Here is a 144179-nt window from a genome sequence, read left to right on the forward strand (position 1 = left end):
TTTAAAGTGGGGGGGCTGGAGAAACGGAAGCCTCCAACCATGGAATTTCGAAACAAAACCTATGCCAATCGTTTGTGCTACGTTTGTGCCTTAATGTACCGCAAAAATTTTCGTTTGTACCACTTCCGGCACGAAGTTATAAGGGTTTTAAAGTGGGGGTCTGGAGAAACAGAAGCCTCCAACCTTGGAATTTCGAAACAAAAACTATGCCAATCGTTTGTGCTACGTTTGTGCCGGAATGTACCGCAAAAATATTAGTTTGTACCACTTCCGGTACGAAGTAATAATAGTTTTAAAGTGAGGGGCTGGGGAAACGGCAGCCCCCCACCTTGGAATTTCGAAACAAAACCTATGCCAATCGTTTGTGCTACGTTTGTGCCGGAATGTACCGCAAAAAGTTTCGTTTGTACCACTTCCGGTACGAAGTTATAAGGGTTTTAAAGTGGGGGGCTGGAGAAGCGGCAGCCTCCAAACTTAAAATTTCGAAACAAAACCTATGGCAATCGTTTGTGTTACGTTTGTGCCGGAATGTACCGCAAAAATTTTCGTTCGTACCACTTCCGGTACGAAGTTATAAGGGTTTTAAAGTGTAGGGCTCGGGAAACGGAAGCCCCCACCTAGGAATTTCAAAACAAAACCTATGCCAATCGTTTGTGCTGCGTTTGTGCCGGAACGTACCGCAAAAATTTTTGTTTGTACCACTTCCGATACGAAGTTATAAGGGTTTTAAAGTGGGGGGCTGGAGAAACGGCAGCCTCCAAACTTGGAATTTCAAAACAAAACCTATGCCAATCGTTTGTGCTACGTTTGTGCCGGAATGTACCGCAAAAGTTTTTGTTTGTACCACTTCCAGTACGTAGTTTTAAGGGTTTTAAAGTGGGGGGGGCTGGAGAAACGGCAGCCTCCAACTTTGGAATTTCGATACAAAACCTATGCCAATCGTGTGTGCTACGTTTGTGTCGCAATGTACCGCAAAAAGTTGCGTTTGTTCCACTTCCAGTACGAAGTTATATGAGTTTTCAAGAGGGGCTGTGGTAACGGCAACCCTGCACCCAGTAATTTCGAAATGAAACCTTTGCCCACTCTTTAAACTACTTTTGAACAGGAACGTTTCGATAAACTCTTTTCTGTACCACTTCCGGTACAAAGATTCGAGAGTTTCAAACTACGGGGCTGCCGTTTTCAAACCCCTCTGAGTTTCGAAACGAGACCTATGCAAATCGTTTAACAACATTTGTGTCGGAATGTATCGCAAACATTTTTGTTTTTATCACTTCCAGTGCAAAAGTATGACAGTTTTAACTAGGGGGTGCCGTTTCCAGAACCCCCCATCTTGGAATTTCGAGATAAGACTATGTCAATCGTTTGTGGTACGTTTTTACCGGAATGTACCGCAAAAAAAAAGTGCCTGAAGTTGGCCCCCCACCTCTTCCAAATTACACCAAACGTTGCACGTCGTTAATGCATCGTTAGTGCACGTCAGTGCATTTAGAACTAACGTTAGTGCTATCAGCGTTTACGAGATATTGAAGAATTTGGTGGGGGACCAACTTCATATGAAGTTAGCCCCCCACCCATCTTTATGCAGACAGATTTTCACTAAACATAGCGCATCGTTAGTGCATCGTTAGTGCACTTAAATACACTAAGCACTACCGTAAGTGCTACCATATTTTGGGATTATTCAAGATTTTCGGTGGGGGGCCAACTTCAGAAATATCAAATTCTATACAAATAGAGGTAGAAACATGGGGTTGACGGTAATCGTTAGTGCATTGTTAGTGCACTTAAACGCAATAAGCACTAACGTTAGTGCTACCATATTTTGGGATTTATTCAAGATCTTTGGTGGGGGGCCAACTTCAAAAATATCAAATTTTATACAAATAGAGGTAGAAACATGGAGTTAATGGCAATCGTTAGAGCGTGATTAGTGCACTTAAATGCACTAAGCACTAACGTTAGTGTTACCACATTTTGAAATTTATTCAAAATTTTTGGTGGGGGCCATTTTCAGAAATATCAAATTCCATACAAAGTGTCAGTATTTTCAGGAATCAGTAACGAATGCACTAATTACTTTGTTAGTGCTTGAAGAGGGCGCAAATTCACGCTGACCACCAAAGATATTTTACTTGTAGCACCTACACTAATTAAGCACTAACGTTAGGGGTTGGTGCACGAAGAAGCACTAACGATGGACTAAGGATTGTACTGGAAATGATTTTTAGTGCTTTTTAATTTGGCAGAAATTTGACACAATGAAAAACTCCCCTTAAATTTCTTATGTGAGTTTCCTGAGATGTAACTGGATATAACTACACTAATAGTGAAGCACTAACGAAAACGGCTCTAATTTTTTCGTTATCGGTTGAAGTGGGGCGCCAAGTTCATGAAAGCTTCCAAAGGTTTTTTTACTTGTAGGACCTACATTAATGAAGAACTAACGTTAGGTTTTAATGCACTAAGAAACACTAATAATTTCAGTAGAAGAGGTCATTAGTGCTTTTGATTTTGGCGGAAATTTGACGCAATGAAAAATTCCACATGAATCTCTTATGGGATTTTTGTGGCATATAATTGGCCATATCTACATCAATAGTTAAGCATTAACAGAACTATGAGTGTTTTGCAGAAGCACTAACGATACATTAACGAATGGACTTATTTTTCGTTACTGCTTGAAGTGGAAACCAAGTTCACGCTGGCCCGCAAAGGTTTCTTACTTGTAGCACCTACACTAATGAAGCACGAAACTTAGGTGTTGGTGCACTAGGAAGCACTAATATTACAAGGAAAGAAAACTTTCGAATTTATCGTGAACTTAGCCTCCACTACAAGCACTAACGAAAAAATTAGTTTTATACGTTAGTGCATTGTTAGTACTTCTAGAAGATACAAGTAGTTTCGTTAGTGTTTCACCATTAGTGTAGAAATGGCCAATTATAAGTCTCAAAACTCCCATAAGAAACACATGGGAAATTATTCATTGTATCAAATTCCCATCTCATTCAAAAGCACTAATTACCTCTGTTAGTGCAATTGTTAGTGCATCGTAATTGCTTCTTAGAGCACAAACACCTAACGTTAGTGCTTCATTAGTGTAGGTGTTACAAGTAAAAAAAACCTATGGGGAAGTCAGCGTGAATTTCGCACCGACACTTTAAGCACTAACGGAAAAAATAGTCCAATTCGTTAGTGCTTCTATAAAGCACTAACAATTTCGTTAGTGCTTCACTATTAGTGTAGTTATGGCCAATTACATATCACGAGACTCACAAGAAATTTTGGCAAATTTTTCATTGAATCAAATTTCCGCCAAATTCACAATCACTAATGATCTCTTCTAGAGCGATCGTTAGTGCATTGTTAGTGCTTTTTAGCGCATCTACACCTAAGGTTAGTGCTTCATTAGTAAATGCGCTACAATTAAAATACCTTTTGAGGCCAGAGTGAACTTAGCGCCCCCACTTCAAGCACTAACTAAAACTTAGTGCCATTCGTTAGTGCATTGGTAGTGCTTCTGGAAAACACTAACAATTTAGTTAGAACTTCAATATTAGTTTAGTTATGGCCAATTACATGTAACGAAACACATAATAAATTTATGGGAAATTTTTCATTGCGTCAAATTTCCGTCAAATTCAAGAGTACTAATGATCTATTCTAGTGCAATCGTTAGTGCATCGTTAGTGCCTCTAGAAAACACTAACAGTTTCCTTTGTCCTTCAATATTAGTGTAGTTATGGACAATTAAATGTCACTAAACTCCTATAAGACATTTATTGGGAATTTTTAATTGCATCAAATTTCCGCCATATTCAAAAGCACTAATGATATCTTCTAGCGCAATTGTTAGTGGTTCTTAGTGCACCAACCCCTAACGTTAGTACTTCATTAGTGTAGGTGCTACAGGTACAATATCTTTGGAGGGCACGGTGAACTTGCGTCAACTTCAAGCACTAACAAAAAATTAATGCCATTCATTAGTGTATTGTTAGTGCTTCTAGAAAGCACTAAATGTTTGTATGAAATTGGATATTTCTGAAGTTGGTCCCACCAGAAATCTTGAATAAATCCCAAAATATGGTAATGCTAACCTTAATGCTTGGTGCATTTAAGTGCACTAACGATGCAACAACGATTGTCTTTAACTGCATGTTTCTACCTCTATTTGTATAGAATTTGATATTTCTGAAGTTGGCCCCCATCTAAAATCTTGAATAAATCCCAAAATATTGTAGCACTAACGTCAGTGTTTAGTATTTTAAGTGCACTAACGATGCACTAACGATTGCCGTTAACTCTATGTTCCTATCTCTATTTGTATAGAATTTGATATTTCTGAAATTGACCACCCCACCAAATTTTTTGAATAAATCTCAAAATATAGTAGCGCTAACGTTAGTGCTTAGTGCGAATAAGTGCACTAATGATGCACTAATGATTGCTGTTAACACTATGTTTCTACCTTTATTTGTATAGAATTTGATATTTCTGAAATTGGCTCCCCCACCAAAAATCTTGAATAAATCCCAAAATATGATAGCCCTAACGTTAGTGCTTAGTGCTTATAAGCGCACTAACGATTCCCGTTAACTCAATGTTTCTATCTCTATTTGTATTGAATTTGATGTTTCTGAATTTTGCCCCCCACTTTAAAACTATTATAACTTCGTACCGGAAGTGGTACAAACGAAAATTTTAGCGGTACATTCCGGCACAAACATAGCACAGACGATTGGTATAGGTTTTGTTTCGAAATTCAAGTAGGGAGGCTGCCATTTCTCCAGCCCTCCCACTTTAAAACCCTTATAACTTCGTACCGGAAGTGGTACTAACGAAAATTTTTGCGGTACATTCCGGCACAAACGTAGCACAAACGATTGGCATAGGTTTTGTTTTGAAATTCTTGGGTGGGAGGCTGCCGTTTTCCCAGCCCTCCCACTTTAAAACCCTTATAACTTCGTACCGGAAGTGGTACAAACGAAAATGTTTGCGGTATATTCCGGCACAAACGTAGCAAAAACGATTGACATAGGTTTCGTTTCGAAATTCCAAGGAAGGGGTTGCCGTTTCCGCAGCCCTCACATTAAAACTCTTATAACTTCGTACCGGAAGTGGTACAAACGAAATTTTTTGCGGCACATTCCGGCACAAACTTAGCACAAACGATTGGCATAGGTTTTGTTTCGAAATTCCAAGGTTGGAGGCTTCCGTTTCTCCAGCCCCCCCCCCACTTATAAACCCTTATAACTTCGTACCGGAAGTGGTACAAACGAAAATTTTTGCGGTACATTCCGGCACAAACGTAGCACAAACGAATGACATAAATTTTGCTTTGAAGTTCCTAGGTGGGGGGCTGCCGTTGGCCCAGCCCGCCACTTCAAAACCCTTACAAGTTCGTACCGGAAGTGGTACAAACGAAAATTTTTGCGGTACATTCCTGCACAAACGTAGCACAAACGATTGCCATAGGTTTTGTTTCGAAATTCCAAGGTTGGATGCTTTCGTTTCTCCAGCCCCTCCACTTCAAAACCCTTATAACTTCGTACCGGAAGTGGTACAAACGAAAATTTTTGCGGTACATTCCGGCACAAACGTAGCACAAACGATTGGCATAGGTTTTGTTGTGAAATTCCTAGGTGGGGGCTGCCGTTTCCCCAACCCCCGCTTTAAAACTCTTATAACTTCGTACCGGAAGTGGTACAAACGAAAATTTTTACTGTACATTCCGGCACAAACTTAGCACTAACGACTGGCATAGGTTTTGTTTCAAAATTCCAAGTTTGGTGGCTGCCTTTTCTCCAGCCCCCCACTTTAAAACCCTTATAACTTTGTACCGGAAGTGGTACAAACGAAAATGTTTACGGTACATTCCGGCACAAACGTAGCACAAACGATTGCCATAGGCTTTGTTTCGAAATTCGAAGTTTGGAGACTGCCGTTTCTCCAGCCCCCCACTTTAAAACCCTTATAACTTCGTACCGGAAGTGGTACAAACGAAAATTTTTGCGGTACATTCCGGCACAAACGTAGCACAAACGATTGGCATAGGTTTTGTTTTGAAATTCCTAGGTGGGGGGGGCTGCCGTTTCCCCAGCCCCCCCACTTTAAAACCCTTATAACTTCGTACCGGAAGTGGTACAAACGAAAATTTTTGCGGTACATTCCGGCACAAACGTAGCACAAACGATTGGCATAGGTTTCGTTTCGAAATTCCAAGGTGGGGGGACTGCCGTTTCCCCAGCCCCCCCACTTGAAAACCCTTATAACTTCGTACCGGAAGTGGTACAAACGAAAATTTTTGCGGTACATTCCGGCACAAACGTAGCACAAACGATTGGCATAGGTTTCGTTTCGAAATTCCAAGGTGGGGGGGTTGCCGTTTCCCCAGCCCCCCCACTTTAAAACCCTTATAACTTCGTACCGGAAGTGGTACAAACGAAAATTTTTGCGGTACATTCCGGCACAAACGTAGCACAAACGATTGGCATAGGTTTTTTTTCGAAACTCCAAGGTGGGGGGGCTGGCGAAATGCACCTCCTAAACTCAGTACGCCTACGTGTACACAGCATAATGGAGCGACGTCAAACTCAAAACAAAGCAAATCATTATTTTAGATTTTTGTACTACATGAAAGTATATCGGACTGTATTTTACCATTTCCATAAAATAATAAAATCAATTGACAACACTGTTTGACAGAAATACAAATGCAACAAAAGTAGAAGTCCATTAGAATATACTTACTTGTAAGTGCAGATTTTGAGGTATCATTTTTGCATCTTTCAAGCATACACTCATGTTCAGAATCTAGATATGAATCTGAATCATATTCATCTATATCATTATAGTCCAAAATTTAATCTATTTCACAATTGTCACTAGATGAAACATCATCACTTGCAGGGTCTTCTGGCGAAAAGTCAGAATCAGTGATTTCTTCATGCAAATTTTTTCTACGTCTTCGCAAGATAGATTTTTTGATGCCATGGTGCTTCTCATACATTCGAGAAAACATTTGAAGAGTGACTTGTGTCAACTTTCACTCCGAATAATCAGTGGCATGTATCGGAAAGATACAAAAGTTACTAATAATTGCTGGGGGCCTATATGACTCGGTGCAGGAAGTAGAGAAACTTGCGCTCACATACACACAAAAAATATCACAATGTACCAAAGTGAAGTTCCAAAGAAAACATGAAAATCCAATGTTTTTCATTTTTTTAATGCAATATATTACGCGAGTTACACATTGTTAAACTTAGCTTGGGGTCATATAGGACCCAGGTAGTAGGAAGGTTAAATATATTGATAGAAATTGGCAAAATTTATCGATTGCCTACGTAGCTTCCAGCATTAGATTGGATTGCACTTTCAATGATATCTACGTATTAAATTTATAATTTAATACCTCAGTTTTAGCGTACTGATTATGATACGTTGAACTTTAAATTTTACATGCAAAGCAATAACAAGGATTTCCTGTTATTGTCGTACATTTCAAGTAATGGCGGGATTTTCCCGATGGCTAGGGCGGGAGATTCTCAATTTAAGAAATTTACTGACCGGGCTTCTTTAAGCGTATGGGAGTTCTTCCTTCAAAATCTCGCTGTTGCATAATAACACAAAGGCGAAGCAAACTTATTTCTGTGAATATGTAATATAAATACATAAAGCAAAAAATCTAAATAAAAAACTCGTTTAAACCAAAAAAGCCTGGTTTAAACATCCCCCCAAAAACGGGTTTTTGTTATTTTCAAAAACAACCATGGTTCTTGTCAACTCTGCTTACTTTTGTATATAGAAGGTTAAAAAATTCTTATTATATACATTGGTTAATCCTATGGAATTCATAATGTAAATAAGTTGAAGAAAAATTGTTTGAAATATCTTTTCGAAATTCATAGTTTATTTTCGAGGTTTTATATTATTATCAGCACCAACCACTAATTAAATGACTTTTTGTGTTATAGAGAAGCGAAACGAAGTCTCCTTTATCAATTTAAAGCAGACTTTTGAGAAAAAGCCCAAAATTTTCAAAGAAAAAGAGAGAAGCAGAAAAAACCGAGTTTTTTCCAAAAACGCCGGTTTTTTCAGAGCCCTTGCATCTCTAGCGTTATATCGAGGACTACATGAAAATACAAAATAGTACCAAAGTGTACTACACTTGGTTAGATTACATTATGTTACTTGAGGCTAGGTTAGGTTCAGTTACCTTCAAAACAGAGCCATGTAAACTTTTAGAATTTACATGGCATAAAAAATTGATATTGCGTACAAACACGGCGTCCGGATGTATGCTACAGTGCTGGGTGCGTCCGGAGGAAGCAAGCGTGTCAGCAATGGTGGGTATGCGAGTTGGTAGTGAAACAGATGGTTTTTGGCAATGATACTAGCTTCAATAGGACTTCATATTAGTAAAGCTCCACTTGTAAACAGTATAATGTGTCTTTTACAGAATTTCAACAACTGACATTCGTTATTTTTGTGTAATTCTATAAAACGCAAACAAGGTATGTCACAATCTTAACATATACGCGCTATTACCACACTGTCTTTTCCACCATTAAATCATAGCAAGTGTACTTCTCCGCCAAACAGTCACTTCCGCCTCCACATACAATATCCCTTACAATATCAAATACAGCCTACAGAAATCACTATTTCCTTCACCTAACTCTCACTTACTCTTCCTCTCAAACCAAAATAAATTCTCCAATTCACCCTGTAAAGTTCCAAAAATTGGTCCGGCGATACAACACTTACATGGTAAAGTCCTTGCCCAAGCACAAGGTACAGGGATTTAGTAAACGTTACCCTGAACGTAAGCACCAGAAGCCATAAACACAACCTATACAAACCAGTGTAGTGCAAGGTGCACGTAACCATGTGTATGGAATACTTACCCTTGCACTTTCAATTCCATACTCTTGATTTTCCTACATACGTTAATGGCACCCACGGAACAGTCGGAGTATTATTCAGATAAAGTCACGAAAATTAGCATGTTGTGCATGTTTTTCTTTTTTTTTTTTTAAAACTAGATTTAAAATGTACATTTTGTAATCAGCTTAACCATGAAAAATTGTTTCAAAGGAACTATGGCTTAAATTACTGTTTGACTACTGAAATATAATATACATTTTAGACAAGTTAATTCATTTAAAATATCCAGATACTATTATAAATACAAAATATTCCATTTACTCTTATACGTGACTCGTTTGATTGGTTGCTGGAATCTTTTCAATCTTCATTCAAATAATGCACAGACAACACATCAACCGAAAACACACAATATGGCGTATGTTCATGTTACCTTATTGTCATGGGTACATTCTTCGGTACGAATTTACTGTACCCATAAATCTTCCATGTACCCACTAATTCATGGGTAAGAGGCTGAGATGCGGTGTGTACCCACTAAAGTCTTCGGTACATTGAATTCTCATTGGTACATCAGCGAAGTACCTTCTATTTCATGGGTACTTGTGCAAAATCATGGGTACTGTTTTTAGAGTGTTTCAGCAGTGGAGCAACTGACCGGTCGAAGATTTATCGTGAGTAAGTGAAACATTAATTATTCGAGCCACCTAACCACTTTTTTTATTGAAGAAAAGCAAATAGAAATGAAATGAAAGGTTGAAACAATCAAATAAAATTGAACAAATCTACTTGACAGCTTGTAATCTCTTAATGTTCTCTTAATTTGTGTAATTCAGATTCAGCAACACATTGTTTGCACAGTTTAATTAGTTTTTTTGAGTTGTATCGTAAAGTGGTTTCTTTATTATTCGTTAATATTTGTGTTGAAATTAATCATTTTCACATATTTCTATTTTACGCTCAACCGTATGTGCCCAGCTTCGGGTTTTCGATAAGATATAAGTTCGAATGTAATTGTGATTTGCCGTACTAAAGCTGGGGTGAATGCTTAGGTTTATAGAGTTTTAACAACGGCAAAAAAAAAAAAAAAAAAAAAAAAAACACCATTACAAACACATGGTGACCATGACAGGACAAAATCATCAATCTTCGGATGTAATTGTGCCCGAAGATACTACTGATTTACTTGGTAAACACGACAGTATTTATAACAGGTATTGTAGGGTTTGCGTATAGAATCCAGAGTTTGAGTCACGTTGTATATGTAGCAAACTAGTTATATTTAATTTCCTTGGAAATTGTTCAAACTTGTGAAAAAGGAAAGAGAAAATAATAAGCAGGCTTTAAATAACATAAAGTAAATTTAGTTACTATAGAAATATTACTAGTATAAGTTTTTCGTAAGACATTAAAATATAATATTTTTATCTTTGCTCGCAGTTTTCTAACCGTCAACTCCAATATTGCGCACATATGAATAAACACCAATCAGCTGATCACAGCCGAACACACACCAATATAGACATAACCTTCTGTTTGCACCTTTATTTATACTTATGCTAAGAATATTGTGAGAAAATAATTATAGGATACGTGTTAAGATATGTTAAAATAATATAGTAAGTTTTGAGAAGTGTCAAAAAAGAGAAGGTTTTTTGCAATTGAAATAATGACACATTAGTTTCAGAAAGTTGTTTGTTTACACTTTGTTGTTGAAGTTAGGCGTTCGTATTTTTCACTTTTATATTGTGAATTAGTTGTTTGTAACTTAAATAAATATAGAGAGTAGAATTACATTAGAACAAATTCAAGCATTGTTAGAGAAACAGTCTGCTAAATTAGAGCAGAAACTAGAAAATAACTGTGAACGTTTAGAATATAAAATTGAAAGCAATAGAGAATGAGTAGATGAATTAATAGGCGAATGCAAACAGTCAATAACAGAATCAGCAAATGAATGTAAACAGTGCATAACCAAATTAGCGAAAGAGTGGACGTAGAATTGAGTTGAATTAGAAAGTAGACTTGATGGCTTGAGTAGTACGATTACTGATTACTGAATTCAATAATACGATTACTGAAATACGTTTGGAATTAGCTAGCCTAACCAAACGCGCTGAATCGCTTAGCGAAGAATATAGGAAAAGTTTGGGCAATTACAGGGATCCATACAAGCAGTAGAGATTGAGAGTAAAGAGACCACCGAGGCCCAACAGCGTGATATTGATACTTTGAAAGAGGAAGTGCAAGGGGTAAAAGGCCAAGTAGAGAAAAATAGAAGAACACCAGGTGCCCACAGACAGAAAATGCGAGATTGTTAGTTTTTGTTTGAATAAACAGAAAAGTGCCGTACGCGAATTAAACGGATATGTAAAAGAACTCGCGGAAAAGACAGGTGAGATAGGTGAAGAAGTAGAAGGGCAACGGCAATTTCTAAAACTTAACAGTGAACGGTCAGATGGAACCGAACAAACCTAAGAAAGTTTCAGTGAACACCATAAAGCTACTGTTGAAATGATAATGGAGCATTTTGAGAAATTGCCCGCTGTTATCGTAAAATCCGAACATGATCAAAATATTACTCAGGAAATGCAAAGATTAGAGAGAGAGTAAATCGTGAATTATTAGTACGACAGGAACATATTGATAAATTGCGACAATTGCATATTGATACACGTACGTCACCACGTAAAGAGAATCAGTTCGATCATGAGTACCACGGCTCACATTATCAAAGTGAAGGATTCGAATCCGACGGTCCCCTAGTGTACTTATGAATATGTAATATTTGGCATAATTTGAATGAAATTTGTCGTGACATGATATATATATATATATATATATATATATATATATATATATATATATATATATATATATATATATATATACCTTCTGCGTGTGTGTCCCCCTCCAAATATACAGAGAAATGGGCGTCCTTGCGTAGTACTATATTCTTGGGTACTTGCTAGAAATTACAGAAGGTTATTCGTTTTATACCCACCCATTTTCGATTGGGTGCTGCCACCTGGCGTATCACCTGGCATATCTTATGGTCACCTTACAAGGGCAATGTTTGTCTGACCTGGAATACTGGCATACACAGTTAAAGATGCTTTTATCATGGAATCTGAAAAGTCCTCAAAACTTTCCCTTCTGTTCCTTCAGATATTTGTTAGAGATTTATGACCCCGTTACCTGAAAATCAACGTTGCTACTTAACTCTATTGTCCTTTTCTTTTATCTACCATTCATTGTTTTTTTCTTTTTTTTAATGCTGAATTTGGTTGTTTATGAAAGGTTACGGAAGTACGGCAACATTGAAGAGAATGACAGCGCATGTGCTGCTTAAGATCAGCCCTGGGTTGTGTGGGGGGAAATGTGTAGTGTTTGGGGCAAGAGATCTCCAATAGTTACAGTAGGTGCGTGAGTGATGGTAGTGACTGTTATCAAATGGCACCGAAAAATCAACGTCTTATTCCAAGAGACGCTTACACATACACACAAAAGCCACAACCAGTTATTGTTCTCAAATGAAAAAATTGTGTTAAAATATTAAATTGTTCGCACTAACTATCTTAAGTCGCGGCACAAGTCACAACTAAAAGTAGCATTTGAAGCAATAATAGCACGTGTATTAAATAAAATTAGTACCGGTATACGCAACGGGAGATTGACAGTCAATGAAACCGCAATGGCATACAGAAATACCGGATTTGCTATTCCCGCTAAAACGATAAAGATAGATGGATACCTTCTGAAACACGAGAATAGCGGTATGTAAGAGTGAACCTCACTAGCGACAAAAGGTCTCACTTGAACGAAATATGAACTAAAGATGTATACATCCGGGTTCCTTTTCACTTTCCTCCGGCTGCTACAAACAAACAAACAATTGGCTAAAGAGCGATCGTGGCTAAGGAAATAAGGTTCTGCAGAAGAAGATGACTTTAAATATAAAGTTGCTTTTGTGAACGTTCTTGTAAATCATTTCATTAAGACTGGCAACATAAAATATAAGGGAAGTATAAGAACAGTCTTTATATTCTTATTATATTTCAATTCACAATGGCTGGTGAGGCGTCTGTTAAGCTGGAATTGATGTGCAAAGAAGAAATTGCTTTTGATTTACCTCAGAAAGATCCACTCGAAGGGAAAGGGTGGACATACGAACTGATGACTGACAAGAAAGAGTTAATATTATCCACAACGGAAGGAGAGGAAACAATGGACAAGGATACAGCTATGTGTTCTTTGGATGTGAAACTAAACGTTGATAAGGTGAAATCAGAATTACCAGTAGAAGAAGATCCTGAATTTGAAAGGAATATAGAAACGCCTAGAAAAATAGTGGTTCAGGAGACTTGCGCGTCGTACTCTAATGACTTCCAACAATTAACAACAAAAAGTTTAAATTCACTTCGCCCAGAAAGGTAATGTTCAATTTTTCATATACTAATTGGCTCAGATTGATAATACGGTTACATGCATTCGGAAAGTTTGTTGGCTAAAAGCAATACTTCACGAGAAATATTTAGATATGGGAGATATCTCGAACGTAAGTTAGTAACCTACAATTAGGAAATTGCAAGGCACAGATAGATAAGCTGTATACCAAATAAAAATAAGATCGATACGACTAATACAAATCTTATGCAGTGTAGATCTTGATAAACTAATTATTTCTTTATTATTGATCACACACTTCTCACTAATTGTTGCACATATATGGGTGTTCGACAATATTGTTTTATTTATATAGAGACTTATGTAAAATAAGAAATCGTGAGAATGGTATATATCCTAATATTTTGCAAATTTAAACGTGGAATGTATTATATTGGAACAAGAACTATGGACGTTTGTGTTTTTAGTGAGAATTTAGCTCAAATGTGTCTAGCCTCATTTTTCCGGAGGGCTTCGATAGACAGTAAAATACAAGAGAAAGAATATTTTAACCATCAATGGATGTTCATTAATTGTAGAGGTCCATACATCAAACCATTTCATAGCTGCACTCATTTCTTTCAATGAAGTCGACTTTTTACATTCCCAGGAATCATTTCTAGAGTATGGACCTAAATTTCTCAATGTGTAATCACTTTAGTGTCTTAGTGAACGTACATGATGGGTGAATTATTGTACAAACAACGCTAACCAGCATGTGGTAGATGGCCGGTAAAAATAAGATTGCTATGCAGATTAGTTCATTACGCAGAATGTTGGTAAACGAGGACAGCGCAAAATTCTGTATTTAGGATAAACTTAGATGTCTTACGTGTTGAATGTGTTCTTTACGTTCCTAAGTATTTTATAGGTATCATCCTGAAATGCTTTCTTTGCTCGTATATTTGTGTTCTAAATTAACACAATATATTAGGGACGTAATTCCTTAGTTATATGAATCCCTTCCTTCCCAAACGTTTTTCTAGTTTTGTGTCATGATTTGCCACATTGAATTTTGATATTTCATTTCGCTTACAGTGGTAACTAGCTACTGTAACACCGGGTTACTTTGCACATTAGGCATTACTTCCCACAAAATATGAAAAGAGATTCAGTCATCTGTTAGTAAAACCCTGAACTGTAAACAGATTGGTGGTAGTTCATATTTTTCTCACTGGGTGTCTCTGTACAGTCATATAGTACTATGTTACTGTGGCGCCACATATTCTGTCTGTTTGTATGTGTGGAATGCGGTGAGCGGGTATTTGAATTTTGGTTTCATGGCGACGATCGTGGCAACTATTCTACAACCAACTTTACTGAATAAATAACCTAGTTCTTTTCATTTTTAGTAGTTTAAGAAATTTGGATTTGTGTTTTTTACAATTTAGAAATTTATAAGAACATCCCTAGGTGGCGACAACAAAGAAAGTTTGAATTCTATTTCAAGCGCTTTCCAATTCGATTTTTTTTTGTTTGCGCTGCTCTGAGCCTATCGTAGAAGTATGTCTTTGACATCTAGCTATTCCTAGTAGAAGAGGCAAGTAGCTCGCGAGTTTTTTTTTTTTTATTTTAATGAATAAGGAAGTATTAATGTTTGTACTGACAAACAATGAAAAACAAGCTTTAAAATTGTTCCAAACTTCGTGATCAGAACTGCTCCTACTCTGCGGATGGTATAATTTGAGAACGTTTCATTTCTTTTAGCCGAGTGAAATAAATTGAGATCTTATTTGAATATATAAAGGAAAGTAAGAATATCTCAAGTACAAACCATGAAAAATGTCCCAACCATTCTATTTTTAACATCTTCCAAACTTTAACAGCTATTACCAGTTATTTCGCTTCTAACTGCAGTGAATGTAATTTGAGATAACGTCTTTCTTATTAGGTGAGTTAAATAAATTTTGTTACTCTGCTTTTAGATTTTAGATGGAGTGAGAATGGCCATAGATACAAGTCCCTCAGGATTTTGTGTTTTTTTTTATTAAGGAACAGTTTTGGAATAGAAGATTAAGAATAGATTTATCAATACAAAATAACTATGCAAAGTATCGATTTTGACAAAAAAAATCTTAATATGTTTTAAAAATGTGCCCGACGTCGGTTTCTTTTTTTTGGGTTCCCTTTAAAGGGGGGTGGTCATTATGACTACAAGTCGAATTCTAAGTAACCTTAGTTTGAATTTTTGTTGTGGGGCAGCAACATTTTATCAGATAATGTTGTCGTTGTACTGTTGAAAAGGGTATTTTATAAACAACTTTTCGTTCTTCTACATAGAGATGTAGAACTTCTCTATAGATCATCATTATTATTTAAATTCATTTCAGAACGATGTTAAAGCAAATTTCATTGTGGGTTACTGAGTTATACTCATAAAATACCAGGGAAGCGTTATTTATTTATTTATAAATTAGCCTTTTTAGAGTCCAGATTAAGAATATCATTAATACGATATTATTAAGTACATCCCGCCTTTCGAACAAAATTTCTTAGTATGATAGAAAACTACATCGTATAAGCTGCATTTCATTCTTGAATGTAGGTTTACATTAGTAAAGCACGATGATGGTTGAGTCCAAGTTTTTATGAGACAAAGATTTAAACTGCTTTAAGAAAAATTATTTTCCACTTTTATTATATTTCTTACACGGGGGAATATATTCTATGATCCAATCGAAAGTGCAGGAACGTGAGAGTAAAACTAACCAAGACAGACGAAAAGGTTATGGAGCTAATGGTTTATAGTTTACTTGTGTATCAGTTTTCTGATATATTTTGTGTTTCCACTTATTTTTCCCTTTCTTTAATTTGCACTTTTCTCAGTTTTTAAGATTTTTTCACACCATTTTAGACTAAATTCCACCAAGATATGAGTTTTCTATCATTTTGTCAGTACTTGTGTGTATTGATAGCTTTTCCCATAGTTCATACTGCCTTTTTGGACAGGTCTATATTTTTGCTCTTAAAGCCGTAAACACTGAGCTATTCCATATAAAATCAGGAAGTTCACGAGTGAAGCCTTAAAAATTAAAGTTAGAGTTTATGATTCAAATGAAATTGACGTTTGTTTGTTTTGCACTTGCTGATGGCTCAAAGCTCATAGGATACAGGCTTGGGTGTCGTTTCTAAGCTTGTGCATCACCCTTTACAAGAATTTCCATTGACAAACCTGGATTTCTTTAATTTGTACTATTGTTTTCTTTTGAGATTTTAGCCTGCATTCTCCGTTTTTTGTTGACTACTTACAGCTTTATCTCGGGCACTTGCGTAATCCTTTTTCATCCTTGTAAGTGTCTATTTCCTTTGTTTTTTTTTTCTGGTTAGTTATAACTCAGTAGTTTACGAAAATGCATTTTAAATTTTGCATCGTCCCTGAATTTTAACTTCAATCTTTTTCTCCTTCGTTTCCTTCTGCTTTTTAACCTTTAAGAAGAAATATTTGTATGTCAGACACATATGTTTTTTCTTTGTATTACATTGGCAACACTGATTCACTCAATGTATCGGTTCTCTCAGTACCTTCCAATTATTTAGTTGTATGTGTTTCGCAGTAGTCCATTGTTGGCGTAATGTCTGAGTGAACATTTATCGATGATTTTAGAAAGAGGCACACATTTCCATTATTGTTTATACTTTTGCGTGATTATTTGACCCATATTTCCTGAAGAGAGTTTTGCTTTCAAAAATTTTTGTGGTTTACTTTTATTTACCATGAAATAGAAGCTATTAAGCTCTTGAAACATACTATTTTGTTTGTATGAGATTTTATGTATTTGCAAAATATAGACCTAGTACCTCGAGAAAGAAATTTAAGAATGAAACCGTAAGTACAGCAGATCCTTATTTCACGGTAAAAATTCCAAAAATGTTGAAAGTACAGAAGTAATTTATATTATTGTCTTCAATAGATTCTGACTGAGACGCGTAATTTTTTCCTCAAAGTCAAGAATTACCTAGTGACAGTGAGGGCGATACCAATTCTGATACAGTGCCAGGTGTCAGCTCAAGTAATAACAGAACTGTCAATGTGAGCAGCCCTAGTGAAGTTTCATATGATAACGAAGGCCTTAGATACAGAGGTAAGAACAGGTTTGTTTGGAATTGAAATGAACCTCTAAGAAACCGAAGAGTTCTCATCAAAACATAGTCAGAGGGATTCCTGGTATAGTCACCCATGTAAGAAATCTGGGGAAAAATCCTGTCTTACTTATGTAATGATGATATAATTCAGGAGATTTCAATATGAAGTTGGAAGAAAATCGAAACAAATTTGAAGTAAATTAGAGCAAAGTCAAACTCCAGATCTACTGACCTATCTGAAAGTAAAACCCCTATTGCTCTCCTAATATTGTGTTCTATTTGTAAATCAGGCAACGAAGACATGTATTAACCATTTTCAAGACACTTTCGGACGACCTCTATTTATAGCTACCATGTTCGTTAAACGTTTCCAAGCTCTTGGACTAATAGAACATTTGAACAGGGCAGCTACATGTGGACAAATAGCATATTTGCAGGGTAGTAATATGTAGAATTATACTAACTTAAAATTTTCAGTTTTTAAATTTATGTACTATTTTTATTTAGATATTGAAATATTTTCCGAATTTATATTCCAATAAAACCGAATTAATATATGTAATTCTTGTTTATCATATTTTGCTCGAAGTACAACATATAAAGTTTCATTATTCTACATTACACATACGTTTTTAAAAAAAGATATTACTTTATACATGTCCGTGTCCCAGAGACACGCATTTCCTGTAAGCGAACAAAAATAACGTTCCCTATTAAGGGTTAAGATATTTTCTGACTTTAAAAATTACTCTAATAGCATACATTTTACAAAAATGGAGATCCTAAAAGAGCTGGGAGTGAATCAAAAAACTACTCTCTCTTCTTTGTCTTCAGTTAAATATAATGTTACTATTTGGATGAATCCTTCGCGATTAATTCCAATCAGTATTTTCCTAAAATCGATAAGATAAAGGGCAAGTAAAATGGAATTAAAACAAGAAGAAACAGCTGGCAATCAACAAGGATATAATCTTAAAGTTTGTTCATGGCTTTCTTTTCATTCTTCCGAATACCTCTTTTCCATTTTGTCTATTGCAAAACAACATCTGGAATTACAAACATGTATTATAACGAACATTAACAAAACGGAAGTGATGTTGACCTGTTCCACGTTATTTCGAGAGAAGATAATTTTGTTTATAACAAGTTTTCGTCTTCGTTTATAAAGATTTATAATTTGTGCTGAAGGAATGTATGATTTTTTCTTGCTTTCCTTGTTTTTATCTTCTCCCGACGTTCTTTACCATATATTGAGCTAAGTTCTTAAATTAATTTTCTATCTTACCATTTGATGTTATCCCATGTATCTCAATTAGCTTTTTCTAATAACAATATTGTTCTCGTTTCTGCCAGGGTCATAATGAGAAGCTGTGAGGGGCGTAGACGTAAAATCATAAATAAGGCGCACTGACTGTAACATAGGGACGTTATTTCATATGCGTATTTTTTATTAAACAGGCTTATCAACAGTTGTATATTCAGTATTATTACAAACTATCCTCGCAGACCGTTTAAACGGTCAAAATTGTAAATAAGTAAAACGCAGCGAAATGATAACTATTTCATAATAAGTTACTAGGTTTAGAAACACCTGCTCGACACACAGGTATCGTAGTGAGTCATCAAAATTGCCAGAAGGCCATTTTATAACATTTTATAACTTTCTCGTTTGTATAAAAAAGTTTAATCGAATATTTCTGATTCAGGCCTACACATCCGGGATAACAATGTTACCAACTTGAAATGTACAAAATATTGTTAGAGGACCAAATATTTAAACATGTACAAATTTTGCCCTGAAATCCAAATTGAAAAATTGAATATAATACAACTCAAAGATATGGTAGTCACATAGATTGATTATTTGATCTCTGTGGATTCAAACTTCAGAAAAACAATCATATGACATTTCACTATATTTGACCCAAAAGCCGTTGCTTGTAGGCAGCGCAAACCGTTGACCGCTAGGTTAGTCCGACGGTGATTTCTTCCGTCGTTTTGTCTACCATGCAGTAACATGTTTAATCACATTAGGTATTTAATCTTCTAGAATAAGAATTACAGGAACCCTGACCTGTAAACATTTTCATTGTCTCTTTGTTTAATTCCCTTTTCTTTTTTTTTAGTTTTAATAGTCGGTATATTTTTTTTTCAATTTGTCATCTCTTGGTTTATTTTTACCGTGATATGCATTTTCTGTTGATGATTGCTTTTTGCTACATAATAGGAATTGTTCCAAATATTTCTTAAATGTTCACTTATTTCTCTTTAATCCAATTTTTTATCACTTTTCCATGTCAGCTAACCAGTAATATTTAAGGGGACTGGCGTTCTAAGAAATAGTAGCTCCTTCCTCCAGTTTAATTCTTTCAGTTTATGTCTGATAGCTGGACATCGTACATGGCAACACGCATGCCCCGAAATATGACATGCCAGTATATTTCTCCAATAGGAGCAAGAAAGAGTGAATATTTCGCCATCACTTAGAGACGCACTAGATAGATTTGATAAACTACATTCACTTTGAATTCTAAGGTATGAAAATTAATGCAAACAAAATGAATATAACAATATGCATCATGCTAAGACAGAAAGCATGGACAGGACAACGAAATTTTAACTTTTAAGAATAGAAAGTCTGCATTTCCCATCTTTTTGTTTTTGGTTTTTCTCTTTCCTTTAAGGAATATAACGCTTTTAGTTTCAATAGCGAACATAGCTTACCATGCTTAACTCCCTGAAAAGCAAACTGTAGTTCCAGGCTGCCATTCGAACGAAGATTAATTAGAACGAGTCTTAGACGCTGTCGAATTGGGTGCACAATCTAAGGCGTATGCTCAAATCAGCCATAAAACTCCACACTGCCATATAGTTGTCCCCGGTTCCATTTCAATTTTTAGTTTATTTACGGTTTTTAAATGTTTATGGGTTAACATCTGGCCTCAGAAAAAAAAAAAACATTGTATTTCTACATCAAGGTCAGGCAAATTTAATCCACTATCTTCAGAAGTTACTGTTAAGTCTAAATATATGTAGGATCAATCGAGGATTTCCATTGAGAAAAGCTAAAATATCTAAGCTAGAAGCACTTTGAATGTAGTCTTCGCGCACAATGTTGCGTATATCATGGACCGAAAGAAAAGGAAATGAACAAGCACTAAGGGTTGCTAATGAAGGACAACAGATCATGAAAATAATAGGAAAATGAAGAAATACTATGCTTTGCCATCTTATTCGGCACTCCGATGTGATCACCATGCTGATAGCGGGAAATGCAATAGAAATACCAGGAAGAAGAATACCAAGGATACAATATATAGACAGTTACGAAGAAGAGACGTTATCAAGTTTTAAAACATATCTCTCACGGTAGAGAAGAATTTCAAAATTTCCATGTTGCCCACCTATCTATGGTTGGGGTGAACAGGATGGAATCGACGATTTAAAGATTGGTTTCCCTAATTTACTGTATTCACACTAGTTCTTTAAGGATAATTAGAACGTTGATTTCATAAATCTACGAAGTCAGTTGTACCTCTTGAAGGAGGTGTACTCACCAATAATCCATGCGGGAATGACATTTCTTAGCTTTGTTATGTAATGTTCGGGCAGCGTAAATAAAACTTCGAAAATAATATTCGCAACCTCTCGCATGAATACGTCGGAACGTTATTTTTTGAAATAAACCGCGTTCAAATATCGGCTGGTACAAGCTATATTTCTGCTTGCGTTTCTTGTAGATATCTTAAATTTTATTGGCCAGTGGTTAGTGTAGGCTAGTGTTGGCGAAATATCTTCACACTTCTATTTCTTTCTTTTAACTGCGTGGATTATTCCTGTGGCCATGAAATCCTGTTTCCTGTCGTTGTTAGAATTTTGTAAATATATTCGGGAAGTTCATATAGATTTTCGCTTTTTTCCCAAAAGTTCACACATCCTTCTCTCTCTCTGTCACTTGTTTATTGCGTTTATCCCAACTTTGCTACGGCAAATCACGATTTCTTTCGTACCTACATTGTGTCATAAACCGAAGCTGGGAAGAACGGTAGACAAAACATAGATACCGTAAAAATGGAAAAGTGAACAAATGATAAAATTAAGCTCAGGTGTTAACAAACTAAAATTATCATGTGCAAATCACAAAACCTGGTTAAACTTTACAGAAAATATGATAATAGCAAATATAATTCATACAAATTAAAGAACATCAAAAGGTTACAAATGATAAAGTAGCTTTTACGGTATATATTTTCCGCCGTTTTAACTTGTTTTATTTCCCCTTTTATCTTTTATTGTTTTCGGTATTATCGAAATATCTTGTTATTTTTTTCGGGTTTGTCACACAAAACTGAGATTAGAAACGATTGGTAGGATTAAACAGTGGAGTGCATTGTTCTAAAGTAAACTCATGTTATACTTTTACGAGAGCTCCAATTGTACGGATTGAGCTTCGAAAGCTAAATCACCGTTTGAATACGTGAGATCCAATTTTTTGTTTGTTTATCATCAGTGGTTGTACGATATTTTCATACGCCTCCGTGTAAAATATTTTTTTCTAATATTGTGCAGAAATCAGCAGTGAAGTGACTAGTACATATGTTTTAGCACCCTAACATTCGTTTGTAATCTCAGTTTTGTGACAAATTCTGGCTCCATATCATTGAAAAGGAAGGAGTAATTGTGCCTGCTTGAACGATCGCTTATTACTGTCTGCAGAAGACTCCAGCGGACCCTTGGGATAATCCGACGTGGAACGCCTGAGATCCTATTAACTGCAACGCCTCTGAAGGAGTTGACCGGTCGAAGATTATTCTGATTAAGTGAAATCTTAATTTATCAATTGTGCCACACAGTACAGTATTAAAAGAAAATAAAATAAGATAAAAGTGGAAATAAAAAAAGTTAACACGGCCGAAAATATATACAGTAAAAGCTACTTTTTCATTGTAACTTTTCGATGTTCTTTTAAATTGTGTAAATTACATTCAGTATTATCACATTTTCTGCACAGTTTAACCAGGTTTTATGATTTGCACCAGAAGATAATTTTAGTTTGTTAATATCTGAGGTTAATTTGATCATTTGCTCACTTTTCCCTTTTTATGGTATCTATGCTTTGTCTACCGTTCTCCCCAGCTTCGGTTTATGATACAACGTATGTACGGAAGAAATCGTGATTTGCCGTAGCAAAGCTGGGATAAACGCAACACACAAATGAGAGAGAGAAAGGATGTGTAAACTTTTGGAAAAACAGCGAAAATCATTATGAACGTTACGATTATATTTACAAGGTTCTAACAACGACATAAACCACGATTTTATTGCCACAGGAATAACCCACGCAGTTAAAAGAAAGAAATAGAAGTTAATGATATTTGACCAACACTAGCCTCCACTAAGCACTGGCCAATAAAATTTAAGATATCTACAAGAAAAGTAGAAAACAAATTATTATTTAAAAAATAATGTGTTTTCAGAGCAAAATATAGCTTGTACCAGCCGATACTTGAACGCGTGTTCATGCGAGAGCTTGTAAATATTATTTTCGAAGATTTATTTACGCTGTCAAAACATTACATAACAAAACTAAGAAAAGTCATTCCCGCCATGCTTTCTCTGTCTCAGCATGATGCATATTATTATATTAATTTTGTTTGTATTAATTTTTCTCTCTTAGAATTCAACGTGAATGTAGTTTATCAAATCTATCTAGTGCGTCTATAAGTGATGGCGAAATATTCATTCTTTCTTGCTCCTATTGGAGAAATATACTGGCATGTCATATTTCGGGGCATGCGTGTTGCCATGTACGATGTCCAGCTATCAGACATAAACTGAAAGGATTCAATTGAAGGAAGGAGCTACTAATTCTTAGAACGCCAGTCTCCTTAAATGTTAGTGGTTAGCTGACTAAGAGAAGTAATAAAAAATTGGATTAAAGAGAAATAAGTGAACGTTTAAGAAATATTTGGAACAATTCCTATTATGTAGCTAAACGCAATTATCAAAAGAAAATGCATATGATGGTAAAAAATAATTATAAAAGGACAAATTGGAATAATATATACCGAACTTAAAATTAGGAAAGGGAAAAGAGATTTAAACAAAGAAACGATGGAAATGTTTATAGTTCATGGTTCCTATAATTCTTATACTAGAAGATTAAATACCGAATATAATTAAACATGTCACTGCATGGTAGACCAAACGCCGGAAGAAATCAGCGTCGGACTAACTTAGCGGCCAACGGTTTGCGCTTCCTACAAGCAACGGCTTTTAAGCCAAATATATGAAATGCCATATGATCGTTTTTCTGAAGTTTGAACCCACAGAGATCAAATAATCTATCTGTGTGACTACTCTATCTTTGAATTTTTATTATATTCAACCTTTCAATTTGGATTTCAGGGCAAAATTTGTACATGTTTAAATATTTGGTCCTCTAGCTATATTTTGTACATTTCAAGTTGGTAGCATTGTTATCCCAGATGTGTAGGCCTGAATCAGAAATATTCGATTAAACTTTTCTTTACAAACGTAAAAGTTATAAAATGGCCTTCTGGCAATTTTGATAACTCACTACGCTATCTGTGATTCGAGCAGGTGTGTGTCCAAACCTAGTAACTTAATATGGAATAGCTATCATTTCGCTGCGTTTAGTTATGGAGAAAGAAGTTAAGATGAATACTGTGTAGAAGTTGTGCCGTATACTGTATGAATACTGTATAGAAGCTGTACCGTATAAGAGATGTAAAGAGTATTTACCAACCATATCTTTTAAGATTTGTGTGTTTTTAAGATTGCTGAAGGCAATGGTTTCATGGTATATTCAAGGTGAAAACATAATAGTGTCTGGAGAAAAGTAAGATCATTATGTCGTTTCATTACGTTTCTGTTTTTAAGTTTGTTAACGTTGAGATCTGCGCTTAAATACAATTACTATTAATGCGAATACATTTTACTAATCCTCTGGACTTTCCTGATTGGGTATATACTATTCATTTCACTCCGTTTGCTTGTTTGGAAATAGTTCCGCAGGTGTGAATTCTTTTTGCTAATGATTACACTAGGAAAGTAGAACCCGAATCATGTTCTGGCATGTGATGGTATTATTGCCACCTCGCATACAGTTTTGATATTTCGTGACTTTTCACGTCACACTCTGTTAAAATAAAAATTAATGGTTTAACAAATTGTTCATTACCATAAACAAGTAATAAAAACATCATTTAAATTACTTTGACGATTCTCATAGTACTTAGATACAAAACTCAAAATATGTATGTTGCATCCGTTAGTGCGCTCTGGTTCTGAAACTGAGTTGTTGACCACGCGGAATTTACGTGGCATTTCACACCAGGTGTTGACAATAAGGTAACTCTGGTTAACAAAAAGAATGTCCTTGTAATCCACAAGGAGCGTAGCAGATTGGGTGTCGCTTAAGCGGGAATTTGTACGGGTAGTAGGGAGTTGGAGAGGGGTAGGTTCCGAAGAAACCAGCAGGAGGCATGCGTTTTGCTGTGATCAAATAATAACAAACCATAGAATGTATTCGTTCGATTGTATCGTTATAATTAAATTTAACGTATTTTTCGTCACATTAGCCCAGTTCGAATACTAAGATAAGTCACCACTATCAGGCACCTTTAATTTATACGTATATTTGCAATAACTAGTGATTGCATAACTTTCAAATTAGACACATCACATTCACCACAACTACTTTTTATTATGTAATCTCCATTAATAAATACCAGTTGCCATAGCAAACCGAAACAAAAATTCTATTTTATTACTGTAACCACAAATAGAGATTATCTATGTAAAATCAACATATATTCTATATGTTTTTTCTTCTTCTTCTTAACAACAGAATCTGCACTTTTAAGTAGTACCTTTCCCCAAGATAGCTACAAGAAAAATGGAAGTAATTCACAAATATATAATATCGTTGCATGATCTGAATTGGCATGTCATGAAATCAAAGAATACAGAAGAGAAAAGTTTCAGCCCGTGCGTTTTCAGTGATGTCCTTAACAAAATCATTCAAAGTGTGACTAACCGGATTTCGAAACACGAAAACATTTACCAAGACTTTGTGTGTTTCGATCCTAGGCGGATTTCTGATTTAAAAGACGTACTACCCTCAAATGCAATGACCAAATCTGTGGCATAGATAAAGGGAAAACTATCGAAGAACTAAAATTTTATGCAGATATTTAGTCCAAGACATCACAAGGAGATGTTGTGAGTGAATATGATATTGAATATATAAGTAGTGATTATGAAGAGGAAGCATGTTAAAGCGATATTGAACCAGGGATGTAGGAAATCAGAGTAAACTTGCAAGTCCTGCCTTACTTGTGCGTTCAAAATTATATATGAATATCACATGTGTGCCTTATGTTATACATACCTCTTTAAAATGTACAAGTTCCTCCTCACTATCCCTCTTACACATGTAGAGAGGAAGTTGTAAATAAGCTTTTCTTGAAACTCAATATTATAAAATAAGGATTAAGAGCGAACCTCGGAAAGACAACCTTCAATCGTTTATGTTAATGCAGTATGAAAGGGATATACTAAATAAAGTGAATAAAGATGTCTTAAGTAATAAATGATGTCATGATAATGCAGAATTGAAAAATCTCTGATATAAGGTAAGGATGTCCTTCCTTCTTGTCATGTAAACAGATCAAAGTAATAAAAGTTAAATGCTATATATGTATATGATGCACTGCCACTATATATATATATATATATATATATATATATATAGTGACAGTGCATCAATAGTAATTAAACTGTCTGAAACCAAAGTGAACTATCATAACTCCATTTTCGAGCTGTCAACAAGTATGTGTAAAACTGGAAACACGGGATGTCAAATACCACAAAAAAGGTACATTGCCACATTTTTACATCACCTTTTCATGTGAGTTTATCTACCACTGTTTCCAAAAGTGATAATTTATCACAAATTATGAAAAACTACAAAGTTTAACCTGGTTGCTGATAGTTTGAAAATGCATTTAGTTCACTGTTTTCACTGTGTTCACTGTTTCAGACAGCTCAATTGAGGTCCCCATCATAAAAGGGAACCAAGTTATACATGACGTTTCCAATAAGTTTTATTTATAATCGGAAAACCAATCTCCGGATCACAATATGCAAACTTTAAAAACCTCATCGCACTCCACTCGAGGGTATACCAATGAGTGAATTGTGTCGTGGTTATCCTCCCAGCTTATATACAGATGGTGATAAGAAAAATGAAAAATCCTGTTGTAGGCAACACGTCAGATGTATGGGTTGGCAGTGATGTGGCACGTGCAGCGCCGGATCGATGGTGGTGGTGTGTTAGGTCGGTCTCCATACTACGTCAGGCGCAGTGGAACAGCAGTGTCCAGTGGCTGCCTCAGACGGAGGTAGTGTAAAATGGGACACCTATCAGATTTTCAAAGAGGGCAAATTGTTGGTGCGCGGTTATTTGGAGTGAGTGTGACGGCAGTGGCCACTATGTTAGGTGTGCCCCGTGGGACAGTGTCGAAGGTGATGACGGCCTACACGACACACGGGAAAAACCACATCGGGGAAGCGGAATAAAATCATGATTGACAGGTCACGCCGGGTATTAAAGCGCATTGTCACCCAGAACCGTCGTGCCACTGCGGAGCAAGTGGCGGAGGAACTCAACCAGCACCCCCCACCGTGTTTCGACAATCACAATCCGCTGCGAAATACGTGACTTGAATTTAAAGGGTCGTGTTGCACGTGACAAACCGCTCATCAGGGACCATTACGCTTTCACACGCCGCAAATGGTGCCGCGACCATGCAGCTTGGACCGTTGAAGACTGGAAACGTGTGATATGGTCAAATGAGTCATCCTTCACCCTACTCGCAACCACGGGCCGTGTTTATGTGTGGAGAACACCCAAAGAAGCTTATGATCTGCAGTGTCTCCGCCCAACTGTGAAACATCTCGGCGGCTTGGTGATGTTGTGGGCCTATGGTCAAACTTAGCGGACGAATAACTGCCAACGATTATGTCGCAATGTTGGAGACCACTTGCATCCTATGGTCCGGATGTTGTTCCCGGACAATGACGCCGTCTTCCAGGTTGATAATACACCCATTCACACAACTGGAGTTGTTGCAGAGTGGTTTGAGGAACATCGGGATGACGTTCAACACCTTCCCTGGCCCGCCCAATCACCAGATTTCAACATAATCGAACATCTGTGGTCCGTCTTGGAAACAAGATTCCGGCGACGATTTCCACCTCCATCCTCATCACAGAACTGGCCGATGCCCTGCACGAGGAGTGGTGTAAAATTCCACTTGCTACCATTCACGACCTCTATGCCTCCATCCCACGTCGCATCAAGGCTGTACTGAAGGCGAAAGGTGGCCCGACACCATACTAATCTGGTAAGTTGCAATTTCGTTCTTGTGTTTCCATTTTTCTGATCACCATCTGTATTTCACTATGGAGTCAATTTCCTAGGCATAAATTTATCTACTTCAAAAGTCACTTCCCTTGCCCTCCAAGGTCTTCACCTTATGTTTGATGTAGATGTATTATTGAGTGTAAAGGAATAACATTATGTGGTTTTGAAACTTACAATTTTGGGCGTTTAAACGGTGTGCGAGGATAGTTTGTAATAATACTCCACATACAACTGTTTATCAGCAAGTTAAATAAAAAATACGCATATGTTATAACGTCCATATTTTACATTCAGTGCGCCTTGTTAATGATTTTAAGTCTACACCCCTCACAGCTTCTCAATATGACCCTGGTAGAAATAAGAACACTATTGATATTAGAAAAATCCAGAGGCCAGACTAATCCAGAGGCATGGGATAACATCAAGTGGTAAAATAGAAAATTAATTTGAGAACTTAGCTCAATATATAGTAAAGAATATCGCGAGAAGAAAGAACAACGAAAACAAGAGAAAAATCATACGTTACTTTAGCACAAATTATAAATATTTACAAACGAAGCCGAAAACTTGTTATAAACAAAATTAATTTCTCTCGAAATAACCTGAAACAGGCGAACATCACTTCCGTTTTGTTAATGTTCGTTGTAATACATGTTTGTAATTCCAGATATTGTTTGGCAATAGACAAAATAGAAAAGGTAAACAAACCATAACAAAATGATACTCGGAAGAATGAAAAGAAAGCCAAGAACAAACTTTTAGATGATATCGCTGTTGATTGCCAGCAGTTTCTTCTTGTTTCAATTCCATTTTACTCGCGCTTTATCCTATCGATTTTATGACAATACTGTTGAGAATTAATCGGGAAGGATTCACCCAAATAGTAACATCATATTTAACTGAATACAAAGAAGAGAAAGTACCTTTTTGATTCACTCCCTGCTCTTTTAGGATTTCTATTTTTGTAAGGTATATGCTATTAGAGTAATTTTTAAATTCAGAAAATATTTTAAAAAGCAGAACGAAACGAAGGAGAAAAGGATTAAGTTTAAACTTCAGAGACGATGCAATATTTAAAATGCATAATCGTAACCTACTGAGTTACAACCAACGAGAAAAGAGAGGCAACGAAAATAGACAATTACAAGGAAGAAAAAGGCATGAGACAAGTGTCCTAGATAAGACTGTAAGTAGTCTACAAAAAACGGAGAATGCAGGCTATAATCTTAAAAGAAAACAATAGTACAAATTAAAGAAATCTATGTTTGATAATGGAAATTGTTGTGAAGTGTAATTCATAAGCTTGGAAACGACACCCAAGCTTGTATTCTCTAAGCTTTGAGTCATCAGCCAGTTCTACTCAAACGTCAATTTCACTTGAAATGAAAATCTAACTTTAATTTTTAAGGCTTCTCTCGTGGACTTCCTGATTTTGTATGGAATAACTCCGCGTTTACAGCTTCAAATGCAAAAAAAAAAAAAAAAAAAAAAAAAGGACCTGTCCAAAAAGGCAGTATGAAGTATTTGAGAATCTATCAACACACACAAGTACTGGCAAAATGATAGAAAACTCATATTTTGTTGGAATTCAATCGAACATAGTGTCTTAAAAATTGAGAAAAGTGCAAATTAAAGAAAGGGAAAAATACGTGGGAACACAAAATATATCAGAAAACTGATACACAAGTAAACTATAAACCATTAGTTCCATAACCTTTTCGTCTGTCTTGGTTCGTTGTACTCTCACGTTCCTGCACTTTCGATCGGATCATAGAATATATTCCCCCGTGTAAGAAATATAATAAAAGTGGAATATAATTTTTCTTAAAGCAGTTTAAATCTTTGTCTCATAAAAACTTGGATTCACCCATCATCGTGCTCTACTAATGTAAACCTACATTCAAGAATGAAATGCAGCTTAGACGGTGCAGTTTTCTATCCTACTAAGAAATTTTGTTCGAAAATCGGGATGTACTTAATAAATTCGTATTTAAGATAATATTCTTAATGTTGACTTTACAGGGCTAATTTATAAATAAATAAATAACACTTCGCTGGCATTATATGCGTACATCTCAGTAACCCACAAAGAAATTTGACTTAACATCGCTCTGAAATGAACTTAATTAATAATGATGATCTACAGGAGTTCTATATAGAAGAACGAAAAGTCGCTTATAAAATACCCTTTCTAAAAGTACAACGAGAACATTATCTGATAAAATGATGCTGCCCCATAACAGAAACTGAAACTAACGTTACTTAGAAATCGATTTGTAGTCATAATAACCACCCCCCTTTAAAGGGAACCCAAAAGGAAGAAACCGTCGGGCACATTTTTTTAAATATATTAAGATTCTATTTTGTCAAAAAAGATACTTTGCATAGTTATTTTGTATTGATAAATCTATTCTTAATCTTCTATCCTAAAGCTGTTCTTAAATAAAAAATACAAAAATTCTGCAGGACTTGTATCTATGGCCATTCTCACTTATGTCTAAAATCTAAAAGCAGAGTAACAAAATTTATTTCACTCACCTAATAAAAAAGACGTGATCTCAAATTACATTCTCTCCAGCTAGAATCAAAGTAACTGGTAATAGCTCTTAAAGTTCCAAACATGTTTCAAATAGAATGGTTGGCAAATTTTTCATGGTTTGTACCCGGGATATTCTTTCATTCTTTTATATTCTCAAATATGATCTCAATTCATTTCACTTGCCTAAAAGAAATGAAACGGTCTCAAATTATACCATCCGCAGAGTAGGAGATCTTCTGATCACGAAGTTTGAATCAAGTTTAATACTACGACCAAAATTTCTTTCATTGTTTGTCAGCACGGTCATTAATACTTCCTTCTTCATAAAAAAAATACTTACGAGTTACTTGCCTCTTCTACCAGGAATAGCAGGATGTCAAATATGCATTCTCTTACGATAGGCTCAGAGCAGCGTAAACAAATATTCGAATTCGAAAGGGCTTAAAATAGAACGAATTGAAACTTTCTTTGTAGTTTCAAGCTAGGGATATTCTTACAAATTTCTAAATTGTATAAAGCACAAACTCGTTATTTGTTAAACTTAACTACTAAAAATGAAAAGAAATAAGTTATTTATTCCGTAGTGTATGTTGTAGAATAGTTGCAAGTAAAGGGTACAAATCCGATACAAGTTAGGAAAATATTTCCAATCCTTATTGTTGAAATATTATCAAACTTGTGGTTGGTAATAACTGTTTTTCCGCTTCTCAACACAAAGGATATAAATTGAATTTGTCTTATCCGTAATAAGTGAGGGAAACACATTTGTTACTATGTGATACAATATAAAATATACAACTATGTCCGTAGATAACAAACTAAAATTATCCGTTTCTTCTATTCTTTACGTACTCTAAATTTTGGCCCCTCATTTACGCTCTCTAAGGAACTGACGTGGAAGTGTTTCACTTCAAATCACGTTATCGCTATTCGATGAGTGAAATAATTAGTTATTTTCTACAATCCATTAAAGGATAAGAATATATGGTAAGGTAATATGGTCAACCACTTGCACCTTCGTTACTTTCTGATTATTGCTAGTGCTCCTATGTTTGTGCTCTCAACATAGAGCTTATCATAACCTGCTCTAATGCTAATCGCAAAAATCGAAATATATAGCCTACTAGGTTTGGAATTTTGCTTTTACAGAATTTTTGCAAACAATGCCTTTCGTGTGTTATTAGCATCGTGAAACACTCTTCATTATTGTTTTTTACGCTAAAAGTAAAAAGGGCATGCGAAGATAAATACTACAATCTGAGTATCGAAAAATTGAAGAAATATGTTATGCATCACATTCTAAAATACAGGGAGCTGAACTGTTTGAAATAAATATTTAATATGTTTAGCGTGTTCATTTAAGTGGCATTTTATTGCGTTACGTTCATTCAAATGGGTATCAAAGACGGGAACAGGATTAAAACTGTACGTCAAATATTATAATGTGAGTGGTCTCTCTTGTTAGAGAAAGGACAGTTGGCACACTAGCCTTTTTTACTTTTAAAGTAGCAGCAGTGCAGCAGTGTTTTCGGAAATAAACATTCAAGAGAGAGAAGACGAACAATCTGCATAGTATACTTCAGTGGAAAAAAATTGACATCAACCTAATCTGGTATTAGCTCGAGAAATGGCTGAATCGATTGATATTAAATTTTTCGTGTCAGCAGTTAGCCAGACATGTAACTCATTTAGAAAACTTTTTATTTTTTCTTACGTTACTCTCACTAGAATGAAGACCCTACGAGTAAAAGAACAGATTTAAATTTTATGCTAAAAATGGTGAGTGGATTATGCTTAGGAGGTTTCTTTACGCTATACCAGTGAGCAAGTGATCTACGACTTACGAGATGAAAACGGGCAAATTCCGCAGATTCCGCCTTACTATGCATTTATGAATAACAGACAATGTTTTCTATATGGTACTAGTTTATATCTGTGGTTATTTTATATTGAAGCACTTCGCAAAGTGTAATCTGAGCTGTGAATAAAACAAGGATTGGTTGCTAATGGTCGTAATATCAAAATTCTTAGTGTTTCGTGTTTTAAGTGCATGTTTCTTATTTTCGTCACAAACTGATACATTTATATTTTTGTACTTTGAAATAGTTGCTTTTAACTCATATCAATATGGAGGCTAGTGTTTTAGAACAATTTGAAGCAATGCTGACAGAGGAATTATAGAAACAATTAGAAACCATTGCTCAGAAAATGGAATTGAATATTGGACGTCTAGGACAAAAATAGATGAATCTGTAAGTGATTCAATTGTGAAGAGAACCGCGGCTGCCAGAGGGTTAATGGTCTTTTGTTAAGTATCACTGAAGAAATTACTATATTGTGGAACATCCTGTATATAGGTTCAATTCACTGGAAGTTCACCATGGAAATCGGTATGTTGGTACATCACTGTACATAATGGATCACTTTTCGCTTGTTAACTATAAGGTTATTCAACCTATAAGACGATAAGCCACCTGTTGTTAAAGCCACCTGTTATATTTATAATCCCTCATTTAAGCCACCATTATACCACCATTAATAAAAATGTACATATTATTCATTTAAATTTGCAGTTTATAAGTCCTTTTCTTTCATTCACTTATTTATTTATTTATCTATTTATTTTTTCAACTGTAGGTTTCTTAACATGAGTGGATGTTTCAATTGATTTTCCAATCTTTTTCACTGAACATATAATATATTTGAAATCATAGTAAACACCTGAAACTAAATGAATATACTGGTAGACATTAACACAAAAATACTTAATTACTAAACCATAATAGAAAATGTGTATATTTCGGAAGTGTTGCCTAACAACGGTGCAAACGCTAAAGGCGAAATTCCTAATATGTGTATTTAGTGTAGTGTAATGTGTGTATATGCACCTTTTTTTTTTTTTTTTTTTTTTTTTTTTACAACAAACTTGTTCAATACTCAAACCTTTTTATTCAAAAATATTTTGTAATATTCAACTACTAAATATAAACACATAATGTAGCATTAAAATTATAATATAAATTAATGTATATATTCATACACAAAAAACATTAATAAAACAAGACAATTTTCAAAACAAGCATTTCGCAAAATAGTTATAACATTACTTGTATATTGATTATTTAAAATACTGTATCACAACTTACTAAATAACAAAAATTCTAAAGGAATGCAAAAACATTTAAAGTCTCAAGTTTCAATAATCATATTACTCATACGGCAAAACGAAAGACTCATTAAAATGTTTCAAATAAATTTAGAATAGCAGGTCAACTCACAAAACAATCCCTCTTGTCTTGCTGTTATTTAAATACATATATATGAAAACTTACATTTTTTTTTTAATTATCAGTAGTACTCGCAAACAAACTTCTATTTTTACCAAATCATCAACTATAACAGGTACATAGGCATCAATACTAATGCACGGATCTTTACAACATTAGCGAGCACGCGATTTTTAGCTGATAGAATCATTACTTAATCTTATTTTCAACAAACATCTTATTGGCTACGGCAAAGTAAAACTCTACTAGCACATGCACAGCAAACGGTTCCTACTCATCTATCATTCACAAGCTAGGCATTCGGGAAGCAAGAAGGAGTAACTATCTACGGAGTGATCCGCCCTATAATGGCCATTGGCATCACGTTAAAATACGCATTCATTATAACTGTAAATTCATGTAAGGATGCCACTCTAAATCAGCCTTTTGGCATCTTGAAAATAGCCCTAAATCATTTATAATGCTCAATTGCCATTTAGTTGAACTCAAACGTGGACAGCTCTAAAACACTTTATATGCAATCATTTTGTTCGCTTGACAAACGTTATCAATTTTCACGTGCTTAGTTGGGTCATGCATTACTCCCTCAACATACCATGAACAACGGGACCTACCAATCACTAGATTCTTCAACGAATCAAAAAAAAAAAAATTCTTATGTCGTTTTTTTTAATATCAGAATTCTCCAATTCAATTTAAAATCCGCTACATAGTATTACTGTTGCGTGAATCATTCGAACCGTAATCAGTGAGAGATTTATGGGGTTTGTAATTTTCAGGCTGAAGGCCACCCAAAATTGCATGATTTCTTCTTTTTTTTTTTTTAAAAAAAAGGGAAAATAATTATACTCAAACAGTGACTTTAGACGGTTCTTATTGTTTCAATCACTTCTCGGAACAGTTTCTGCGTGAGTCACTTGCTGGAAGTGTTCGTGCCTTTTGAGTGATGTCCTTTTTGAAAGATTGGTGGTAGTTCATATTTTTCTCACTATATGTATCTGTACAGTCATATGGTAGTTTGTTACTGTGACGTCACATGTTCTTTCTGTTTGTATGTGTGGAATGCGGTGAGCGGGTAATTAAATTTTCGTATCATAGTGACAATCGAGTTAGCAAGTGCGAATGAGAAACCATAACATGAATTTAATACAAAGAATCTGAACTTGTTGTTTTTAAATAAGTTTGAATTAGATTCGGATATTAACTCATCGCTTTGCAGCAGCAGTAATTGTGTGGTTTCATTGAGTTAGAGAAATCCTAATATGGTTGTGGTCGAAGGCTGAAGATATTTCCGACGTATGGTAAAAGTTGGCGTTTATTGGTTAGTCTTGTTTGTAATAATAACAAGTGTCCTCGCTTTAGTGAATCGACGTCTGTGCGGAAAGGAACATTTTTCAGTAATGTGAAATTGAGTATTGCGCATGTGTTCTTGCTATCTTATTTTTTCGTGAATCATCACTTGTGAGTTCATTATTCATGAATGTTCTTGTATGTCGAAACGGTGAGTGCTTTCGTTATTAATTGATATTAATTTTATTCTTGATTTGCTTTGAATTTGAGTTTTTAGCAAAGTATTTGTTTGGCTGCTGGTGGTTCCATTATCTTGGTGAGATGTAATTTATTTTTCCTCGTCATGCTGCACTAACTTATAATTAGCGATGATTCTATTTTCTAAATTTTTCGTTCTTACGTCAGCTTTATAGTACTGGTTTGAATAAATATTGTTTTTGGGATATTTTTACGATACTTGAGTGGGGGGTTTAAGGAGCGGTAATCCTCATTTAGATATCAATATTGATAGTCATCGCTTCACCTGGATTGATTAGGTATAGTGTTTAGTAACATTTGGGCCCTTGTACTTATAGCAACATTCTTTACATTGTACATTACTTTGACTCGGAAAGTGACTGTAACCGATTCATCTGATCTGGTTCCGGGAGCAATTGAGGAATGATTCCTAAACTGCTCTGGTAACCGGATCAGATGAATTGCTTGCAGTCACTGTTTGACCGAAAGTGAAGATTTGCCGAAAAATCTATTATTAGTGATTCCAACATGTATAAGCTACAAACCTCCTCACAAAAATCTAGTGATTTCTAAAATAAAAAAAAAATGCTTTTTGAATGAAGGTCCTGTCAAACTAGTTTTCTGGATTCGCCGCTGTTCATAATTTTTTTTTAACAAGAAATTCATTCCGGCATCTACCTAAATAGGAAATTTACCTAACGTTAAAACACAGGAGGCTCCAGTGGTAATAATTTTCTATCTAAGCATTATTTTGGACCAGTTCAAAATAACCGCGAGTATAGGCTGAAACCCCTTCTCTCAGTTTTACGTTTTTTATGACTAATACGTTAGACATTTCAATTTCAACTACTGCATCAAAGTTCCACTATACATGGTAGTCTACGAAAGTAATGTAACCTTGACGGAAATTCTTATAGATGATATCTTTCAAATTTTATCAGCCTTTACAGTGACTGCTTTCAGTACCTCTACAAAAATAAACTTTGCCGGTAAGTAGAACTGAATTTAACCACCAACATTACAGCCAAAATACAGTTACATGTTCTATCTTACGGTGGAAGTTGAAACTTCCGGTTTACTGCTCATGGTTTTCCCGACAGAAAACTGTGAAACTCTTTTCGAATTTTGTGCAAAGTAACGGCCGATGTGCCAAGTAACCCCGTCTTATGGTACTTCAAAGCAGTTTTATGCAAGACATCATAGTTTTCAATAAAGAGTAGGTTATATATCATTATTTGGTTTAGCTTAACTGGGGAAAAGGAATTCCTATGATGATGTTATTAATTTATTTTTTCTCTCTCTCTCTGTCATCACGTTAGGAATATAAAACTCGATTCGTATACTAATTTATAATAGCAAGTTAATATACATTTATAACTAACATTATGGAGAAGAGCACTATAGATGTGAAAGACCCCAAAATATTATGAAGAGTAGAGATGAGAAAATGATCAAATTGGGCCACTATCAGTATCGAATCCATAGTCTTCTGGCACAGTAAATGTTGCTCCTTGGTATTTATTTTGCTTAATTTTTATAATAATAGTTATTATTATAATTACGATAAGGAATTGCAAATGTACCAGTAATGGACATTGAGATCGCAAGAATGTGTTTTTTTATTCTCATCAGTTTCTTATTTCAAAATTCTTTCTATATGCGTTTTTTTCCTAAAGCTAGTGCTATTTCGCCAGGCACCGGTAAAATACAAGTTTGTACATTATTATAATAAGAATTTTTACCTAATACTGCGCAAAAAAATCGTATTGTGTATCATTTGTTTAATATAGCATACAAAAGATATAACAGAAAAATATATATTAATAATCAGTACCTGTTGAGTAATCGAGGACAATACATAGTGATTCCAATAATGTGTAAAAATATTTATAACAATCTTTGAAAGATTCACCACTCGAAATCGAAAATGGAATTAATAATCACTACAGTTTGGAAATACGTCTCAAATAAATAAAAAGCTAAGAAATTGTCTGTGATTCATATCTAGTCCCATTCGTTTTGTAAGATCCTCGAAAATTTTAGGTCATTTCACTTGTCTTTTAAATGGTGTGATTTCAAATTATAACTCCTATGTTGAAAAGCTGAACGCACATCATTAATAGATCCAAATTCAAAACATGTTACAAATAAAACGATTGAGCATATTTTTATAGCTCTTACCTACGATATTCTTATCCTTTCCTAGATTGTAGGAAATAATTATTTCACTCATCGGATAGCGATGGCGTGATCTGAAGTGAAACGCTTCTACGTCAGTTCCTCAGAGTGCTCTAATCAATGGAATAAATTTAGCTGTTAGAATAAACGTATCACGCAGCTACAGTTTCACTTTCAATCGATCAGGAAGGAGAAAATATCTGTTGACCTGCTTTACAAAATTTCATCTGAACTGTGAACAATTCTACAGAAAGACCAGATTGAGAAATGGATGATCATTTCTTTATCTCAAAAAATAGAAAGAAAGGATAGTGGTTTCGATAATCTAGTTTGATCTACTAATCCTCCTAAACATGATTTTTTTTTTAAACTATTAACTTTCGGAAAAAATTAACCTGCACAATGATGCATGTTCGGCTGGTATTGTATATATTGCTGATTCTATCTACCTGCACAGTTGTGTAGGTCAGGCTGAAAGGGTAGAAATGGTTATTAGCAATCAGCAAAAAGACGTTACATCTTCAATAACTTACTTAGCGTGAGATGAAGGAAAGAAAGTTTACATGTTATATATATATAGTTAACACTTACAGTAGAAACCGATATGTCTACTATAGACGGGTCGCGTCGCTTGCGTCAGTAATATGCATGTGAACTGTAAAACTTTCGTGAAAGGTTGGTGTATCAAAAACGACAAGATAATATTATACAATACGATAAACTAAGAATGGGCTATAATAATAAAAGTTCGCATGGTTTAGTATAGTATGATATCCAGTTGAGAAGTTAAATGTATGAGATGTGGGACTTCGGTTATGGTTAATTACTGAGTGAATGAGTTCCGTATATTTTTGAATGTATACGAAACTTTAAAGTGAAGTTAATATTTTATTCTTAAGATTTTAATTTTTACTGCTAAAATTACACAAGGAAAATTACTATGAAAACTTCGAATGAAGGTCATGTTTGTTGCAATCAATTGACTCTTTCGGCCTTCATTCATAATTTCTCGAACGTATGCTCAGTGCGTTGTACTTTCTTGTAACCAGCGAAACAAACATCTGATCACGAGGGTGCTACCTCTGCAAAAGAATGTGCAGAAAACCAATGCTTAATCTCAACTTTTAAATTTCACACATACTACAGTAAATACAACCAGGACCAATGCTTATTGTCCCAGGTTCAGGATATGCTTATGCTTATTGTCCCAGGTTCAATATTTTTCCCTAGAAGTATGTAGATATACTTCCCCGTATAAGTAGATTGCTCCACATAAGTAAAGAAGCACATTCGGAAGGAATAAATGCGTAGTTTGAAAGAGAAATGACGAAAATACTTTGTTTCCTAGTAAACAATTTTTAAGTCGTATACTACAAGCCTTTTTGCTGTTTTTGACGTTGCTCTTGTTAAAACATCTAAAGAAGTATATAAGTTTATTTGAGGTTTACAGCTTAATTTCACAATATCTTCTTGAAAACGTAGTTCTTCTATAATTCTTTTTATGCTAGCAAATTTGTGATCACTTGAGTGCATCAACCAATGAGTGATGAAGTTCTGTACATTGCATATTAATGTTATATGGTAAATTTATGTATTATGAAACCTGCGGAAATTGCCCGTTTTCTTCTTGTAAGTCTTAGATCACTTGCTCACTGGTATAGCATAAAGACACCTCTCAAGCATAATCCACTCACCATTTTTAGCGTAAAATTTAAATCTGTTGTTTTACTCGTAGGATCTTCATTCTAGTGACAGTAACGTAAGAAAAGATAAAAAAATTCTAAATGAGTTACATGTGTGGCTAACTGCAGACATGTATAATTTAATTTCAAACGGTTCAGCTATTTCTGTAGCTAATAGCAGATAAGGTTGATGTGAAATTTTTTGTACTTAGGTGTAGTATGCAGATTGTTCGTCTTCTGTCTCTTGAATATTTATTTCCGAAAACTGCTGCACGTGACACTTTTTTAAAAGTAAAACAGCTAGTGTGCCATCTGTCCTTTCTCTAACAAGAGAAACCACTCAGATTATAATATTTGACGTACAGTTTTAATTCTGTTCCCGTCTTTATGATACCCATTTGAATGAACGTAACTTAAAATGCCACTTAAAAGAACACGGTCAACATATTAAATATTTATTTCAAACAGTTCAGCTCCCTGTATTTTATAATGTGATGTATAACATATTTCTTCAATTTTTCGGTATTCAGAGTCTAGCATTTATCTTGGCACTCCCTTTTTACTTTTAGCATAAAAAGCAATAATGACTAGAGTATTTCACGATGCTAATAACACTCGAGGACATTGTTTGCAAAAGTCCTGTAACAGCAGAATTTCAAACCTATTATATATTTCGATTTTTGCTAATGGCATTGCAGCAGATTGTGATAAATTCTATGTTGAGAGCACAAACATAAAAGCACTAGTAATAATGTAAGAGTAACGAATTAGCTGTTGGGTGTCCATATTACCTTAACGTTGGATTCTGGAATCATTATATCATGTATTTGAAATAAGTACATAATAATAACAATAATTTACAAACTCTATGCTTCTCAAATGTATTTGTTTATTTAGAATGTATGAGATGTAACTACGTCGCTACATATCAATATAAACAAAATTTTACTATCTCAAGGTATCAGATTATATAAAGCGCAACCTTAAATTGGTATGCTTAATGAAATCACGTATCTTGTGCAAAAATTTGAGAAGTTGTTATATCGTTTCTTTGTTTCTTTGTAATCATAGTGACAGTTTCTTGTAGCGGCAATGGCAAAAACCTCTTCCGATTTTTAAATTTTCTGACACAAAAAGTAATAATGCTAGTGACAACGGATCTCTATTTTCACTTATAATAAATGTTTATTCCATATAGCACAAAATAAGTATTTTGTATGTACCTGAGTTAACTCTGATATCGTATGTGTCGTGTCGTTCATAAGTCATTGACCAGGTAATGGCGACTGCTTTGAAATAAATGCAGATCGTGAGAATTAAATCTGCCATGTCTGTAGTTTCGTGTGCAGAAGATACATACTTCTGGGTCATTATCGCAGTGGGTCATGGTGAGTGGTGAGTTGTTAAGGGTCGCGTGCTGTTGACCCAGTATCGACTGCCCCACCTACTCAATGACCAACTCTAGCTGTGGCACTTTCCAGAATATCCGTCAGATTTTGGAAAAGTTCTAAAGGATATGTAATTGTTACATTTTAATTTAAGGTATTGCTAGTCTGCTGTTTTATTTTTGAATGGAATTACGAATCGCCATGACTTTTCTACATATTCATTTTGTGAGAAAACCTTAATGAGCAATAGAAAATAGAACTGTTTTTCGATTCGGATTGGTTTGGGTTAACAGCTTGAAAATGAAATCACTTAATGTCCAACGCTTATGCCTGTTAGGCTAAGGAAAACTATGATTGAAGCAGGTGATGATGGATGAATTGGTGGAATGAGGCATTGCGAGTGTCCCGAGAAAACCCACGACCACTATTTTGTCCGTCTCAACCTTACTTGCCTTGGAAAGGAACCAGGCACCCCACCCATCTGATTGATTAGTAGGCGGGGTCTCACTTTCGATTCTCGATGGGAAAACCTTTGAAATATACGATGCCCTTGTTGTATCCCTGCATTTCCAGGTTATTGAAATTACCTGTAGAAGGAGAATAACCGAACAGAATAGAGACAAATTTCAGAGATGCTTCCAGTCTTTTTAAAATTTAATCTTGAATTCTCTGGACTGCACTATTTTATCATGACCAAAATCAGTGATTCATGGTTAATAAAACATTGCATTTGTAAACGTTTGCATTTCCTACATAGACGAGTGAGTCTTCACTCTTACTGAAAAGAGCATTATTATGGTAGTGGCTTGAGTATTCGTTTTGTGTATTAGGGATCCGCGGTTCGATTCTCCGTGGATATTCAGAAAAGAAAATATAATTTAGAATCATCATATTTCTGATTTGTAATAAAATGCAGAATTGTCGATTTCTCTCGTTCTTACAAATTAAAGTTGAAACGACTTCCTTCACAGGGAAAAAGTAATTACATGACGTCACAGCCTACAATCTCGATTTCTACTGTCTGAAAACTTCGCTTGTTTCGCAAACAATTCATGAATAGAAACAGGTCATTTTTCAGGCCTAGTTTGAGTCATAAATTTTCCTGGAACGTCATTGTGTAATTGTTACTAAGTGTTCTTGTACTTTTACTAGAAATAATAATAATATTTTCGTTCGGCATTTACAAAAAGTTCCGTATATTCCTTCAAGAAAAATTGATAAATTATAATTATTCCTTTTTATATATTTTGATGATATAGCAATATTGCGCATACATAATCCAATGTCTTTAGTATTGTAATAACCTAACTTCTGGGCCAAAACTCTGGCCAACCCATTTTGGAAATATCTTTTACCAGCACAGATTGAGTAGGGTGAGATTGAGCAGGTTGCTTTGCGCATAGGCTTTTATGCCATTTAAAATCATAAAAAACTTACATCTTAAACTGCATTACACTATACATAATTACATTTTTACTCTATCGCATAATGTCCTCCTGATTGTTTATAACTTCTAGACTATTTTTTGAGTTTCTATAACTTTCAGCACACCCGTTATCGCAATGCTTTGATCAGTATATAAGAATAGCGTGAAGTATTTAATAATTAGAATGCTAAAGTGCTTTGAGTTTAGAGCTAAATACTGTACATTGCGTCTATAACTCATAATTAAAGTTATTGTTTGCTTTTACATATCTTTTACTACATTGTCAAATTCCTCCTCTTATACCTTTCTCTATCATCAGCGCCATATCATTATCTGTTAATAATTCTAATTCTGTATTTGTCATCTTTAACATTGCATCCCAAGCTAAACCTGGTGCTGTCATATACCAAGCTGTATCAAGACCATAAGCTTTATGACATGTTTCTCTAAAGTTCTCAAACACATCTGCTAATAACAACACATCAGTTTTCCATATAGGTCATGGTACTGTCCGAGATTATTAATTTTAAATGTTTTCCACACTTTCTTCGCATGCGTATAATTCTCATAACTTATATGTGTGTTGGTAAGCTTGTTTAAGAATGCTTTCTTTGGGCTTAATTGTCTCTGTTTAAACTTTTTCCAGTCACTAACATAATCGTACGGGTAAACACCTTTTCTTGTTACAAGGTTAAATTGTTCTTCATTAGGGTAGAAGTGTTGTGTGTGAGTCATTTGTTCTCTTGTTAGGTTTGATGATAATTTGTCTAAACACTTCATAAATCTAAACGAATATATGAATTTTTATTTGATAGTTCCAACCTTTTTCTGAATGAAATGTAGCGTTCTCTTTTATCAGGTATAAATCAATTGTTTCTTTATTACATCCAAGTTCTTTAATGAATAAATGTGAGTCGTATCCTGTTATGTATAATGATTGGCACAAACTTTTTGAATTATAACTTTAAATTACAATTATTACAGAAAGGAGCTATAAAGTCTCCTGTTACATGATCATGATGTTTAACTTTATAATTCTTTTTAGTGTATTTTTCTTTACAGTAATAACCAAATTCGGATCTATTAAACTCTCTTCTCTGTTTCTTTCTTAAAGGTAACTCATTATTTTGCTTATAAATGTTAGATATCATTTTAGCTTCTTTCTGTAATTTATTTATGTACTTTTTATCTGCATTTTTACCTCTAAACAAATAGGTTCGGTTTTAGTTCCATCGCTTTTTACAATGTAATACAAAATCCAGAAGGTTTATGTTGTTGATATTTTTTTGTATATGGTTTATTTTCTAGATAACATTCTTCACATCCCAAAACCTTATGCAATAAGCATTCAAAATCGGCATAGATTACAAAGGCCATTCTCATTTTATACTGATAATTCTTAAATTTAGTATGTGTGTTTTCTTCAGGCATTATTATTTTTACTGCTTTATTCGATGAACAATCTTGCTCATGTTTATCTAATGCAATTTGTTATTAAAAGTATAACAAACAACGATCACACAAATTTTCGAGCTCTCCATTTACTTATTTAAGTACTAATTAATTTACTTAGGTCTTTAATCCAACAATAATGTGTTTTAACATTTTCTTCAACAAGTTTTTATATATCTGACAAATTCACATGTTTTTCTTTTTTGGTCTGTGTGTGATGTATTATATAGATTGAATAGTCTTTATGATACTTTAGAAGTAAATTGAGAGAAAACTTAATACATGCAAGTGCGTCGGGACCGAAATACAGCAAATTATGGATGCGTTAAAATATTAAATAATACTTTTGATAAAGTGGATAGTTTCAAATATCTAGGATCAATATTAACAGAGGAAAATCATATTCACGGAGAATTTAAATGTCGACTAAACGCAGGGAATTCGTGTTACTATTCGGTTCAAAATCTCTTGTCGTCGCGAATTCTGTCGAGGAATTTGAAACTTAAAATATACAAAAGATAATATTGGCTGTTGTTCTGTATGGCTGCAAAACATGTTCGCTTACTCTGAGGGAAGAACATAGTCCGAAAGTATTTGAGAACAAGATCCTGAGACGAATATTCGGACCCAAGGGAACGAGAATGGGAATGGCGGAAACTTCATAACGTGAAACTACATAATTTATATGGTTCACCCAACATTGTGAGGGTTGTCAAGTCTAGGAGCCTTAGATGGGCGGGTCATGCAGCTAGAATGGAAGAAAGTAGAGACGCTTTCAAAGTCTTGACTGGAAGACCAATCGGAAAACGACCATTAGGAAAAGCTAGGCGCAGGTGGGAGGACAATATTAGGATGGATCTCGCAGAGATTGTAATACAGAGTAGAAACTGGATGCAATTAGCTAAGGATAGAAGACAGTGGAGAGCTTTTGTGAACGCGGCATTGAACCTCCGGGTTCCATAAGCTATACATAGAGAGAGAGAGAGTCTTTATCATTCGCATATACATTTATAGAAATATTAAGTAATTTTTCGACTTTTGGAATATCGCTTAGTTTTACAGGAAAATGAATATTTTTTTAGTATGGATTCTAAGTTTGACAATAGTACATCATCTTTTGGTACTCGTTCAGGATGTGAATTTGTAGGATATAAGGCACTGTATAATGAGTATAAGAAGCATTTTTCGTCTTCAGTTTTACATTAATTACTGCCTTTTTGTTTGAATCTGTTTAGGTAATTCTATGTATGATGATCCTCTGTATGGTATATATTTAACAATTGCTAGTTCAAAAAAGTTAATGTTTATAAGAGCCCAGCCAGAACTTCAAGCTTGAAACTCATCCATTCTTGTTCTTAATGCTTGTTTCATATTAGTTAGTGGTTCCTTGACATTGGTTTTTGATATATTACTCGGTTCTCAGTATTAAAATAATAGTCTTGCATTTCTTTTCCTTTCTTTTATTTAGGACAAACATAGATTAATTTTCAATGAGCCATGTTTTTGTAAGCTGCGTTGAATTATTAATTTCCAATGAGCCATGTTTTTCTAAGCTGAGTTGTAATCTGTTTAATATAGCTTTAGATGTTGTTTTAATATTATGTTCTAATGGACCTTCTGGTTTGTATTGTGTTGTGAATCTCCATGTTTCTAATTTTGATTTAAATGTAGTATTTTGACGATTTACATCGATTGGTATTGATTTAGATTTCATTTTTGGTTCTTCAAATACTTCTTTTTTAAATGGAAACAGTTTTAAAGCTCTCTTCGTACCTAATCTCTTAGGTTTTTGTTTTTCCAATATGCCTTTTTTAAATGGAAAAGTTTTGTTAAAGTTTAATCTGTTTTGTTCATCTTCATATACTTTAATACGGTCTATGAGTTCTGTTTTTCCTTAATCGGGAATAACTTTTGATCCCCTTTCCTTTACATAAGTTTTTTTTTAATTTCACTACTGTGCGCTTAATTAAATTCATAATTACTCTCTTGTTTTTGTTATAAAAAATAATTTTTAATCATTTTCGTTATCTAATACAACAGCTGATATTCATGTGACGTAGGAAATCTCGATGTCTATTAGCATATTGTATTAGAAGATGGCTTTTATGGAAATAACCCATGAAAGTTACTAATGATCTAATGAAAGCTAATTCATTTTTATTATTATTTTTTCAAATCTACCTCATCATGTTCATCACTATCATTTGTAGGCTCAAGTTCTTTGTCACTATCATTTGTGGGCTAAAGTTTTTTGTCGCTATCCCAATTTGATTCTGGTGTATATCTTTCTAATACTCCATTCTCTTTTTCTTTTAATAGCATTTCTTGTTCTTTTAATATTTGTTTTTCTAGTAGTACTGTTATGAGTTGAAGATCTTGATGAATAAGGTTAAGTTTATTCTGTATCCATTCATACTGCTTACCCATATTTATTAAATACAGAAATGAAAAAAAAATGAATACCTACTTTCTCATTATTATAAAAAAGGAGGTTATGGAAAGGAAAACTATCCCCCAACTTAAGCCATAATGTAGAGAGAACGGAGCACATGGTTATTCAAAACTTAGAAAAGCAGAAATAATAGCCTTAATCAACGAGCACAGAAATAAGTCTCTAGCAATAACTGCTGCAAATTCACAACAACCAAGTGAACAAGATAAAACAATGATGAATAAAGATGAGCTTATAAAAGACACGATTCAAAGGTTAAACCGTGAGCATATTGTAAACTACTTTCAGAATCCGGTTTGTAGAAATATAGTTATAAATGCACTTAGTAGTCGAAAATTCAAAGAATGGAAACAAATTTTAGAAATAAAGAACTTACCCGATAATTTTCTACATATCTTCAAAAACAAGATACATTGGTGTTCCGTTACATCAACCCATAAACTGTCACTTTCTTTTATAAAACGTTATGAAGAACACATCAATTGGGTCAGATTATCAAACAGGAGAGAGTTAGATACGAAAACATTATTAATAAGTATAGTGATAAACTTTTCTGAGACAAATTGTGTGAACGAAGGTATGGTTCATGTTGTTATCATAATTTAAAACCAGATTTTGTACGAAACCATAAAGAACACACAAGACGACATATTCATTGGGAAATGAGTGAAGATTATGTTAATGAATTTAAAGAAAAAGTTGATTGGCTCGTGTTTGGTGAAGAAAATAACTGGAGAAATATTCGCAAAAACAAGCTATTGAGGTTTGCACACAATTCCAAGAATACTTACTTTGGAGCATACTCTCTTGCAAAACAGATTTGCTTAAACTTACATTCCTAAAAACCTTTAAAGACAAACTCTGTTGGGATATAGTTTCTAAAAATTGTCGCATCTCAGAAAAAGAACTAACAGCCTTCTTGAGAGAATTTGATTCTATTATCGATTTGCACGATATTACACCACTGCTAGATGAAGCACATGTGAGAAATAACAAAATAAAGTTTACTGGTCAAATGTTTGTTTACACGATAAAAGCGAAAAATTCGTTCTCGAGTTCGAAAGCAAAGATTTAGAGTAAAAACAGCATAATACGCACTTGTTGCGATAGGAAGTTCTCAGAAAACTTTCTAATGAAAATCACAGGAAAGATCGATATGTTTAAATTGTTAAGAGTAAATAAGCATGTCACGAGTCCCTCAGAAACAAACTAATGCTACTCTTAACAGGTTTACATTTAATAGAGAACTCAGAAGAATGCTCAATATGCAAAGAAACAAAAACTGAATTATGTAAAATGACGTGTAAGCTTGTGTTCTGTGTTGAATATATGCTTACCTAGTTAAGAATTAAAAACATTTGTCCTTTCTGTAGAACAGTTATTATACTTAACAACAACAACAATGAATATCCTGTAGAAAATCCTGATTTTGATAATCCGTTTTTTTTTCTGTGGAAGATTGGAAATAATAACATCGAATATTGATGTCAAGTTTTTATGAAATGATAATCACAAAAGTTATATCGAAAGTTTTTACATAGGACTCGATGTTAACCGATAATAGAAACAATCAATTTTTTTAATTTCTTTAACCAAATTTTCATCTGATAGGGACGTCCAAAACTCATTACCCATACCTTTACGAATATCTAATTCTTTTTGCACTACGTTGAATATCTTAATACTGTTAAGATCTCGAAACTTTTCGTATATTATCTCATGATCTGGATATTTTTCTTGTGCCTCATTAAGAGGCTTATATAGACTTCTCTTTTGGCATCTGATAGCATAATAAGGGAAAGGATAATTAAGTTTGTTCTTCTTGTATATGATTAGGCAATTATCTTTTGAATCATCGTCTGTATATGGTGCTGCTATTTTTTTAAGCCCTTGTTCTTAAGACTTAACTTTTCCGTCTGTATTTCTATATCTTGCATTCGTGTTTGGAGTAATTCGTTGTTAACTCTATATTGCTTAAAGTCTTGGATGAAATAGTCTTCGATAATATCATAACACTTATTGTAAAAATATTTAGATAACAAAAAGGCAACAGCTAGAAATATTTCTTGTGTACATAAGTTCCACATATGATTAAGGTTGCTTCTTTGTCTCCTCCTTTTATTAGGTATGTGGAAGAGCAATTCCTATAATTAGAGGAGTTGGTTAATTCTAGCTCATAGTATCTTATTAATTCTTGTGACTTTATTTTTTAACCAATTATCAAACGTCTTACCCCCATCTTGACACAACTTAGTAGCAATGAAGTATCTTGTACTCTTATCCACAATCAATTTAAAATCTCCAAAAATAGCATACCAATAAATGTCTTTAATCTGTTCGTAACAAATAACGTTTAAACTATCCATAGTACTCCTATTTATTGTTTAGAAAATATTTTTTAACATTATTACGTTACTAGCTAGTTTTACTGTATAAGGTGAGTTTTTGAAGTGGCCCGAATTCGGTCCACTTAGTTTGTTATTGTAATATTCTAATATTTCATTTGAACCTTTATTTTCTAACTTTTTAAAAATCTTCTACCTCCCATTGCACACAATTTAGTAGCATTGAAGTAACCTGTGTTCTTATCTATAATCAGTTTAAAATCACCAAAGATACCATACCAATATCTTTAGTCTGTTCCTAACATATCTCATTCAAACTTTGATCCATACTAACCTATTATGGTTATTATTCCATAAAAATAATATTTAAATTTATACTACAACATTACTTTTATCTATCCAGCTATTATGTGAATCATCAAATACTAACCATTTAACGTATGCTTTGTCACCTTTCTTTCTCAACACCTCCACTAAGTATTCATCTTTATGTTTCGTCTTTAATAGTTCTGGTTCGTAAAATCTACCTTGCACATCCTCTTCTTCTAAAGCTTTAATTCTATACGTAGGTGCATTAGATGGTATAACTTCGCTAATAACCAGTGTTGGGCAAAATCAATTGAAATCAATTGCAATTGATCAATCAATTGAAAGTAATTGCTCTGAAAATCAATTGCAATTGATTTCAATTGCAATTGATTTCAATTTGTAATTGACAATTAATTTCAATTGCAATTGAATTCAATCATAAAATTTGCAATGAAATTTTCGTCAATTGTTAATTGTTAATTGGTCACCAGGCAATTGAAACTTTTAATTGTTAATTGTCAATTGCAAATGGTGCAATTGAAACATTTAATTGTTAATTGCAATTGACAATTGAAACTTGTAATTGTTAATTGTAATTGTTAATTGCAATTGAAATCAGCAATTAAAACTGAAGATAAGAAGATGTGTGTGTATTGTGTTGTCCACTTGTTACTGTTTTACATATTTCAAATAAGGTACTTATAAGAAATGCTGGATACCTACCATCCCTTCCCCCCCCCCATGGGAAGAAAGCCGGGAAACTAAGTATTTTTTTAAAATATATTATATTTATGGTTCTATCCCCCTCGAAAGAACTCTATATGCCCGTCATGCATACAATAGGAATGGGCACCAACGAGTTCGAGCGAGTTTTCTTTAAAACTCGACTCGACTCGAACAAGACATCTTTGAGCTCGACTTGAGATCTCGGCTCGAAAAAATTCCCCCAACTCGACTCGAATTCGGATCGAGTTTCCAGTCGAGTCGAGCCAATTCGAGCTAAATTCTTTGTGTAGTTCCAAGTACTACTATCTTCAAGTATCCTATATAGACAATATAATTATCAATGATACTACTACTACTACTATAATTAATTATCATTATAACACCGTGTACCTGTATAAACATGGAATATAGGCGGTTTGTATCGGAATACTAAAAATTAGTTGACTGTTGATCTCGGTCGTCAAGAAATCTTCAGGAGGCAAGGACATCGGTCACGAAGTTCTTAGTTTGAGTTCAGGAGGAGCAAGTATTCGGGCTCAAGCCAAAAATTATTAAAAGTTATGGGACTCCAGCCAAACACGTTCAAAACTGCTCGACCCGGGTTTAGGGTTCTCAACAGTTCAAGCGGCTCGCTCACAGCTTATTCACTTATCGAGCCGAACCGAGAAGTGAGCCGAACCAACAGCTCATCCAACCGAGCCAGCTCGAGCCGATGGCTCACACGAGCCGAGCCGAACCGAGCTGATTGCTTACCCCAACCGAGCCGGTTCGAGCCATCGGCTCAGTTAAGCTGACTCGAACCCAGCCTATGGACTCGTTTCAACGGAGCCGGTTGAAGCCATTGGCTCAATTGAGCCCAGTCGGTAACTCGTCTTTACCGAGCCGGTTCAAGCCATTGGCTCAATTGAGCCCAGTCGATGGATAATCCCAACCAAGCCAGCTCAAGCTGTACGCTCAGTTGAACCGAACCAGGCCGGTTGACATCACTATTTCGGTTGGGCTTCTACTTTGGCTAAAAAATTGGACCGTGCAGTTCTCAGCCTTGATGGTAAGAACTGCAAAAAATGATATGAAGTCTTTAGTTTTACGTCCCACGCTTATGCCGGTTAGGCTAAAGGAGACAGTGATGATGGGAAATGAATGAAATGAAGAAACTGGGAGGAAGCGGGAGAACCCCGAGAAAATCCACGAGCACGGTGTTTGTCCACCACAAAGTCCAAACTGCGCGAGCTGGGATCTAAACAGGGACCTCAAGACCGGAGGTGAACACTGTACCACTGACCCACCGCGCCCCCTGGTAAGAACTACAGTATATACTTATATTGGTGCTCACGGCATCATTAACTTGTTCCACCACCAACGAATTTCGAGGTACTTTGTTTTGCATCTTTTGTGTCGCTTTGTGTGCCTATTCCCACATTTTGTGCATCACCGGAAGTGGATCAAAATGGGCCTACAAATATGGCGGAACACATTATTGCTCTTCCGCCACCAATTAATTTCGAGATCGTTTCCTTGACATCGTTTTGTGCCGTTTTGTGCGTCTACTTCCGTTTTGTACGTCGTGGGATGTGGGTTAAAATGAATCCCCAAGGTGGGACGAAAACGATCAAGAGTTCCGCCACTATTAAATCTCGAGGTCGTTAATTTCACATCGCGTACCCTTTTGTACGTCTATTTCGACGTTTTGTGCGTCACTGGAAGATGGTCAAAATGGGCCTCGAAGGTGGGACGAAAATGACCCACTGCTCCGCCACTACCGAATTTCGAGGTCCTTCCTTTCGTATCGACTACTGAATTTTCGTGTTGTTTCGTGCCCCCATTTCCACGTTTCGTGCGTCACCAGAAGTGGGTCAAAATGGGCTTCCAAGATAGGACGAAAATGACCCACTGTTCCGCCACTATCGAATTTCGAGGTCGTTAATTTCACATCGCGTACCCTTTTGTGCGCCTATTTCGACATTTTGTGCGTCACTGGAAGACGGTCAAAATGGGCCTCGAAAGTGGGATGAAAATGACCAAGAGTTCCGCCACTACTGAATTTCGAATCCTTCCTTTTGCATCGACTAGTTGATTTTCGTGCCGTTTCGTGCCCTTATTTCCACGTTTTATGCGTCACCTGAAGTGGGTCAAAATGGTCTTCCAAGATGGGACGAAAATGACCAAGAGTTCCGCTACTATCGAATTTCAGCGTCGTTAATTTCACATTGCATACCGTTTTGTGCGCGTATTTCGACGTTTTGTGCGTCACTGGAAGACGGTCAAAATGGGCCTCGAAGGTGGGACGAAAATGACCCACTGCTCCGCCACTATACCTACCGAATTTCGTGGTCCTTCCTTTCGCGTCGACTAGTGAATGTTTCGTGCCCTTTATTTTCACGTTTTGCGCGTCTCCAGAAGTGTGTGAAAATGGACCTCCAAAGTGTGACCAAAATGACCCATTGTTCCGACACTGTTGAATTTCTAGGTCGTTTCTTTCGCATCGTTTAGTGATTATTTTTTAAAAAGTTTTCTGTGTCTACTTCCTCGTCTTGTGCGTCACCGGAAATGAGTTAAACGGGCCTTTAAAGTGGGAGTTAAATGGCTCACTATTCCGCCACCACTATTCGGAGTTGGTTCTTTCGCATCATTTAGTGTGTATTTTGTACCGTTCTGTTCGCCTACTTCCACGTTTTGAGCATCACCAGAAATGCGTCAAAATGGTCCATCAATGTGTGAGAAAATAGAGCCATTGTTCCGCCACTATCGAATTTGGGGGGTCGTTTCTTTCGCATCGTACAGTGCCTGCTTTGTACCGTTTTGTGCTCCTATTTCCACTTTAGTGCGACAACAAAAATGGGTCAAAATGGCCTACAAGTATAGCGGAATAACTTAATGCTGTTCCGTCACCATCAAATGAGGTCGTTTCCTTCACATTTTTTATAAATGATTTGTGTCGCTTTGTGCATCAGTGGGAGAGGGTCAAAATGGACCTTGAAAGTGGAATGAATAAGTCTTTCTCTGCCATATTTGTAGGTCGCCTTTGACCCACTTTCATTGGCCTCCAAAACGTGAAAGTATGTGCAGAAACGGTATAAATATGCACTAAACAATGCGAAAAAAGCGGCCTTGAAATTCGATACTGGTGGGAGAGTGGATCAGTTTTCTTCCCACATTGAATGCCCATTTTGACCCACTACCATTGAATCAGAAAACGTGGAAATAGGCTTACAAAACGGTAGAAAATACGCACAAGACTATGTGAAGGAAACGACCTCGAAATCGTTCCTGACGGAACAGCATTAACTTGTTCCGCCATATTTGTAGGATAACATTGACCCATTTCCGGTGACGCAGAAAACGAGGAAATAGGCGCACAAAACGACACAAAAATGGAAATTTAGCTTAATTATATGGAAATTTTAAGTTTGTAAGCCTAATTATTTGGAAAATTTTATACATTTTTCCTTTATGTTGGTCTACTTTACGTTGATTTGGGACTTTTAAATTTTATTCATTTTTCCACTGAAAAGTATGTATAATTCAACAAGTTGATTTGATTTTGAGTTGATTTGGGGGTTTAATGTCCCGGTCAGCAGCGAGGCTATATGAGACATGGACCTACTGATTAACGTGGAATCCGAACCACATGAGCTCCCGCCGGGAATCGAACCCGGGTCTTCCACGCCAAAGGCGCGTACGCTAACCGCCTAGCCACGGAGGAGCTCTATAATTCAACAACGAAATAATTATTAGTTATAATTATAATAATTATCTATATAATTGAATTCATTGTAATTTGGTCCATAACAAACACTTTACCATTTCGTACTAGCTGTTATACCCGTTCTTCGAACGGATCAGATAAAATATCAATGTATTTATAAACAAACTGAACAACGGGAGAACAATTAAGAAACATTTCTAACATTGGATATATTTTGTGTGAATACATATCCAACAACATATATGTGTTTTCATTGGGAAGGCCGATGGGGGCTGAATTTGAACGTAAACACTATCGGGGGTTTCACTATAGGTCTGAGCAACCCCGATAAATATGGATTCGACACAAATTCTAGTACTTTTACATGTCCCGGTGAACGCCCCCTCAGACCCCCTTGGTTCGTATTGTGAAAAAATCTCCTCTGGCCCCCACTAACCCCCAACTAATACCGCGAAAACTATGAATGTGACACTAACATCTGCCATTTTCTACTATTTTTTACATATGCCGGTAAAAGTCCCTATAATCCTCTGGTTCCAATTTTGAAAAAAAAACAATGCCTCTGGCCCGCAGCCGATTGGGGCTGTATTTGGAAGTCAACGCCTGTGGAAGTATCACCATTCATCTCAGCGACAGCGAAAACTATGGATTTGACACTAATATCGGTAACTTTCCATTATTTTTACATGTCTCGCAATTCCCCAGCCCCGGTGACTCCCGGCCCGCATAGAATGGTAGCTAAATTTGAAAATCATCGCTAACGAAAGTATCACCATTGATCTCAGCCTCCGCGAAAACTACGGATTTGACATCGGTCATTGTGGATTATTTTTACATGTCTCATGATCCCCGTTATAATGCCCCCGTTTCTTATCTGATGGGGGCTAAATGTGAAAGTAAACGCGGTCTTGAGTTTCACCAATGAGCTCAGCTACCCCGAAAACTATGAATTTGACATTAATATCGGTCATTTTCGATTATTTTTTTACATGTCTCGGAATTCCCCCCTCTGGTGACCCAAGGCCCGCATACAACAATGGATGAATTTGAAAGTTATTGCTAATGGTAGTGTCACCATTGATATCAGCAACCGCGAAAACTATGGATTTGACACTAATATCGGCATTTTGGATTACTTGTACGTTTCGGCATTCCCCCCCTTCCCCCGTTGACCCACGGCCCGTAGCCGAATACGGTGAATTTGGAAGTTAATGCGATCGGAGTTTCACCATTGATCTCAGCGACCGCGAAAACTATGAAATCGACACTGATATCGTTCTACTTTTACATGTCCCGGTAAACGCCCCCCTGAGACCCCTGGTTCGATTTTTTTCGAAAAAGCTTTGCCTTGGTGTGGGACCTGGACCAAAGTATCTTTGACCAAAATTTGGTAACTCTCGGTCTACTTGTCTGGTCCCCAGGCCGGTCCCGGTAAACGTCCCCTGGAGACCCCCTAGTAAGGAATTAAAAAAAAACTCTTCGTCTTGGTCTTGGGCCTAGACCAATCTACCCGTGACCAAATTTTGAAAAGTTTCGGTCCACTCGTCTCGTCCACAGGTCGCACAAAGATAGACACCCGAACAAACTCTATTTATATTAGAAAGGTCAGATCTGCCGTTATTGTATTAGTGCGGTGCTTGAGCTATTGATCGTAAAAATTCAAACTCCGATGAGTGATAATTTTATATGCTTGTTTTATTACAAGTTTAAACTCTTTAGTCAGTAGAGAAGAGGGCGTGAATCATGGGTCAGAGTTGATGACAATGGGTTTTGGTGGGTCTGTGGGTCACAGTGGGTAAGAGTGGTTTATGGTGGGTGGTGGGTCAGTGTGGGTCACGGTGGGTCGTGGGTCACGACGGGTGGTGAGTCAATTGGTCATGGCTAAAGTTTTCATTGCCCCACGCCCTCTCTGAACTACAGTGTTGAAAATTAATCAGTAAAAATCAATTGCAATTGATCAATCAATTGAAAGTAATTGCTGTGGAAATCAATTGCAATTGAATCAATTGCCAATTAATTTCAATTGCAATTGAATTACAGAATTCAATTGCAATTACTTTCCACTGCAATTACTTTCAATCAATTGATCAATTGCCGTTGATTCTCCTTTTTTAATGGCCAACTGCAATTAACAATTAACCATTACTTATTTCAATTGTTAATTGCAATTAACAATTAAATTTACAGATTAATTGTTAATTGTTAATTCAATTGAAATTTGCCCAACACTGCTAATAACAAATACTTCTGTTGACCAATTAGGTGTATATCCTTTTTCAAATAACCCTTACGATTTACTTATTTGCTTATTCTTTTTATTCACTTCTATAGGCTTTAAACCAATGGTTCTATGCATACGATTATTATACTTGTTAACTAGTGTTGGTAATATTTCTATCCATTTATAATCTCCTTGTGTTGTAAATTTTTCCACATGTTTTGTTTAAGAGTTCTATTGAATCTCTCAACAACAGAAGCTTTCTTACCCCAATAGGTTGAGTAATGATTAATCTTATTTTCCTCCATCACCTTCTTAAATTCTTTATTGTAAAACTCTTTGCCTTGATCAGTTTGTAAGTTACTAGGTTTTCCCGTTCTTAATATGGATTCAAATGCTTCTGTAACATTTTTACCGCTCTTATCTTTAACAGGAACAGCAAAAGCATATTTCGTAAACACATCTATAATCGTTAGCAAATACTTATACCCTTTGTTTAACTTGGAGATACCTTTTCACATGCCACTATGCATTTCCACAAGATCTGCTTGCCATAAATCATCTATACCTTTAACAATAACATTTAACCTAGGATAATTCTTTCCGGAACGTTTGTGAATTTCTTCTATAATGTCTTCTCTAATACCTTTACCTTGTTCGAGTCAATCTTTCTTTTTAACGAATTACGATTTAGTAACACCACATACTGAACCAATACCTTTCTTACTATATCTTCCATTCTGTTTTTTTTTCTATTCTAATAGTGTTTTTCTTCGTATCTGTTGATTTCTTACACTTAACACAATACATCCGGTTTATTATATAGAAATTTAAAATTCATCATTACCTAATACTACCCTCCTAACATTATCATTATCACTTGATTCGTTTTCGTATTCATCTTCATCCTCTCTTTCTACATACATAATAAGCATTAATGATTTGCCTTGTTTCAAATCAGAATTTTTGGATGGTCTAATTGTTAACTGATCATTGATATTAAAGTGTAATGGAAAAATTTCAAATAGAATGTCATTTAAAAATGTGTCTATAAGTTATGAATTGAAACTTGATTCTGTATGTATTAACTACTTCTATAAAGAAATTTGTAGGCAGCAGCTAAATTATATACACAAATGACTGGTTTCTCAACATCATCTTTTGCCAATCGACATGGTAATTCTACAGTTTCTTTTTGTGTAAACTCTTCGTTTGCTTATTCAAGCTGCTCTAATGTTACAAGATCTTGTTTATCGATAGCATTAGATACATTAACCAATCATTTATTCTTAAAATCAACCCAGGATGTATAATTTGACGTAAAAACTTCTTTTTTACTTTTAATGTTAGGTGTAAGTTTTAGATGTAAGTATTTTATGATTTTAAATGTCATGAAAGCCTATGCGCAAAGCACCCTGCCCAATCTCACCCTACTGAATCTGTGCTGGTCAAAGATATTTCCAAAATGGGTTGGCGTAGAGTTTGGCCCAGGGGTTAGGTTATTACACTACTGTTCTTTACTCAAAGAAAGGGTGTAACTTCGAAAGGGTGTTGTGATAAAGACACACTCTACTTAGGTTCTGTTCGATTTTCACATTATCCAGTAGCTGACACCTTTTTCCTATCTTTTCTTTGCATAGTATCTCATAACTCAATTCGTCCCTATATAGGGTTAAAAGAATTTATTTTCATTTCCGTAACTTCAGTATGTTTATTTACATTGCTGTAGGACGTAATATTGAGGTCTGAAATATTCAATAATAATAATAATAATAATAATAATAATAATAATAATAATAATAATAATAATAATAATATAGGTAACAATTTCCGTATGAGGACACATTGTATTAAAATCTGTAAAATCGCCCTTAGCGTTAGCCAGAAGTTACAAAATAGTCGGGATTAGAGAGAAGTGTCAGGATCAACAGGACATACCCTCCCAAACGTCCCTACAACTAGCTAAATGTTATAACGGAAAGTTTCCCTAGTACTAGTTAAACGTTATAACGGAAAGTTTCGAGGCAAATTTCGTTTAGAAAGTATGGATTCTGAACTCACAAGAGCCGTAAGAAAATTTGTTTTTAAGTAATGGTTATGCCGGCTAAGCTACAGAACACGTCGATGATGAGAATGAAAGAAATATTGAAATAAAGAAAGTTCGAGGAAGCAGAACACGGAGGAAACCTATACACACGTTGTTTGTTCAGCACAATGCATACTAGGCGGGAGCTAGGTGGAACAGGTTGTACCATTAAATTTACAACACTTCAATAATAATAATAATAATAATGCTATTAAAAGTTTATAGTTGCACTAAAATTCGACAAAACTTACTTAAACGTAGGGGTTTCGAGGAAGGGTACAGCTACTCTAATTTAAACGAAAGCTTTCTGCTAATATTTCGTGTAGAAAATATTCTACTTTACGTTTCCAGGAAAATAACTGTAATAGAAAGACCTGAATATAATTGAACACTAAAGCTTGCAATAAACTAACGTGTGGAGTTTGCAGATGTAATTATAAAAGCCTTGCTACAAAAATATATACACAGACCATAAATCAGTGAGCTCTGAAGTACAAAGTAGCAAAATAATATATAAGATTCAGTCTACATAGCAATTGTTGCTTAAAGAGTGCCATATACTATTTCTAGAATCGAGATAAGACGAGAAATGTTTACGATACTTTTCGTCTCGTCTCGATTCTCATCTCCAAAGCATGACGATAGAGAGAGTTAGCCTTGTCCCGTCTGGAATTAAAATGTTAAGTCTCACCTCGAATTTGTTTCGTTTGTTTTTAGAATCGAGATGAGAAATTCATCTTTTCATGGGCAACGTTACACAAAACCAATTTTTTTTTTGATTTCTGCTTGTAATGGTATGACCTGAGCGATAATAAATTTTTAATTTTTAAATATTTTTCAGGATAATATATATTATCACTATTATTATTCCTGAAAATTTGATAGTTGAAGTGTGGAAACAAACGAGTATTTATTTATTTATTTATTTATGTATTTATGACTTCTTTTACGTGGCGAAGTTAAGGATCTGCAGCCTTCTCCGAGCACTTAACCACGTTAATACATTATATATATTTAAAAAAACACAAATATATAGAAAATATTAACAATTACAAAAGAAAAGTATTGAATCACATAAAAAAACAATATACAACTTAATTTAAAAAAATGGTTAAGCACTTCAAAAAACAAAAATTGAAAAATAATATTCAATAGGGGAAACAAAAATAACATGGAGAAACCAAAAATTGCATATTGCATATAGCAGTACTAGAGGTATGAATAAGCTGTACAAATTAACATAGGTTACCTATTGGTTGTGTGTTCATATGTGTGTTATTAATAATCTGGTAAAACGAAGATGCCTCATGTGCTACCAGTGTCCTTATCTTTACTTAAGATAAGGGAATATACCGATTTTTTTTTTTTTTTTAATTTGGCGACTGTGGAAACCTTGTGTATTAATTGAGGTAAACTGTTCCAGAGGCGTGTAGTACTTACTGTGAAGGATTTTGAGTATGAATCAGAATTGTGACTGGGGATGGAGAGCAAGAAATTATCTTGTGATCTTGTGCTTCTAGTATGAAAATCTCATAAATATAAAAATCTACATGCTAGATACGATCGTTCTGACGTAGTAAGTATTTTGTACAATAGGGTAAGATTATGTAAATTTCTTCTTCCGACTAACGTCAGCCATGACAGTTTTTTATAAAAAGATGTGAGATGTTCCCTGTAAGTTATATTGAAAATAAATCTATTGCAGGCATTTTGCACTCTTTGCAAGCGCTTTGATTGATTTTCTGTTAGATCAGAATAGACTGAGTCGCAATAGTCAAGATGTAGGAACACCAGTACCTTGACAAGTTTGATCTTCAAAGATATTGGTAAGAAAATTCTTAGTCGATTTAACGTATGTAGGGCACCAAACGCTCTCTTGCAAACTCCATTTATTTGATCTGACCAGGAGAGATTTTGATTTATTATGACTCCGAAATTTTTGGCAGCTGTAGAGAATGGAATAGCAGTATTGGACAATATTATATTTGGGAGCTGATAGATATTAATAGAAGAAAGAATTCTTGGGGAGCCAATTAAGATGCACTGCGATTTTGTTGCATTTAATTTTAACCCATGAGCCGTAGACCAGTCGCTGATTTTGTTTAGCTCAGTATTTATTTTCTCAATCGCATTATTAATATCTTGTTGGAGAAAAGAAGCATATAACTGAAAATCATCAGCGTAAATATGGTATTTACAATAGGTGAGAATTTCTGGGAGATCATTAATGTAAAGGGCAAAGAGAAGGGGACATAGTACGCTACCCTGCGACACTCTACTGTTGATACAATGCCATGCCGATATGTGATCCTGATTGATCACTACTCTTTGTTTACGTTCGTGAAGGTAAGAATGAAACCATTTAAGCACTGATTCAGAAAAATTAAACAATAATGAAAATTTTTTAAGTAATATGTCAAAATCAAAGGTTTGAAATGCCTTACTATAGTCAAGTAGAGTAAGGAGCGTCAGTTTTCTGTTATAAATAGCCGATCTTATATCCTCCGTTATGTTTACTAGTACAGTGCATGTGCTATGATTACTTCGAAAACCAGATTGAATTGTATCCAATAAATTATTTGTTGTTAAGTATTCCCGAATTTGATCATTTACAATATATTCAAAAACGGTTGAAAGCTCGGGAAGGACACTGATTGGACGATAGTCTGCAATATTATCAGCGTTGTTCTTTTTTGGAAGTGGGGGGACCTTAGCAAGTTTCCATACTGTGGGAAAAGTACTGTTGCAAGAGAGTAATTAAAAATGTCAGTGATAGGATTAAGTACATGCAGTAGAATTTTCCTGACCGTGGTTATTGAAATATCTATACCAGTGGCTTTAGATTTAATTCTTTGGATCGCTTTTAATACATGTGCAGTCTGTACATGAGAAGACGAGAACAGAGAGTTAATTTCCGAAGCTACAATATTATTCATTGTTTGCAGTTTCGTGGAGGCTGGTACCATACAGGTTTGACAGAAAAAAAGTGTTCAATTCATCTGGCGTATAGTTAACAGCGTTCTTGGCTATGTTTCTCCCAACACCTAATATTTTAGCCATTTCCAAAGAACTGCTCTATTATTTTGGAATTCAAGTATTTAATAGGCAAAGCGCCGTTTTGCCTTCCTTACTTCTTGAGTGCAACGGTTTCTTAACCTCCTATTGTTTTCGAATTTCGTATTAGGATTTATGGTGCTATCACTGGAAGGATCACTATTTTTAACATATCTCCTGTATGCTCTATAAGCTTTATCTCCGCACCATTAACGAACGTAAGTCATCGGTTTAGCATGGTGATGGGTGTTGCGAAACACGTTTCTTAACTACAGGGGCGTGTCTATCATAGAAATTTATTATTAAAGAATTATTATAGAAGTATTCAAATATTTGAATGTGATAATGCGTGTGTTATCGCTGGTCAACCAGCATCAACATTCCTAAACTACAAAAAAAAAAAGAAAAAAAAAATGCTCGACGTGTATTCGATCGAAATGTTCCAGATTACTGGCCAATCGCCTAGACCACTGAACTACAATCACTACGCTGTAAATGATTCGTCTTTAGTCTGGTTACTTTAAGTTTCTCTGCCTCACCTTGGAAAGTTGTATATTATTTTTTTTCTTCGTTTCAAAATGTCTTTCGTATTCCTCTTATGATGATATAAGTGAATGATTTTCGGTAGGATTTATTTTAATAAGTTCAGTTGTTCTTAAACCTTTGATACGCAAGTTTGTTTTTTCTCCACATGAAACTACAGATAAGACAGATTTAATTCTCGTACTGTGTATTTGTTTCAAAGCAGCCACGGTCAAGGAGTTATGACAGCCACGGTATAAACGATGGCTCAATTTGATATATTGAAACAAACTACAGCATCTTATTTTAAGAATAGAAAGATATGGAAACTACTCAGTGGTACTCCATTTCATATTTGTACAATATTTCATGTAATAAAAAAATTTGAGTGTAATTTTATCATGAAATAAAGAGAATGATTATTTTTTTTGTTGCTACTTAATCATTATCTCCATTCACATTTCCTTATTTGTTGAATTTGTTACAGGCGCGATAACGTATTACCATTCCACGGAGAAGACGATACGTGTATTACTATAAAGGAAACCATTTCTCATTCAGATGAGGAATCTCATACTTCGATGCAGTTTGGCAAGGGGTTTCATCCATCACTTTTGTCAAGGCATATTCTAGCACAGGAGAGTGAAAAGCGTCATACCTACCGAGAGAGTGAAAAACATTTTAGTCAAAGTTCAACTTTGTCAAGCAATAACTTAGTGCACACAGGTCAAAAATTCCACATCTGCCGCGTATGTGGAATGGAATTTAGTGTATGTTCATGTTTGGCTACGCACATGTTAAATCGTACAGGAGTAAGGTTACACACATGCCAAGAGTGTGGTAAGTCATTTACTCGACGTTCAGATATGGCTAGACACATGTTAATCCACACAGGAGAAAAACCTCACACGTGCGAAGAGTGTGGTAAGGCATTTAAACAACGTTCCAATTTGTCTTCTCACCTGTTGATCCACTCGGGACAAACTCCTCACGCGTGCCAAGAGTGTGGTAAGGGATTTAAACGACGTTCTGATTTGGCAAAACACACGTTAATCCACACAGGAGAAAAACCTCACACGTGCGAAAAGTGTGGTAAATCATTTAAACAACGTTCTACTTTGTCTTCACACCTGTTGATTCACTCAGGAGAAAAACCTCACACCTGCCAAGAGTGTGGTAAGGCATTTTATCATCGTTCCAATTTGTCTTCACACCTGTCAATCCACACAGGAGAAAAACCTCACACGTGCCAGGAGTGTGGTAAGGGATTTACTGTACGTTCACATTTGGCTACACACCTGTCCTCCCACACAGGAGTAAAACCTCACACGTGCCACGAGTGTGGTAAGGGATTTAGTATACGTGCAAATTTGGCTACACACCTGTCAATCCACACAGGAGAAAAACCTCACACGTGCTACGAGTGTGGTAAGGGATTTAGTGTACGTTCACATTTGGCTAGACACATGTTAATCCACACAGGGGAAAGACCATACACGTGCCAAGAGTGTGGTAAGGGATTTAGTGTACGTTCACTTTTGGGTATACACATGTTAATCCACACAGGAGAAAGACCATACACGTGCCAAGAGTGTGGTAAGGGATTTAGTGTACGTTCACGTTTGGCTACACACACCTTAATACACGCAGGAGAAAAAGCTTACACATGCAACGAGTGTGGCAAATCATTTACTCGACGTTGCAGTTTGGCTAGACACATGTTAATCCACACAGGAGAAAGACCATACACGTGCCAAGAGTGTGGTAAGGGATTTAGTGTACGTTCACGTTTGGCTACACACACGTTAATCCACACTGGGGAAAAACCTTACACATGTAACGAGTGTGGTAAATCATTTAATCAACGCTCCAGTTTGTCTACACACCTGTCAATCCACACAGGAGAAAGACCTCACACGTGTAGAGAGTGTGGTAAGCGATTTAGTGTACGTTCACATATGGCTAGACACATGTTAATACACGCAGGAGAAAAACCTTAGACATGCAACGAGTGTTGTAAATCATTTAATCGACGTTCCAGTTTGGCTTCACACATATTAATCCACACTGGAGAAAGACCACACACGTGCCAAGAGTGTGTTAAGGGCTTTTGTGTACGTTCACATTTGGCTAGACACATGTTAATCCACACATGAGAAAAACCTTACACATGCAGCGAGTGTGGTAAGTCATTTAATCGACGTTCCAGTTTGGCCTCACACAGTAGTAAAGCATCACACGTACCAAGAGTGTGGTGAGGGATTTAAACATCGTGCAACTTTTGTTACACACGTTAATTCACAAAAGATATAAAGCTCACACTTGCCAAAGTGTGGTTAAGTATTTAAATGAAATTCAGAGTTGGCTACACGCATTTTAATTCACACCCGATCCAAAATCTCACACGTGCCAAAACCCTGGAATGGTATTTATTCAACGTTCATACGTGTTAAGCCAAATAGGACGTAAATCTCACACATGGAAAATGTTGTAGATGATTTAGTCTACGCTCAATCCTTGCAAGGCATTTCAATACACAAGTGACAAACCAAAGAGATGCATAGAACGTAGCCTCCTATTTACTCAAGGTTCACATTGAGCAAGAAATTGTTAATCCACAAAAAACAAGAGACTCACACGCGCGGAGTGTAGAAATACATTTACTGGCTAATCGTATCTTAAAACACATAGTTCACTAACGACAGATATGCGAAGGAAGTTCAATATGATTTAGTTTAGAATCAGCTTTGGCAAGACATGTAAATAGACATGGCATATAGAAAAAAATTTGGCAGAAATATTATATGCACGATAAATACACTGCTAAAGAGGTCTACAACAGAATTAAATATTAAAGGAGTCAGACCACATTAAGCCCTTCAAATGTACCTGCCCTTTGGAATGGAATGTAAGTTGTGAAGGACAAATTGTTAAGTCCGTATTCTGGGGACAGATGTTAAAGGAAATTGGTTCCGCCTCTACTCCACGAATAGCTCTTCTGCTTTGCCGCCACAGTGATTGCTGCATAGTGTAAAGGTGCCTGACGCCGACGAAGATTCAAATGACGATTTCGCAAAGGAACATTCATGTAGAGATAAGAATTCCAAATATAGTCCATGAGAGTTCTTGTATGTCAGGGAGTTAAAGGCAACAAGTTTAAGCGACATCCATAGTGTGGGCGCACCTTCCTCATCAGCTACAAGTGTAGATCCTTTCTGGACTACTGGACTACTTCTGAACACTAGGACTTTCTGGACCATCTGCATTTTGCTGCATCTTGCTTGTCGATACATGGTTGCGCAGTTCCCGCTTTTACGACAATTTTTCATGCACTTGGCAGAAAGTTTTATGCAATTTGAAGATAAGACGCGATCATAAACTCAAGTCTTTGTCCCTTTTACAGGGGTTAAATTTTGCGTTAAAATCGTATTAAGGTTGTATGTGTCAAAAAATGACTAACTAATAATATTGAAAACGATTACATTCCATTTGTTGTCGTCTTTGATTTCAAAGCGAGATTAATAGCATTTTTATCCAAAGTGTTAATGACTTTACCGGAATTCGTGGTGTTTTGCGAAAAGAGGGTCTGTACCAAAATTTCGACGCAAATATCTTCTACTCTTTTCCGTCCACAGTCGTTTCTCAAGCGCGGGATGATGATATAAGGTGAATGTGCATGTGGGTTGATAAAAATGAAGTTCGAAGCTATGTTTCGCATTCCTTACTTATTCTCTTGTATACTTAGAAGTTTTTGAGTATACTGACTAACCAACTTTTCACTCGTTTTATAAGAAAAGTTGTTAATCAGGTTTTAAATTTTATTCAAAAACGTTCAGTTTACCTTATAAAAATCTGGTACTGTAAGACAACGTCACACCTATCAAAACGAACCAGCATAGAAAGTTTTACACCATTGTATTAATATATCGGTATTTCAACACTTTTCTATAAATTTTAAAGCGTGATCCTGTAAAATCAAGCAATAATGAGTTAGCAACTTCTGATTTGAGTGCTTCATATAGTTCGCGTTCAAGCTTGCAAGACAAATTTTAATATACACAAGTGGAAAACTTCACATATACGAAGAGTTTGGAATACTACTTGGTCTATACTCAAGTTCTGGAAGGATATTTTAATACACAGATGAAACTCTCACACATATGACAACACACAGGCGAAAAGAAGATTTATATGGAGCTCACGTTTTACAATGCACAAGAGAAAACATACTATTAAATACTAAGGAAAAAACTAAAGCGTTCTACGTGAGTAGAAAGGGCTTAATTAAAGTTTCTATTTCCCAACAGATTATTAATACAGATGGGGAGTAACTGCTCAGTCAAGACTATGAATAACGGTATAATCGAAGTTCAATTTTGAGGAAACATGCTATCTCATACAGGTCAAAGATGTCTGTGCATAATTGTGAAAAGCGTTTACATGAAGTTTATATTTTGTTAGTGGAAAGACATTGTAAGATATGTGAAACTAATTACTAAAACATCATGTTTGTACATAAAAAGTATATTCAATTTACACACGTGATAAAATATACAAATGCGAAACATCTTAGTTATCAAAAGTGCGATAAAATTCGTTCAATATTACGTATCAATCTCACGTACTGCCAATTCAGGTTTCCGCTCGCGACGACGGTAATTCGGCCGTGATTGATTATTCACATTTTTCAGCATTGTGCATGATGCAAAAAGTATGTTTTGGAGCATTTAGGTTTAGTAAATCAAGACAAATCATTGTTGACCAAACGTATAAGTTTAATTAAACTATAATACTGTTAAATATAAGTGAAAACACTGTACAAAACACAAAATAACAGATTCGAACCTAACCAATATCCATGTCAGTGAGCTTGTTGTGCTAATGCTGATATTTATTGCAGAGAGCAGTAATGATTGAATGCTTTTTGCATATGTTTTTCCACAATATGTAGACTCAAGGCGGGTTCAAAGTTAATCAACATCCACTTCACTGCTCTCTTTCTGAGGTTGCTTGCATGTATTGCAAGTAGTGATAATTGTTGACTGCAATCTGAACATGTATTTTCCACAATCATTACATTCAAGGCGAGTTCTGTTGCTTTCCCTTGACCTGCAGGTGTAGCAAATATCTCTTCGGATTGGTTACACTGCTTCATCATCAGTAGTTAGTTTTCTGTATTATGCTAAGCACACCAGCAATTTTTTTTTCAAAGTTGATATTTTACGATGAGCTTTCAGGTTTTCGTTTATTAATTCTAATGCTAACACGTATAGATATGGGTTTGTAATATTTTTTAGGTTAGGGCAGTTAAAAATGAAACAGCGGATGAAAAATAATGAAACTTTTAATTACAATTTTATGTAAATGAGAAACAAAGAATCACGTTTTGGCTCCCTCTGACGGCAGATTGGCCGTCCACCCTCCACTACCAACTTTGGGATTGTACTGAACGGGAAGTAATGCATTTGATAATTTTCTCGCAGGGGATTGATATGTTTAGAGTAGCGAGATATTGCTTTTGCATGACACATTACTTTCTAATCCACATTTACAAATGGAAGAGAATCGGGCTGTTTTCCAAGAACAGGGAAAACAGGTTTCCCTGAAACATCTATTAAAAATGAGCGAAAGTGGAAAAGAAATAATGTATGTTTTCGAATACAGAAAGGTCCAGCTTATATTGTCCTGGCCAGAGGCTTTCAGGCCGGAGTGAAAATAAGAGTAACTCATACTCTGGGGGAGTGATAGATAAATGAGATAAGGTGGACGAGTAAACGGATTGAACAGGGAGGTACGTCGATTATGCAGTTGAGAGTTTATTAAAATGTTCTGTTCTTCCCTCAATTTGTGCACCTGATATAACATTGTACTATAAAAGACTTATGCTAGAAGTTTTAGATCTAGGTCTGATAAGAAACCAAAGTTGTTTAGTGTTGCTGATGCTGGTGTCTTTTTTTTTAAGATATAATCTAGGTGTTTGCTGCATCTCAATAGCTTTTTTGTATTAAGTGGTATATTAGAAATTATTTTAAGATATGTATTCATTTGGAAATGCACACCACAATTCCCAAAGTTTTTTTTTTATTTGGTAATGTGTAGCGACTCTGTTCGCCGTGCCTCATTGGAAATTTCATTGTTTTTACTTTTTTGAACAGTAGAAGGTATTTATTGTTGCATTAAAAACATGAGGGAAAGAATCCTCTGCCTCGTCTATAGTTCAATTTAGTAAAAGTGTCCACTGTATCACCTATTGCACTTTACAAATTTCACCCAAAGGGGCCTTCCTTCAATCAGGTACAATCTTTCTTTTTGAGTTGGATTGCTGGCTTCCGGGATTGGGGTAAGATAGGGAACGGGCAACTCGCGGTCTCGGAGAAGGAACTCTTTATATGAGATGACAGATTATATCAGAAAAATAGACATGACATAATTTAAGCTGCTATTTTTACGCGCGTTATGAAAATCGTACAATCCCAAGTCGAGTACTTGAGTAGAATGTTCAACAAAGGAATGTCATTTGTGTGATGTTATCCCATGTTTACTGTAGTTCCATATGTAAGCCCAAGATATATTCACCAAAATGAAGAATTTTGTCACCCTGTGACAACATTTGGAAATGATTCGTGGCATGTTTCAATTAAACTTGAGGACTGTTCGTATATTGTCTGCAGAAACACCGGACGGAGTTTGTTTTGGATAGACTTACTTGGGCTCAAATAATTTCACACTCACGTACGAGATCATTCTGTGCTCTGTTGCCCTATTTATTTTAATACTACAAACAATCCGCCCCTGTGGTCTTGCGGTCGTTTATCTATGTAGAGAATTGGTTGAGAAAAGGCATTCCACTGTTCCTTACCAATACTTTCAGACACGTTTCAATTACCACTAGACAGCCATATTCCAGCAACTAACTAATATTCATACCACAGTCCGTAAAATTGATTATAATGCATTGTACATTTAGATAGTATAGTTTAAACGTGGTTTTGTTCACTGCACTTTTGATCAGCATTCTTCTGTACATCACCACATTAAACGCAGAATATGGAGCACCTGACGGCACACTTCTCTAGCGTGGGATCACGTTGTTCTAGTCACTCTCATTCTTTTCTTGCCATCTGGGTTGAACATTGTAAATTATATTATTTCAGTGTCCTGTAGCAATAAGTGAAAACGGTATATCACTGCATTGCCAGCTGGAGATATTGTCAAACGCAGACTCTAGCCGTAACCTTACTACTGGGTTCACAATGGAAATGAAAAAGCACAGAAATAGCACAAATATTTTTCCCGAAGAAGGAGCACGAACTTTAACTTTTCTACGGTTTGATGCCATTTTTTTTAACTTTATGCATAGACTATCCTAAGTACATACAAAGATTTCGTATTGCAAAATTTAATACACAGATTTACGGTGCGGATAGCCGCATGATCCATAATTTATCAAAATCTTTTGATCCTCTAACCAAAAGTTTTCCAAAGAGCTTTCCTTTTTCGATTACCTAGTCCTACTCTGGAGCTATACCAGTGCATAACTTTCCCCATATTACAGTACGATATCGAAAAACTAAATCTCACCTATATCAGCAAACGCTTCCAAACTCAGCACCCTTTATTCATACAATATCTATTACCTCACTTTAGATCCTAGACGAAATCGCTATCAGCATACCCCTTGTCCCTAATGTTTACGCCCTGTTAGTACATTTTACCCTCGTGACATTCATTGTTCTTAACCCTACAGTGGTAACGTGAAAGAAAATTTCATGAATGGTAACACTTTGCTTTCTGGACCCAGGACCATTTTTACTTGATAAGATATGAACTAGGATTTAAATTTCTATTATATTTACAATATTAAATACAAACACCAGATAGTGGATACGCTTTAAGCGAAACTGTACATTCACTTTATTGAAGCAATATCTTTCTTGTTATAATTAAGTTCGATACCTATGTGACTATTTTATTGCTTAAATACCAGCACTCAAAATAAAATATTTATTAACTAGAAAGACGTAAACAAGGATTTCTCCTAATAGGGGTGTATTACACATAAGTAAACTCATTATGTTCACTGTTAACTCATTATATTCCATATCGAATAGGCGAGACGTCACGAGAAACTAATCAATTTCTTTATATTCATAAACTATTAGCATTTGGCAACCACACTCTTCAAAACGTTCATCTTTTGCACAACCATGAATATTATACGTTAGCACGCAGCTCGCAACATTCTTCACTTCGATTTTCACGCCACTTACAATGGTTCGTACGTGCAATTTCATGTATCTTCACTCGAAATATATATATTTAACTTCATAGTGATCATATATACCTAGGTATTTGACTATGACTTTTATTTCTATTTCTCAACATTCTCTTCTACTTACTTCATAAACTCATATTTGAACAATTATTATACGAGGAAAAATTTCACACATTGCTTATCAGTAAAACGCATCACACTTCCAAATTTAATTGCAAATTTACCGGCTATCAACTCATTCGACACGGTAAGAAGCTTCCGACTCGACGCGCCACCAGCGCCGTGAAAATAGTATTTTATCCTTACACATGGTATAGTATTGACTCTCCATCTAATATTACAGAACATCTAATCATAACTATTTATTACAGATCTTTATGTGTCACAATGACAGTCATCTACGTTCGACCAGGTCGTCCTGTTCCCCTCCCATTCCAATATATTTCAAATAATTTCCGACATTACCTGATCTCTTCCAATATTAACATCCATAGCCGCTCAGACCGAGAAAAAACAGCTTTTAACAATTTTATCCCTGCCTCCACTACATGCTTCATTCACCCATTACTAAAACCAATCCGTTCCTGATCTAACACTACTCCTGACATAGTGATCACATGGTCTCTCGCCCACAGTATTTTCATCTACATTCTAGATCCTCTGAAGAGTTAACATGTGCCCATTACACTCACTCAAAAAGTTTCCACTACTTCTTCTTCCGTCTGAGCACGTCCTCTGCTAATATTTCGCTACTAAACTTACTAAACTCATACACTGTCAGCGACCTATCCTCCTTTTACTAAAGTGAATTCAACCCTTTGAATACAAAAACTGGGTCAATTTGGCCCAGATGATCTTTTATAAAGAATATCAAAAAGAGATAGTGGGCTAATATTTTTGGTATTCTTCCATTAGCAACCATTTTTACATTTGGAAATCATTTCAGTAGAATTCATATATAAAAAAATACCCCCAAAAATGGCAGAAAGTGTAGCTGGGTCATTTTCACCCAGTTTTGGATACCCCGCGGCACGGCCCACAAAAATATATCGTTTTATTATTATTATTATTATTATTATTATTATTATTATTATTATTATTATTATTTTGCCAATTTAATGAAACCTGGAATAATCACTTCTCCGTTCTACCGAGCTTTGATTCGGGTAAGAGTAATAGTAAATATTATTTTATGAAACTCCTTTTTTCCCCACTCTTTCCCACGTCCACACGTTACTACATATTTCCTTCTCAGCAATTGTTATATTTTGGTTCAGTTCCCTAAAATATCTGGTTTTATTTTTAGCAAGACACGTGATTCTTCACCCCTTAAAAGTACATAGGTTGGATAAAAAGTACTGGCAACCCTGCCGGCACGCGCCAGTCTAGTGACGGAGAACCACGAGGTGGCAGCACCGGAGAAGACAATCTCAGTTGAGGAACTTAGGTGAGTGGGAACGCTGTTGAGTCAGTCAGTCAACGAGAGCAGTGGCGTCAAATTGGTATCGCGAGTGGAAGCGCTCTAAACACAATGTTCACTAAACGTGAACAGCGTTCGTGGATCAAAATTGAAGTGGCACGTGGTCGTAGTGCACGAGAATGTTTTCAGGGACTGCGGAAAGCCTGTGGTGATACAGCGTTGACATACCTCACCGTAGCTCGATGGGTTAAAGTGTTTCGCGAAGGCAGGCAGAACGTGTAAGACCGACAATGTTCTGGACGACCTCCAGTGGACAACATGACAATTCAGCTCCTTGCATCCTTGCTGGACGTGGATAGACGGTGTACTGCGCGTGAGTTATCGGCAGAGGTTGGGGTGTGCCATAAAACTGTGCTTCACATTTTGAACGACATCCTTGGTTTTCGCAAATTTGCAGCATATTGGGTTCGACATGTCATTACCGAGGTGCAGAAATGGTACCGATATGCACTGGCACAAGAATTGCTCGACCGCCACCAGAGGGAGGGTGACAATTGCTTGGGCAGGATCGTTACCATTGATGAAACCTGGGTTCGATCCTAGGAACCATATTTGAAGCGCCAATCCAACGAATGGAAGCATCCCGGTCCCCCTCGGCCAAAGACTGTGCGCCCTAGTCAGGGACTAGTGAAGGTGATGTTGATAGTGGCGTATGATGTCCAAGGGGTTATCCTGCACCATGCTGTACCAGCAGGGCAGACTGTGAATGCGCCATATTACTGTACGTTCTTGCAACACCATCTGCGTCCCACACTTCGGAAAAAGAGACCTGGTCTTTTGGCATGGACATCAATCATTTTGCACGACAATGCACGCTGTCACACAGCTACTGCCGTGACGGACCTTTTACGTGCCTGGAACTGGGAGATTCTGGAATTTCCACCATATTCGCCGGATATGAGTCCGTGCGACTATGACCTGTTTTCCAAGATGAAGCAACCACTTCGCGGACAACGATACAACACCAGACAGGCCATCCTCAATGCCGTAGGGCGGTCGCTGCGAGACATAGCCAGAGTACAACGTGCTGACGGAGTACGGCGCCTTCCATACGTGTGGCAGAAGGTTGTGGACATGGGAGTGATTACATTGAAGGAATGTAGAACGTATTTTCCCTTCTAATACAGACATTTGTAAATTATAACAATTGTGTCATTACTTTTTATCCATCCCTTGTATGTAATCTGTCACAAGCTTGTCTGCAAAGCGCATTGCACCAGCAAACCGCTCTGTAAGGACTGTCAGGTGTAATCAAAATACAGTGTGTGACAGAATTTATTCCTAACAAAGCGTATTTCTATGTATAAATCTCTAATGTTACAGTACTATAATTCAGGTATTGTTTGAAAGAATCAAAAGCCGCCACTGACAGTGTATACAGCGTATGAAATTTACTGTAAGAAGCACGAATGTGTCAAAATAACCCACGCTTAGTACTTTACCTAACATTTTAGGTTTGGTTCTCTAAGGGTTAATCCACTCTAATCTCTACCACCAATCATTCAACTCGCAATTGAGTTTTCATCCCTCAAACCGCATATATATCACCTCATCATCGTAAAATAACTCCCACAAAATATTCAGTTATTTCCATACGCTGATGATACAGCTTTTTTTGCAATTTGCAGTATTATACACTAAGTAAACAACGCCTTACAACCAATAATACAGACGTTTGGTCTGTGGTGCAATAAATGGCTACTAAAATCCAATGCTGCTAAAACCCAAACTACAGCATTTCTGGCCCCTAAGAAACGCTCCAGATTTCACAGTAATTCACTTTCATCACTGTTAATGACAACTGTTTTACAATCTCCAAAACTGTTAATACGTAAGACTCACCATAGATAGACACCTCAGATGGAAGACTTATGTCCAGGACATCAATAGAAAGGCATACATTTGACTCAATCTATTAAAACGACTTCCTGGCACAATCTGGAGTAGTTCTACAAACCTACTCTTAAACACTTATGTAGTCTTCCTTCGACCTGTGATTAGTTACGGCCATACCGTTAGGTCTCGGCAGCTACCCCTTTTTTTTTATCAAAAACTTAAGGTTCTCGAACATCGCACACTCATAATTCTATACATCAATCTCCTGAGCTCTATGCTCGCGTGACTTTTCCATACATATGTTTCCATGTAGAAAAGCTTTGCCTCAAATACTTCCGGAACGCTCCATCCTCATCGTCCACTCCTCTGTGATACCATCAACGCTCATATTTATTTTTATATCGTTCACAGCATCAGTCATTCTACCTCTTTTTCCTCTTTACAATGTATCATTATTCCTTACCACCGAATCATCAAGATCTTCCCCTCATCAGAAAGTTTCTTCTCTATCACCCTCCGCACAATATCATACAATCATATTCTACACAATAATTCCTTTGTCACTAACAGAGCTACCCATCCCTTTGAATAATGCTTGAAGAAGTCCCCGAGGGATAAGAATATCCTATATTCGTCATTTTACAATATATTATAGTTTCTCTCGTCCAAACGCACCTCGTCTCATAGATTTCACTCAACAACGTAATATGATGAAATGTTAATCCAAATATGTTCATCATGATGTCCATAATTCATTGTACAATTTCCTTTCTCCACCATCATTATAATTACGATTGTAAAGATCGTAATGCCCTATTTACTCACGTTGTTTATGACATAAAATTACAAAATTTTGAAAATCCCTTAGAACATCTTTAACTCCTTTCTCGAAATACCCTTCACTTCTCTTTCCCCCATGGAGGGCATAACCCTTGAGCAGGTGGTTATCTAAAACAAACGTGCGCCATACCTTTACATTATAATTTCAATTATTATGTTATTTCTAAAGGGTGTCTTATAGGTAATTTATGTCTTGAAGCAAAGTAAATTTCTTTGTTTATAACTTTATCACAAGACTGAAGTCGCTGTAAGACCGTCAGTAAAATTTTGTCCAAATATGTACCCCGTTGGCACTTTCAGATAATGCATTTTTTTTTAAAAATTCCGTATCAGGGAGTCAACACAAATATAGGGAATAAGTGTGAGGTTTAGGACAGTTGGAGATGTGGGACAGTGATATACCTCTCTGGTGATTTGTGTTAAGTGCGGGATATGGCTGGCTTAATGGTTTTATGGAGCATCTCCCTCAGTTATCTCTACGATCCCTTGAATCAAAAGTTTATCAAAAAGTACCAGCTTCAATAAGCAGAACGTGCACGACTTTTTCAACAATTTGAAATCAGCATATGAGAAATGAAACTTCACTCTGAAGTCTACTTTCAACTGTGATCAAACTGGATTTAGTACCATACACACAACGCCACCTGTGATAGCTTCACGAGGACAGAATCAATTCGGACAGGTAACTTGAGCGGAACGTGCTGAACAAGTGACAGTCCTATGTACCTTCAATGCAGTTAGGAATAGCATTCCTCCAGTTTTTCTATATTCGAACGTAGGGTACAAGAATTTCTTTCTGACGAAAATACCACCTCATAGCTTGGTATTAACAAGGATCACTGGATGGAATATTGCTGAGGTACTTTCAACTGTGATCAAACTGGATTTAGTACCATAAACACAACGCCACTTGTGATAGCTTCACGAGGACAGAATCAATTCGGACAGGTAACTTGAGCGGAACGTGCTGAACAAGTGACAGTCCTATGTACCTTCAATGCAGTTAGGAATAGCATTCCTCCAGTTTTTCTATATTCGAGCGTAGGGTACAAGAATTTCTTTCTGAAGAAAATACCACCTCATAGCTTGGTATTAACAAGGATCACTGGATGGAATATTGCTGAGGTATTTGGTGTTTGTTTAGAACACATTAACCGAATTTCAAAATATTCGAAAGAAAATCCAATCATATTGCTCCTCGAACACCACGAAAACCTCGTAAACATCATTGTGGTAGAGAATGCTTACCAAAATGGCGTGTTATGAACATTTTAACCCGCATTGCAGTCAAACTGCAACTGGTGGATGTTTCACTTTATGGACCTCTGAAGACCTATTACAATCGTGTGTGCAATGACTGGCTGATTAATAACCAAGGAGAAACTATTTCTCCTCATTCTATTGATGAGTATATAGGACGGGTATCCACAATATGACACAATAGAATATCATATCTCGATTTAAAAAGACTGTAATATACCCTTTCAACAGTGCTTCTTTTACAGAAGACTAATTTCTGATATCTTTAGTAAATGACCGTCCAAATCCCTCGTTGAACAGAAACGCACCGTTTCACCAGCAAAATCTATAGGCAACCTTACCACGCAGAATGTGGCTGTCATATTTGAGGGTATGGACCATGGTTCATCAGAGCTTCTGCCTCAAAGCTCGCTTATATTAGCTATCCAAGAAACTACATATTATATTTTGCAGCAATATCTTCTACTGCGTTAGTATTCACTCAGAATATCCGTCCTTATCCGAAGGATGCCTACCCCTCTTAATAAAACCAACCGTGAGAAAAAGAGGAGTGGTCGAACAAGAATACTAACAGAAACTCTAGGAAAGATGAAACCAAAGAAGAAGGCTTTGCACAGCAAAAGCGAAAGAGATGTCGGTATTAGAATTCATTTACAACAAGTAAGAGGAAGGTTGATCAACTCAGAGTCCTCAATCGAAGACAGTATTTTCTCTCAAGAACAGTGTTTTGATATATCCTTTAGTAGTTCTGTTAGTGATGTAGGTTTATCAATGAACGAAATAGGATGGGAAAACACTAATGTCAATGTTGAAAACAGTAATATTATACTTCTTAAATTTTACATCAATAATGCGTACAGTTTCTGCCAGGTTTTCCAGACCAATTACTAATGGTTTAGATCACTCAATGGTAATGGTTACTTCTTCTTTTCAAATTAAATAATATGTTTCAGAGTAACTTCCGAATTTCTTTTCATGAAGTGAGTAGTGTGTTTTCTTGAAATGTAAATAATTATTAAGTGGAAGTTATTATGTATATTGTTGAAATTATTAATATGTCAGGCGATGTAATTGTAAACTTAATAAAAAAATAAGAAATAGCTCAACTCTGCGCTGCACAGCATTATTAGTTTGATAGAGATTATTATTATTATTATAGTTCGATGTATCTAATTCTGCTCTGAGTTTATGCGAGTAGGTGATGGTGATGATGGACGACATAGTAGACTGAAGAACGTGAGATGAATCGGGTTCGGGACAACCCTGAGAAGTAACGCGGATAGGATGTTTATCTACCTAAATGCCCACTTAACGAGAGCTAGGATCAAAACAGGAATCCTACATATCAGAACTGATCGGTCTACTACTGAGCCACTTCGAGAACCGGTAACATTCATGTTGGAAATGAACGTAATTCTTTCTACTCCATATCTTATCCCGAATTGCATCCAAAGCACCGAGAGTTATCAAAAACCCTAAAGAAAGTACACATACTTCATATTATGTGAAATCAAATGTACATTCTAATTATCCATATTCTTCTCCACATCCACATTTCAAAAGCCTGCAATCTTTTATCGTCCCTTTTGCTTAAGTCCGTGTTTCTGCCCCATTGAGAGAAAATGTATAAAGCAATCTAAACATCTGAAAAGAAAACAGGCTCGCAATTATAGTATCGGTGTCTAAACATATGAACAAGTACTATGACTACGGGCTATCTGGAAGCAAATGTGATTAAGAGGTTTGAATAGTTTATCTATTCATGTTACAATGTTCAATATTAATGTTTACAGCGTTGAATATTAATGAAAAACGCAAGTAGAACTCTGCAAAAACTAAGTCACTCACAACATATTATAATAATGCTGAAATATAGTTAGTGATGCCCACGAGACAAGATTTGAGGGTGTCTCGTCTCGAATTTTTTTTTCGAAAGTTCTCTCTCGTCTCGAAAACCGTATGTATATTCTATTGAAATAGATCTTTCTCGTCACGAATCTTGTAACGAAAATTCCGTATCATCTCGTGCGTATCACTAAGTATAGTGCGTGATGTAACAAAAAAGCAAAATCACGAACCTTAATCCTTCAATAAATCCAAAGTTTTAATTAGCCTTTAGTCTAATTTTTGAATAGATTTTACAAATGTTAAAATAACTTATTCGTATGTTTAGTTTGGACCCTCAAAAGCTTTGGATTCCTTCCGAAATAAGTTCCTGCGCACGTGACTGAATATTAGATATCCATGATGTTTGTATATACATAGTTGGACTTCCGTCCTTGTTCAGTTTCATCCCTTAGTAATTATAATACTTCAATATGAACGACTCGATTATGTTATATACAGAAACAGTATCAATCAATATTTGATACGCTTAGTTAACTATCTACTCTCTGTATTTCGCGATTCATCGCCATATTTAATCTCACTCTATTAATAGAAAAACTCCAATTTAATATTTTCAGGTGGCTAAAGCGCGTAGCTCCATGGTAGATTCATAATAATTAGCGACTAGCTTTTCGAAGTGACTGAAAATCTTACCTGGTGAGGGATAACGTGCTCTTTAGTGTCCGAATTCTCGTTTATATTCGCGAGATCAGACTAGTTAAAATTCTTTGCGGTGTTACCTCTTACGAGAGAACCTATCCAAGTGAAACTCTGACTTCGAGTCGAGACTATGGCCGTTGGATACCTTGTCCCAAAATAACATAACACGAAAAGGGATATCCTCGATCGCAACCATTGCGGAGATAAAACGTGAAAAGTTAGATATTGAGCTCCATACTATACATAACAAAGTCGGATTCCGGGTCAAATTTTTCGGGAACGGTCCCGTAAGGAAACGTAGCCTATACATATCAAATTAGTGTGGGGAGCCCAGCACCTTTTGAATGAAAAATTTCTGTCCCCGGGGCACTCGCAGGGTCCCAGGCGAAGTCCAACTCAAAATTTGCAAATCGAACCTGGGGTCAAGTAGCATACTGTATAAGAGCTATTGTTAAATAAAATAAGATAGAACAAATCTCAACTCTCTACGATAACGCTGTGCAAACGGGCAAGTGGTCAAAATGTCAATACAACCTACATCAGAAAATCTGTGGCCAAGCTTCTAAATCCGTTAAGTTGCGACTATAACAAAACAGAAAAATACGTTTAAAAGTGCAAGGTATTGAAGTCAAACAAATTGCTGCAGTCTCTCACAGAGTTGCACAACGGACCTTATCCAGGTATAAGTGTGACTTCGAATGACCAATGAACCATAGAATGACCATGGCCATTGGATTTCGTGTCCTAGAAGAGAAAGGTTACATTGTTAACCGCAACCGTCGTGGAGGGTGAGAAGGTCAAAAGCCAACGGTATATGCGTCGCACATCGGGACCCCAAATTCACAGATTCCACCGTGGAATTTCTATTATAAGGTTGGAGAAAACTGGAATAATGGTGCAGAAATAAAATATATCGGAGGATGCTTTTAAGAGAGTGGCTCTGCAGAAATTTCCTTTACTTCAATACCTTGCACTTTTAAACTTGTTTTTCTGTTTTGTTATTGTCGCAACTTAACGGATTTAGAAGCTTGGCCATAGATTTTCTGATGTAGGTTGTATTGTCATTTTGACCACTTGCCCGTTTGCACAGGGTTATCTTAGAGAGTTGAGATTTGTTCTATCTTATTTTATTAAAATTAGCTCTCATACAGTATGCTACTTGACCTATTTTCAAATTTTGAGTTGGACTTCACCTGGGACCCTGCAAGGGCCCCGGGGACACAAATTTTTCATTCAAAATTTGCTGGGCTCCCCACACTAATTTGATATGTATTCGCGGAGTTTCCTTAGCAGACCGTTTCCGAAAAATCTGACCCGGAATCCGACTTTGTTATGTATAGTATGGAGCTCAATTTCTAAATTTTCACGCTTATATCTTCACAAAGGTTGCGATAGAGGATGTATTCCTTTTCATGTTATGTTCTTTTGGAAGAAGGTATCCAACGGCCATAGTCTCGACTCGAAGTCAGAGATACACTTAGATAGGTTCCCTCGTTGGAGTTTATTTTTAGTTACTTTGTTGTTAAGCGTTTTATATTTTCTAATTTAATCTATATATATATATCTATTTTTACTCTATTATTTTGTCGAGCTTATATCTAAACATCAATTTTCTCTAGAAGTCTTTGCTTTGAACAAGATGCATGTTTTGGGCATTGGCCTTATCGTAACGGGAATTAATAGCTTCGATGCTGACATCACATTAAACCTTAATGAATTAATCAGTCAATTGTAGATATCGTGCCACATAGGATCGGTGTTAAAGAGGGGCGTTAAATGTCCATCCATCAATCAATATAACATAATAATGAAAACAGCGAAACATATTTCATTTTATACTCTTAGACAAACAGTTCTTGTGAACTGAATGATGTTAATTACTGAGTGGCTGGTCACAAAGCGATTCAGCCACTAGATGTCAATGTAGGAAAATCCATTCACAAGATGATAATAAACCATTCCCATTGTATTAGGGAATTATAGGTACATGCGAACTACCAATTCGAAAGACTTTCATCAAATATTGTACATTTGCCATTTCCATCAAGTTAGAAATCGCTTTAGCTTTGGAGGAAAGTCATTTACACTTAGTGATCTGCATGGACCAGGCTCAGTCTGAGACCCGCAATCCGCTTCGGCCTACAGGTCGCACTTGGGAGGAGCAGCTCATTTCCTTCTTTGGATCGGGTCTGGCTCGGGCGGGTTCGATACTGCTCTCTTCAGGGCAGGACGGGCTCCAGACGATTAATTGCAGTTCTTTAATAATGTTTCTTATTAAATGATATCTGGAATATAGCTAAGCGTTGAAGTCTGTTTGCACGGCTGCACGTGTACTGAAAGACATTGCAAACAATGCAATTTGTACAGTTAGTGATCCTTAGCTGTATGACCAGGCTCGGGCCAAGACCTTTTAAAACTTAATGGCTAGGTTGGTTTCGAGCCAAAAACCTCCTAATCTTTGCGGGTCCGAGTTGGACTGGAGTTAGCTACGTTAGCGATGGATTGGGCTTGGGGCGAAAAGTTCGGCTCATGTATTTCTCTAGTACAACTTCAGCAACTCTAGTTCATGAAGTAAAAAGAAGGGGGTATAGAAAGAAAAATCGGCAAACCAATAATTTTAATGAAATAAGACTTGTTTGTCAATTTATAATATCAAGGTATGGCAGATCGCTTTAGCTTGGTTTCAAATTATATGTATGCCAAATTGAAATCTTATTTGTAGAACGGATATGTATCCACATGTGCAAAAAATTGCGCGTATACTGCCACTCACGATTTTCCGCGTTTATTTCATTTTCCGTACGTTTATGGGTAATATTTAGTTATTAGTTTGTGGTAATAATAGAAAGCAATCTATCTAAGGAGATATTTTCAAAAAAATATAATAAAATAATAAAAATATGAGCAAAAGCAAAATTATGCTCGGTTCTGTCTTTACTTGCAACGATGATTTCTATGGATTTTTCAGTAGAAGAGCACGATTGCGGAGGGGATTCAGTAGGGGAGTCAAGGAGTTGGATCAAGGAACTGGACAATGTAGCAAAATGTTGCATTCATTGGTTAAAACCTAGTGTGTAGGTTGGCTGCCAAATATAAATTAGCTTCTGTAACTAAGATGTCTTTCGAAAATATAGAATTAAACAGAAAAACTCTTATCTTAAGGTTCGAAGCGATACGAACCATGGTTATTAAGATTATTTCTTAAGAAAAAAGAGCAAACACAGCGTTGCCTCCGTGGTTAGGTGGATAGAGTGGCGGACTCGTTGTTATTTTATTATTTTGACATCACAACGAATCCCATCCCATCCCATATATTTTTTTACAAAACATTATATTAAGTGTATAATTGATATATCCTTTAATCGATGTATTTATTCAGTATTAGAATACGTGTACTATTGGAAACAGTTATTGTTTTCACTTTATGTTCTTGTATGTTACACCTCCCCTACCCGTTCTTAAACAGCAGACAACTCACTTCGGATTTGTGTGTCAGGAACAGGAAAAAGAGCATACGCGACCTTGACAGTCTTTCCAGTGTTACCCATTGTTATATCGACATGACGTTATATCGAATGACGCTTGTTGTCATGAAAAAAGATTGAAAGGAAAAAAAGCTGATGTCAAATTATCGTTTGTGTGTGTGCTTGTGTTTTTTCTTTTTAGAGTATTGACTTTCTCTCTATCTTTCCTTTTTAATATCCAAGAGTGCAAGAAATGCAATCAAAGTCTGTGTAAGGAATGTTTTTGTTGAACGAAACTAAATTATAAAGATCTATGTATGCTGAACACGAATACTTCCAAAAGATAGAATGATAATGAACGATAATCATACCATATTTCAACATTATATAGTAGCGGGAAAAACTGATATTAAAATTAAATAACAAACAGGTATAAGTTTTTTTTCTAGCATGGCAACGCATTAAACGTAACTCATTAAATTTTAGGAATTGCAAGTTATCACTTTACGTGTCATTGTATTCCTATTAGTTTTCACGTTCGAGCGACGAAAGAAATTGTAGCAATAGTGATAAAAATCGAATTCGAGATTTCAATGAATTCACGTTTCACGCCCCACATATCGAAAAAGTGATTTTGATGTATGTCCATCTGTTCGTCACGTTTTTACATGCAATCAAATAGAGGCCATACTGTTCGACGTATCTTGAGCGAGTTATAGACATGAAGTTTCAATAACACTTTATCGTTTCGAATTCTATATCTACCTAAAAATAAGGGCAGTTTACTGAAGGATGAAAATTTAAAATAATTAAATTGTCTCAAAAACAGCTGTAAAGATTTTCTTATTTTCTAGAAATATAGTATGAATCATTGCTCTGAAAAAAATACGTAAGGTCTAATTTACTGTATGGGATGCGTTTTTTCGAACAATCTTCTCAATCACATTTCATAAATAAATGTATCATTAATAACGTAATAATATGATACAACTCGTTTGTCCAGAAAAGATACACAGGGGATATTTTATTCTTGGAAACGACTTTTTTGACGATTTTCTCAGAAAGTACTCAGACGCTTTTGCTCATAGTTCACATACAATTATTTCCTTAAGAATTCTAATATATGGCATAAGTTATTTCTAAGAGAAATATGACCACTCGGTACTTTAATTTTGGACTAAGTTGCTTCCAACAAAGTTTTTTAAGACACATTATTTTTTCGCATTTCCCAAATAAATGTTTCAGTAATAGCTGCAGCCTAACACGAGTCAGTTTAAGAAATTCGAAGAAATTCGAGAAAATTCAGTGCGTTTCATCCGTACCCATTCTTAAATATATTTTTAAATGTTACACCTAATCACAATTTTCCTAACAAAATCGAAGGTTCTTTTTAAATGTGCTTTGTTGTGGCCAAATGGTTCAATTGCATTGGTTCTGGATTTGATTCCCGGTGAGAACTAGTGTATTTTTATCGAACGTTAAGATATAGGTGCAAAGAGAAAAGTGTTTAAACAAGCCTAATCAAGCTAATGAATAATACAAAGAAATAATATAATATTACGAAATTATAGAAGAAACGTTGTTAACATTAGATATTTGCGTGTGAAATGTCCCACTGATGACAGTCAACTCCAAAGGTGAGAAAGTGAAACATCCAATATCAGGTTAATCAGTGGTCTCTAGTTAAAGGTATCCTACTAGGAAGTGATTGAGATACCAAAAAATGTTGTAATTGCTGGGAGACATGTTAGGAGAATACATTGGGTGAGAGAGTTTAACTCATGAATAGTCTGCACCTTCGTTGAGTATTGAAGTGCGTAGGTCTATATAGGTTTGCATTGAAATGAGTATTAATACACAATATCTGTTGAATATTACGGAGGCTTGTGGACAGGTTTGCAGTGCATTTCACGGAGTTCGATATTGTAAGGATCCTAGCGAACTCCTGAGCCTTCCCCACTGTAAACTATAACTTAAATTCGTGCTTAATTAAAAACTATTTGTTTAAATTTAACACTGTTAACCGTTATCACTTGTGCACTACGGGCAACAATCCGCTAGTACTTCTTCAGTTTTGCCCTTTGTTTTAGCGCCATAAATGTTTTTTTTCATAAATTTCTTTGTCTATGATTTTGCATATACGTAGCGTGGGCATTAGATTTTGACTTCTACTTCATATGCATCTAATTACAAACACACGTATAGAATGAACACAATAAACTTGGAATATATAGTTTGTGTACAGAAAATCATACACGAGGCGCTGCACGGGAGAGCAGTGTGCATATTTTTGGCAGTCGACTTTCTAAGAAATTTATAATAATAATAATATTAATAAACAGAAAACGAAACAGTTATTTACATAATTTATTTATTTAAGTATGTAAGTGCAATGTACTTAAGTTTCTCTCTCTCTCTCTCTCTCTCTCTCTCTCTCTCTCTCTCTCTCTCTTTGAAGGCAACAACCCTTAGGGTACCAAGACGTAGGAAAGGACTTGTGGCACTCACGACTATAGGGTGGTGTGTGTTTGTTACATCGGCTAATCTTGTTGTTAGTCAAATTTTTTGGACCGGATGAGTTATTCACGGTAGAATATACAAGAAAATATACCTTTCTTATACTTTTAAAGTAAATAATTACACTCATTCCCTCAATGTGATAACTGTATACAGATAACTAATCCGTGGAAGAATCGTTGATAATAATAAATAAAATAAACTCGACAAATATTCTTGTAAATAACAAGTAAAAGTTTGCGTTACACTGTTCATTTTGCTGGGCACGCCAGTGTGCCTTGTTATCCGGTTGTGGCACACTGGAATATAGGGTATGGCTTTATATTTTTCCCAGCTATTTTAACTGCTTCAATGGAAATGAATCTATAATAATAAGAGAGTGAATTTAGTCTTCCTATCCTTCGATTTGAAAGTAAGGTCCACTAGAATTGTATATATAAAAGTAATAATACTCAGAATTATATACAGTAGTTTGTTTTATTCGAAATGACATACTTCCTGCAACTGTTTGGGTTGGAATTATTTGAAATCAAATCTTTAAATTTTACGATCTACGGTTATACCGGCTAGGATAAAGGACACGGTGATGATGAGAAATGAATGAAATGGTGGAATGAAGAAAGTGGGAGAAAACGGGAGAACCCCGAGAAAATCCTTGTTCATGGTGTTTCTCCACCACAAAATTCACTTGGTGCGAGCTGGGGTCGAACCAAGGATCAAATGCACCAAAGATGAACGCTTTATCACTGAGCCACCGCGGCCCCTCTGAAATTATTTATAGGAGAGATGACTACTTCATCAAAACTTGATATCGAACACATTTGTTTTAAAATACCAGCTTTTTGTGAAATATTGCTTAATATTCAAGAAAACCTAAGTCAATAATAATAATAATAATAATAATAATAATAATAATAATAATAATAATAATAATCAATTGAAAATTCTCTGGACCTAGTGCATTGGCACAATTCCAACAATTAAAAAGAATTTGTTTCCTTCTCATGTAAATGTACAAGGACTTGATCACTGTTGCTTTCAATATACGAAGAAATTGTCCAACAGTCAAATGAGATGCTACATAAAATGCCCTATGCAACATAATGTAGTATAGAGCCATCATTTCAGGTTGTCTAAAGAACACTTTCGTTTTAGCAAGAAAAGATGAAAATAGGAAGTACTCAGTTTTAACCTAGAAGAAAGTTTGCAGACTTAAGGGAAAATGCACAGAGTTGTTGGATATTCTCTAAAACTCTAAATCTCTAAAACTCTGAAATCACAGATCCACATTGACTGACTGCTAAGTAAAACTGCTAAATCTGACTAAAGCCAAAGAAAAAGTCTTAATGACCTTTGTTACAGTTTCAGACATATCATTCTCATATCAAAAGTACGATAGAAGTAAACTATGAATAAAGTTGAATTTAGTTTTGGAATACCAACAAATGATTTTGCTAGATGTAAATTTTGGGAAAACTTTTTATAAGGCTTTAGATTTTGTTTATTGGTTTGTTTGTTTATTAGCTTCCCCATGCCGTAAAGGTCGCCAATACCTAGTGACTCACTTGACGGTAAACGGCGATCGTCGATATAGCGACGCGTCGAAGGATTACCGCTAGTGTGCCAAGAGTGGCAGGGATTCGTCGAGTCGAAGGAAATATCGGGGGTATTGAAGTTACCACCACATAACAGCGAGAACTTCATTTTGATCCGCGCTCCTTTGATTTATCACGGAGAATGTCAAAGGGACAAACACGAACTATCGCCAGTCACATGCATGCGGTTATTATTATACAATATTTTCCCTGACGAATTGTTATTATAAGGACAACACTTGAGCTCCGGGGGTCAAGAGTAACTCGTGCTTTTGCATCATGAAGTGAAAAATCTTGAGATGGGTGCGTATAATTGTATGAATTTGGTTGGCAACTGTCACCGATCCCTAGCAAGTGAACCGTATGGGAGAACTATGAAAAAAGTAAATAGACGCTTGTCATTTTGTTATAAAATTACATGACGAGTGCATTTCATCTGATTCCAAACAGTTATTGTCAAATACACACGGTTAAAGAAGCACTCTGATTAGAAATATTAAAACGACTTCAACGATTTATCACTCTACAAGCTGTCTTCGTAATCGCCTCCGTGGCGAATTCGGAAAAACACGCAACTAGTAACCCTAAGGCTGGTGTTTCATGCCGAGCTCAGGGCACTTCTTTTACTTTTTTGAAAGTGTGTTTAGACTCACCTTGATGCAAAGAAATTACGCATATAGGCGATTTAACGTATTTTAGGGGAATAATTTTGTGGTTCGTTGGCGTTACGTCGCTTCTCTGCCGGTAGTGGTATAATTTTCAAAACGGAAGTGGGACCAAATTTTGGCTGCGGGACCGCCAATTATTGCGGACGTGTCGCTAGTTGCTTATCGGTGGTCCACCGACGCTTACGGCATGGGGTTGTCCCCTCACAAGTGAGACAGATTGCAATCGACCAAAACTGTTTTGGAAAAATGGGAAACATCTTCCGACTTCGACTTCCGAATGATTCGTTTAGGATCAACTCGAATCAAGGCTGCGCCACGGGGAGGTAGAACAAGTGAGGCAATCGCTCCAAGCACTACGCTCTTGAGCCTCCGTCTCATTGAAGACTTAGACTCTTCAGGGTAAGTAACAAGCTTATTACTTTATAACTAATACTCAAGATTTTGATTTTGAGTATTAGATTCATAAAAACAGCAAAGGGTCAGGAAATAATAATCCACGAAAAACAAATTACATAAACATTGTAGTCATTGCTTTTTAATGTAGAAATACTTATGCAACGATGGTATGATGTACGCTTTCTCTAGCAAATTGTTTCATTACAGGAAATTAAAATCAGAATTCAATTAATGTCCGATTGAAAAGAATTGGCAGAATTCGTTGTAAGTAAATTTGTTAAGATGTTTGTGAACACAAGACACTTTTCTCGGGTATGTTAGAATTGCCAGGAATTGTGAGTCGAAGCATTCCAAGCATTGCCAGTCGTCGACCACAATGAAGAAACCATTGCGTTTCCTAGACAAGAAAGAGCACACGCCTCTGACATCATGCAGAAGCGGCAGATTCCAGGTCACAGGAAGTTCTACAAAAACGAGAGGACCAGAGGTCACTGGAGCAGTTGGACAGTAGAGATCAGATCAGTCAGGAGTGATCAGTCGAGATCAGTCGGAGACGGAGATTTGGAGAAACGGAACAACGACTACAAGTCGGAGATCGACGTTAAAAGTTTTAACTAGTAGAATGTCTAGAAACAGCTTTATTTAAGTTAAGCGAGTTAACGTTTCGCTAACACGAACTCTGAAAGTTTATCATACGTTACGGAGGAGATATTATTATGCTAACTGTTCGCAAAACTTCGGCGTAATCAAATCATATCGCAGCCCGTTCTTAGTTCGAACCTCCGTTCCATCCTTTGGAGTGACCGCCAGCGAGATACCATCCAGCCTGTGGTTTAACGATCGGAAGGAGCTTTTGGTGGACCAGCATTTGCAGGAGCATAAGAACAGAACACCAAGAGGTATGTGTTACTTTCTAAACATTAGTCGAAGGCTCAATGTTTGGTATGCAGTGTTAGAACTGGCAATTTCTAATTACCCGAATGCATACACCACACCTTACACGTACTTACATAAAGTAATGAAAATACAACAGTAATTCAATTATCGAAATCTGGAGTTGTTATTTAATTACAGAAATTCCCATAATAACATGAACCGAAATATTATCTATCGCTTAGTTGTACATCATATTCCCACTCATTTCAGATAGTGAGTGGAAGGTAACTTCTCTGTGCTCACTCAAAACATCCCCAAGATTAGAAACGAACCAGGGAGGTTTATAAATTGTAATTTATTCTTGGAGTGAAAGTATTTTGCATAAAACATCGTTTTGTAAGATATGTATACGATTGTATACTATTAATTTCGAAAATTGTACTCATAATATAATTTCCCATCATGGATTTGAAAAACCAAAGTTCGAAGAAAGAAAGATCTCCGATCCACATATCTCTTCATGTTTGATATGGAAGTCTCATCTTCATTATTGACTCTTAATCTATTTTAGTCCTACGCAACGCGAATCAATGGGATGGCTCTAAGTGAAAATATTCATTTAAATGGTTAAGTAATCAGGAAATTCCTGCTGTTATTTCACGAAACACAATAGATCTTGAGGAAAAAACAATTTTGCTTATCAGGGGAAGGGAGTAAATCATTTGCTTACGTTTGCTTTACTTAACTAGGAAGAAGGCAAGGGCGCCGATCCTGGGGGCCGGGCGCACCAAAACTCATGTAGGCCCCCTTTGTATTTATGAATATACAATATTTGGCATAATTTGAGTGCAATTTATCTTAAAATCCTCATATATATATTCTGCATTTGAATGCCCCCCACCAAATTTACAGAGAAATCGGCGTTCTCGGAAAAAGGTCTAGTGAAATAAATAAAAATGTTATAACGTAATACTTGAATAACTCTATCTAATGGTGGAAAGTAAATTAGTATTCAACACTTCTTCCAATTTTAAGCATTTCAAAGATTCTCGTAATTTAGTATCGTCCCGGATTTGCATTTCTGAAGTACGAGAACTCTATCTATATCTTAACGTGGGAATCGGTTTCGGACCATGCACTTATGCCGCTTTGCCACAAGATGCACATAGGATTTTTTTCTTTCGATTTCCTTAGGAATATTACGAATGGTATGACTTTTAAAACTATGTTTAAAAAATAATACACACCGACACAATAAGATGATAATCTGAGACTAGGAAATATATTGAATTGTTTTGAATTTGTTCTCACGCTACCAAAGCAGTACTTATGCTTTTTTATTCCAGCCTTTTAATATAAGCATTTCCCACTATTGTCTGTTCTAGGACGATACAATTCTAGTTCATTTATATGCTAGCTTTAGAAATACAGTAGGCTATCGCTTATCCGACATAAACAGGCAGGCAGAACGCTGTATAATATGGATGTGTTAAGAAAACACCTATTAAAAATAAAACTTATGATATAATTTTACATATTACGCCTCTAATAATAATGTTTCATAACAAAAAACTGCAGTGCACTGAATCAGGGATGTATCCAGCGTGAGGGCCTGAGGGCTGCCTCCTCCGAAATTCAAGCACTTTTTTATAAACTTGTTTTTACCCTTTTGAGGTTCTTTTATATCAGTTTACTAGTAGTCAGTGTTCAAACTTTGGGCAATGTGTTGTTGTCTTGTTATAATTCTAAGAACATATCATAATGCCATTATACCAGGTGGAATTAACCCGTAAGTACTATGGACCGTCTCTTAGACCGCTGCTGCTTTTCGTATCATTATATTTTCTACAGTCTCACTACTAGAAGTGGATCTTTTCGTCTACATTCCTGTCTAGCATATGGTTACGTAGTGTGAAGTTCGTGTTATAATTGATCCCCTGTGCGCGGCGCTGGAGGGGTCGAACGGTCTCACAGACGTACTATAGTAGTTACGTGAGTATTTTGCTGTTCAGTTGTCTTTTGTTATCTACTGATTATTATCAGTATTGAGTCTTACCGTGTGGCACGTCTTACACCACACATCAAATAATGACCCAGAGACTAGAAAACCTGAAATAATCATATTTTATAACATGAGTAAAGGCGGAGTGGATACTCTAGACAAAAAATATACAGATTACACATCAAGTCGTCAAACAAGACGATAGCCATTGACAATTTTCTTTTTTCTGGTGGATGTTGAGTGTGGGGTCAATGTGTATGCCTTGCCTCAAGTCTACACTAAGTCCGCAGTGATGACAAGACTTGATTTCATGAAAAGGTTGGCAAAAGGACTTGTTAGGCCTCACATAGAACGTAGAATATTCATTGGACATCTGCCATGAGAGCTGAGTTTTTCAATCAAGAGCATACTATAACTTGAAAGTGAGTTTCGCACCATCGCGCACAAGGAGTTGAAGAGGAGAACATAGTCCGCTCTCCACTAAGTTGTAAGCGCAAAGCAATGATATTCGTGTCAGCGGTGTAGGGTACCGATTTCCATGCAGTGAAGAATAAAAAGATGTAAGTGCCTACTTGAAGAAAGTGCATGCAATCAGAACAGTTAGTGCGGTACTTTCTTTACCGGCAAAACGAATTTTCTTTACTCTCGCGATCATATAAAAACTAAAGATAGGTGTAATTCATTACCGTTTCACTACAAAATATATAACAGTACAACTGTAATAGTGCTTTCTTGTAAGTTTTGAAAAGCTAATATTCCATGTTTTTCCTCTGTTTTTACTGTATTTTTTATTCTCAGTGCATCTATAAGAAGAGCGTATTTTAAATTAGTGTTATTTTTACTACATAGAAAGGAAGAAAAATTGAATATTTCAACAATTACAATTTTAGAATAACAATGAAAACATTGTTGCAAATTTTAACTATATTCCTTTTCTCATTACTTTAAAAATATAAAACTTTTTCTACATCGTGAAATTACTATGTTTTATTTTTCTATAAGCAACTAAGATATGTAGGATAGCATTATAAGAAAATATGCAATAAAACTACTATTCAGAAAATGTAAAACAACAATGCGGTCTGACAGATTACGTGATTATTTTCGTCAATAGTACTTTAGGGTTAAAGAATAGTTTCAAATAGGATTAACATTTCGTTTCCGTTCTATTTTTAACTTTAGTATATTAGAACGATACACTCAATGTCTTCTTGCTATTTTTGTTATGTGATATACGTAATAGACAGTTTTCTTTAGTTACATTTCTCTCGAAAATATATTTCATTTTGTTTGTGCTTAATGCAGTTTCCAAAGTAAACCGGTTTATAAATGAAAAGTAGGAAAAAGTTTAAGAGAAGTACAGAACTGATGCAATATTATTATTATTATTATTATTATTATTATTATTATTATTATTGATATTTTTAAAACATTAGAATTACGTGCTTACGAGGATTCGTGTTAGGCCCCCTCCGAATAGAAAACCTGGATACGTGTCTGCACAGCATGATAGACATATGAGTCAAGGTGTAGACTGACGCGATTGGCGATAGACTCCAGAGCATGAAAAATATATTAAGACCACAACTAGCAGTTCTTCTTGCCGATTGGTGCTATCTGCAATGATATATTGGATCATACAGTATGTGGAACAAAGGATGGTCGGATAAGCGAGACCATGGTGTATTGGTGTTTAACGCACCTAAACTTGTAAAATGTTTGTATAAACAATTATCTTTCACTCTTTAGCTAAATTTGTGGGTACGATCGCACACCTTGCCTCATAAAGTATAGTGTTATAAAGAAAAACACTTTTTTTTACCTAAAAGCTAAAGAGAAGCCAACTTCAATAATTTAGTTTTCTTTTTTTTTAATAATGGCAAACTAGTCCATTTCATCACGATAAATCAGGATTGGTACTAAGATGTCTTCTTCTGTCTGTATATATCCTTCACACTTTGTTGGAGACAAAATTGTTCTCTTCCCAAGAAAACAGGATGAGCGAAGCTATCAACAGCATGAACTGAAAACAATAGCTATTACCAATAGTACTCTAATCCTTGATAAATACGTCATTACAGCAAAATATCAATAAGTTGACCTTATTATATTGCTTCGGTTCTTATTAACATGAAAATTATAATGTTTTGTAAAAAAAAGAAAAAATGGAATGGGATAGGATGGGATTCGTTGGTAAAATAACTACGAGTCCGCCACTCTATCCACCTAACCACGGAGGCAACGCTGTGTTTGCTCTTTTTTCTTAAGAAATAATCTTCATAACCATGGTGCGTATCGCTTCGAACCGTAAGATAAGAGTTTTTCTGTTTAATTCTATATTTTCGTACGACATGCTAGTTACAGAATCTAATTTATATTTGGTAGGCAATCTACACACTAGGTTTTAACCAATAAATGCAACATTTTACTCCACTATCCAGTTCCTTGATCCAACTCCTTGACTTCCCTACTGAATTCCCTCCGCAAATGTGCTGTGCTACTGAAAAAATCCCTAGAAAGCATCGCTGCCAGTATACACAAAACCGAGCATAATTTTGTTTTTTGCTTATATATTTATTATTTTATTATACTTTTTGAAAATATCTCCTTAGATGGATTGGTTTCTATTATCTCCACATAGTAATTAGTGAATTTTACCCATAAAATGGAATATATGCGAAAAACGTGAGTTGCAGTATACGCGCAATTTTTATTTCGCATGGGAGTACGTCCATCTGTATGTCAACAGCAAAACGGCAAAAGCTGTCAAGGATGGATTTAGCGTTCAAAACATATAGACAAACGGCCAAGGGGGTGATAACTCTCCCCCCTAGGGAACTTTTGCCACTATATTAGGAATGTTCCTTAGTGTCCCTAGAAACAAAAATTGTTGTTAGTCAACATATAATTGTAACACCTGGGTCCTGAGGTCCTTAACCCTTTAGCACCCGTGTATGTATACAGACATCGATGGGACCTCTCTAAATAACCGTATATCAGACCGTTAGGGCGACACTGGAACACGTTATACCTCAATCGATTTATACGACTGTAGGCTTTCAGTTTACGTAATAAAATTGACATTTCTATGTACAAAGGAAAACTAATGGAGGGATATTTAACAAAATTTCCCCTAAAAACGCCCCTTCTTGCCATTCTTTTAGTTACTACGTGGCAACACTGCATACTACGTGAACAATTTAATGCATTTATGGATCCCATTTCATGCTTAACTTACACTGAAAATTTCATCTTGATCCAACAAATAGCAGCAGAGGAAAGTTTGTTCTTTTTATAGTTTTCACAAAGTTCATAACAATAGATATTCATGGAAGTACGAGTACTACTTTGTGTCAATATTCTGACCGTCGGTGCAACACTGGAACAAGTTATACCTCGACCGATTTGGAAGAGTGTAAGCTCTCAGTGTACGTAGCCAACGAGACATTTCTGCTTACAAAGATAAAATAATGGAGGGGTATTTAAGCAAATTTCCCTTAAAAAGTCCCTTCTCGCGATTCTTTTAGTTATTACGTGGCAACATTGCAAATCGGGGAATAAAAAATGTATTTAGGTATTGTGTTTTATGTTCAACTTAAACTGAAAATTTCGTCTTGATCCATCAAATAGCAGCAGAGGAGATATGTATTTTATATTCTTCACAGGGTTCATAATAATGGATTTTCATGGAAGTATGAGTATGACTTTGTGTCAATGTACAGTTATTACGTGACAACACTGCAAACTGCGTGAATAATAAAATGTAATTATGTGTTCTATTTTATGTTCAACTGAAACTGAAACTTTTGTCTTGATTCATCAAACAGCAGCAGAGGAAATATGAATTTAAAGTCTTCACAATTTTCGTAATAATTGATTTCCATTTAGGTATGAGTATGACTTTGTGTCAATGTTCCGTTTTATTTTTCTATAGAAAACAAGTGATACAAATTATTTTATTCGATTTTCTCATTAGTTGTATTACGACATATCCCAGTACCGAGAAATCCCCCAGGAAGGTTTTATGGTTTGTTGGTCCGTGGTATAATAGAAAACAATTTCAAAGCAATAATTTTACTGTTGTTCGATTACATTATGTTCCTTTGAAAATACTTGTTGTTCTGCTATTCTACAATGAATACACTTCTAAACATGCCTGCTGGTATGTGAAGTTATTAAACAGCTCTCGAACGTATTGCTTAGAGCATGTATCCTTATTGCATGTGCACATATATAATCGCACTTAATATAGTATGCAATATGTAGTTTTTTAACTGCCGTAATATTAAATAATTTGTTATATTCTTTGTGTTCTTGTCTGTCTGTAAGTTGATAATAGTAGCACATTCGCCCTGAAATCACGTGTTCTCAGTTATACTGGAAAAGAATGACAAACAAAAAGAAGCCAGTCAGACAGACGACAATTTCAACAAGAAAAATGATTACTGTAATGAAAAATTGAAAATCCTGTGTAATACACTACGCATAAAACGAAACTGACACGAGGACGATAAATTTCATTAAAAAACCTTCCGTATGAACTTTCAGGTCAAAGTACTGCGGCAAGAGACTGACACTGCAAAGCTGCATCGCTCAACATCAAATTGCATCCAAATTCCTACAGAACACGACACAAACAAACATGGTCTATCCCTGGGACTACCAAAATTTCACAAAATTACCACGATTGCTAAGTCAGTCTGCTGAATCCTGTGTAGCGAAAAGTTGTACACTCTTAGTGCATAATTCACCATATTTATAGAGTACTGCTATACGGCAATATGTAGCAGAGATCGTGTTTAACGAGGAGCAGTGCGTATTTGGCCAGAACTAGAGCTAAAATGGTAATGACGAAAAAAGAGAAAGGATGTTTCATGGGAAACTCTGTTGACATGTGTTACTAGAATAGTTGAATGTGTCATTAAAGAAACACCTATTCGATAGGAAGACGAATCATTAGTGTTTCAGATTCAAGAAGTGGATTTCATAGCAGCCGAAATGATGTACCAAATTTCACAGAAGTAAATCCCCACGCTGAGCGGGTTTGCATATCCAGGCTCCTAACTATGAAAATATTTACGATCACTCCAACCCCAATCATTTCACAGATTCAACCTGTTGTATAAAAGTTATTAGGACATAAAAGTGAATGTAATTTATACGAAAAACCCTTTTATGCATTGCAAGATCTGTAACGTCCAAATATTCACCACAAACTTATAGTTGTATCGACATAAACAAAACAAAAAAGTGTGGAGCAGGAAACCACTTTACAACACAAAAGTCAAAAGAGGTCACTGAAGAAATACGAACTGGTCGAGCGGTTTGGGTGACTAGTCTGTCAATCAGAAGTTTATGTGTTCAAACCCTGTAGAAAATATTCGTTTTGTTTTTTTCTTAAAAGTGTGTTCCTATTTTCATCAGAGGACTGAGAACATTTCTTTGAATAAATCTTTGGAAATTACTTTTCTCTCAAATTCGATTAGAAGCGAACATTATATGAATTGCTAATCTAAAATCCACAGCTGAGAACAAAATATTAAGTATGTTCAATATGTCATTATTATCATTTGATTTGTAATTGAAAAGTAATTATAAGCATTGACGATTTCAGAAGATTCTCCCCGGTAATGGTCAAGATATGAATGAGAAAAAACTGATAAAACATTATTAGTCTACTTTGAGCATGATCGAAAATAACTTATGGCCACGAAGGGGAAATTTATGTCGACAGGGTCTCAAATTCTCCGACGGGTCATGACCTGAAATTATCATTGTTTGAAAGGTTTCCTTAACAAATAGAATATTATATTTATTTCTCCTTCTACGTTTTGAAATGGAAAAATCATAATTTTAAATAGAATTATAATACGATAAGCATAAAGATTTATACAACTAATGAAGTAAATATCCTTGTGTAAGTTATCGATTTCTATTCGGATTAAAACTCGAATATTCGTTTGCATCACACTTTAAAGTAAATCCTCTCTATATATAGTTCCTACTGGAAAGCATGCTTAACTCCAATTACTTAATCAATATTTTTAATAATATATTTTTATTGTAATACTCTTACTATTCAATGTTGTATGCACTTAATTTCCCAAAGCAAAACCTCACAAATGTATAATTGACTAGTAAATATTATCAAATAAATTATCATTTAGTTTACGTAAACATTGCATCGCCTGATTTGAAACTTCGTATTTTAAATAATAATAATAATTATAATAATAATAATAATAATAATAATAATAATAATAATAATAATAATAATAATAATAATAATAATAATAATAATAGTAGTAGTAGTAATAAAATCATAGCCATATCTTTATCAGAATTTCAGGCTTAGTCAATAAATGAATTCAACATAGTCTCTATTCGAAGCTCTATTTAATCGAATCAGATAGAAATACGAAGAGGAACTTCGAGAACAGGTAAAAAAAAATGTTACTTTGGTGGGTTTGAAAGTAACTTTTAAGTATTTTTTTTTTAACAATTACAGACAAATGCCTTGGACACTATTTTCTTTTCTTTAAGTTAACTGATTCACCGAACGTATCTGACATATGAGTAACTTGTCTCTATTTTCTACTCGGTTATACACGTTTTACAATCTTTTCCATTAACCTTGAACGACAAGAACACGAACACAAAAACATCCACGTAGGTATGACAGTTAAAATTCCTAACTTCCCCCACGGGGAATCGAACCCGGAACCACATACACCTGCGGCACACGTGCTAGCCACTAGACCAGCGTGAAGAACAAATAAAATGTATTTTGTAGTGTCTGAAGTTTATAGCTATTTCACCCTGTTGTAGTATGTCTATTGATTTTTTAATGTTTACCGTATTCGTTACTTTGAGGAATGATATATATTATTGATATAGGTTTTATTACATATTCGGCCATAAATATTATATAAATTATCAGAATTATTCATGATCTTCCATGGAAATTCACTGGTGCATGCGCAGTAGACAGACAGTGTAATTGGAAGATGAGTTCAACAGAGATTATAGGGCTATATTCCGCCGATTATATTTTATTTAATAACTATTTAGAAGAGATAACGAAAACGAGTCTACATAATGAAGATGGAATTTCCGTAGAAGATAGAATGGTGAGGTGTATACGGTTTGGGGTTGATATGGTTGTTGTTGTGGAATCTAAAAAGAAAATTAATAAGATGTAGAAAACTTGAGAAAGGCTTGTGAAGAATATGGGATGAAAATAAATGTTAGAAAGACAAAATCCATGGTGATTGAAACGAAGCGATCGGTGTGAAATATAGAAGTAGGAGCGGGAAAAAACAACAAGTGATTAGTTTTCGATATCTGAGTACTATTACTAGTGATGATTTGACATGCGAACGTGAAATAAAAGCAAGGATAGAAATGGCGAAAAGAGCCTTTAGGATGGAGGAGATAGTATTTTGAGGGGTATGGTGGCAGGGAAGAGAGGGAGAGGACGAATTAGACTATATAGAAACAGAATTAGGCTATTGGCGATATCAAAACAGAAAAATCGTATGTGAAGATGGAGAGGTTAACAGAAGATCGTGGAGCATGGCAGCTTCTCAGCTGCGGTAAGTGACCCGCTGGTAATGGCGGAATACTTCTGATATAATGATACTGATGATGCACAGTAGGAACAGAAATATCCACTTTACTGTCATTGCTAATACGAATCACAATGCAAATTTCTACAGGTTGTCAAAATACCTCGCTCTAAAAGCTGTAGAAAACTATCTGTTACTATGCGAGGGAAAATCATAGGTCGAGCAACAATTAGACAAATTGCCATTCAGATAGCTAGGGGTATGAGCTGTGACGAGAAAACAGTGAAGAAATTGATTTAGCGGTATGAAGAAGGTAGTGAATATTTCACATCTTGGCCAAGAAGTAGGAGACCAATAATAATAATAATAATAATAATAATAATAATAATAATAATAATCATCATCATCATCATCCCAGGAATTTATATTTATTTCCAGCAAAACTTTTGCATACCCTCCTAGTGCAATATGATGTTTTTGTAAAACGGCAATTATAAAATTGTCAAGCTGAATTTGAAAGTCATAATAAGTAGTGCTTTATTTACTTATTGCACAATTCTTTTATGCCAGTAGCTTTCGCCACCTTACTCGCTCTTCATGCTTACTCAGGAGGAAGTTGCAGGTCCCTAGGTTGGGAACTACTGCTTTCCACCAAGGAATTCAGACAGCCTGTTAGAAATTTGCGTTCTGACCAACATCAGAAAATTGTGTTCTTCTGTTTCTACTGCGCATGCACCAGTGAATTTCCATGGAAGATCATGAATAATTCTGATAATTTATATAATATTTATGGCCGAATATGTAATAAAACCTATATCAATAATATATATCATTCCTCAAAGTAACGAATACGGTAAACATTAAAAAATCAATAGACATACTACAACAGGGTGAAATAGCTATAAACTTCAGACACTACAAAATACATTTTATTTGTTCTTCACGCTGGTCTAGTGGCTAGCACGTGTGCCGCAGCTGTATGTGGTTCCGGGTTCGATTCCCCGTGGGGGAAGTTAGGAATTTTAACTGTCATACCTACGTGGATGTTTTTGTGTTCGTGTTCTTGTCGTTCAAGGTTAATGGAAAAGATTGTAAAACGTGTATAACCGAGTAGAAAATAGAGACAAGTTACTCATATGTCAGATACGTTCGGTGAATCAGTTAACTTAAAGAAAAGAAAATAGTGTCCAAGGCATTTGTCTGTAATTGTTAAAAAAAAAATACTTAAAAGTTACTTTCAAACCCACCAAAGTAACATTTTTTTTTACCTGTTCTCGAAGTTCCTCTTCGTATTTCTATCTGATTCGATTAAATAGAGCTTCGAATAGAGACTATGTTGAATTCATTTATTGACTAAGCCTGAAATTCTGATAAAGATATGGCTATGCTTTTACTACTACTACTACTACTACTATTATTATTATTATTATTATTATTATTATTATTATTATTATTATTATTATTATTATTTAAAATACGAAGTTTCAAATCAGGCAATGCAATGTTTACGTAAACTAAATGATAATTTATTTGATAATATTTACTAGTCAATTATACATTTGTGAGGTTTTGCTTTGGGAAATTATGTGCATACAACATTGAATAGTAAGAGTATTACAATAAAAATATATTATTAAAAATATTGATTAAGTAATTGGAGTTAAACATGCTTTCCAGTAGGAACTATATATAGAGAGGATTTACTTTAAAATGTGATGCAAACGAATATTCGAGTTTTAATCCGAATAGAAATCGATAACTTACACAAGGATATTTACTTCATTAGTTGTATAAATCTTTATGCTTATCGTATTATAATTCTATTTAAAATTATGATTTTTCCATTTCAAAACGTAGAAGGAGAAATAAATATAATATTCTATTTGTTAAGGATACCTTTCAAACAGTGAAGATTTCAGGGCATGACCTGTCGGAGAATTTGAGATCCTGTCGACATAAATTTCCCCTTCGTGGCCATAAGTTATTTTCGATCATGCTCAAATGGACTAATAATGTTTTATCAGTTTTTTCTCATTCATATCTTGACCATTACCGGGGGAGAATCTTCTGAAATTGTCAATGCTTATAATTAGTTTTTCACTACAAATCAAAGGATAATAATGACATATTGAACATACTTAATATTTTGTTCTCAGCTGTGGATGTTAGATTTGCAATTCATATAATGTTCGCTTCTAATCGAATTTGAGAGAAAAGTAGTTTCCAAAGATTTATTCAAAGAAATGTTCTCAGTCCTCTGATGAAAATAGGATCACACTTTTAAGAAAAAAAACAAAACAAAACGAATATTTTCTACAGGGTTTGAACACATAAACTTCTGATTGACAGACTAGTCACCCAAACCGCTCGACCAGTTCGTATGCCTTCAATAACCTCTTTTGACTTTTGTGTAAAGTGGTTTCCTGCTCCACACTTTTTTTTTATTTTGTTTGTTTGTTTATGTCGATACAACTATAAGTTTGTGGTGAATATTTGGACGTTACAGGTCTTGCAATACATAAAAGGGTTTTTCGTATAAATTACATTCAATTTTATGTCCTAATAACTTATATACAACAGGTTGAATCTGTGAAATGATTGGGGTTGGAGTGATCGTAAATATTTTCATAGTTAGGAGCCTGGATATGCAAACCCGCTTAGCGTGGGGATTTACTTATGTGAAATTTGGTACCGTAACATGTACCAGATCGTCGAGCTGAAAGTGTTCATGGGAGAAACATTTCTAAGGATAAATTCATTGAATACGCAGTGCAAAGAGGGAGATCTCTTTATGATATTCGAATGAAATCTATCAATGATGAACATGAAATCAGAGCAAACAAAATATACACCTGCGTTTCAAAGAAGCTAAGCAACATTTTCAGAAACAAAAACTTTATTGTGAAACTACTTTGTTAAAGAAACCTGCATTCAATGTTTAATTGTAAATTTGGTGATTCTGTGGAAACTGAAATTGTTTGAATTTTTCTTCAACAGAAATCATGTGAGGCACGCACGTACGCAGGAAGGGTAAGTGCCCCTGGTTCGATTTCACGCCATGTGAATTTGTGATGATCAACATTACGTTTTTGTATTTTTTCTGAGTTTTCCTATTTCCTTTTATATTCTTATTTCACGATGTCATTGAAAACCATTCACTATCATGGATTATCGATCTCTTTTAACTTCTACAAGGCATACAGTAATCATGGTTCAGAAAAGTAGGAATTTAATTTTCTACAATAGAATCTACAATAATAAGTGAAAAATAAAAAGCCGAAACGACAGTGTGTAACTATTCCCACGCTTTCTATCCTCAGAATTTGTTTCGAAATTACCGAAACGATACCGAAAGAAGATCAAGAATAATATTCTGAACGAGACGCTTTTCGACTCGAGACGAGACTAAAACCGCTGTTGTTTTGACTTGTCTTGTTTCATTTTCATCCCTGGCTATTTACCTTCGCCTACTCGCTAGTCTTATTATTTTAAAAACAGTTGGAATGTAGGAAAATATTATTGTAAAATATCGTCTAGAATGTATGCTAATATGTGTAACTAATAATCATAGGCGTAGCTATGGGGTGTGCTGAATGTGCCTTTACACACACACAAATAAAATGGTTTGAACCTATTATCTTCAAAGGTCATGTAAACTAAAACGCTTTTTGTAATTCGTCAATTCATTATGTTTTATTTTATTATTTCTAATACATTTAAAATTCAATAAAAATAGCACGTGGAAATGTTATGGTAAGATACGGTCGAGTTTAGTTACCTTTGTACAAATCCATTGAAAAAGTTATTTAATTTCCTACGCGCACACCCATATGAAAAGTTATGTTTTGTCTTTGATACACTCATATGAAAGATCCTGGTTTAATTACGTTTGGTAGACCCGTATAAAAATTCTGCTTTAATTAACTCTGCGCACACCCAAATAAAAAGTTCCGGCTACTCCTATGTAATAATGTAATTTATTAGAAGTTTTAGTACATACAAAACAAAGCACATCAATTGATTTTGCGCACCAGTATGTCCGTATTCCACAACTCAGAAACTTCAATGTCAACGTCCATTTACCAGCAGTGTATCGTACTAATGTTTAGGTCTAACAACTCATACTTTTACTTCATGTGTCTACACACAAAACTCATTTACGGCTAGTGATACGTTAGTTTGTGTGAGATCGAGTTATTATATATTAAAATATTAAATACCACATAAAACAAACTAACTTCGATGCACTATAGGCGTTAAAGATTTGCAATTAAGATGTTTCTGGTTTGAATTCTGCGGTAAATCATCTCGAGTTCTATTTTCTGGTTTTACGCGGTTCCACAAGGGCTATTTAGGAACCTTAAATACATAGCCACCAGAAGAAGCGACTTTCCTCCACATACTGAATACTTAATATATAAATCAAGAAGAATGTAGTGAAAATTCGGTGAAAACTGGAAATATCAACATATTTTCCTTTTCTTGCATTAATATATGCATCGCGGGTGCTTTATTTGAACCTGCCGTAGAACATCATATTGCTGTTATTATGTTTCATTACAGTTTAGCGTGATCCTTTTCAATACTGAGATTACATCAGGTAAGATCTACATAAAGAGGGATTCGAATCATTACTCAAGATTCTATCTAAGTCAAGTACTCTCACGAGAATCGAAACTGGAACGATGTAGAAACATAAGCGCTAGCGACTTGGCTTTTGTTGCACCGTCTTACTGTATTCAGAATGAAAAGACATACGTGATCTTAATAAATATTTAGTATTTAGTTTTCTATATTTTTTTTTGGTTTACCAAAACTCCTTTATATATTTACCATATCCGTGTGTGTGTCTCTGATAATTAATTAGCAAAAGCTACCCAATGAGTTCAGTTGACTTCAGTTCAGCGTCTCCTTCACCACCAAGGCTATATGAGACGAGAATCAGTTTAACGTAAGAGCCGATCCACATGAGCTCCCAACGAGGATGAACCGCACCAAAGGCATATAGTAACAATATAACACATAGCTAGAATATTAAGCATCACATATTATAATTTATATTATTATGAAGATAAGTTTGCTTTTTCAAATTCAAGAATTGAATCCAGTAATTGACTCTGAAGACACGACAGCGTAAAAATGTTGATGTAGATATGAAAACCATCCCTGATACGTGAGTCTAAATACAATAAAACCTGTTAACTCGGCCACCTTTTTAAGTTAGCCATCTCTGTAACTTGACACTGTCTTTAAGGAACCAGCATTTTACATAACATTACTTGTTACTCTGCAAGTTAGCCACCTGTCTAAGTTGAACGTTTTTGATATACGACTTGTTTTTGATATACGATATACGGCTTGTAATATACGACTTAAAAAATTATTTACTTGAAAAAAAAAGTGTTTACATCCTTTCTCTTTCAAACAACGTCTTTATCCTTTCGAAACGTGCTTCTTTACTTATATGGTGAAGTATATCTACGTACTTCTTGTTAAAAAATATCGAAGAATTACTATTTGTTCCTCCGTAATTCACATTATATTACCTGTTTCATTTCCGCGTTACTGCAATGCAATACTCACGGAAGAACACTTACGGACACTCTTCACTAAGTGTATCTACGTACCTTTAGTGGCGCCATACATCATATACATCCTTTAAACACAAACTTGGAGGAATAAAATCATGTATTACTATATGTCTAATGTTGTACTGAACACTAGACACATATAAACACTTACAACGTAAAAACTACATATTAATAATAATAATAATAATAATAATAATAATAATAATAATAATAAACATTTGAAATAAATTTTCAAGAAAACTTTTCTTCCGATTTTACCATCGCATTTCGAAGAAAGTATATATTTTATTTATCTATGTCAGACAAACTGTATTTTCTTCACATAAATGTGTCTTGGAACTAGTTCACATCTCATTAAAGTACGAGTTTAGATGAAGATCCTACACCAATCCTGAACCAGGGACAATAAGCATAAGCTTGGTCCTGGTTGTATTTACTGTACTATCTGTGAAATTTAAAAGTTGAAATTAAGGATTGGTTTTCTTCACATTCTTTTACAGAGGTAGCACCCTCGTGATCAGATGCTAGTTTCTCTGCTTACAAGAATGTACAACATACTGAACATACGTTCGCGAAATTGTGAATGAAGCCTGAAAGAGTCAATTAACTGCAACAAACGTGATCTTCATTTGAGGTTTTCATAGTAATTAAAAATTAAAATCTTAAAAATAAAATATATACTCCACTTTAAACTTTAGTATACATTCAAGAATATACGAAACTCATTCACCCAGTGATTAACCAAACCAGAAGTCCCACACCTCATAAATTTAACTCCTCAACTGAATATCATTCTACACTAAACCATGCCAACTTGGACTGTTACAGCTCATTCTTAGAGTATCGTATTGTATAATATTATCTTGTTGTTTTTGACACAACAACCTTTTACAAAGATTTTACAGTTCACATGCATATTACTGACGCAAGAGACGTGACCCGCCTATCGTAGGCATATCGATTTCATTATTTGTGTAAAAATGTGTGATGTCTTTCTACTGTAAATGTTTACTATATATATAGCATGTAAGCTTTCTTTCTTTCATCTCACGATAAGTAAGTTATTCAAAATTTAACGTCCTTTTGCTGATTGTTAATAACCTTTTTTTATCCCTTTCAGCCCTGACCTGCACAATTGTGCAGGTAGATAGATTCACCAATATATACAATACCGGCCGAACATGCACAATAGTGCAGGCTAATTTTTGCGAAACCTAATAGTTTAAAAAAATCATGTTTATGATCATTAGTAGATTAAACTAGATTATGGAAACCAAGATTCTTTCTTTCTATTTTTTGGGATAAAAGAAATGATCATCCATTTCTCAATCTGGTCTTGAATTGTTCACAGTTCAAATGAGATTTTGTAAAGCCGGTCAACAGATATTTTCTACTTCCTGATCGATTGTATGTAAAACTGTAGCTAGGTGATACGTCTACTCTAACAACTAAATTTATTCCATTGATTAGAGCAACAGCCAACAATTACAAAAATTATTATACATCAAAGCAAATTTCTCCTGCAAAGTATTACTACTGGTTATTACCTTTAGAATTTTACAAACTAGTAAGCTTTGGGGACACACATATCAACTGAAGTCTGCCGAACCGGACGAAACTTCACTGACATAATTATTCATGCACTAAGGGATATATCATTATATACCAAAAAATTGACTCAAACTGGAATCAAAGACATGACTTAAGGTTTTGTAAGTTCTGAGTTGTACCAGAGAGCTTATATCTTGTGATTTTATTTATATGGTATTTAGTAGTGGGAAAAAAGTGGGATAATATTGCATACAAATGCAAAAAGGAAATAAAGAAGAGTTTAAAAAGGAGGTGGGCTGATAAGGGCCATTTTTCGCCCATCAGGCCCGAGATGTGAAATGCATGGTTTCCAATAGTATACCTCATAAAAATAAGAAAACAAATATATTTTGATGGAAAGAGCTATAAATGAGAGGTAAAAAAAAAAAATAAAAAATAAACAAAGACGTAAGTCGTGTGCTAATGAGGAACGTAAACACTAATGTCATGAGTTGGAATCAGATAAAGCAATAGTAAATAGAACACTAACGGCAAGAATAAGAAGAATAAAGTCTACTACGACTATGAGATCAATATATTATATCGGAAATAATCAAGCATAGATAATAATCAGATAACTGGAGACACTTGTAGCTAGTTTGCAGATTAGGCATCGTGCTTGCTGTCGTCATCCGAATCGCCACTGGACCATCGCGCAGCGGCGACATCTTGTAGTGTATGAGTATATTCTAGACTTGGTTTCTTAACTGCGGTGGAATTGTGGCGCCAGTAAGCCAGAAACCATAGTACGGAAGCAACATGCTCACAACATCCGACGACACGTGCGTCTATTTTACATTGACAGTACCACTGAACTCGGAGAACAGAAGCATCGTCATGATATATCTACAGAGACTACGTACCTTTGTCACTTAAGTGCTTGTGAGTGTAAGGATCGGAGACATCAGGTAACTATTTTTGGTCGTTGTTTTTCATCTTTCCTTCAGTATTGCAATATAACGTATCAATGACTTCCATCGGTACTTCATTGACGCGTGGTATGTATGATTCTTCGATATATATATATCTATTGCAGAATTTCATGCCATTCTGCGACTGGTTTTCCTGCTCGCACTTTTACTCATACCACTTTCAGAAATGAAACGCCTTCTCAATACTCCATAACGTGCTGTCTCTATTTTTGCTGCCCTACACACATATCCGCGCAAACAATACATTTTCTTTATATATTTTATTGGCATGCTGAGCATGTATTTTCAGTCACAATCGGTAACTTACATCAGAGCTGGAGTATCCAGTTGAACTCGTACATTACAGCGTATAAACGGTATTCATCGTCCTATACTCTCGCGCAATACATTTTGTTCTCTAATAGGTAGAAGGACACACTGAACCAAAATCAGTTAGTACTCATATCAAAGGTTACACAGCGTTATATTATGACGAGTCAGATTTATTTTGGTTTATCGACCCCTTCTTCCTATAAGCCTCCATCAAAGACAGCAAACATTACCAAAATGTCGCAAAACGCTGAAACGGACTCTTTTTGGGCACTCATTTCTATGACTTACTATTTTCATCATCACGTATCTATTATTTTTACATATGCAACATATCTTCTAGTATACAAATACATTGCAAACTTGTCGGAATCGGACACATCATTTTTCCGTTGTCTGATGGGCGAAAAATGGCCCTTATCCGCCCACCTCCTTTCTCAGAAATATTAAGTTTCTAAGACAACTACAATGAACAAGTTCAAAAAGTCACAAAATTCGTAAAATATTTGCATTTACGAACAACTGATACGGAGTTAGCGGAATGTGTGAAATAACCGACGTAAATGTCGGAATTGTAAAATCTGTTGTGGTTAAAACATACATCATTTGCTGGAAAACGCACAAAACCACACAAACACACAAAATAACAGCCTTGCCCAGTACTAAAATAATATTTTAAATCAGGATAAAGGTTAAAATTAATGGCAGTGAAAAAGAAAGTGTGAAGGCGGCATATTTTTTATTAACCATTCACATAACTTCTGCCAAATATCTGTTACATAGCTACAACTCTTTTATGCATGACTAAAGGTTTCAACTTGGTGAGGTTTATTAAAAATGTTATACAATACCCAAATTAAACAACTGAATATCGTTTCCGAGTATGAATCTAAGACATGCGAATGCGAATTCTATACTCAAACTTGAGGTAGTACATCTGTAACAATTTCTTCCGATATAGTAAGAAGATTAGAGAAGGAATCTGTTCCTTGGACGCGGGATCTATCTCAAAAAATCTCTTGCTAGTTATACGTTACTCCTTCACTTCTATAGAGATAAATGTTGAAAAAATTGTTAACTTGAAGCATTTCTAATTTGAATAGAAAGTTAAGGAAGAAGATAGAAGGTATCGTTGGGACGCTGAACCGATCGCAGAAGAGCTGCTCGATATCTTATACAGTTTTCCTCTATGAAAATTAGATAACAGTATTACTAATCACTTACTAAACAACAGCTACTACATACCTGTTACCATTTTCGTTTTGTGGCGATAAATGTTCAAACCGGAGATGGATAATTTTAACCAAGACCACTTTGAATTGAATTTCAACAGAAAAAATAAACATACTATTTGAATGCAGAATCGATTATAAGAAACTGCAACGTAATAGATTTTAGCATTCTATCTCTAAGAAAACAAATGTTGAAAATGGATGTAATAGTAAATTTGAACTACTTCCGTATTTGACATTGTCATGAATAGTCATTATATATTGTATTCAGACGCTCAATCGCTTGCAGAAAACTGATTCTGCTTATCTCCTTGTTCTACGGCAACGAAAGTTCAAAACTATATCGAATCGGATGGAACAGTAAATTTGAAAACCGTTCCTTTTTGGGAGAGCTCTGTGATAATCACGATATGTACAATTTAAAGGTTGAAATATTTCCAGAAAGCCGCACCTCGCTGTCTGTTACATTCTCAGTTCTGTAGGGATAATGTTGAAATCAGAAATGGCTAATTTGAAACGCTCGCGGTTTGAATAGAGAGTGGACGAAGGAGATGGACCTATTCTTGAGAAGATCAATCGGTTGTACGAAACCGTATCTCGATATCTCTAATCGCTCTGACTCTACAGAAATTAATATTGAAATTACCAGTGTAGAAAATTTCAACAACTTCCGATTTCGTAACGTACTGTTGGTTGTGGTGTGTCCACTACAGACCCACAATCAGTACACAAATCGTTTGTTAATGTCTGTTAAACTTTGCATCCTATGATGACAAATATTAACACCACAAATGGTTAATTTAAATCGCTCCGCTTTGAATAGGGCTTAGTGGAAAATGTGGAACCTTATCTTAGAACGCTCAGCTGATTGCAAAAACGCACCTCCATAACTCTTACCGCGATTATCGTACAGAAATAACCTAAGTTAATATTAAATTTGAGCCATTTCTTCTTTTGGTAGAGTGTTTTAGAGTCAGGTTTTGTTCGAAGCTCAATTGTTTTTTGAAAGACGTCTCCTTGCTATGTTTCCGTAGTATGGCGATAGAAGATCAAATTGGAAGTGGCTAGTATAACCTGGTTTGCTTTGATTAGGATTTCAGCACAGATGATGGAACCTATGCTTGCGATGCTTCATCCCATGCAAAAAGTCGCTTTCTGATAGCTTTTACAGTCTTCAACGGAGATCAATTTTGAAACCAGTAGTACTAGTAATATCCAGGATAGTAGCGATATGTTGTTTTGAAACGCTGAATTCTTGGCAGCAAACCGCTTCTCCTTTTCTGTTACCGTGCTCGTTCTACAGCAATATAGGATGATACCGGTACTGAAACTGGCAACAATACAGAATTGGGCCAGAGCCCATTTTGACAGAGCGTCTACCCAGTCGTTATGTGTTGAGTATAGACACAGAATCATTTGAAAGAATCACTTCTCGTTATCGTTTACCGTTCCGTTCCACTGTTTCATTAGTAAGTCTGAAACTAATGGCTAGTCTGAAGAAATTTCGGTTTCAGTATACGGTTAACCGAAAAAAAATTAATCTACTCGAGGGACGCTGAAAAATTTATAAGAAACACCATGATGAAAGCATTTACTGTTTATTCTACACGAAACTTACTTTTGAAATTAGAAGCAACAGTAAATTTGAACCATATTCGTTTTTCTGTAAGGCACATTGGATAGTAGTGAAATTGTGTTAAGACGCTGAATCGTTTGCAAACAAATACTTCTCGCTATATTACAATATTTGCTGTACAGCGATAAACGTTGAAATTTTAAATGGTTAAAAAGAACAAATTCAGGTTTGAATAGATAGTTAAGTAAGAACAAACCTATTACCATATAGTTAAAAAATATTCGTGATATAACGCTAGACTCGACACCAGTTTTGGAATTACAGATAATGTAAAAATGTGTGCTAGTCCAAATAAAACCAATACAAGTTTAACACAGATACTTTCTATATTTTATCAGAATAATAATCCATACGTCATTTTTGAAGAAAAAGAACTATTTGACAATGCGTGTACGTACGGAAAACTGATGCCACCGGCACTAACAGTGAAGTGAGTGGAAGGTTTAGCTGCATAGCACACACTCGCAGTAACTTTCGGAATAAAGGAAAAATAACGCATTGGTGTAAAAAAAAATGTGCTTTGGCATCGTTCTATATTTTCTGAAAACATATCCTTACCTAATCACCGCTAACCTATGAACACTAAATTTGAAATATATAAGTAATTTTTAACAAATATGAACATATAGAAATCCATCTTGAAGAAAATATAGGAACTGTAAGTATATATAACGAAACCTGGTTTAAACTACTTTAATCCATGAACACATGATCTAAGATAACATACATAAAATGAAAGAAAAGAAATATTCATAATATATGTGAAGATATAGAAACAGAAAGAAAAATGTTAAAACTGCTGTGACTTGAACCCCCGACCATTTATTACAGACATCAACGCGTTAACAATCTGACCACCGAATCAACCCTGTAAGTATTGGTTTATCCGTTGTATTTACTGTGCAAAAATGCGAAATTAAATCAAGATGTAAATTGTTTCGTACAAACATTAAGTACTATACAGAACATAACTCCTTAAAGACAATGTTTCGCCTATCACCGAACTAACGTTCGTTTTTTGGAATTTAAAAGAAATAGGACAATTTTAATTTTAAACTTTATTAACCAAGCCTCGTATATAGAGAAGCAATCTTGAATCTTTTTCCAGCAGTTTGGTATTTTGTACATTTGTGGTAGTAAGCATAGCTCCGGTGTTACAGCCATATATGGTCAAGAAACAGGAACCCTGATCACGTGACTCCTGCATTTCTGGTGACTGTTTATTTATATCTGACTTTCGGGATAATCATCCTCAGTTTACGCACTGTTATAACTAAAAGCTGATTGGACGATAATTCTGGTCCCGATGCTACGGGTGAAAATCGGGATTTTCGCGGCTGACCATATACAAGTTTTGATTTGTTAAAAGAACCTTCAGCGCTTTGTACGAACGCCTGGTCATCACTCGGAAGGGCACCCACGAAGGTGAGTGTGGTGCATTGTTCTAAACGCACGTTATACTCTTATGAGTGCTCCGATTGTACGGATTGAGCTTCGCAACCTAAATCGCAGTTTGCATACGTGAGAGCCAATTTTTTTAGTTTATCGTCAGTGATTGTACGATATTTGCATACGCATCCGGGTAAAATATATTTTTTTTTAATATTGTGCAGAAATCAGCACTGAAGTGACTAGTACATATGTGTTAGCACCCTACCATTAGTTTGTAATCTCAGTTTTGTGTGACAACCTCTAGCTCCGAATCATTGAAAAGGAATGAATAATTGTGCCCACTTCGACGATCGCTAATTACTATAAGCAGAAGACTCAAGCTGACCCTTGGGATTATCTGTTGTGGAACGCCTGAGATCCTTATAACTGCAACTCCTCTAAAGCAATTGACCGGTCGAAGGTTATTGTAAGTAACTGAAGTCTTAATTTATCAATTGTGCCACACAGATGCATGTATAAAAAGAAAATAAGATAAAAACGGAAACAAAACAAGTCAGAACGGCCGTAAACATATACAGTAAAAGCTACTTGTTCATTTGTAATCTTCTGATTTTATTTTAATTTGTATGAATTACATTCAGTATTATTACATTTTCTATACACTTTTACCAGGTTTTGGGATTTGCATCGCAAGATAATTTTAGTTTATTAATATCTGAGCTTAATTTGATCATTTGCTCACTTTTCCATTCTTATGGTATCTATGTTTTGTCTACCGTTCTCCCCAAATTCGGTTTATGACTGCTATACAGCTGAAACTTATACTAGCTATACTGCTATTACTTTTACTATTAAAATAACTACTTCCAAACTAAGGTACTCTTTATTTACGGATACGGGTACATGCACACAAACTTCAAAAGTGCTTTACTAATTTTTATCCCCATGCTACTAATTAATATTCTTCACAGTACTTCTAACTAGCCCACTTGCATACTCCAACTTCATTCTTGCTCCCACGAACTCTTTGACCCATGCCAAAGCCGGCCATCCTCATGCTCATCACAGACTATTGACAGTAGTGTCACACTCTTCACAGACTATATGCTATACCACATTCTCCACAGATTACTCACTATTTAACTCTTCCACATTCTTCACAGATTATTCACTATTTCACTCTTCCCCCGTTTTTTTTACAATGACAATCTATTAGGTGGTCTCCTGATCCTTCCGGATCTTCTTGGTAGCTGCCAATCTTGCTGCTCTACTGATGTTCTGACACCTCCTGGATATCTTGTTGGTAGCTTCCTATCTGGGTCTCGTACTGGTGTTCTGCCATCTTCTGGGTGTTGTCTTGGTAGGTGTTGGTCTTGCTCTCTGACTGATGTTCTGAATTTATGTTTGGACTTCTAGGAAGTTGTACGTGTTGTATATCTTCCACTGCTGCGTTTGTGAGCGGGTTTTTCCGGCAAAGAAACCATATATCCTCCTGACATTTTCTTGGCATGTTATCTTCTTGGTTTCCCTTTGCTTGCGGAAAAAATATTTGATGTCGATGGCACTTCCGTATTTTTCCTTGTATTCTTACCAAAAACACGACTGGGCTCACCTGCCTGACCAGTTCGGCTTTGATAAACTTAGGAAAACGATCGCGATAGTTCTTCACCCAGACCACTTCATTCTTTTCTTGTTGCTCCACTTCTTTCTTGTCTTTCTTGCCGCGTTCAAACACTCCCTTCTGTACAACATTAAACATTGTGCGTGGTTGGAAATTTAACATCAATTCCGCTGGTGGTTTCCCTGTTGCCTTACTCGGTGTGAATCGAAGCATGTATAATATTTCTTTCAGCTTATGCTCTCCTAATCTACGGTTTCATGCATATTTATTGTCTAAAAACTGTTTTCTTAAAAGCTGCTTTACTGTCTGCACGGCTTTTTCAGCGATTCCATTGCTTTCTGGGTTGTATGGTGGGGTTAGCACTGCCTTGATGTCTCTTTCCTTTAGGTATGTCGTGAACTCAAATGATGTGAAAGGAGGTCCGTTATCTGATACTAAAGTCTTTGGATACCCGAAAATTTGAAAAAAATTCGTGTAACTTTTGTTTAGTTTCAGATGCTGTCGTTGAATTTACATTCCACACTTGGATCCATTTTGAATAACTGTCTACTAGCAGCAAAAATTTAGATCCCACACAATCAAAGTGATCTACATGCACTCTTCCCATCGGTTGTGCTTCTGCTTTCCAACTACTATATTGCTTTTTCGAGTTATTCCTATGCATGCTATTACACGTTTCACAAAATTCGCTCATTTTTTTGATATCACGGTCTAAACCTGGCCACCAAACTGCTTCCTTAGCTACACCCAGCATTTTCCAAGCACCTAGGTGATTCCTGTGTAACTGTTCCAGATACTTCTTCCTTAACTTATGTGGGAGTACAGTTTTGCCTTCCATAATCACACACTTGTTCACAACTGAAAGACTTTGCTTGTTAAAGAATGTTCTTAACTCTGTAGTATTATGTTCTTCCTTCAACTTCCTGGGCCAGCCTTTTATTATCCATTCTCTCACCTGACATAATTGTCGGTCTTCTTCCGATGCCTCCATGACTTCTTGGACCGTTAATGGTGCCAACATTATTTGGCTTATGAACTCTTTTTCGTCTATTTTTACATCCACTGGTGCCTCGTTAATCGGTAGTCTGGATAGGAAATCTGCTACTTCCACTTGCTTACTATAAAGGATTTTGAAGTCGTACGAAGACAAGAACAGCATCCATCGTTGGAGTCTTGGTGAAGCTGCGTCTGGAATAGCCTTTTCTCCGAATATGATCTTGACTGGCATAGAATCTGTAATAATTGTAAAACGTCTACCGAACAAATATTTATGAAATTTCTTTACTCCGTGTATTATCGCTAATGCTTCTCTTTCGAACTGGGCATAGTTACGTTCTGCATTGCTCAATGTTGCTGACGTACACGCTACCGTCTTCAACTTGTTATTCACTTTGTTACACAGCATAGCGCCGATTCCATCCTGTGATGCATCCGTAACGAGTACCACCTCTTCCTTCTCATCAAATGGGTGTAGTATTTCCGCCTTCTTCAGCAGTTCTTTCGCTTGTGTAAATTCTTGTGCATGTCGTTCATCCCAACACCATATGGCTCCTTTTCTTAGTAATGCATACAACGACGGAATTTTTGACGCTAAGCCAGGTAGTTGTCTATGGTAAAATGAAAGCATGCCTAGGAAGGCCTTCAGTTGCGTTACATTCGTCGGTTCGGGACATTTCATGATCGCTTCCACCTTATCTTCCATTGGTTTAATTCCTCCTGGACTAATATGATGTCCCAAATACTCTATTTCCTGTTTGAAGAAAACACACTTGTCTCCCCGCAGTCTGATATTCAGATCCTTGAACTTTTGTAGAAGTATCCGTGTCTTTTCGTAACAATCATTCGTATCTTTTCCCCATATTATCACATCATCCAAGAAACATGCAGCCCACGGTAAATCTTGTAACACTGACTCCATAAACTTTTAAAAAATTTGTGCTGCACAGCTCAACCCAAATGCTAGTCTTTTGTGTTGGTACAAGCCCCAAGGTGTGTTCAGCGTCATGTATTTTAATGAATTTTCATGGATCAACAATTGTTGGTACGCCTGCTTTAAATCACACAATACGAAACAATGGGCACCCTTCAACTTGTTCATTAAGTCTTCAATGCGTGGTTGTGGGTACGATACGTTTTCCAGAACTTTGTTTACCGTCACGCGAAAGTCCCAGCATAACCTGATGCTTCCATCTTTTTTTCTCGCTAATACGAATGGCGTCGCCCAATCGGAATAATCCACTTGCGTCAAAATACCTTGTTGCACCAACTTGTCTAACTCATCTTTCACTTGTGGTTTCAAACTTAACGGTATTTCGTATGCCTTCTTGAAAATTGGTACCGCTTCTTCAGGGGTGCCCACAAGGGGGGGCTATGACGCAAAGTGCGTCATTGAAATATTTGGGGGGGGGTAAAAATCTGTATAATATGTTTGAGGGAGTGTAAAAATTAATCGAAAAAAAATATTTTTTCATGGAAGAACACCTACGGGTAGACAATTGGGGGGGGTGCGTCATGGACATAAGGGGGGGTGGGCACCACTGGCTTCTTCTTTCATTGGTAATACCAGTTTCTACCCTTTAGCTGGTGTGTTTAAGTCTCCCTCAAACACTTCTTTGAACTCATCTTTGATTTTACTTGCTAAGTTGTCAGCTACAGTTGCGTCATCTGTTCCTATCGAAGCAATATTACTACTAAACTGTTCTTTCCAACAAGGCCAAAGTATATTGATCCATGAACGTCCCACAATTGGTTGGTTTAGTTTAGCATCCAGTACATATAATGGCAACTGCCACTTACTACTTTTCCACTGCACTTCCACCATTATTTTACCTTTAGTGTCTAACGGTCTACCATCGGCATTGCATAATTTAATGGTATCCGATACTACTTGTTTGTTGGGAAAATGTTCGTTGCATGCATCTCTACTGATTACTGACACTGCGGCACCGGTATCTAGTTCAAAAAACACTGTCTTACCGTCACATTTTAGCGGTATGTTACATCAGTCCTTGCGTTTACCGTCTGGTACGTCCATTGCCAAAATTCCACGATCTTATCTAAGTTTTCTTCCTGCATTACTGACGTTTCTGGGGTAGTCACTTTAATTTCTTTCACTTTTTCAGTTACTTCCTCTGCGTCAATAGTCCCTTGTGCTTCGTGTCTTTTAAAACACATTTTCTGAAAATGGCCTTGTACACCACAAAAATTACACTTTACATATTTCGCAGGACAGGAGTATTTGTTATGTTGTTTCCCGCACTTACCACACACAAATTTACCCTTGTACCGTTCTGCTTTATTACTATTTCCACTGTTATTACTGTACCTTACCTGTGTCTGGTTTTGCTTATTTGGCATACCTTGACAATGACTCAACACATTGACCTGACAAACCTCTTCGAATTCTTTCTTTCTCATGATTGCCATGTCGTAACCAATAGTTTCCGCTTGCACTGCCATTTGAACAGCTACTGTGAAGGTCATATTGTCTTCTGCTAACAATCTCTTAGGCACATTATCGTCGTTGATGCCATATATAAACTGATCCCGTAATGCTTCTTCTAAAAATGTGACGAATTTACACAATGCTGCTTGCTGTCTCACCGTGGCTACAAATTCGGTAACGGACTGACCTTGCGACTTTTGAATATATCTGAATTTGTACCGTTCTGAAATTGTGTTGAGTTTTGGTCGGAAGTGTAACACTAACTTGTCTTTGATTTTTGCGTAGGTCAGATCTTGTATCTTTTCCGGTTCACAAATGTCTCTCAATAGTTTGTATGTTTTTGCACCGATAGACGCGATCAATGTAGGCACTTTCTTTGCGGCCGGTACCTCCATTGCTATGCAGAATTGATCAAACCTGTCCAAATAATCACTTATTTCCTGGTCTTCCACCTCAAAGGCTTCAAAAAGTTTGGATCCTGCCATATTGTAAATTCTTTTACCTCGTCGCCACTGCTATACTGCCGAAACTTATACTAGCTATACTGCTATTACTTTTACTATTAAAATAACTACTTCCAAACTAAGATACTCTTTATTTACGGATACGGGTACATGCACACAAACTTCAAAAGTACTTTACTAATTTTTATCCCCATGCTACTAAATAATATTCTTCCCAGTACTTCTAACTAGCCCACTTGCATACTCCAACTTCATTCTTGCTCCCACGAACTCTTTGACCCATGCCAAAGCCTGCCATCCTCATGCTCATCACAGACTATTGACAATAGTATCACACTCTTCACAGACTATATGCTAAACCACATTTTCCACAGATTACTCACTATTTAACTCTTCCACATTCTTCACAGATTATTCACTATTTCAATGACAAAACGTAGATACGGAAGAAAACGTGATTTGTCGTAGCAAAGCTGCGATATACGCAATAAACAAGTGACAGAAAGCGAGAGAGAGATGTGTAAACTTTTGGGAAAAAAGGCGAAAATCGATGTGAACGTTACGATTATATTTACAAGATTCAACAACTAGCAAAAAACACGATTTCTACCACATGGCGACCGTTTTCTGGATTAAATTATAGTAGCCTTCCTACAACTGCTTTTAAAATACCATTAGTTATCCAGATAACGTGTTGAGTTTCGAATCTGATTAGCCTAGTTTCGACAGTCAATTTCCATCAGCTCATGCGCGAACACAATTAATTAAAAATAAAGAACAGGGATAGATAAACACAAAAAGTAAGTAGGCCTAATGTAGATTTTTCATGTAAGTTAAGTATATAGGTTTCGACTTTGAGAGCGACAGAGATTAATGTAGCTTATAAAAAATTTTCTTGTTGATTTTTAATGCTATGTAGATGTGAGTGGATACCAAACAGCTGATTGAGTATTAACACACACATTAAGCACCTTCATATGCATTTATGAATAAGAGACAATGTTTTGAATATGGTACTAATTTATATCTGTGTTAATTTTATATTGAAGCACTTCGCAAAGTGACACCTGAGTTGTTAAAAGAAGGACTGGTTGTTAATGGTCGTAATATCAAAATTATTCTTGTTTCATGTTTTAAGTGCATATTTCTTATTTTCCTATTAAACTTAGACATTTATATCTTTGTACTTTAATTTAGTTGATCGTAATTCATATCAATATGGAGGCTAGTGTTTTAGAACAATTTTAAGCAATGTTGACAGAGGAATTAAGGAAACAATTAGAAACCATTGCTCAGAAAATGGAAATGAATGTTGGACGTCTAGGACAAAAAATAGATGAATCTGTAAGTGAATTCCAGCAGTCTGTAACAAAAGCGATTTGGGAGCGTAGGAAATAGCGAATTGAATGCCAAAGCAGACAGTTTACGTAATAATATCAAAGTAAGCCAATAACTCAATAACTGAGGTACGCTCTGAATTAGTTAACGCGGCCAATCATATTTATTCAGTAACTGCCGAGTTTAAAAATAGTGTAGTGGAATGAAAGAAATGTCTCACTGAGAATTGTGAATACATGCGAACGGCACAGGTTGAGTGTACAAAATACAACAGTGCAAGGAAGTGCAAGGCGGAAAAGAAACCGTAAATACTCTTGAATTCGAGCCCTCCCACGGTGTGGAAGATATGTGCCAAATAAACCGGAAAGTCGATTACAGTCAGGAAAAGGAAATATGCATTGTAGGGATAGCGAAAAAGGTAGAATCGTTACGTGTACCTGTAGACAATTATGTTTCTAATGTAATTGTTTTGCCGGCAGTGGATGCCGATGTTTCACACATGATAAGTTGTAAGCGTTGAGGTTGCGCGTACCCATCCTCTCGAAGAAGCCAGGGAAGGCTTGAGCATTCAATTGTTAGGTTTGTGTGTAAACGAAGTTGTAGTGTTGTCGTTTGTGTGTCGCAGGCAAATGCTTTGTGCGATTCAACAAATTCAAAAATCTCTTCGTAACCGTGAATGTCTAACGTGAGTTGCATTTTAGTGCTGCAAATCCATTCCGACTTTATCAACTTTGAGTATTGTACAAGAAAACGACTTCAAATTCACAATTTAGAGTGTAGGCCCACGAAGAGAATTGTGTTTTACGCAGTGAACGTCTCGTACATAATCAATCGGTCGGAAATGTTTACCGTAAACAAGCGTAAAAGTAACACTTCCAATAAAGCACACGCAGTCGTACTTATATTTCCGTTGAGTTGAGTTGATTTTAGTTTAGCGTCCCTTTCAGCAGCGAGGCTATATGAGACGTGGACCTACTGATTAACGTGGAATCCGAACCACATGAGCTCCCGCCGGGAATCGAACCCGGGTCTCCCACGCCAAAGGCGCGTACGCTAACCATTTAGCCATGGAGGAGCTCTACTTATATTTCCGTTATAGAGCTGAAATGTAGCACCAAGGATAAGAAGAATAAGATAGCCAATGAAACCCACTCGAGTTTTGTCATACGTCAGTTAAGGTAAACTCTATTTCGAGGAGCATAATCAACAGAATTAAAATAAGCAGACGTAATAATATTATCAGTACATTAGATGCAATATTTATTAATTTTCAGTTGCCGAAAGGAGTTAATTTTCAAGCTAGTATTTCACTATTGCGAAAAAGTAAAGAGCAAAGATTTAAGTGTGGGGCTGCTCAAAATGTAGAACAGTTGATTGCTCGTGATGACAACAATGTTCGTCGACCTCCACGTACAGCATACTCTCAGCGCGGAACCATGCATTAGGCGTTCAGTAGGAAATAAGTTGATAATAAAAGAAAAGTGCTTTGGTAAGCGTGATACGGAACGAACTAAACCCAGTCTCAGACGAACTAGATGCAAATTAAAGTCGAGCTGTAGGCGATCTTATTTTGCGTCAAACATGCGGAAAAAAATATACATCGACTCCGAAGACTACTAAAAATAATAAGCGAAAACACGTACGAACATTGTATAGTAAACTACATGGGAAATATACAGGGTGTCCGAGAAGTCTTTCCCTGATTGCAGAAATTGATAACTCAGGCTAGAAATAAGATATAAAAGTTTTTGTCTGTGTTAGGTTTGTTCTGTGCACCACCTCATTGGGGTTTGGGCGTCCGTGCCTATCTCGATAGGACATTTCCTGGGCGATGGATTGGTCGTGCGAACCAACAGCTTGGCCTCCACGCTCTCCTGACATAACCCCATTAGACTTCTTTTTATGGGGTTATGTCAAGGATGAGGTCTACCGAACACGTGTACCAGATCTTGAAACCCTGCAGCAACGAATAACCACAGTCGTTGCATCGATCTCTCCAGTGATGTTGGCTAATGTGTGGATGGAAATTGAATATCGCCTAGATGTGCTACGTGCTACCAAGGGTGCTCATGTGGAAGTGTACTGATGTGACCAAAACTTTTATAGTTTGTAAACAATTCAACACCAGTTTCATATTTCTATCTTATTTCTAGCCTGAGTTATCAATTTCTGTAATCAGGGAAGGACTTCTCGGACACCCTGTAGTAATAGTACGAGCAAACATAAGAAGAAATTTATCACAGGTATCACAGTGCAGCGTAAATCTAATTGTGGTAAACTAAAACGTGTCATTAGGCGAAATTTTGTAAATGTGCTGTAAAAAGGAGAAAAGTTTCGCAAATTAATGAAACTAACTGGAAAAGTACATGTAAACGTGCTAAATTACAGCTTACAAGCGTAACCGGCATAGATGGAATATTAAAATCTTAGCGCAAAAAAGCGTGAACTTCACCCGAACTTGGACTAAACCCCAGAAGAGATGAGAAATTAGAAATACCGAATTTGACCTTTTAAACTTTTAGGGAGAATTTAAAAAATGATTATTGATAATTTATTTGATTATTCCCCTCGTATTTCGAAAGATAGGGTTTTTACTTTTCATATTCAAAATGTGTGCACATCGCCACTGACGCGCCAGTCCAAAAAACCATCAATATCGCTCTACACCAAGGTACATTTATTTAGATGTCATGTTTTATGATTTCTTTAAAGCTTTTGGAGATGAAAGATGAATGTGGAAAGCAGAGCAAAGGCAGCATTAGAAATTTTAAACAGGAAATTTATTTAGAACGCAATTTCGGTCTTTCAAATAGTAATAATAACCCACCACTGTTGAAAAGTATGGCTATCCCGTTTTGGATGCGGACTTTCTGTATCGAATTCTTCTTAGAATGTTCAAGTTTTATATATATTTTTAAAGGTGTTTCCAGTTTTGGGAACAAGACTTCATAATAAAATTTTATTATGAAATTTTGATTTGAGTTTTTATTCATTCTCCTTTATGTTTGTATTAACATTTAGCTGTCCCCATACAATCAATCATTTAGGGAAATGTTAGCAATTAGAGATATTTACGAACATAATTAGAGAAGCACTAGTAATAACTACAATTAATGATAAAGTTAAAATTTTGAGTAATTAGAAAGGTGTGCTCCTTAGATTATGATTTTTTCATCTTATGTGATTCAATAATGGGAAAATATGCTAAATTTGTAATATAAGATTAAGTCGCTGTCAAAATACTGTAAATTAAACACAATTTAGTATAATATTGAAAATAATTTAAAATTACGTTGATTTTCATAAAGGTGTTTGTTTTGTTCGTCGTTCGAATTATATATGCCGTCTATTATGGAAAGTCAATGTGCATTCATTGCGACTAATGAGACCTGAAGTTAATTGAGTTCAGAGAAAGCGATATTATAAGTTAAAAGTTGAAAGTTAAAATATAATTCACCCCTAGGGACATCACTACTTTCGTTACAAAATTAAAGTTATGAAACCAGTACGGCGCCTGGTTGGCACCCAGCTAATGCGTAGATTCGGCAATTGACTACACATTTCAAAATTTGTAATATTAATTTTAAATGTTTGGCATATTTAGAGAAAAGCATAGTAGTAACAAAATTGATGTTCTGATTTTCGATTTTGATATAATACTTAGTTTTCATTTAGATTTAGAGAAAGTAACTTAGATGTTATTCTTTTCGATTTTTGAAAATAACTCTTTGTTTTATTGTGCCGGGAATAATAAACCGGTCTCGAGAAAAAGAAAAATGGAAACCCGTTTACGATTCCACGGTACCCTTTACTACGATAAACACCGGATACTATGATGTATCGATAGTACGGAGTGCCTACGACAGTTTGGCAGTATATTGTAAAATTAAAGGTTATGTTATGAGAATTTAAATTGTTACGTACGAGTAGACCCTGAACAACATTAATGTTTAATGAACAAGTTCATATTACTTTTATCTTGTATTTGACGATTGTGACAAATGTTTTCGGATGTGACTTTATTCTCTGTAAAGATAAGTGCAATTGCTAGTAAGCCACACATAAGTATTGTCTTGCGCTCTTTACAAGGTTACATTTGTAAACCTACCAATTTTGTAGATATGAGCAGGCCTGAAGTAATACTAATGATTAAATGATTGATGAATTGAAATGCGGGGCTGTAGCGTTAAATATCCTCCCAGGGTATGTTTCTTGTCGTATTTTTCATTAAAATTATTTTCCTAAAATACCTCCTAAAGGCCTGAATATTGACAGCCCAATTGGGGTTGGGAAATTAACCCGGATATGTCATGATTTGAATGCCGAAAGCATGCAGCCAGAGTGGTATATAAGGTCTTAGTGTAGAAGCGATTCATTCGAATCGTCAGGGAGTTTAGCGACCCTGCAAGCTTCAATTGTAGGAGATTAAGTCAGCGCTGTTGGTTTTTGGAACCAACTCATTAGCCTGTTTTTTTTATGAATGACTTACAACCTGACTTGTCATTTAATGGCTCTCCGTAGGGTTTAACCGTCGTTTAACTCATTTATTCGTTTTAAAATGTTCAAACGCATATTAGTTACGTTGTATGATATATATTGATATTTTAATTATTTTATGTGTAGTGACATGTATGTAGATTTTGTTTTCTTTTGAATTTTACTAATTCCATGAATAGATTATATATATTTAGTATCTAAGTTTTGCTCGTATATTATATATAAATATACGTATTTACGTATTATGTTAGTACATTTTAATTATTTTTTTTTAAAAAAATGAGTGTTTAAAACGAAAAAAGTAAGTTTAGTGCGGAAAACATAATTAAAAAACTTTGTTTTCATAATTGTTTTACGAGATTATCTATTGCTCAACGACTCACACAAATGAAAAAATAACTAATTCTTGTTTCCTTTTCTGTTAAATATTCATACAGGTGGAATAATTTGGTTAATTTACTTTACTGAAATTTTTATTCACTTCAACACAAATGAAGCAATAGTTAAAACATTCGGTATATGATTAATATAAATACAATAGTCATACCTAACGAATCATTTTGATGTTTAGCTGATTGTTTTTGTGTTGATTAGTTTAAAAGGAGAGAAAATATTGTATTAAACTAGCACTTATCAATAAACTCACACAATAGTAATACTGTGTAACAAAATTTAAATTGAATTTGAGAATTCTGATAAAAAATACGACATAAGAAAAGTTTTTGATTCGTTGTGTAATCTAGTGATGGGTAGTGTAACGAACCATCCTTCTGAATCTGGGAAGAAGAAGAATAGATGGTTACATGAAGGAAAATTATATATAGAGCGATATATTTTCTATTAAAACTAATAATGTTAATAATAGTCAGTATTTAAAAAGATTATATTCACTTTGTAAAAAGTCTTCTTTAAAAAAAAGTAATTTAAAAATTGATAGGAATAATGTAAGGAGGAATTGACTTGGTAATGCTATGCTATGACAACTTAAGGGAAAAAAGGTGTTGGCGCGTGTTTGTCCAGTGGGCGTGGCTTGTCCCAACCATTCTACATAGCTCGGTGACTCAAGGACCCGTTATCTTGTTCCCTGAGTTACCCCAGAGAGGATGGAGTTGTTTGGTGGTTGCGTGTTCTTGGCTTGCTTGTGTGTTAAGTAGGACATGTTCTTGAGTGCATATACGTGGGCAATTCTGAGTTCCGTGCCGGAAAAGCTTTTGCTACTATATATTATTTGCGAGTTAAGTGAGGTAAAGTATCACGATTTGTGGAATAAGTTCACAGTGTTAGTGGACGAAGTTGGCAAAGAAATAGACTATTTTTGTTCTAAACTTTGACTATTGCTCAAGTTACAGAGTCAGAGAGAGAAAGTGTGCATGCAAAAGTGAACCCTCATTTCGCTCTATCAATTGTAGTCAGTGAGTGAATTTAATGTGCATTTTGGGCCTGTTTCATTACTCCTTAATCTTTCTGAAATATTTCTTTTTTCTAAAAAAAGAAATTTATTAAGAAGAGAGAATTCTTGTAGTGTAGGGCATTTCTTAATAGAGTCTGCAGTGATTGCTAGTTTGGATACCTTTTTATTCTGGCAATCCTAAAGATTTGTCCTCTAATTATTCTCTGTAACAACGTGATAGCATAATTTCTGGCATAGATCAAAGAATTGCGTACGTGACTAGTCAACAGTTAGTCAAAGAGGCCGAATTCCAAACGAGAGGAAAGAAGACAGTAGGTAAACCATTGAGCTTTTCCGATACCTGGTGAGTTAATACTTTTATATTTACCTATAGTAATTGTGTTCGTTAAAAATGTGGACAGTGAGGTCGTCTGTAGTTTGTTTCCAAAGGGTTTAAAACTCGCGGACCTTTGCTTTCCAATAGTAGTGATTTTCCTCCCAGAAATTGTGGCGATTATTCTTTCTACTTTGACCGTAATCGTTGACGTAAGATTTGAACCACCTGCGGATCCGACGTTTCGTTTAAATTAAGTATTTTCCTTTTCAGCTGTTTAGTTATATGTTAAAGGAGAGCGTGTTTAGATATTTTGTCTCGAAAGACAAATATAGACATTTAGTTTTCTCGAAAGTTGTCATAAGCTTGAAAGTAAAGATTTTGATTCAGAAGTAAATTTGACTGCTATTATTTGGATGAATTAACTAATTAAGATCTGAAACTATTGTCAGAATTATATTTAGAAATATTTTTCATGTTTGAAAGAATTTATCAATGAGTAGTTGATGTTCGTAAAAGTCGACAAGATATTTGTAACTGTTATAGTCAAGTTTTGATGAGAATAGTAATTATTGATTGTAGACACTATTTGCATGAGCCAACTAGGCACGTGAACATTGATAACGTTCGTCAAGCGAACATAATGATTGCCTGTAAAGTATTTTAGAGCTGTGTACGTTTGAGTTCAACTAAATGGGAATTGAGCATTATAAATGATTTAGGGCTATTTTCAAGATGCCAAAAGCCTGATTTAGAGCGGCACCTTTACATGAATTTACTCTTATAATGTATGCGAATTTTAACGTGATGCCAAAGGCCATTAGAGGGCGGCTCACTCCGAAGATAGTTACTCCTTCTTACTTCGCGAATGCCTAGCTTGTGAATGCTAGATGAGTAGGAACCGTTTATTGTGCATCTTTAATATTTTGGAGGTGGATAGAATATCCTCTTGTTATGTATATTTGTGATCAATGTCCATAAATGTGCTAGTAGAGTTTTACTTTGCCGTTGCCAACAAGATGTTTGTTGAAAATAAGGTTAAGTAATGATTGTATCAGCCTAAAATCGCTTGCTCACTAATGTTGTAAAGATCCGTGCATTAGTGTTGATGCCTATGTAAATGTTATAGTTGATGATTTGGTAAAAATAGAAGTTTGTTTGCGAGTACTACTGATAATTTTTTTAAAAGAGATTTTTATATGTATGTTTAAATAACAGCAAGACAAGAGAGATTGTTTTGTGAGTTGACCTACGATTGTTTTGTGAGTCTAAATTTATTTGAAACATTTTAATGAATCTTTCGTTTTGCCGTATGAGCAATATGATTATTGAAACTTGAGACTTTAAATGACTTTGTATTGCTTTAGAATTTTTGATATTTAGTAAGTTGTAATATAGTATTTTAAATAATCACTATACAAGTAATGCTATAACTACTTTTCGAAATGCGTCTTTTGAAAATTGTCTTCCTTTATTAATCTTTTTACGAAATGCTGCTTTTGAAAATTTTCGTGCTTTATTCATGTATTTATGTGTATGAATATATATATATATATATATATATATATATATATATATATATATTAATTTATACAATAATTTTAATGCTACATTTTATGTTTATATTTAGTAGTTGAATATTACAAAATATTTATGAATAAAAAGGTTTGGGTATTGAATAAGTTTGTTGTGAAAAAAGTGCATATACACGCATTCCACTATACTAGATACACGTATTAGGAGTTTCGGCTTTAGTGTTTACACCGTTGTTAGGCAACACTTCCGAAATATACACATTTTCTATTATTGTTTAGTAAATAAGTATTTTGTATTAATGTCTACCTGTATATTCATTTAGTTTCAAGTGTCTACTATGATTTCAAATATGTTATACTCTTTGGATGAATCCTTCGCGATTAATTCTCATCAGTATTGTCTTACAATCGATAGGATAAAGCGGGAGTAAAATGGAATTAAAAGAAGAAGAAAGTGCTGGCAATCAACAGAGATACCATCTAAAAGTTTGTTCTTGGCTTTCTTTTCATTCTTCCGAATATCATTTTGTTATGGTTTGTTTGTCTTTTCCATTTGGTCTATTGCCAAACAACATCTGGAATTACAAACATGTATTATAACGATCATTAACAAAACGGAAGTGATGTTCCAGGTTATTTCGAGAGAAGTTAATTTCGTTTATAACAAGTTTTCTTCTTCGTTTATAAAGATTTATAATTTGTGCTAAAGTAATGTATGATTTTTTCTTGTTTTCGTTGTTTTTTCTTCTCGCGATATTCTTTACTATATATTGAGCTAAGTTCTGAATTTAATTTTCAATTTTACCATTTGATGTTATCCCATGCCTCTGGATTAGTTTTTTCTAATATCAATAGTGTCCTAATTTCTACCGGGGTCACAATGAGAAGCTGTGAGGGGCGTAGACTGTAATCATTAATAAGGGGCACTGAATGTAACATAGGGACGTTATAACATATGCGTATTTTTTATTTAACTAGCTGATCAACAGTTGTATGTGGAGTATTATTACATACTATCCTCGCACACCGTCTAAACGCTCAAAATTGTAAGTATCAAAAACAACATAGTTTTATAGTTTTATTCCGTTACACTCAATAAAACATCTATATCATATAAAGATATAAAGAGATTGAGTGGTTCAATATTTTCCTGTTCCAATTCATGAGACTGCCTATGACATTATCGGGATCCGAACCTTGGATCTCTTTAGAAATATTCATTATAACATCATTCAATTGCAAACATTAATGGGATCCAGTAAGGAACTGGTGATAAAACAAATAACTCCACTCCCACGGTCTTAGAATTCGGGCGTTATAAATACCAGAGGCATATGCCGTGTGCACACCGTCACTGTTGCGCCAACCCAAAGATATACTCCTTAATATCTGTAAAAGAATACAAGGTGGAACGGACAAGCATGGTCAACACCAGACGATTTGTGGGAGACGAAAGTAAACATTTGCACTCCACTGCCTTGAAGATACTTTACCTCATGACGTCCTACTTTAAGCTGCACACATATTTAGAATTTGATATCCACCATTCACTAAGAAAGAAAGATGTAAAATCACACACTTTGATGCTATTAAATATTGCTTTCAACTTCAACGGATATTATAAAGAAAAAGAAATATTTTGCAAAACACTTATATTTTGAATTTGACTTCTTTGAAAATGAAATATTTACATATAAGCATCAACACAAGAACACCTTTGAATCATTATCAAAATTTTCACTTTTAATCACACTCGCCCATTTATTTTACGGGACGATACACGCACGATATTCGCGATCGGCGGATGCAGTGGTTCGTACGATAATGAAAGTTCACTGTAGATATTTAACTTCCATTAGGTTGCGTAAAGATGAGCTTATTTGACATCTCATTATCTGGATTGTAGTACCACTCTTCTGTTTTCTTCATTCATTTTAAATCTATAAGATGCTAACTGAGGGTGTGCGATGAAAACACATTGTTTATATCACAAGATCACGCCATATTAAAAATATACAAATTTGTCGTTGCACTATTAGAAAAAAATACTTAGTTGAATTTGAACTAATTTTACAAATATTTTCACTTTCTGTTCTCTGGTGCATTTTTCTGTTGCGAGAGCAAGACTCCTTTACGTTTTAGCCTTTTGGAATTTTAAAAGTGCTCTGACGCATGGCTTGAGGCGTCACATCGTTGCCAGTTAAATAGCGTAAGAATACACTAACAAATGAAAATATAGTTCATAGAAAACACTAAGTTTTTGCTTTATAGTTTTACTAATAATGTATAGTTTTACTAATAATGCATAGGTTAATTGAAACCATATTGAAAACACTGATACTCTCAGTAAAATAGGAAGTTAATGATTAATACTAAATTTTACATTATCCCGTAAAATCTGTCGTCATCACATGAGTCTTTACTACGTGGGTATGGAGAATGAGAGTAGCGAAATTCCTCACCTAAAATAGGCTGACGGGAGGAAGCAAGACTGTCTGGAAAAGTGAGGCACCTTTTGGGTGACAAATTCCTGAGCATTGTTCTCCTCCAAATGTTAACTGGTTGCGTTTCATTTCTACGAATCGAAGTTGAGAAATACGAGAGTTGATTTAAAAGTTCATGTCTATTCATATCGTCATAATCAAACATAAGGTGAAGACCTTGGAGGTCAAGGGAACTGACTTTTGAAGTAGGTATACTTATGCCTAGGAAATTGACTTTCCATAGTGAAATATATAAGCTGGGAAGAGAACCACGACGCAATTGACTCATTGGTAGACCCTCGAGTGGAGTGCGATGCGGTTCTTGTAGTTTGCAAATTGTGATCCGGAGAGTAGCTTTCCGAATATAAATAAACCTTGTTGGAAACGTCATGTATAACTTGGATCCCTTTTATTATGGCAACCTCAATTGAGCTGTCTTAAAACAATGAACTAAATGGATTTTCGAACTATCAGTAACCAGAATAAATTTTGTAGTTTTTCATAATTTGGGATAAATTATCACTTTTGGAAAGAGTGGTGGATAAACTCACATGAAAAGGTGATGTAAAAATGTGGCAATGTACCTTTTTTGTGGTATTTTAGACTTTGGTTTCAGACAGCTTAATTACTATTGATGCATTGCCACATTATATATATATATATATATATATATATATATATATATATATATATTAAATATATATAATGTGGCAATGCATCATATATATAAAGCATTTAACTTTTATTACTTTGATCTGTTTACATGACAAGAAGAAAGGACATCCTTACCTTATATCAGAAATATTTTCCATTCTGAATTAACATGACAGAATTTATTATTTAAGACATCTTTATTCACTTTGTTTAGTATATCCCTTTCATATTGCATTAACATAAAGGATTGAAGGTTGTCTTTTCCGAGGTTTGCTCTCAATCCTTATTTTATAATATTGAGTTTCAAAAAAGGCTTGTTTACAACTTCCTTTCTACATGTGTAAGAGGGATAGTAAGAAGGAACTTGTACATTTTAAAGTTATATGTGTAACCTAAGGCGAACATGTGATGTTCATATATAATTTTAAACGCACACGTGAGGCAAGACTTGCAAGCTTACTTTGATTTCCTACATCCCTGGTTCAATATCGCTTCACCATGCTTCCTCTTCATACTCACTAATTATATATTCAATATCATATTCACTCACATCTTGCGATGACTTGGATTAAATATCTGCATAAAATTTTAGTTCTTCGATAGTTTTCCCTTTGTCTATGCCACAGATTTTGTTCATAGCATTTGAGGGTAGTTCGTCTTTTAAATCAGAAATCCGCCTTGGATCGAACCACACCAAGTCGTGGAAAAGGTTTTCGTGTTTCCAAACCCGGTTAGTCACACTTTGAATGATTTTGTTAAGGACATCTCTGAAATCACACAGTCTGAAACTTTTCTCTTCTGTATTCCCTGATTTCGTAACATGCCAATTCCGGTCATGCAACGATATTATATATTTGTGAATTACTTCCATTTTTCTTGTAGCTATTTTGGGCAAAAGTGCAACTTAAAAGTGCACAATCTGTTGTTAAGAAAAAAAATATAGAATATATGTTGATTTTAGATAGATAATTTGTAATTGTGGTTACAGTAATAAAATAGAATTTTTGTTTCGGTTTGCTATGGCAACTGGTATTTATTAATGAAGATTACAGAATAAAAAGTAGTTGTGTTGAATGTGATGTGTCTAATTTGAAATTTATGCAATCACTAGTTATTACAAATATACGTATAAATTGAGTGTGCCTGATAGTAGTAACTTATCTTAGTATTCGAACTGGGCTAATGTGACGAAAAATACGTTTAATTAAATTATAATGTTGCAATCGAACGATTACATTCTACGAAAAAAAAAAAGTTTTACACTATCTCAGGGAAAGATAGGCACAGTTTATATGATTTGATCACAGCAAAACGCATGCCTCCTCCTGGTTTCTTCGGCACCTACCCCTCTCCAACTCCCTACTACCCCTACAACCTCCCGCTACGCGCGACATCGAATCTGCTACGCTCCTTGTGGATTACAAGGACATTCTTTTTAGTGTTACCTTATTGTCAACAGCTGGTGTGAAATTGCCCGTAAATTCTGCGTGGTCAACAACTCAGTTTCAAAACTGGAGCGCACTAACTGACGCAACATACATATTTTGTATTTTGTTTCGAAGAACTATGAGAATCGTCAAAGTAATTTAAATGATATTTTTATTACTTGTTTATGGTAATGAACAACTTGTTAAACAGTCAATTTATATTTTGACTGAGTGTGACGTGAAAAGTCACGAAATATCAAAATTATATGCGAGGTGGCAATAATATCATCACATGGCCGCACATGATTCGGGTACTACTTTCCTAGTGTAATCATTAGCAAAACGAACTCACACCTGCGGAACTATTTGCAAACAAACAAACGGAGTGAAATGAATATATATACCCAGTCAGGAATGTCCAGAGGATTAGTAACTGTATTCGCATCAATAGTAACTGTGTTTAGGCGCAGAACTCAACTTTAAAAAAGTTGAAACCAGAAACGTAATGAATCGACATAATGATCTTACTTTTCTCCAGACACTATTATGTTTTCACCTTGTATTTACCATGACCACCATTGCCTTCAGGAATCTTACAAACACACAAATTTTGAAAGATAAGGTTGGTAAATACTCTTACATCTCTTACGGTACAGCTTCTATACAGTATTCATACAGTATATGGTACAACTTCTACACAGTATTCATCTTAACTTCTTCTTCCGAAACTAAACGCAGCGAAATGATAGTTATTTCATAATAAGTTACTAGGTTTGGAAACACCTGCTCGAAACACAGGTACCGTAGTGAGTCATCAAATTTGCCAAAACGCCATTTTATAACTTTTACCTTTGTAAGAAAAAGTTTAATCGAACATTTCTGATTCAGGCCTACACATCCGGGATAAGAATGGTACCAACTTGAATTAGTATATGAAAAATTGAACATTACCTTTCTGGCCGAACTGAATTTAAATTTAGTGATTAGAGTACGACGCGCAAGTCTCCTGAACCACTATTTTTCTAGGCGTTTCTATATTCCTTTCAAATTCAGGATCTTCTACTGCTAATTCTGATTTCATCCTATCAACGTTTAGTTTCACATCCAAAGAACACATAGCTGTATCCTTGTCCATTGTTTCCTCTCCTTCCGTTGTAGATACTATTAACTCTTTGTTGTCAGTCATCAGTTCCAATGACCACCCTTTCCCTTCGAGTGGATATTCCTGAGGTAAGTCATAAGCAATTTCTTCTTTGCACATCAATTCCAACTTAACAGACGCCTCACTAGCCATTATGAATTGAAATATAATAAGAATTTAACACTGTTCTTATACTTTCCTTATATTTTATGTTGCCAGTGTTAATGAAATGGTTTACAAGAACGTTCACAAATGCAACTTTATATTTCAAATCTTATTCTTCTGATTTTGCTTATTTCCTTAGCCACGATCGCTCTTTCGGCAAATGTTTGTTTGTTTGTAGCAGCCGAAGGAATGGCAAATGGAATCCGGATGTATACTGTTTCAGTTCAGACTTCATTCAAGTGAGATCCTTTGCCGCTAGTGTCGCTCACTCTCATATACCGCTGTTCTCGTGTTTCAGAAGGTATCCATCCATCTTTATCGTTTTAGTGGGAATACCAAATCCTGTATTTCTGAATGTCATTGCGGTTTGGTTGACTGTCGAACTCCCGTTGCGTATACTAATTTTATTTAATATACGTGCTATTATTGCTTCAAGTGCCACTTTTGATTGTGACTTCTTCCGCGACTTATGATAGTTAGTGCGAACAATTTAATATTTAAACACAATTTTTCCACTTGAGAACAATAACTGGTCGTGACTTTTGTGTGTATGTGTAAGCGTCTCGTGGAATAAGACGTCGATTTTCGGTGCCATTTGATAACAGTCACTACCATCACTCACGCTCCTACTGTAATTATTGGAGACAAACTTAGAGATCTCTTGCCCCAAACACTACACATTTCCCCCCACACAACCCAGGGCTGATTTTAAGCAGCACGTGCGATGTCATTCTCTTCAATGTTGCCGTACTTCCGTAACCTTTCATAAACAACAAAATTCAGCATTTTTTTAGAAAAAATGAATGGTAGATAAAAGAAAGGGACAATAGAGGGAAGTAGCAACATTTATTTTCAGGTAACGGGGTCACAAATATCTAACAAATGTCTCAAAGAAGAGAAGGGAGAGTTTTGAGGACTTTCCAGATTCCATGAAAAAAAAACATCTTTAACTGTATCAGCTTGTATACGAGGTCAGACAAATACTGCCCTTGTAAGGATTCCATAATTCCAGTATGATACGCCAGGTGACAGCACCGAATCGAAAATGGGTGGATATAAAGCGAATAACCTTCTGTAATTTTTAGCAAGTACCTAGGTTTATAATACTACGCAAGAGCGACCATTTCTCTGTAAATTTATTGGGGGGGGGTCACTCACACCCAGAAGGTATATACTGTATATGAGGATGTTAAGACAAATTACATTCAAATTATGCAAAATATTACATATTCATAAATACACTAGGAGGGCCCCATTAGCTTTCGAGGGCCCCGGACCCACAGGATTGGCGCTCTTGGTACTACGCCAGAAAATTAATCAATGTTTCGAGATGTTCTTTCTTGATCAGACCGCCATCTAAACTTATACCGTTCTAATTGATTTGAAGACTTATTTTTTAATAATCTGAACACATCTACAGCAAACGATTATACTATGTAATATATTTTACATACAAATTACTAATAACGCAGATAAATCTTAGTAGGTATTCATATATTTAAAAAGTGATTCAGGAATGAATAGCCTTTACGATCAACGACTACCACAATAAAATTGTGTTTTGTTGGAGTTTTCTTTTCGAACCCTTAAAACATTTAAATTGCGCAAGGGTTTTTATGCTGCTTTGATTGAAGTTCCTCAGTCTTCCTTTTCATTTTTTTAACTTTTCCTTTGGTTGATTAGATTTTAGTGTCCTTTTCAGCAGGCAGTTGTATAAGATGTGGATCTACATTTTAACGTTCGAAACCGCACGAATACACGCCAGGAATTATGCCTGCATGCAATTAGTCCCCTTCACACTGAATTTAAAATTATTTTAATGTCAACATTTTGACCATCATTTGATCTGGTATGATCAACCATTTCTGACATTTGATCAGTTTTATTAACATAAATATAAGCTACATTTAGTATAGGCCTAGCGTTTAGTTAGCCCCCTTCACGCCGATCAAAAATTTCCAGCGTTTGATCAACTTTACTAACACTTACAAAGGTTAGAAAAGGGGCTAGCCTATTCTCCTACTTCTCCGATTGGACTCTTTATTATGCTAATCGTTTGACCATCGTTTGATCAGGTATGATAAACCATTTCTGACGTTTGATCAGTTTTGTTAACATAAATATAAGCTTCATTTAGTAGCGGCCTAGCATGTAGTTAGCCCCCCTTCACAGCGATCAAAAATTTCCAGCGTTTGGTCAACTATACTAACAGTTACAAAGGTTAGAAAAGGGGCTAGCCCATTCTCCTACATCTCCGATTGGACTCTTTATTATGCTAATCGTTTGACCATCGTTTGATCAGGTATGATCAACCATTTCTGACGTTTGATCAGTTTTATTAACATAAATATAAGCTTCATTTAGTAGCGGCCTAGCATGTAGTTAGCCCCCCTTCACAGCGATCAACAATTTCCAGCGTTTGATCAACTTTACTAACAGTTACAAGGGTTAGAAAAGGGGATAGCCCATTCTCCTGCATCTCCGATTGGACGCTTTATTATGCTAATCGCTTGACCATCGTTTGATCAGGTATGATCAACCATTTCTGACGTTTGATCAGTTTTATTAACATAAATATAAGCTACATTTAGTATAGGCCTAGCGTTTAGTTAGCCCCCCATCACGCCGATCAAAAATTTCCAGCGTTTGATCAACTTTACTAACAGTTACAAAGGTTAGAAAAGGGGCTAGCCTATTCTCCTACTTCTCCGATTGGACTCTTTATTATGCTAATCGTTTGACCATCGTTTGATCAGGCATGATAAACCATTTCTGACGTTTGATCAGTTTTATTAACATAAATATAAGCTTCATTTAGTAGCGGCCTAGCATGTAGTTAGCCCCCCTTCACAGCGATCAACAATTTCCAGCGTTTGATCAACTTTACTAACAGTTACAAGGGTTAGAAAAGGGGATAGCCCATTCTCCTGCATCTCCGATTGGACTCTTTATTATGCTAATCGCTTGACCATCGTTTGATCAGGTATGATCAACCATTTCTGACATTTGATCAGTTTTATTAACATAAATATAAGCTACATTTAGTATAGGCCTAGCGTTTAGTTAGCCCCCCTTCACGCCGATCAACAATTTCCAGCGTTTGATCAACTTTACTAACAGTTACAAGGGTTACAAAAGGGGATAGCCCATTCTCCTGCATCTCCGATTGGACTCTTTATTATGCTAATCGCTTGACCATCGTTTGATCAGGTATGATCAACCATTTCTGACGTTTGATCAGTTTTATTAACATAAATATAAGCTTCATTTAGTATAGGCCTAGCGTTTAGTTAGCCCCCCTTCACGCCGATCAAAAATTTCCAGCGTTTGATCAACTTTACTAACACTTACAAAGGTTAGAAAAGGGGCTAGCCTATTCTCCTACTTCTCCGATTGGACTCTTTATTATGCTAATCGTTTGACCATCGTTTGATCAGGTATGATCAACCATTTCTGACGTTTCATCAGTTTTATTAATATAAATATAAGCTTCATTTAGTAGCGGCCTAGCATGTAGTTATCCCCCCTTCACAGCGATCAAAAATTTCCAGCGTTTGGTCAACTATACTAACAGTTACAAAGGTTAGAAAAGGGGCTAGCCCATTCTCCTACATCTCCGATTGGACTCTTTATTATGCTAATCGTTTGACCATCGTTTGATCAGGTATTATCAACCATTTCTGACGTTTGATCAGTTTTATTAACATAAATATAAGCTTCATTTAGTAGCGGCCTAGCATGTAGTTAGCCCCCCTTCACAGCGATCAACAATTTCCAGCGTTTGATCAACTTTACTAACAGTTACAAGGGTTAGAAAAGGGGATAGCCCATTCTCCTGGATCTCCGATTGGACTCTTTATTATGCTAATCGCTTGACCATCATTTGATCAGGTACGATCAACCATTTCTGACGTTTGATCAGTTTTATTAACATAAATATAAGCTACATTTAGTATAGGCCTAGCGTTTAGTTAGCCCCCCATCACGCCGATCAAAAATTTCCAGCGTTTGATCAACTTTACTAACAGTTACAAAGGTTAGAAAAGGGGCTAGCCTATTCTCCTACTTCTCCGATTGGACTCTTTATTATGCTAATCGTTTGACCATCGTTTGATCAGGTATGATCAACCATTTCTGACGTTTGATCAGTTTTATTAAGATAAATATAAACTACATTTAGTACAGGCCTAGCGTGTAGTTAGCCCCCCTTCACAGCGATCAACAATTTCCAGCGTTTGATCAACTTTACTAACAGTTACAAAGGTTAGAAAAGGGGCTAGCCCCCTTTCCTACATCTGCGATTGTACTCTTTATTATGTTAATCATTTGATCATTGTTTTATCAGGTAGGATCAACAATTTCTAACGTTTGATCTGCCTTAAAACATAAATATAAGCTATTTTTAGTTTGGTGTTAACTACACACTGGGAAACTTCACGTCAGATTCGAAATTTCTTAATGCTAACCGTATGAACCTGATTTGATCAAGTTTGAACAATAATTTCCAACGTTTGATTGACTTCACTTACAGATATAAACAGTAGAAAAGAGGGAAGGGATTATATATCTATCAAATCAGATGATGAATCGCTTAAAACCGTTGACCAATTTGATCTAACGAAGATCAAGCGACTTACATTGAAAATTGTCGAATTTAGCGTAACCAGAGAGGAATAGCTGTTGAGTACTTAACTCTTTTCTGAAGGTAGCATATATGATATGTCTGTCTATTAAATCAATCACGTGCTGGAAATCATTAATTAAATCTAAATAAATAAACACCTTATATCTCCTGTTTACATATTGATCGAATGAACCTAATCAAACTATTTGTCGAACTAACATCTTCTTAAGCTTGATTACTAAAACCAATGAATATATCTGTCAGCAATGTCGATCAAAATCTGCAAATTGTTGAATAAGTCTGGACAAAACGAATGTTAAACGTACGATGTGATGAAGTGTTGAATCTAGTGTTACCACCGAGACGGAATTTGGTGCAGTTTCGATTTGAAAATATCGTGAGAGAGCTGTCTCGTCTAGAAGAGTCTTTTTTACTTTTGGAAGTGACCTGTCTCGTCTCGTATTTCGAGAAGAGAATTCTGTTTCAACTCATGTAACTGGTGCATACGAGCCATCACGCCAGCTTCTGTATTTAATGGAATTTTTTTCTTTGCAAATCGATACATTAATATTTTTCAGTTTTGATCAAACATTTTTAATGATTGATTGGCTCCTCTTACTTAGACATGAGCCGGCGTAGGTCAAGGGTAATCCTCTGTATTCATTGTATTAAATATTTGAGCATGTCAAATAATATATCTTACTTTAATCAGATTTGTTCAGCCATTTCCGACGTTTCATCAATACCCTAAAACCCAATATAGTCTTTTTTATTAGGAAGATAAATTCATGCTAGCACTCTCAATTTAATATCAGTTCTTTTTTCCTTAGTTAGTCGATACATCATAGTTTCATCAGACCTCTTGCCGAGATGTAAGCGGACGAAAAAAGGGGCTCAGCATCCCATATCCATCGGGTGAGCACTTGATCACGGCTATCGGTAGGTATTTTTTAAAATCAGATTGGATCAGCCATTTCCGATGTTTTATCAATATCCCAAGACCAAAACTGTCCATTTTTATATTTTCGAACTTTGCATTGCATCAGTGTTGGAAGTCTTAAAGAACTGTCTTGTTCGTCTGTCGACAGGCATCAAAGCAAAAATGTTAAAATGTGTCAAGAACTTTTTTGCCAATCGATTTAACGTCCCAAGAAAAGTTTACATCTCTTCCGTGAACGAATTATTCCCAGAAGCGACAGTCCCATTAGCGACAGAAACTGTTATCTGTCCTATGAGGGACCGACTCATTTACATTGAAATGATGGAAGATGATATGATTCCATCTCGTAAAATATGTTTGCCTCCGTTATTAGCGCCCGAACATCCTTGGTATGAAATACGTACGTGGCAGTGATACTGTTAGTCAAATATATTTTTCCTCTACTGTTTGTGTAAATAAATCTTTTTTTTTTTTAATTTTGAGTTAGGTTCGACAGAAAACATATCAAATAACTCAACGAGAAAACAGGGATATTTCCATGAAAAGTGTATTCCTAAAGGTAAAACAATCCAAAAGGCAAACTCTTTAGACTACTATTCCCCTATTCTAAGCTATTAAAACGTAAACTAGTTGCTTAATTTGCCTTTCTTCCTTGTTATGACTTCTACGTGAAAGCCTGTCTTGAAGCAATCTGATATAATCCCTAATAACTAGATGAATTGTAAAGTCATGCGATAGATTTTTAACTTGTGTAATAATTTCTTCGAATACACCGTGTGTTTAGATTTCTTTGATATCCTCAAGTGGTTAACACCTTTTTTCCCTGGGCACCCGATGGGAAGGCAGGAGTCGTCCCCCTGCCTCACAAAAATGTATACGTAATATAGCAAACCACGTATATTAAATACCAGATATACCAGACCTGATACAGTAACCATGGAGATGCCCCTCCCTAGAAAATTTTCTTTGGGCGCCCATATCTCTTTCTGATTATCTTCTTATGCCATAAACATATTCACTCTAAACTTATGCTCCATATCATTTTAACATGTAATTTTTAATTATATTAGAATCATACATGGCTACTAGAAGGCGGAGCTACTCTAAATATTTAGTTAGTTTTCACCTTGATAGAGTCAATGTATTCATATAAATTAATTCAAAAGTATAATATTAGGAAAAACGTATAAAAGATTGTTAATATAATGAGAGCGTTCTCACGTATTCAATTCAGGTAGAGCGAAATCTTTCACAGTACATTTCTTCGGTTCTAAATCACATTAGCATAAAACAAGTTAAAGAAGAGGGAACCTTATCTTCTTCCATCATCTTAGTATGAACTAATCGGTGACTCATATGACATTAATAGATCGAATCGGTTGATCATAGGACAGCTAACCGTTTCTGTCGCTAATAGGGCTGTCGCAAGTGGGAAGACACCCCATGAACAGTCTATTCAAACCAGCCGTAATTTAAATTAACCATTTCCGGTTTCGGCGTTTATCTCCGTAGAACAAAAAAAAAAAGGGTAACAGATAGCGAAAAGCAAATTTTGCAAAAGATTTAGGGGACAATCCACAAGATACAACTAAACCAGGAAGTGTTTCAAATTTAATATTGCTTCTGGTTCCAATACTGATTTCCCTAGAGTAAAAACGTAAAGATATGGAAATGCGATTGTCAAAAGAATAGGTTCCATCTTAACGTTATCTTCTAAACCGGAAGTGGTTGAAATTAGCAATTTCAAGTTTCATCACTTATCGCCATAAAACAAAAATGGTAATAGATAAGCACAAGAGGTTTTCTGCAATTGATTAAAGGTCTCAAGAAAATATATAAGGGAAGGCGTTGTACGTTTGAAACAATGTACCTTGGAACATCTGTGCTTTTCTAGAAATCAAAGCTATCTAGGTGCAGTTATTAAAATTCGTTTGAAAGATTATATGAAAAAAAGCACTACAAACTGGTTTGGCTGTTGTTTACTGAGTGTTGTGCCGAGCAATATACCTTTTAATTTTTTCACCCCCAAAACGAAGATTTTTTGTAGTTACCTTTTGAGTTTTGTGCTCATCGGTTTTTGCAACTTGTGATATTTATTTGTCCAAACTTGGGGTAGAATCATTGTCGAATACAGTAATATTTTTAGTTTTAACATCTGTTCAATATTTAAGCTAGTGGAGAACATTTTTCGTAATGGTGACCCTCTTATACCTATGAACAATAATTCATCGTGTACTTTTGAACGATAAGTAACACGGTTTAAAGCTACACAACGTAAGTAGTTAAAAGAATTGATATATTTTATATAGGTTATGTTAGGATATAAAGTTATTAATTATAATTTTAAGTAGTTTCTACATATTCGCTTGTTCTATAACATAATGTTAAGAGTTGTATATGCTCAACTTTATTATTCACAAGTTTTTGGTAGAACTTCTCTTCAATTTTTAATTCAGTTAATAAAATTTCAATTCTGGGGAACGTTTTAAAGCTAAACCTTTTATTGCAATTTATAACTGTTAATATTTACGACTTTTTTTATAATATTGCCTCAGAAACGTAATTTTCAGTTTGTTCAAAGTTACAAGAGGGTCTCTTCAATGGAACACGACCATAATGTACCTGTGAACAAAACGGGTATGCTCTTGTTATATTCTATAAAAGCTAATGTAATTATGTAACACGTTTAAAATTAATCCTATCTGATAGCAAAGAGATGGGTCTTCAAATATACGACAAAAATTGGGGAAAAAGTGTTGAATATTAGCACCAAAATTTCAAAGACTCTAAAAGTGTTCACAGGTACATCACCTTTCCCTCATAGCCTTCATTGTTAGCAGCGTTGTAGACATCGGCGCTGTTCCGAAAGGAATAATATTATACAAACCTCTTTCCCTGTAGTCCACTTTGGCAAAACACTTTATCTTGTCAGGCGAAGTACAGAAAAAGGCTGCGACGGTGAATGGGTGGCTAGGAGGAGGAATGATGCGAGGCTTTGTTTGTATATTACAATGACTTTCTACCAAGTTGCGTAGTGTCTGTCATCAAACAAGAGAAAAATGCAATACAGGTAGTATACCTTTTAATATATGACAATTCTATGGTGATAAGAAAATTGCCTTCCTCTACAAAATGTTTAAATTATTATTAGGTACAAGGAATGTTTCTATTCATACTATATCTTTTTATATTACTATTTCGTATTTCCAACACAGATTCCCCCTCCCCTTGTATGAAAACTAAAAAGGGTAAAGAAGCCGTCTTATCACTTCGCCGATTTCGTGTTGGACTATTGCACTTTAGAATTGGTAAAACAAAAGACAAACTCAAAATTTAAGAAAACCACCTTAAAATCAGGGTTTCGTGTTGGTAATATGTCGTAAGTATATCGTTTGTAATCGCTGTATATAATATTTTCTAGATTTGAAATAATATCTTAATCTATGCACAACCTAATCAAACAAAGGCCAGTACATAGTAATATCACAGAGAAAATAACAAGACAAAATCAGAATGTAATGGCCAACGTACTGGGCCAACAGTAATCAAACTGGCCCGCACAATTTGTTTTCCTCTCCAATTCGAATAAGATGCTACCAAAAAAGTTTACTCAACACGTGCCAACTTCTACCACCAAAAGTAGAATTTGTACCCCCAACAATTACGAGAAATTTGAATTTTTGATGGTGGGTCAAACTGGCCCGCATAACTTGTTTTCAATTCGAATGAAAACAATACCATAAATTTGTATTCAATATGCGCCAATTTGTACCACCAGAATTATAATTTGTATCCCAACGAATTTTGAGAAATTTGAATTTTTATGGCTGTTAAAGTTGGCCTGCACGACTAATTTCTCATTCCAATTCGAACCGAAACGGTACGAAAGATACGTACCCAATGTGTACTCGAAGTGAAAGGATTAAATTTATGTGCTGGGCAGATTCACTTCCTAATAAAAATTCAATTTCCTCGAAATTGGAGAGGTACAAATTCCAATTTTGGTAGTACAAATTTGTACATATCGGGTACAAATTTTTTGTACCGTTATGATTCAATTTGGAAAGAAAAATAAGTTATGTGCAGGGGTAAAAGTGGGTCTGAAAAGATGGAGGGGCGGTAGGTAGCCCTTGAACGTAATAATTCGGGTAAAACCGTTAAGCGGTTAAGTCCTGATTTGAGTGTCTACTTGAGCTGGACTCCCATTTTGTTCCGTTAATTTTTCATAAACCAAGTCGGTACAAACTAAGGTACAATCTGGTACAAACGAAAATCTTTCTAATGAGGCGATTAAATTGTTTGTACTGGAAGGTGTTCCTGCCGCCCAAATTTTGTTTTCTTAATTTCTCATAATCTGATACAGTTAAACTAAAATTCATTGTGACAATATCCGCTACTAACGAAGTACTTTCATATGACATACAAAAGTCATGTGTACCCGGTGAATTAAGTCCTGATTTGACGGCCTGTTTGAATTAAGCCCCCACTTTGTTCCGTTAGTTTTTCATAATCCAAGACAGTACAAACGAAATAAATTACGGTACAAATAAAACTCTTTCAGATAAGCCAATTAAATCGATCCTAGGGGATTGTGGGGTGGTGCTGCGTGAAACTTCACCACTTCGTTTTCTTAATTGCTCATACTGCAGTACCGGTATACTACAAATAAAAATATTTGCGGTACAAACTGGTACAAATGAAGTATTTTTTATTGATACACAGAAATCGTTTGTATCGACAGGGGAAAGGTTCACAAGAGTTGGTGGAATACCTAGAAGTCTCTATAATCGAGTGCTGAAGCAAGCGGAAAGTGAGTTAAGGAGGATTTCAGCCAAACGTTTTGTTAGGGTGGTTGTCCCCATCACTTATTTTTTCCACTTTCTTCATCTCGCTAGAAAAGAAACTATTGGAAATGGATGTTGCTGTCTTCTTAACCACTAAATGGAAGGAACGCTTTTAATGTCTGTTGTCTGATTTATACCAAGTAGAGGCATCTTTCGTGCACATAAAAATAGATATTTTGTGTCGAAGAATTTGGTATACATGTAGTTTTGACACAATAAGAATATCTTTTCCTACCTGAATCAGTGGGCTATTCGCGAGAGCAAGAGATGATTGCCCTCCTCCTAAAAGCGTTTCTTTTTTCTTTCTTACGTTAGTTCAGTTGATGGATGATGGTTTGCGATATACAGAACCACTAGTGGCGGCTTTAGTGTGTAGGCTGGGTAGGTACGGGCCTACCCACGGCTAAACAACGATGTAGGAATAAGTGGAATATGCTTTTATGAATCGGAAATTTTTCTGAAAAAGTTTCATCACTGGTTGCACTACGAAGCTTCCTACTAGTTTGCGGATTAACTGAAAAACATTCATAATGCGAACTTGCAGTTTATTTCTTGTATTCAGCCTTACGCAGTAAACCTCCTATTTAATCCATCACCGTAAGCAGTAATCAAGAAGAACGAGATCAAAAGAACGACGTGTTTAAGTAACCAGACCGTTAAGACTGATCGATCGCTTAGGGTAAATGGCATTCAAATCAACCAACTAATATGATCCGGTACTACGTCCTGCTGCAAGATGAGCTTCCACTTTGTGTGTAAAGGAACACTGTCTAACTGGTTCTTCAAATTATTTTGTAACAGATGAAGGTGCCGCTGTGTACTTATGCAATCATAGAGGATGCATCATAGGGGATCAACAAGACTCCAACCATGATATGATATACATTTATTGAAAAATTGTCTTTGTGTCCTGTGTCAAGGATTGCGGTCGGATTTTCCCGAGAATCGCAAGTGTGTCTATTGGGACTATTATACCCTGGTTTGAACCAGGGCCGGCGAGAGCGGTCGCGGGCCCCGGGGCTGAGCAATCCCGGGCCCCTTACACGTTCCCTTATAACTTTTTACGTACTTACCACTTTGGACGAAGGTAAACTAAAATGAACATTAAGGCTTAGTTTGAACTCTTTATTAGACCATTAATGCGTTTAATTTACATGGTAAACAGTATTGCTATATCTCCAAATAAGTGAATAATAAGAACTCTGAACCTAGCCTATGTTCACTGTTCGCTGAAAGCAAAGATAAACAAAACAAAACAAAAAAAAACTCATTAATTTACTATTTATGATTTTGTTTTGACCCTATAGTTGTTGGTTCTAAGATTTTTGAAGGCTTCAAAACTAAAATGAATAAAAAAATAATATATTTAATACAACGGTATCAAAATACAGAAAAAAGTAACTTATCTATTTGTAATAGCAAAAGTTCTCCCCCAATGCTCAATCAAATGCTCAAAACAAACTAATTTGTGAAGGAAATAGAAAAAGCACGTATTAAATAGTTAATAAAAGTTGAGAAAGTAAATGTTCTCAACCATCCAACCTACCCTGTACTATGAATATCTTTGCACAAATTGTTGCTAGAAATAATTAGATAGAAGTAAGGTATGCAGTTAGTCTTCCTTAATTAGAGACATGAGGCATTAGGCCTAATTTAGTTATTTCAATGAAATATTGCTCAAATAACTATAGTGTGATTAATAATGTGATATTAATAGTAATTGTCTGTAGGAGAAATTTATTGTGTGTGTTAATACTAGACAACTGTTACAATTACAATGTATCCTTTTCTACGTATAGTTACAACAAAATTCCCTTTCTGGCCTTTTTCAGGGCGAATTCATCAATGATAGCTTTCAGTTTGGTACACTTGACAAGTTCTGTCTCCACTGCCAACAAGCCTAAGCTTGATAATCTGTCTTGACATACTGTAGAGCGTAAAACGTTTTTTACTCTATTTAACAGAGAGAAAGAGCGCTCTGCACTAGCAACGGTAGCAGGGATTGTGGGGAATATACGAAGGGCCACTGTCAGATTTGGAAATAAAGTTTCTAGATTCAAAGTTTTGATGTTATCTAGGAGATCCCATGGTGAAAGAGTTTTCTCACCAAAATTGGCTGAATATATCAATTTCAGGCTATGCAGTTCATCAGAAAGATCATCTCCTAAATCTTTTGGGTATCGCTGGACTAGTGCAGCTGCTTGTTCTTGGATCTGGTCACCTGTCATTTCTTTGCAAGACCACAGTACACAAAAATTTTTACACAAAGAGCGCACTGATTGGAAGCGAACTGAGCAAGAATATACAACATTTAGTAATTTTTTATCCTCGGCCGCCGGGCCCCCTTTGGGGCCCGGGCCCCAGGGCTCTGGCCCCTCCTGCCCTCCCCTCTCGCCGGCCCTGGTTTGAACAAAGGTCGACTTATCACTAAGTAAAATGTATGGCACTTGAATTTCATTGAGTACTAACCAACGAAAAAAAAAGCTGGAAGTGTAATCAGCAGGATGTAAGTGTTGAACCCGTTCACGGTGGAATTGATACAAATTATCTCCATGTAGTGCTCGCACACACGGGTACGTGGAATATCAAGACGTATCGACATTCATCAGGTCCTAAAGATCCGCTGTATATTTACAATTCTTGTACTCGCCGAATCTGGTTTCGATTATTTGATTTTTTTTTTTTGCTCTAGAATGGAAGTATGCTACTTATACTACAGTTTTTTAATTCACTCATTCCCTTTCAGATAGAACTCAATTTCCCAATCTAGTTTTCTACTTCTACTCAGTCTTTTTAGATGAAAATGTTGATTCTTTTTTCAAAATTTTTAGAGATGCTGCAGCCCATCAGCTCGCCCTCAGCTTATCCCAGTGCTTGTACCACATTTCACATTCAATTGGATATCTACGACCTGAGGAATAAGAATCAGGTTGAATAAGGCTATACTATGAACCTAAGCAAACATATTATTCCTTCTTAAAAACACTTTTTGGCTCCATTGCCATTAATTGTTTAAAGATATTAATCTAAGTGTAAGTACGATAAAATGAACTTACTTTTATTCGGCATGTCCTCGTGAATGAGCAAGATATGAATTAATTCTATTTACTAAAGCCACTGTAAAGACCTTCTCCAACATATTTCTACGCTATGTTAATTCTGTTTTAAGTCATGTACATTAACGTGATTTTTGAAACAATTTGTTTTAGGAATCTCCACAAGAAAAGATCGCATGGAGTGAGATCTGGACTACTTGGTGGCCATTCGACAGTTCACCGCATAAAAATAAGTCATCCTCCTAAATTCTCTTGAAAAGATTTATAAGTTAGTGGTGCTCCGTCTTGTATGAACCATAATTTATCATTTCGACCTAAATTTAAGCGATGTTGTGCGACAAATATCTTCCCCTTTAGTGGCTTTTAGTATGATGCCTTTGTTACATTTTCATGAAAAAAGAAAGGTCCTATCATCTCAGTAGCAGTTATGCCACATCAAAAAGTGATTCCTTTTTCTGCATTGACACTTCTGATCTCACGTTCGACAGCACTGATGACCAATATCTTGCATTTAATGAGGGCACGAAGAATTTGGCTTCCTCAGGAAACTTAAAGCAAGAGCATAGGGTTTTCATTTAATTTGTCAATAAACCAGTTACAGAAATAAACTCGATCACCATAATCACTTACACAGAACTCTGAAACCGTTCTGTGGTTTTACATTCAAGTTTCTTAAAATTCTTTGTAGCGTAACGTTTTAATACAGATAATTAACCTAAACTTCGAAGAACAAGGGATTGCACGATGAACTAGTGTTAGATAACAACATATATCTTTTCTTTCTATTGAGGGGTCTAGTATCAAAACCTACCATATCCATTTTTAACTTCCACTACCATATCCTGTGTATATTGTCTAAAAAGTGTTATTTATTGCCCAGTCCTCGATTTTGTACGACCGAACATTTGTGTAGACAACAATGAACAGATTCCAGTGTCGAGAGAACAGAATTAAAGTCGCATGTTATTACAGAGATATATGTTTTTCTCATTTTCTCAAAAAAAGAAAAATGGATAGGGCAGGTTTTAATAATAGACCCCTCTTTTGTAAATACGCTGAGAGATATCCCTGCATTTTTTCTAGATGCTGAGGAACTGTTTGCACAAATGGTGAATTTGTACATCACACACTGTTAATCCGATTTCTTTAATTATATGAGATCTTGTTGCTTTTGCCCATTATTCTAATAAAATGTAATGCTAATAATAATAGTACGCTTATCCCCAGTTACAGGCTTCACGATCAAAGAACACTACAGTATGAATGTACCCTAAAAATGTAGTAGAAACTCAAGCATTCCAGAAACGATTATGCCAGTCTATTCACCATATTCACGTGCTATGTTATGTGGATTTCCGAAGAAGTCGATCGGTTGCTGATTACTGAAAAACTTTTACTGGAGCGTCAAAGTAGGTCGTACAGCATTGTTGTATTGCGAAAAGAA

At 35.6% G+C, this 144179-nt stretch overlaps 2 protein-coding genes across 2 annotated transcripts; one reads left to right on the top strand and one right to left on the bottom strand.

The window, feature by feature from the left end:
• Positions 1 to 12753: 12753 nt before the first annotated feature.
• LOC145690994 (uncharacterized) lies at positions 12754 to 64252 on the top strand. The gene is made up of 2 exons (XM_081766470.1): positions 12754 to 13325; positions 61259 to 64252. Exons 1-2 carry the CDS (start codon positions 12961 to 12963, stop codon positions 62769 to 62771), a joined length of 1878 nt encoding a protein of 625 aa, XP_081622596.1. The 5' UTR covers positions 12754 to 12960; the 3' UTR covers positions 62772 to 64252.
• A 49131-nt stretch (positions 64253 to 113383) lies between these two features.
• On the bottom strand, positions 113384 to 114328 carry LOC145689774 (uncharacterized). Its single transcript, XM_081763979.1, has one exon. It carries the CDS (start codon positions 114326 to 114328, stop codon positions 113384 to 113386), a length of 945 nt encoding a protein of 314 aa, XP_081620105.1.
• Positions 114329 to 144179: the final 29851 nt, after the last annotated feature.

This window comes from Thermobia domestica, chromosome 7 (genome assembly GCF_964235325.1).
Source record: "Thermobia domestica chromosome 7, izTheDome1.hap1.1, whole genome shotgun sequence".
Taxonomy (NCBI): Eukaryota; Metazoa; Arthropoda; class Insecta; order Zygentoma; family Lepismatidae; genus Thermobia; species Thermobia domestica.

Coding starts and splice junctions, on each gene's coding strand:
- LOC145690994 (XM_081766470.1), top strand. CDS start 12,961: ATGGCTGGTGAGGCGTCTGTTAAGCTGGAATTGATGTGCAAAGAAGAA. Junction 13,326..61,258: donor AATTCACTTCGCCCAGAAAG/GTAATGTTCAAT, acceptor AATTTGTTACAG/GCGCGATAACGTATTACCAT.
- LOC145689774 (XM_081763979.1), bottom strand. CDS start 114,328: ATGGCAGGATCCAAACTTTTTGAAGCCTTTGAGGTGGAAGACCAGGAA.